This window comes from Lutra lutra, chromosome 17 (genome assembly GCF_902655055.1).
Source record: "Lutra lutra chromosome 17, mLutLut1.2, whole genome shotgun sequence".
In the NCBI taxonomy this organism is placed as follows: domain Eukaryota; kingdom Metazoa; phylum Chordata; class Mammalia; order Carnivora; family Mustelidae; genus Lutra; species Lutra lutra.
The window spans coordinates 53,873,531-53,988,688 of NC_062294.1; the positions used below are offsets into that span (position 1 = coordinate 53,873,531).

Sequence of the window (115,158 nt, forward strand, 5' to 3'; positions counted from 1 at the left end):
ACATTGGGGTACAGATGGCCCTTCTTTTCACTACATCTGTATCTTTGGGGTAAATACCCAGTAGTGCAATGGCAGGGTCATCTTGATCTGGGTCCTAACTGCTCAGATGTGGTCACTCTCTGAAACATTTTTGAGTAAAACATTTGTGGTTTGTGCCCTTTTCTGTTTGAATAGTACTCTTTAACAGAATTTACATTAAGATTTTTTTAAAAGATGGGGCACCTGGGGTTTCCACTCAGGTCATGAACTCAGTGTCTGGACCAAGCCCAGTACCGGGCTCAGGGGAGTCTGCTTCTCTTTCTTTCTCTCTCCCTCTGCCCACCTCAACTCACACATGTACTCTCTCTCAAATAAATAAATAAAAATTTAAAAATATTTTAAAAAATTATCCTTGTAATTATCTAACTCTGATTTCCACCAAGTCTAAGCTCCCCCAGGGCAGGGACTATGTCTGGCCCTGTGCTTTTGGAACTCAGCCTTGGACACAACACATGAAGTGGGCTCAGGAAACCTCTGAAATGCCTACCACTCAGGTGCAAGGGGACAACATGCCTGGGCTCTGCTGGGGCCTCCAGCTTGTATTTCTACCCCAGAGCTCTCTCCTGGACTCTAAACCTGTATGTCTTCTTGGACATGTCTCACTGAAGGACCACAGGCTCCTCACTTTCAATGCATTCCAGACTGGCTCCATGTCTTTCCTCATGTCTGGTTCTCCCCTAGGTTCTCCATCCAGGATGTGGGAATGTTCCACAAGACATGCTGTCTGATACCCACCATCTTAGCAAGGAGGGCATCATGCTCCTTTAACTGCTATGTCCCACCAGGGCACAATTTCTGGTCTGGCACTCACTGGGATCTTGTGAAACAGGTCTCTTCCTCTTCTCCAATCTCGTAGACTCCAATTTACACTCCTCTCTGGCTGTTCCTCTAAGAGGTCACTGTCTGAATCACTTCCTGAATCTCGTGAGTCTGCATCTTTTCCTCCCCCACTGGAAGCCATGAGGTCCCCTTGGCTGTGGTATAAAGTGCCCCAAGGAGCAACTACCTGGTCCAATAGTACTCAAGGCCCAACTTGCAGCATTAAGCCTTCTTCCACCCCTTCCTGCTATCCTGGGGAAGACTCTGGAGCTCCCTCCTCTGGAAGGAGATCACATTAATCTCTCCACCATAGCTTTAATCTTTAATCACAGGGTCTAGAGACCGTCTAAGTGGTTTTTGTGACGTTGGTAGTGGACACTGGTTAAACGTTTAAGCCCCTTCATAGTAGCCAAAATGTGGAAACAACCCAATGCCCATCAACGGATGAATGTAAAAACAAAATGTGGTCTATCCCTAAAACAGAGTATTATTCAGCCATAAAAAAAAGGCTGAAGCCCTGATACATATGACGTGCATGAACCTCAAAAATACGCTAAGTGGGGTACTCCAGACACAAAGGCTACTTATTTCATTATTCCATTTATATGAAATATGTAAAATAAGTAAATTCATAGAGATGGAAAGCTGATTACAGGCTGCCATGGACCGCAGAAAGGGTGAACGTTTAGTGGGTGTGGGGTTTCTCTTTGGAGTGACGAAAACGTTCTGGAATCAGATAGAAGTGGCGGTTGCACAACATGGTGGATGTACTAAATGCCACTAAATCATTCACTTTAAAATCATCTAGTTTTAGGGGAGCCTGGGTGGCTCAGTGGATTAAAGCCTCTGCCTTTGGCTCAGGTCATGATCTCAGGGTCCTGGGATCGAGCCCTGCATCGGACTCTCTGCTCACCAGGGAGCCTGCTCCCTCCCTTCTCTCTCTCTGCCTGCCTCTCTGCTTACTTGTGATCTGTCTGTCAAATAAATAAATAAAATCTTTTTAAAAATCATCTAGTTTTAAATAAATAAATAAATAAAATCATCTAGTTTATGAAAAAAATCGTCTATGTTACATGAATTTCCCCTTAATTAAGAAAAATAATTTAAGTTCTTCAAAGTCATTCAAATGCCCACTTCACCACTTGACCTGTTGCTGCTTCCACTTGCTCCTCCCTCCAATGAAGATAACAACATTTCCTAGCTCATTCGGTGGTTTTGAGAATGCACTGAATTAATGCACACAGGGAGGCTCTGTCCCCAGTGTGTGGTGAGCAACTCTTGGAGACTGGTCAAAGTGCACTCAGCCAAGGGCCAAACGCTGCCCAGGTAATCCTTCGACTGGTCAAATGACCTCTAGGCTTCAACCTATAGACGTGTGATATCAAGTTGTCCACGACTAACCCTGTGGTCTCAGGGAAAGGCCATTAATGTGCAAGCGAGGAAGGAGAAGTGTAAGGCCTATTTCAAGTCTTCACATCCAGGGTTTTCTTTCACTTCCCGCTCTCTCATCGTCCAGTCCCATGAGTCACCAAGTTCCCGATCTGCCCCCCTCCCCGAATGCCTGGATCTGGTCTTCTTGACCTTTCTCCCCAGGACCATTAAAACAGCTACCTCCTCAGCCTCTGGGCTCCCCGTTAGGCCATCTATCCCTCCCCTGCTGTGACTGCCCCCTCCCTCCAGATGAGGGGTCAACTCCAATGAGAGCTACACAGGAATTTTCACAATCTCACTGTCACCTACCTCACCCCTTTCTCTCAACCACCATCCCTCATACACCTCAGCCACATCCTTGTCACTCCCAGAACATCCATGCCCTGTTGTGCTCTCCATGCTTCCTTCACATGGTTCCATCTCACTGCAATAGATGGAGAAAGGGGTTTCTCCATCTTTATGACACATACTTATCCTTTCAGATTCCCCTCAAATCCACCTCCTCAGACAAGCTGCATTCCTTCCCTAATCCCCACCCCCTGCCCTGCAGTTTCCCTTGTGTTGGATTAGGGCATGGTTTAACAACCTCAGTGCTATTGATATTTGGGCATTAGGGGCTGAATGATTCTTCATGGTGGGGAGCTGTCCTGTGCATTGTAGGATGTTAAGCAACTGCCTTGGCCTCTACCCCCAGAATGTCAGGAGCTTCCCCTACTCATCTTTGACTACCAAAAATGTCTCCAGACATTGCCACGTGTAAATGGAGTGGGGGGAGGTTGGTGCACAAAGGTCACTGCTTGAGAAGCACTGGGTTAGGGCCACCCTTCTCTGCACTCATACAGATACTTCAACAGAATGACCAACTTTCTTTAGTTCTTCTTTCAAGGTCACCACAAACACCACTTCACTCCTGGCCAGTTACAAAACAATTGAGTACAGTTCCGTTACTTTGCATAACATTCATGAGGGACACCTTGAGAAATCCCTACTTTTCTTCCCATTTCTTCATTCTCCACACTTTTACTGCATGCCTATTCGGGGAACACCAAGGCGAAGAAGATAACAGTTTTGGCCTCAGAAGAGCTCAAGTTCATCCATGGGGTTCAGGGAAGGGACAGAAATACACAACCTATTAAAACATAGTATGATGAGGTCTCTATAAAGATGGGAATAGGATATTAAACAGATAAGTTGAGCCCATGGTCTGAGGACACAAGGGTGAAAGCTCTGACCTCTGCCTCAGAGGTAGGAAGAGGGTTAGAAAAGGATTTTGAGGGGAAACTCTTTTCAAGCTCCATCCTGAGGGGCAAGCAGGAGTTGGCCAAGCCTAGGAGAGGAAAAGCAGCCCAGGTAGTGATAACATCAGATACAAAGCAGGGACGTGGGAGCTGACCTGGCAGCTTTTGGGGCAAGGACAGTCAGTTTGCAGTAGGTGGAACCTGAGGTGAAGGAGACAAGGTTAATTTTCCCCCTGAAACTCTGGCTGGCATCTGGTCTCCAAGGGCCCCCTGTAGCCAGGCTGAGGAAGCTGGGCTTCATCTTCCAGTCTGCCACATAAAAAAATGAATGGATTTAGATAGAAACTTTGTTCAAAAGGATTATTGCAACAAGAAAAGGAGGATTATTGCAATAGGAGAAGGAGGATTCCTCTTGCCACAGAACAAGTTTGAATAAATCTGAAAAGATGGAAATGATTCAGGGCATCTTTTCTGATCACAGTGGAATGAAACTAGAAATTGATGACAAGAAGGAAAACTGGAAAACTCACATATATGTGGAAATAAAAAACACACTCCTAAACAACCAGGGGGTCAAAGAGGAAATCACAAGGAAAACTAGAAAATAACTCAGGCAAATGAAAACTAAAACACAGAATACCAAAATTCATGGGATGCAGTGAAAGCAGTGCTCAGGGAGAAGTGGAAAGCTATAAATACTTACCTTAAAAAGGAAGAAAGATTTCAAATAAATTGCCTAGCTTCATGTAATAAGGAACTAGACGAAGAAGAATAAATGAAACCCAATGTTAGCAGAAGGATTGAAATAAAAAGATTAAAATGGAGATGATTGAAAAAGAATGGAGCAACAAAGAGATAATCAACAAGACCAGAAGTTGGTTCTTTGAAAAAGATCAGCAAAATTGACCTACTTTTACCTAGATCAACTAAGAAAGTTAAAGACTCAAATTACAAAATGAGGAATAAAAGTGAGGACATTATTACTGATTCTACCAAAATAAAAAAAGATTATAAAAGCATACTGTGAACAATTGTACACCAACAAACTGGGTAACCTGGACAAATGAACACATTCCTAGAAACACATAATCTAGCAAGACTCAATCATGAACAAATAGAAAATCTGATAGATCTATAATGAGTAAGATTGAATCAGTAATCAAAAACCTCCCAACAGGGGTGCCTGGGTGGCTCAGTGGGTTAAAGCCTCTGCCTTCGGCTCAGGTCATGATCTCAGGGTCCTGGGATCGAGCCCCGCATCAGGCTCTCTGCTCAGCGGCGAGCCTGCTTCCCCTTCTCTCTCTGCCTACTTGTGATTTCTCTCTCTGTCAAATAAATAAATAAAATCTTTAAAAAAAAAAAAACCTCCCAACAAAGAAAAGCTCAGGATCAGATGGTTTCATGGATGAATTCTATCAAACATTTAAAGAAGAATTGGGGATGCCTGGCTGACTCAGTTGGTGGAGTCTGTGACTCTTGATCTTGGAGTTCTAAGTTCGAACCCCATATTGGCTACAGAGATTACTTAAAAATAAAATCCTTAGAAAAAATAATAAAGGAGAATTAATGCCACCCCTTCTCACACTCTTCCAAAAAGACCAAAGAGAAAGGAATATTTCCTAACTCATTCAATGAGGCCAAGTTTATCCTGATGCCGAAGTCAGATAAAAATTGAACTTCAACAACTATGATATGATCTCCCCGATATAAAGAAGTTGAGAAACAACATGGGGAGTTTAGGGGGTAGGAAAAGAATAAATGAAACAAGATGGGATCGGGAGGGAGACAAACCATAAGAGACCTTAATCTCACAAAACAAACTGAGGGTTGCTGGGGGGGAAGGGGGAGGGAGAGGGTGGTTGGGTTATGGACATTGGGGAGGGTATGTGCTATGGTGAGTGCTGTGAAATGTGTAAACCTGGTGATTCACAGACCTGTACCCCTGGGGCTAACAATACATTGTATGTTAATTTGAAAAATTGAACTTCATCAGAATTGAACATTTTTGTGCTTCTAATGACACTTTTGACATTGTGAAAAGACGGCCCACAGAATGAGAGAAAACATTTGCAAATCAGATATCTGAATCTGGAATTTAAGAAATAAAACAAATGAACAAACAAAGACAAAAAATACACTCTTAAATATGGAGAACAAACTGGTGGTTGCAAGAGGAGAGGTGGTGGGGAGATGAGTGAAGTAAAGAATGGGAATTAAACTATACAGTTAAGGTGATGAGTAATGGAGTATTGTTGCTCCATTCTCTTTCAATCATCTCCATTTTAATCTTTTTATTTCAATCCTTCTGCTAACATTGGGTTTCGTTTATTCTTCTTCATCTAGTTCCTTAGTACATGAAGTTAGTCAATTTATTTGAATTGCACATATACAATTCTATATGTACTCTATAAGAGTAAGTACTCTTACAGAGTACATATAGAATTGTTGAACAACTATATTGTACTCCTAAAACTAATACCTCATTGTATGTTGGTTGAACTTCTGTTAAAAAAACATAAAAATAACATTACCCCTCAGGGATGTGTAATTAAAACTACAATAAAGTATCACTACAAAAACACCAGAATGGCTAAAATTAAAGATTAGCTATTACCAGGTGTTGACAAGGATGTGGAGCACTTCTAACTCACAGGTTGCTGGCGTTAAGTGTAAATTGGTTCTTCCACTTAGAAAATTCTTTGGCAGTATCTCACCAACTAAACACATGCTTAACCTGAAATTTTTTTATTGCTGTTGTCCATTTAAGAAATATTTATTGGGGCGCCTAAGTGGCTCAGTGGGTTAAGCCTCTGCTTTCAGCTCAGGTCATGATCTCAGGGTCCTGGGATCGAGCCCCGCATTGGGCTCTCTGCTCAGCAGGGAGCCTCCTTCCCTCCTCTCTCTCTGCCTGCCTGTCTGCCTACTTGTGATCTCTCTCTGTCAAATAAATAAATAAAAATAAAATCTTTAAAAATAAATAAATAAATAAAATCTTTATAAAAAAAAAAGAAAGAAAAATATTTATTGATAGGTACTGAGGGAGATACAAAAATGACTCCAACACAGATTCTTCCCCAAAGGAGCTTACAGTCTGGTAGGGGAGATAGAACATGTACAGGGGAGACATGGTCAGAGCTATATTTCAGTAAGATGAATCTGATACTGCTAACATGAAACTTGGAGTTCCTGTCCCCTTGGCTTGTCCAAGATTAAATGAAAACATATGGATGAATATTAAGTATCTTCAATATTCCAAGCATGCAAGAAACCACAGTGAAAAAAGACAAAACAAAACTTTCTCACCGTGAGCTTACCTTCTAGTGAAGGAGTCAGACCGTAAGCAAAACCGTAACTTAGTAGCAATAAGTGTTTTTGAAAATGTTCAGTGTGGTGGGGGGGGGATATTCAGTCGTTAAGAACGTGTTTAATGAGCAGAACTCATTAAACGGAGTTCTGAGGAACTCAGGAACTTCCCGAGTGAGGAAGGTAGTAGAGTGGTTTTCATTAGCAACATCAAGAAAAGCTTCTCTAAAAAGAAAGCCGGCATCCACATTCCCACAGCACCGCCTGATTGGTTCAAGTCCTGCTTGCGGGCTACAGCTGCTTCATTGATTCGCTGCAGCGTAAGGGCGTGTGCAGCCTCTGGTTGGCTGCGGAATAGGTGTGTGGTCGCTGATTGCCTTCAGGGTAGGCCTGTCCAGTCGCTGATTGGCTGTAGAATAGTCCCATCAACTGCTGATTGGCTGTAGGCTAGACACACCCATCCGAGGCGGGAGGGCAGAACCAAGGGAGACTCCAGCGGCTCCACAGCCTTCCCCGCGCCACAGAGGAAAGTCTCCTGGCGTCGCGAGCCTGTTTTGGCGTGTTGGCTTTTCTGGCAACCGTTGAGTGCGAGATTTGCGTTGGGCCTGCCCGGACTGGGCTTCCAGAAAAGCGGGGCTTCTCAGTCAGGCGGTGGGTGCCTGGTTCGGGAGTCAGGTTCGTGGGGGGTGGGGGGGGGGGCGACACCTTCAGGCTCCAGGGCGGCGCCTCGAGTCGGGGGGAGGGGGTCAGTCAGGCTCGGCGGCCCCCTGAGAGCAGCCGCCTGCTCTTCAGTCCGTCCGTCCGTTCGTGGGGCCTGACTGCCTTCCGCCTGCCACCTGGTGGGTCACCTGGTGAGCCTCAAGGGCCGCCCGGAGGTCACCAAGCGGTTGGTTGGTAATGATCATATTAGCGCCCTTAGAAGTCCACAGGTCATCCGGTTGCAGACTAGTGAATGAGTTAATCCAATAATCCGCCCGCTCCGTAGCCCGCCCTGTTAGTTCACGGCTCCCTCTGAACCAGTCCCTTAACAAGTTAATCCCCCGGTAAGGCCCTCAGTCGTTGGTCCCGTGGTTATCCCAAGTGAAAGCCAGTTAATTGGCTTCACTGTTAGTCTTCGGCATTTTCTAGAAAATCAGCTTTCCAGTCAGCCTAAGTAGGTCGGTCGTCCAAAAGTGAGAGCTTCCCTCAGCAAGTCGGGAAAGCCCTCTGGGCCGCTGGGACTCCGCCAAGGAAACGCGCAGTCACAAGAAAGTGTGCTGAGGCTGGTCCAGCCCGGAGCCCTTGGAACAAGAGCCGAAGGCAACCTGGAGAGGAGAAATGATGGGCCCAGGGAAGGGTAAGGGGGAGAAAAGCAGCAGGGGTGCCTGAGGAGTCATTCTGCGTGTAAAGCCTGGCAGAAAATAGCACCAAGGAATTAGCATTTTAGAGTGGGATGGAACACTCCATCTCAAACCATAAAACCCACGGGTGTTACAGATGAGGAAACCGACGGAAAAGCAGCAGAAAATATTTGACCAAGGTTATTCAGTGATTTACTAGCAGAGCCTGGGCCAGAACCCAGACAGGGTTCCCACGTGCAAAATGGAGTTTTAAATCGGAGAAGGGTGGGGGGTGGACAGTGCAAAAAAGGGAGCAGGTGTGGCTTTCCTCCATCTAGCTTTCTGCTCAGATGTCACTTCCTCGAAGAGGTCTTTTCTGACCACCCTATCTAAACTGTCTCCCCACTGTCCCCCATGCCATAACCCTCTATCCTATTATCCTGCATTATTTTTCTTGCATAGTACTTAATAGCTATCAAATTAGCTTGATTGCAAACTTGTTTACTGTCTGCCTTCCATACTAGACTGAGGACAGGCGCTGTCTCACTCTTGGTTACCGCCTTATCCCCATGCCTGGCCTAAAGGAGGTGCTCAAAATGTTGGTTGCTGGAGGGAATGAGGGAGCGTGCCATCACTAGGGAATGGGCTTCTTGCAATTCATTAGTGGGAACAGACTGTGTTTGGAAGTAGAGAGCCTCTGTAGAGTGGCAGGTAGTGAGGTCAGAGAAGCAAAAGGAGAGGGCTACTACGTGCAGAACTTTGACTTTTTCTCCGAGATGAGAGCCACTGGAGAGTTTTGAGCAGAGAAGGGCCAGGAACTTGCTGAAATGTTGGTAGGTTCCCTCCAGCTGCCACTGTGGGGAATAGAATGGACAGGGACTAAAGGTAGAACAGCAAGGCTAGTGAGCAGGTTACTGTAGCAACCTGCTACAGGGTGAGAGAGGATGGTGGCTTGAGCCAGGGTGGTCACAGTGGACTGATTTGAAATGATGAGATTTTGAATATATATTTAAAACAGTGCCAGGACGCCTGGGTGGCTCAGTCGATGAAACGTCTGCCTTTGGCTCAGGTCATGATCCTGGGGTCCTAGGATCAGGTCCCGCATCAGGCTCCTTGTTCAGCGGGGATCCTGCTTCTCCCTCTGCCTGCCGCTCCCCCTGCTCATGCTCTCTCTCTCTCTCTCTCTCTCTCTCTGACAAATAAATAAAAAATATCTTAAAAAATAAAATAAAAAATAAAAGCAGTTCCAACGGGATTTTCTGACATGGCTATGGAATATGAGAGAAAAGAGAGTAGTCAAAAAGTCTCTCAGGTTTTGATTCTTGATTTCTTCCTAGGTACAATTTCATTTGAGTTAGAGATGTGTTTCCTAAGTTTGAGGTGATTGATTTTTTTTCCTTCTGAGATGAGAGTGAGGATGCTTAAACTTTTAATTTTACTTGCTACCCTTACTCTGTTGCCTGTTGGCCAAAGAATGTAGGTAGTTTACACATTTTCTGCTCTCGTGAAAGCTGGTGTGTGGCAGTGCCTGGGTGGCTCGGTTGGTTGGGCATCTGCCTTCAGCTCAGGTCATGATCTCAGGGTCCTGGGACTCCCTGCTCAGTGGGGAGTCTCCTTCTCTCGCCTTCTGCCCCCCTGCTCTGCTTGTGCTCTCTCTCTCTAATGAATAAATAAAATCTTAGAAAGAAAAAAAGAAAGAAAGAGAGAGAGAGAGAGAAAGCAAGCCAGTTGGTATGGAGAAAGAGGAATTTGAGTTTTAAATCTGTCTCCAACTACTCTTGCTCAGTGCATTGAGAAAATCATTTATTTCTCCAACTTTCAGTTTCCTCCCCCATAAGGGGGAAATCTCAAGACTTAATTCCTCAGAGTTTCTGGAAATAAATGAAGACTACCCAAATGAGAACAAACAAGTCACTTACTCAGAGCTTGCTATAACAAGAGAGTCAGCCCGCCCGCCCTTGCATTCGGCCAGTGACTCAAAGGCAGGCAGCATCATGGGAAAAAAAAGTTTCAGTTAGGGTCAGATTAGAGATTGTGATCATGGCGAAGCTGAAGTTTAGCCAGTTAGAAGTGGGGGCACCTTATGTGATTGGATTGGGAGCAGATTTGACTTTTTTTGATTGGTTCTCAGCTGGAAGCAGGGGCAAAAAATAAGGAACTTGGTACTCATTGACAAAGTTCTGAGTGTTCTGGGCCAGTTGCTGCAGAGACTGTGATTTGTGGACGTTCTGGACTTGTGACTGCAAAGTGAGGCTCAGAGTCATATGCGCCACGTAGTTGAGGCTCAAGTGTCACATACGGTATGGCCATTGTCTGTATATTCAGTCTCAGGTTGTTGGGAGGAATAAATGGGATGATGTACGTGGGAAGTTGCAGGATATTAGTAGCTAAATAAATATTAGTTTAAAATATTTTGAAATTTCATTATGGCCTAATTATGCAATCCTGTCTTTGTTTTCCTTTACTAACTCATCTTTATGAAAAGAATTGTTTGTAATACATGAACGCAAACTTCTGTGGCAAACAATGCCAAAGTGTATGAAATAGAACTGACAATCCTACTTCATTTTTTCTCTAGTCACTGCTCTACCCGTAGGCAAGTACTGATATTATGTACCAGCATATTATGTATCTTTTCAGATCTTTGTTTTATTTATGTTTATGTATTTATGTATTACATATGAAAATATTACTTCTATATGAGCATATATATTTACATGTAATACACATATATAAAGCTTTCGTATAAATGACAATGATCAAATTTTCACTTACATGAAATATTTCAGACAAATAGAAAGGTGTAAAATAGTATTAGAGCATGTATCTGCTACCCAACTTAAAATTTAAAGCACTGCCTCTTGTGTCTCATTTCCCCAAATATATTTCCCACTCAAACTTGGAAATAACTGCTACCTTGGATTTGGCATTTATCATTTTGTGTATTAACGTATTTAACCTAGCCTGAAGAAAGGTCTGGCCTTTGCCCTTGGCTTCTGGAAGATAGTCTCGAAGTCCCTAGAATGTCATGCCTGACAGGAGTGTTTTTGTTTGCCTGGAGGCATCACACTGAATAGTCCAAAAATGTGATTAGTGGCAGGGGCTAGCCACACCAGATCATGTAATATGATTTAGAATGGGGTCTTTGGATCATGTGGTATCAGCTCACCTTCATAAGGAGCTGGAGATGGAGGGTCACCTGGGTGGCTCAGTCAGTTAGGTGGCTGTCTTCAGCTCAGGTCATGATTTAGGGTTCTGGGATCGTGCCCCATGTCAGGATCCTGGCTCAGCTGGAAATCTGCTTTTCCCTCTCCCTCTGCCCCTCCCGCTGCTCATGCTCTCTCTCTCTCTCTCTCAAATAAATAAAATATTTTAAAAGAAAAAGAAGAAGGAGTTGGAGATGGAGACTTAAGATCAGCCATGGGGCAGTTAATCATGACCATATGATGAAGGACCAGTAAAACCTCTGGGCACCAGGCTTGGGTGAGCTTCTTTGGTTGTCATATTCCATGCCTATTGTCACACCACATTACCAGGAAATGTTAGTTATACTGTCCATGACTCCACAAGGAAAGGGCAGCTGGAAATTCTCTGGTTGGAACTTTCCTGGACTCAACCTATATGATTCTTCCTTGGGCAGATTTTAATCTGAACCCTTTAGTTGCAACAAATAATAACCATGAGTGTAACAGCTTTCAGGAATTCTCTGAGTATTTCTGGTGAATTATCAAACCAAAGAGTAGTCTTGAGGACCTTAAAACTTGCAGTTGGTGTTAGAAGTGAGGGTGGTTTTAGAGACATTTGAAATCTGCAGTTGATGTCACCAGTGAGGTTATCTTTTTAGACTAGTCACTAACTTCGCAGCTGACATCAGAAATCTGATTTGTGAGAACTTGGCTCAGTGAAACATAAGTGTTGGGCAGCGCAAGCCCAAGGATGTGAAGTCAGGAGAGGATTCAACTTTCATTTCCCCAAAGTCACTTGTGGGCACGAAAATGCAACTGTTCTGCAAATAGTTACAGGAGGTTAATGTTACCAATTTAAAAAAAAATTGTATGGATCCAACTCTGTCTGGAAGAGTTGACTTACTGGATGCATAAAGAAATTCAAAATCTCAAGAAACAAGCTAACTATACAATCTTTTGGTTATTTTTATCCGTAGTAGCGAAAATGAAAGTAAAGAAAAGGGCTGGGGTGGATCCTAACACTGGGCCAAGCTTAGGCTCTGTCCAGTCTGAGCTATGGCTGCTAGCCCCACGGCTGCTATTAAAGAGAAAAGCCATGTTGAAACAACAGGTAGCAAAGAAAATTAGAGTGATTCACAGGAGAATGAAGAAAGATGAAGGAGAGGGGTCCCTGGGTGGCTCAGTCAGTTAAGCATCCGGGTCTTGATTTTGGCTCAGGTATGATCTCAGGGTTGTGGGATCAAGCCCCATGTTGGGCTCCATGCTCAGCTTGTCCCTTCCCCTCTATTCCTCCCCCCAGTCATGCAATCTCTCTCTTAAATAATAAATAAAACCTTAAAAAGAAAAAAAGGAAAGATGAAGGGAAGTGTCAAAGGAACTCATCCCAGTGGAGAGGGAAATCTTTAAACACTTACTAAGAAATAGAGTGGACATTGATGGGGTCAAAACAAAGATCTTAGTGCAGTGCTCTTGGGAGTTTGGGTGGGTGGGGTCGGGGGGGAACCCCAGATGGTCTCTCAACTTTGAAGGATCTTAGTCAAGTCGTTCTATAGTTACCCTAGGTCAGAGGAATTTCAAAAGCCAGAAGGCAAATGTGACAATGGGACCCTAACTTCAAATTGCCTGAGGTGATGATTCTATTATCTAATCAAGATAAAGATTGATAAAAAGGCAGGGGGTCCCTTGGCTCCATGCCCAGCTAGAGACTCAAAGCCATAGGCACATTAGTGGTAAAGGGTCTGGAGAAGAAAATTCGGGGACTCTTTTAAACCAGGAGGCCCATGCATTGTGAGTCCTAGTGAGAATTATAGTTAGATTGGGAAGATATGAAATACAAAGATTGAGGGGATTAAAATGAGGTTTTAGATGATAAATGGAATACTTGAACAGATTTTATGTAAAGCCATTGTGTCTCCTCCTCTTTCTAAACATAAGTAGATGCTGTGTCTAAAACAGGACATGTATTATGAAACAGGAGGCATGTAAATCCTCCCTTCAACCACTTTGATAGGACATGCTAAATGGGAACCAATAAACTTGTCCAAGCTCACACAGGTTATTAATTTGAAAAATATAAGATATCTGATGAAAAAGGCATGTCAGAAGCCTAGTGTTTGATTGGTTTATTTGGATTTTGGATGACACATATTCAACATTTGGGGATATGGCTAACCCCAAACCATAAAATTACTAGAATGAAGTCTTGGAGTCCTTATGCAGACAAAAGCCAGTGAGCACCACCCAGTGGCCACTCCTGGTTTTTTTTTTAAATCAGAAAATTTCCATTTGAGAGACAACGAGCTGCTATTGGACTTTGATTGAACCTGCCCATAAGACTAAAGGAAGTAAAATAATCCTGAAACCTAAAACACTCATAATTATCTTCGGTAATGTTGGATAAACATGCTAATTAGGAAGGCCATGCCCAGAGGAGTTCAGTAATAAAATGGAAATGGTTTATAGAGGAACATGCTACCAAGGGGATATGAGGAGGTACTCAACACATTCACGAGCAGGTGGTCTCCCCCCACCCGTTTTTTTGCTACCTGAGGAGCTGCCAGATCCTATTGCCACTAGGGTGATAGAGTGAATAGCTCTCGAATGACTAACAAAGAGCTGTTTGGTTTATGGAAGGCTGTTGCAAGATGAATGGTTTCCTTTGAGTGAGAAATATTAGCAATGGTATGCTAGTAAATATTTGATAACCAGATCTCCAAAGGGAAAAAGAAGCCCTGAATTGTAGCATTGCCAACTTCCACTGTGTAGACACTTTGACCATAGACAATTTCAGGCTACCAACTCATGATATGAAGTTAGGAAGAGATCCAATAACACACCATTATGTAGTATTTCCATCATACAAATACAATAGATGTAAATAACCTCAAGAACACAGATAACAGTGAGATGTGCTAGAAAAATTAGGCAGTAGTTTCAAGTAATTACTGCCTTTGTTTTAATATAATTTGTGAGTTTATATAATTTAAATTATAATAATGGCTGTGTTTGACAACTGGCTTGCAGTATTCTTAAAAACTTAATAATCAGCTTTTGAAAAAAAGTTGGTTTATGCAGGTTATCATTATGGATATTATTTAGAAACCAAGATATAGGTGCTAGGGATGTTTAACACTATGGATGTGTCATCGCTTCTAGGCTATTTCAATGAACAGACTATGGAACTAGAATTTGTTTTTTTTCTTTTTTTTTTTTTAAAGAAACAATACTTTTTAAAAAAAGATTATTTATTTATTTGACAGAGATCACAAGTAGGCAGAGAGGCGAGTGGAGGGCAGGGGTGGGAAGCAGGCTCCCTGCTGAGCAGAGAGCCCAATGAAGGATTCAATCCCAGGACCCTGAGATCAGGACTTGAGCCGAAGGCAGAGGCTTTAACCCACTGAGCCACCAAGGCGCCCCTAGAATGTGTTTTTTAAAACCAAGAGTTTGTACCAATATTGCTAATTAAATTTAAACTTTACTTTCTTCTCTTAAATTATTGTATTTTATATTATTTTTCTTTTTCATTACTATGAAAATCTTTAAAACATAAGTGGTTTCAAAATTACAATGCCAATACTGATAGCTTTCTTTGTCTCCCTTAAAACCGTACAGCCAGAGGTCTATGTTCAAAGGTTACTTGAAATAGATATTCTTCCAGAATTGTTCTGTTATCATTGTTTTCATTTGTTTACTAGATCTTGTTTGTGTTCAGTTTTAGGGTTTTGCTTTCTTTTTCCCTTCTAGGTTTAAATGACCTTTCTGAACAATAAAATATCAGTATGGTTGGGAAGGTTTTTTCTTTGACCAGATCCGTGTCACCTGACTACCAGGATATACATGTAAGGGAACCTGGGAACTTTAATATTTATTATCTTCAGTCTCTATAGTGGAGGCAACAGGGACAATGGTGCTGGAATACCTGTTGAGTCAGAAGCCAGCAGTGTCTGCCCCAAAGTCTTATAGACTGGGGACACATCCCCTCATCCTGCCTTTTCCAGGAATTAATGCAGAAATGAGGGACTCATGGCCCAGAGAGAGAATGGATTCGTCTGTGGTCCTCCAGTGAATCAGTGACATAGCTTACATAATTGGTGTTCAAATCCTGGGCTCTTGCTCTTAAATCAATGCTTTGCCAAAAAAGTGGGGGGAGGTGAGGATTGTTTCATAAAAAGTGAGACTGACATTTGAACATTTTATCAGTGACTATCAAAGGTCATTTTCTAAGCTCTTCTGAGGTCACAAAGGTCTGTTTGATGTAGGGCCTTGCCTTAAAGAGCTGAGACTCAGGTAGATTCTCTTCTAAGACACTTTGTTAGTTTCCCAACAAAAGTGACCTGACCAAATGAGAGTTTGTCTTTCTCATGTAAGGAGATGGACAGAGATAGGCTGTGAGGAGCTAGTGCAGCAGTTCCACAAGGCTGTCAGGGACCACGCTCCCCAAATTGTTCTGCAAGAATGTCCTTCATGAGTGGCATTCATCCTTGTGCTTACCTCATGGCTGCCAAATGGCTGCTCGACCTCTAGTATCATACCCATATTTCAGGGAAGAAGGAGAAGGAAGTGACAAGGAAGAAGGAAATGAGAATATCAGGAAATGAAAACTTTCCCAGGAATCCCCAGCTCACTTCCACTAAAACAATGTCACATGCCCCATCTTAACTACAAAGGAGTCTAGACAAAGTGGTGCTTTCGCTTTCAACATTGCACCCCTAAACAAAGTTGGATTTGTTAGGAACGGAGAGCAGAGTAGGTAGATGTTGTCTGGCTGCAAAAAAACAAGTAACTCTAGTAGGTGGAGAAAGCGGATTCTTTCCTCAAAAAAACAACAAACGAAACAACTTAGTAATTCTCAAAGGGGAGAGATTTACCCACTTCTAACTGGGTGGGGAGATCAGGAAAGGCTGCATGCAGGAGATGGCACTGAACTCAGCTCTGAAATTGAAGTAGGATATGAATGTGGATGGAGCGGAGTTGCAAGAGGAAAAGCTGTGGAAGGGAGAAATCCCTGAATGATTGGAAAAGAATGATGAGGGTGAACATTGGAGAAGGCAGCATTTTCCCTTTGGCATGGAAAATGTTGGGAAAGGCCCAGGGAGACAGAAAGCAAGGGTGAGGCAAATTGTAGAGAACCTCATTTACAAAACAAAGAAGTTTGGACTTTTTCTTTTTTTTTTTTAATTAATTTATTTTTTTTAATTTTTTTTTATTTTAATCACTTTTTAAATTTATTTTCAACATAACAGTATTCATTGTTTTTGTACCACACCCAGTGCTCCATGCAATCCGTGCCCTCTCTAATACCCACCACCTGGTTCCCCCAACCTCCCACCCCCCCACCTCTTTAGACCCTTCAGATTGTTTTTCAGAGTCCATAGTCTCTCATGGTTCACCTCCCTTTCCAATTTCCCCCAACTCCCTTCTCCTAACTCCCCATGTCCTCCACGCTATTTGTTATGTTCCACAAATAAGTGAAACCATATGATAATTGGACCTTTTCTTATCAGCAGTAGGAATTCCTGTTCATTTTCGTTTTCCCAAAGGATCTGTTAAGGCTTTTCCACCCTCTCCATCCCTCACAACCCACACAGTAACTCCAGCATGTCATTCTTTCCCAACCAGCATTCCAGGCTCCTCCCTGGCCACCTGGCCGGAGTTGCTCCAGTCTAGGCCATTTCTCCTGGGTCCCCAGTGGGTTATTCCAAACACCCAGATTGGCCCTGCCCTTCTGAGGTACACAGCCCTTTCATGAATCCCTATTAGCTTTGAGACAGAACCCAAAGACTCTGTAAATGAGCTCCTCCCAAGTGGGCTAGGACTAGGAGGGAAAGACCAGAGGAGAGAGAAGGACACGTGGCATTGGGGCCTCACAGAGGTCGTAGGGGAGCTGCCTGTCCCTTGATGCTCTTGAACGTCTCATCCCATGTGATTGCTGCTTCTGAGGGCGAACAGGCTTCCGGGATGACCAGAGATTAAACCCTGTGGCTTGCTAAGAATACTTTCTGCTCTCCCATCCCCACATCCTCTTTCAGTTACTCATCTTCTCATCTTCTGAACCACACAGCTCTGATGTGAGAGCCAGTTGTGGCGAAGGCCCTAGCCCCTCTTCTTCCTGAGGACCACTGCTGCTGCAAATGGCAGAACCCCTGCCACAGCTGGGTGAGTGGGACAAGTGAGTTCTGGAGGTACCTGAGGCTCCAGGACTGGGGCGGGCTGGGCTGCAGGGGTATGAGAAGAGAGGACAGAAGGGTGTAGGGTACCAAATAACCAATACGGACCAGATATCTGTGCACTGGGTCCTGGCAGGGCTGGGAGCGGCTGGGGTGAATAGCAGATTGGGCCAGAGAGCAGAGTTGGGAGTGAGGGTGGACACTCAGCCAGGGTGGTTGAAGAGATGAGAGCATTAGGAACTAGAAGGCCCAGGGTTAGTCAGGTTGCCCATATCTGCTGGCCACTGTCCACAGGCATGCTTTCCCTGATGTAAAAATAATCCAGAGGACAGCAGTGGGGGAGTCCCTGCAAATTCTTCATCCCCCCAAGTGACCCAGATAAAAAGTTCAAATCAAGGGCTACTGTTTAAGAGAAAATTAGCCCTTTCTTCTAGTAACCTCAAACAACTCCAGTGGAAAAGCATGTGGAAACACTAAGAACTGATTCCTAATTGGAGACCTTGTAGAGTGTGACCGTTTCTTATTAACTGACAAAATCACCAAGTGGACAATATATCCTACCTGTTCTACATAGAGTGAGGCAGGCTCAAATGTTCTTACCCAGAAAATGCCAAAGCAATCTCTGCTTAGGATGAATGCTCAATCAAAGGCAACCTGGGGCTGGGAAGAAAAAAGTCTAGAAAGGTGTTCTGTTTATTTTTTTTTAAAGATTTTTATTTATTTATGTGACAGAGATCACAAGTAGGCAGAGAGGCAGGCAGAGAGAGAGATTGGAGGAAGCAAGCTCCCCGCTGAGCAAAGAGCCCGACGCGGGGCTCGATCCCAGAACCCCGGGATCATGACCCGAGCTGAAGGCAGAGGCCTTAACCCACCGAGCCACCCAGGTGCCCCAGGTGTTCTGTTTATTGAGTGGATAACACTTTACCATATATTCAGCTAGTAAGACTGTCAACCTTAGGGCATTCATTTTTATATCCATGATAGCAGGATACAGGTTCAGCAAATACCCCTATTTTCCAAACTGGGAAAGAACAAAGAGAGGGGAAGTGACTTGGCCACCAGCATCCAGACAGGAGAAATTGATCACAGGTGGAGCTAGGAAGGAGCAGAGCTTGAAGGATGGAAGGAAGAGGAAAGTAGGAGCTGAGGCAGGGAAGTCTAGCCTGGGGCTGGTGGTAGGGGACAGGTAAGGAGTCAGCAGAGCAGATCCTCAGAAATTTCCCTTGCCATTAGTCAAGTCCAGTGTTCACTTTCAGGCCAGGTGAGGAAGAGGATGAAGAGGAACTGGTCTGTGAAGCCTGACTCCTCTGGGCTTCCAGAAGGTCTTTCCAAAGTTCCTTGGGAATCACAAATAAGGAGAAGGCTGGGTCCTGGAGAAGTGGAGAAAGGAAGCAAGGATGCCTTGCTAACTGCTGACCCTCCCTCCCCACAGCCCCCACCAGGCTACTCTATTCCTCTTGCTCCGTGGAGAGGACTCTGCAGTGCAGCTGTTCCTTCCATGGGATCCCCACACCCTCTGTGCAGTGGTGGATGGAAGGTTCTCTTGTGGATGAGAACAACACAGATGGCGACCTCCAGGTGACTTCCACCATAATTGCCCCCTGGGCCAACAGCACCATCAGCTTGGTGGAGAAGCCAAAAAAGAGCATGAAGCTTCTCTGTAAGGGGAAGAACCAAAATGGAATCCATGCTTTGAGCATCCTACTGATACCAAGTGAGGATAGAGGGGGCCCAGTGACTGTGTGAGGAAGAGTGAAATGGGGAGGAAGAAGAACTTTGACTCCAATTCCAAGGCCTCAGGAGAGAAGCCTTTCTCACAAGCTCTCTTTTTCCAGGAAAGAGTCCTTCATCCAGCAAGACCTTCATTAATGGGCTGATCCAGGGCATTGTCTATGGAGCCATTGCAACTGCATTGATGTTCCTCTGCTTCTCCCCACTCATGTGAGTACCAGGGATAAAATTCTACCTGGCAGGCCCTGCAAGACTGCCATGGAAAGGGAAAGACAGGACCCTTGCTCCCAAGATGCTTAGAGTCTGGGAAGGGAAGAGGGCAACAAAATGGCCACCACAGTCCAGGGCCATCAGGGCAATGTTGAGCCACATACAGGTCCCAGAGACAGAGGTTTCCAGCAAGTTTCATAAAGGAGAAAGTAAAGCAGGAAGTGGCAGCCCTGGAGAAGGCAGTGGAATCCCCAGGGTACTGTCTGAAGTGGGCCTAGGGGGGTTGAGTACTCATTTATTTGGTGGAAAGTAGTATATGTGTATCCCAGAGACACATTTGAGGAATTGCCAGTGTCTTTGTGCAATGTCAGGTACATTGAGAGTGATTGGAAATGGCTAAAAATGAAGTTGAAAAGGCTTCTTGATGTTAGTTCATAAAGACTCTTGAAAGTTGGCTAAATGTATTGGCTAGAAGCCCAGAATGAGAAGGGCAGAGTTGCCAGAGGTCAGACCAGGGAGTTTGGCAGGGGGGCCTCTGGCCAGTCCAAGTGTCTTGGACTCAATCCTCAGTTGAGAGCCATGGAACAGTGCTAAAGTGGGAAGGAAAGCTCCTAGGGGAAGGTGTCTGCACAGAAACCAAAGAGCAGAGGCACAGAGGCATGAAGCCAGGCCAGAAGTTGTTGCCATAGACTACACAGCAGAGAGCCAGGTTTGAGCCAGGCAAGTGATGAAGGGCAGTCAAAGAGATGGGACTTGGGACTGACTGACTATAAGGGGTGATAAGGGAGAGGCGCAAAGCAGCAGGGCAAATTGGGGAGCTATTTTTAAAGTATAATCAGCTGGACTTAAAGACCAATAACAGTCCTTTACAGTTTGCAAAGCCCTTTCATAGCTGACCTCATCTGAGCCCCACAGCCTGATAAATAAGGTCTCCCCATCTTACAGGGGATAAAACCAATTCCCAGAGAAGCTGTATGGCTTGCCCTCGATAACATAACAAACCAGTGGTGTCACTGAGGCTCTAAACCAGAACTTCTGGTCAAGACTGGAGCCCATTGCGGGGCAGAAAGCCAGAACTAACCGGGGGGGGGGGGGGTGCGGTGTCACTTTCTTAGAATGAAATATATCAGAATGAAGCTGACAAAGGAAGTTGCAGCAATCAAAGCAGAAAACAACCCTACAGTCAGACCAAGCCAAGAAGCCAAGATGCCTCTGAAGCCTAAAGAGCCAGGAAAATCCACAATCAGCCCATCTTCAGAGAACCAAATATTGGTGGGTATCCATTGTGTCTGGAATCTAGTCTGTCAGAAGGATGGCAATAAGACTCACAAAGAGAGGCACATACAGTGTTTAAAGGAACGATCATCCTCAATCCTACAGGGCATCTAGAATACCAGAATGTGCTACCAGATCATCTTATAGATGATGAAAGGAAGAAGGATGAAAACTAAAAGAAATAGAGACTAATTAGAATCAGCAATGTACACACACACACACACACACACACACCTTCACACTGAATCCATATTGAGAAGGGGGTCAAAAGAGCCAACAGTGGTTGTGGCATCAGAGTAGAAGCCAAAGGCTTTGGTCTCTTTTGAGTGTTTGGCAGGCTGTGGTCAACACAGTCTGTAGATGCCATAGACCCAAGTTAGCCAGAAGTGCTTGAAGACCAGCCCAAAACCAAGGTACTCCTAAAGCCAAGGTACTCTCAAAGCCAAGGTTCTCTTTCATTTACCTTGGACCCCATATCCTCAGCAGGGCTTGGAAGAGACAGGCCTCACTGTTATTTACCATTTATAAGTCTTTGGGATCAGAAATGCCCTGCTGCCCTCCTTACACTCTGCACTAGGAACTCATGTTCCTTTGTGGATAACCCATGCATCTTAAATTCCAACAAAATGTCCTGCAGTATCTCCTAACCTCCATGTTGGGCAATGCTGGAGTCTTGGAAATGGGTGAGACCTGGACCCTGCCCTCAGAGAACAATCGGGCTAGTAGGAAGGCAGCCTTACAGTAACAGGGCTGAGATGGGGGTTATGGTTGCCCAGAGGAAGGAGGGACTAACCGTACCTGGGGAAGTCAGGCAGAACCTCCCAGAGGAGTCTGAGGAACACTGGGTGGGCTCCTGGTGCTGGGAATGCACCTGGAGGACCAGCAGGAGAAGACAGGGTTGCAGACTCCAGCCATGAGATTCTGAGAAAAGGTAAAGCCAGTGCTTGCTCCACATTACTGTAATTCTGTGCTCAAAGAGAGAGACAGGAAATTTCCTTTTTAAGATTTGGATACCTCACCTCTAGACCTGTTCCAACATCCTTCTTTCTTTGCCCTGCTCTGTAGCATCCCTTACCCTAAACTTCCAGAAAAAGCAAAATAAACTGGAACTGATGACACCTGTGAAGACTACATGCCTACCTGGAGTCCCCACTGTCCATGGAATTATCACAGTCTACAGAATTCTCAGCAGCCCCAGAAACCCTGGAGTCTATGACAATCCCAAAGATCCCTAAAGCCCCACCTTTCCCTCACACTGGTTCTCCATTGAATAGGGTCACTTTGGGACCTGGTCTTAGAACATTTGACAGCAAACTCTATGATTTGCTGTTCAGGTTAACTAGAAGAAATATGCTCTGGCCTGGGATGGTGTCAAAGGAAGGGAAAATTAATGTGAGACCATGGTCCACTGAAAAGTAGCTTTTGAGCCCCTACTGTATGCCCAGAACCTACTGTATGCTCAGGCTTTAGACCCATCATACATAGATTGAATACCAACTTCAGGGCTTAGTGGCTATATGTCTTTGGATAAGACCTTTCACCACTGCCCTGAGAGATACATGGGTGGAGAGTGAGTGAAAGGTGATGTCCAGAGGTAGAGGTGGAGAAAAGACACAAAGTGAGTCCAAGGGCCTAGAGGGAGTCTATGTACTAGAGCTTAGATGGAGGCTGAGTTCCTGAGGTCCCTGAATGCTAAGATAAGGCATTGGAGCTTTATCTGGTAGGATCTTAATCCTGACTCCCTTAGAATGTAAGTTCCACAAGAACAGGGATCTTGTCTTGTTTTCTGCTTGTACCAGCAGCACCCAGAATGGTTCTTAAAATATAACAGACTCTCAAAAATGTTTGTTGGATAATTGAGTGAATGAATGGAGGGGTGGATGGGTGGATTATAAGCTTTTGCAAGGTTTGAAGCAAAGTAGTGGCCGGATTTGCAATGATGTGGATGGAACTAGAGGGTACTATACTAAGTGAAAGAAGTCAATCAGAGAAAGACAAATACCATATGATTTCATTCATATGTGGAATTTAAGAAACAAAACAGATGAACATAGGGGAAGGGAAGGAAAAAATAAAATGGAAGTTGAGAGGGATGCAAATCATAAGAGACAACTCTAGCGAACAGCATTGCTGGAGGGGAGGTTGGTTGGAGAAATGGTAATTGGGTGATGGACATTAAGGACACTGATGTAATGAGCACTGGGGTTATATGCAACTAATGAATCACTAAATTCTCCCATTGAAACTAAAAAAAAAAAGTAGTGGCCAGATACATAGGGAAAGATCATTCTAGGAGTAGTTATTGAAGATGTACTTAGAAGAAGACTGAAGGCAAAGAGACCACTTAGGAGGCCAGTGGAATATTTCTTGGCCAGGCTGAAAGGTAGGCATACAAGGAATGAGAACAAGAATCTGGCATGAGAATGGGCCATAGCTGTGTACTGTTCCCCTCAGAATGGATGACATTCCCTTCTGGTGCAATTTTTAGAGGCTGCAAAAAGGGACATCGCTTCCTTGGGGCATTATTTGTGTGTAAATCCAATGGTTCTCCATCCAGCACTAATGTGATGGTTATCCTGTATGCAAGAGCAGATGTTTATATAAGCCCTCACATGTATGGACACCCTTTTGGCATGTGGTTCACACATTCCACAGAGACAGGAGCACACACTGTGCCAGATAATGAGGTGAACAAGCCAGACACTGGCCTTGCCTCCATGAAGCTCGTGGTCTACACAGGTTCACAATGAAGAAATAAATGCAAAATTGCAGCTTAAAATATTGACAAGTGCTAGGAAGAAAAAGGACCTAACACTATGAGAAAATATAAGGGACCAGGAGAGGAACCTAGTTTGGATTAGAGAATTAGAGAAGTCCTCTCTGAGAAAGTGACATTTGTGCTGAGGCCGAAAGGATTATTAGGGGGTCAGCAGATTCTAGGCTCTAGGATAGGAGAAGTTTAGTGAATCCAAGAGCCCAGAAAGGGAATCTATGCACCCGAGCCCAGATGGAAGGGTGAGATCCTGAGGTGCCAGACCTTTCAGGGCTTCAAAGGCTCTGGTGAGAAGTTTAAGTTTTTTTATCCTCAGGGAGAGAGGGTTATTTCCTTGTGTGCTTTGTAATTTCAGAAAGCGGGCTCCTAAGGAGTGGAGAAGCCATCTAGAAGAGAAACGGGAGAGAGGATGGGAACTGGGTTGGGAATAGGTCAGGGATAGGTTTAAAAAATATATATTTTATTTGACAGAGATCACAAGTAGGCAGAGAGGCAGGCAGAGAGAGAGGGAGAAGCAGGCTCCCCGCCCAGCAGAGAGCCTGATGTGGGGCTCGATCCCAGGACCCTGAGACCGTGACCTGAGCCCAAGGCAGAGGCTTAACCACTGAGCCACCCAGGCGCCCCCTGTGATAAGTTTTGACAGAGAATGGAGAACTGGGTCTTCCTCAGGTGTCTCGGTTTGTTGGTGAAGGAGACCCTACTTGCAGGAAGGAAAAGGGGTACCAAGATGCCTTCTGATGGGCCCTGAGGGTCAAGCACTTGGTATTTTGTTCCTTGGTAGATGGCTTTCAATCCATCCCATCACCTGCTTGCCCATAAGTACTGGCTTGAGGGAGGAGTGTTCCTTACAGATTGCCCCACGTCTCTAGGGCCGGCAGGGGTCTCGAACCTCTGGCTCAAGATAAACGAAACACCAATAACTCCAAGCTCCCTCAAGCACAGGAGACCAACGGTTCTACTTCACGGTTTCTCCCTGTCCCAGCAGCCCCCACACGCATCCTCAGGCCCTGATTGGCTCTGGAGAGATTCGCGCGTGCTTACTGGTATGCCTGAGGGGCGGGGCTTTGGGGGAGCAACATCCCCACATGACCTCAGCCCCTTGGGACGTTGGTGAGGTTGGGGACTCACATGCCACCTAATGAACTTGTTATGAGTGAGCTAATCAGTTAGGTTTCCTGTACCTTAGTCCCTTCCCAGTGAGTCACTCAGTAGTTGTACACATGCTTATTGCACTTGTCAGTTGATCTGGGTTGTAGGAAGCCATTAAATCAGCCAATCAATTCCTCCCTCTGGAAAGTAAGTTCCTGTAAGTAGTAAGTCAGCCAATGGTGAGTTTGGCTAAGTCCCCGTGATGCCCTTAACCAAACTCAAGGAGGACATTGAGTTGTCACGGAAATAGCAGAGTGGAGACGTGCTGAGGACAGTCCAGGCTGGAGCTGTGGGCACCCAAGACGACGGTAAGTCTGGAAAGGGAAATGATTATTTAGCGGGAAGAGGAAAGAGGTTTCTTGTGGAGACAACCCATGGCTGCACCAAGCCCTGGAGAAGGGAAAGAGACTTGGAAGAGATCATAATTTTGAAGTCAGAAGGACCATTACACATGGGCAATAACACCTGCTCCTTTTACAGATGGGGAAAATGGGGGGAAACCAGAGAGGGAACAGCACTTGTCTAAATTTTCCAGCAAGTTACTGGCAAAGCCTTATCTGGAATCACCCCAGAGTTCTCCTTAATCTTTGATTTGAGGTTGTAAATAAATCACTATATTCAATTAGATTCTGAGAATTAGTTTCTAATTAAATTTTTTAATTTCAAAAATAAAAAAAAGACCTAATCTAACTGAAAGGAGAACTAGGCTAATCAACTCTCCCCTCTCAGTAACTGAGCAAGCAGATGAAAAAAAATGGTATGGATATAGAATACCAGCAACTGGGGTGGCTCAGTTGTTTGACTCAGTTGGCTCAGTTGGTTAAGCATCTGCCTTCAGCTCAGGTTGTGATCCCAGGGTCCTGAGATTGAGCCCTAGGTTGGGCTCCTTGCTCAGCAGGGAGCCTGCTTCTCCTTCTCCCTCTGCCTGCCATCCCCTGTGCTTGTGCTCTCTCTCTCTCTCTGTCAAATAAATAGATGAAATCTTAAAAAAATACCATCAGCCAAATTGACTTAAGTGACATTTATAGACTATCCCATCCAACAATATAGAATACACATTGTACTCAATAGCTCCTGGAACACTTAGACCATATTCTGAGCTATAAAGTCTCAACAAACTTAAATGAATTGTAATAATATAAAGTATGTTTTCTGACCCCAGTGGAATTAAACTGGAAACTAATAGTTGGAAAATCATCAAGATATGTGCTTATACATTTTTTTTCAGACAAGAACCTTTTTAAGACCCTGGAGGACACAAAGATCTATTTGATGTAGGATCTTTCCTCAAGAATCTCACTCTTGGATAGTTCCCCTGTAGGATATTTGACCAGTTTCCCAAGTAGAGCAACAACCGAATGAAGAGGAAGCATATTTGTAGGCTGTACAAGGTGAATGTAGCAGCTCCACAAAGCTGTCAGGGAACCAGGACCACTATATTGTTGTTTACGGTATCCTTAGTCTGTGGCTTGGATCTTTATGGTTATCTCATGGTTGTCAAATGGCTGCTCCACCTCCAGCATCACATCCATATTCCAGGGAAAGAGGAGGAGAAGGAGCAAGAAGGGACGGGTTTTGAAAAAGAAGAAAGCAGCAAAGAGAAAGTAGTGCTGATATCAGAAAAATAGAAATCTCAAAAGTCTTTGGCAGGTAGCCTCATGGTTGGTATTCTAAGTAGACAAGTCTCTCAGAATATTTGCTTAATAATAAATCTAGCAGAGTCCAAAGTTTTTATTTGCATTGCACATGTGGGAGAAAAGAAGAGTACAGTCCTACAGATGGGTGTACAATTTAAGAAAACAGACATGTCAGTTACAATATTATTGTTATCAGAGCAAGAAATTATCAAATAAGACAACTGGTCAGAATTCTATTTTATTTGGATATCATTTTCATAAGTCATGGAATAATTTCTAATGTCTTTAGAGTCTCATAAGACCACTTTATTTAAATTGTTCTTCCAAGGGCGGATTTGTATCAACAGAGAACAGAACAAGTCAGCAACACTCATGAATATTCATACAAAACTGTATATTGCAAAGGAGAACATAAATTATATTCTTATAAACATTCTCAGTTTTCTACAATATCAAATCAGATTCCTTGAGTCCTTTTATAACACAAAACAATATCTTTTGATTTATAGCTTCAGGGGAAGTGAACATCTTTTTCAATTCTTTCTAAGACTTGTTTCCTTTCATTATGAAAACTTATTTTTTTAAAACCAGGGTCTGGAATTCCATTAGCTAGCAATATATGCAAAAAACAGACCTTCAGAGCTCAGTTGTAATGGTAAAGAAAGTAGGGTAAATGCTGAATAGGCTTTTATCCACACAAGATATTTTTCTTGTACTTGTACTTGTATTGGCCACAACAATCATAGAGCCATTCCTGGATGTAGAGGAGGCAGAGAAATAAAGTTTTTTGTTGTTTGTTTGTTTGTTTTGTTTTGTTTTTAACTGGGGGTTGATCATCTGAACAAATTTGAAATTATAAGTATACACAGGAGGGTGGTTATCAGGTAGGCATTTCTCAGAGTTTGTCTGAGACATTGCCCTAAAAGAGATGAATGGATAGGGATGTTGAAGTGAGTCTAGGAATGGAGGCTTCTTTCTGGTTGTGGAGATCATGGAAGACTACCTGATGGAAGTTCATTTGACCTGGACTTAGAAAGAGGGCTAGGATTGAATGTGGGCAGAGGGGAGAGTTGCAGAAGAATGTAGTGAAAAGAAGAGTGCCCCAAGTAAACATACAGAGACAGGAATGTATAAACTATATGTGGAAAGGTACTTCTCTCTTTGACAGGCAAAGAATAGCAGAGGCTAGGGAAAGATGCAGTGGAGATAGGGCAACTTTTTGAGCAAAATCATGGACAGCCTCAAATGCAAGGCAAAGGAGTTTGGAATTTATCCTGTTGACCTAGAAATGTCTTCTATTGCTTAAATACTACTTAAATATATTCTGTCCTCTCCACCCACATGGCCACTATTTCTTCCTCTTGAACTATTTCTTTCTCCTTGATGCAGATCCATAGTGATCTTTATGACACCCAAATATGTTCCCCATGGTTCAAAACCTTTGAAAGTGATTTTCATGACTTCCCCCATCGACTTGGGAGAGAGGTCAAGCTTCTCAGTCTGGCAGTTGAGGTCCTTCAAAGAGGGAAGGACCTGGGGGTGATGACTAGAGGAGAAAGAAGAAAGACATGGTACTGGGGCTCCAGAGAAAGTCTCGGAAACACTGCTCTATCCTTGAAATTCCTTAGCATATGTTCCCACGAAGCTCCTAATTCTCAAGGTAAACAGAATTTAAGAGTGGTTGAAGAGACAAAAGCCCCTAGTAGGCTATGAATTTACCTCAACCTCTACCCCAATCCTCTTACTGCTGATTCTCTCTTCATCCATTCCAAATCCTGCCCTCCACAACATATGGATGAGGCCTGAGTTAGCAACCGGATAGGTCCTGGCCCTTTCTTGTCCCTGAGATCCTGTTGGTGCTTATGTCATTGCCACTGTTATGGTTGGGTAAATAGAATGAGAATCAGGGTTGGAGGTGTCTGAGGAAGTGAAAAAAGAGTAGGGGTGAGGTGGGTATGGGTGGGGAGTGGAAGACAGGGCTGAGTAAGGTGAAGACATAGAGAATTAAGTACTTGATAAATAATAAATAATAGACATCTTCCATGTGCATATTCTGTGACTCACAGTGTGTCCCATTTCATCTACCCAAAGCTCCCTGAGGAATTATTGTCCTCATTTCACAGATGAGGAAACAGGCTTTGGGAGATTCAGTAACTTGCCACAAGTCATTAGAAATTTCGCTATTGGAATGCCCAACTCCTCTGACTCTTAATTCCATTTTAATGCCATGCCCATGCCACTCCAGAACTCAATGATAAATGTATACATATCTGCTTTCTCAACACCATCATCTGTATGGTGGGTATTATTAAGTCACGTCTTAGAGAAGAGAAATAGCATGGTGTTCCAGAACCAAGAGTGTTGAGATCCCTTGTGGTGATGTTTTGGAATACTGGACTTAACATGTGGAAAACCAGGTTCTAGTTGATGCTGTTACTCCTTTCTCTGTAACCTGAAGCAGGCCCTTAACCTTTCTGAGCCCCAGTTTCTCACCTAAGGGACTATAAAAAACCATTATTAGGATGGCTTAAACTGATTTCTATGAAGGTGTTGGAAAATCTATAGACAATTATACAGGTCAGTAATACAACCGTAATTTTAGGATGGCATTACTAGAAGTGGCCTCGGCCTCCCTCCATTTTATACATAAGGGACCTGTCACCTGGGAAATGAAGAAAGCAGGGAATAGAATACTTGTTCAGTGAGAGCCAACAGCTAAGTTACAGTCTACAATTATTATAGAGAACTATGTACATCGTTAGTTAATATCTCTTAGTATTGTGCCCATTTTTCTGATTGAGAAACTGAGATTCAGAAATGGAGCTACATGGCCGACTTCGCAAGATAAAATTACTACCAACACTAAGAACAACAGAAAAACCCAGTGGGCTAAATTGTGGTGGTACACTTAGGAGTCCACAAGACCACCCTCAGGTTCAATGATTCACAAGAAAGACTCACAGAACTTAGCAGAACAGTTATATTCTCAGTTGCAATTTATTACAGCAAACAAATGGGGATTAAAATCAGCAGAGGGAAGAGGCATGAAGGGCAGGATTTAGGAGAGACTAGGCATAAGCTTTCAGTTGTCTTCTCCCAGTAGAGTTGTGTATACAGTATTTATTTCTCCTAGCAATAATGTTTGGCAATATGCCCAGTGTTGCCAGGCAGGGAATCTCACTCAGCTTTAGTGTCCAGGGTTTTTACTGGGGGCCTGGTCCCATAGGCATGGCTGACCTTAGTCTCTAGCTCCTCCAGAGGTCAAACTGATACCACATATGGCCCAAGGTCCCCTCCATAAATCACTTTGTTCATATAGACTATCCGGCATGACCCATGGCCCTAGGTAATAGACACTCTTATCAGGAGGACATTCCAAGGGCTTAGAGGTTACCTCCCTAGAGCTGGGAAAGGGTCAAACCTTTCTAGGGTAAGCTTAATCCTTTAATGCACAAGTGGGATACTAGAGGACACTAGGTTAGTCAGTTTTTCAACTTAAATCCCTCCCCACAGGGTTACTTTCTCCTGTTTTGGTGGAATTCAAGAAGATACAAGTAGAAGATGTGTAATCCTTTGAATATTTGAACTTCCCAAGGAATCCCCAAGCAATTCTGTGCCCATGGCCTACTGGCTCAATAAAAATATCAGGTCCTGTGTAGCTATAAATCAACCCAGTGCTACCATAGATAATAACACCAAGGGCAGATTCCACACTATTTGAAATCTTGACGAACAAGACTGTACCCTGCTGATCCACAATGTACTTAAAAGGGACACCATGACATACTTATTCTGTGCAGATCTAGAACACAAGAGTCCTTCCTATAGGAGGATATAAAACTCTCCATATCAGATGACAATCTCATTCAAATGGGTGGTTTGTAAAGAAGGAACTCCAAGAAGATGTTCTGGTAATTGTGTGGTTTTTACTTCATAAAGCTTTATAAAATCCTAGGTATTTCATTTTTGCAATAATACAATGATATGGTACAATTGATAACTTTATTTTTCCAAACAGAAATAAAAAGAGGGGGAAAGTGACTTGCCCCACACCATCCAGCAAGTAAGAGGTGGACAGGGAAGCAATCACAGATCTGCTGGAAAGGGGCAGAGCCTGAGGGGAGGGTTGGATTGGGAGGGAAGATGCACTGTAGGAACTGACCCTAGGAGGTCTGGGCTGGGGGACGGGTAAGGAATCAGAGGCAATGTAGATCTCAGAAAATTCTCTCACCCTTAGGCTTGAGAGTCCAGGATTCAGGTTCAAGCTCTGCCTCCTTAAGGAAGTCTCCTCAGTTTGCTCACCTAGATAGTGCAGAGAAGGGAAATATCCATGTGAAAATATATCCAACAGTAACAGTATCAGGTTCCATGAGGTTATCAGAGTGGGGAGGGGGTACCAGGTGAACTTATGGGTGAGAAAATGCTTTGTAACCTGGAGACACTGTGGGTCATTGAAGTATCCATGAGGATCCCTCGTTTCAGTCCAATCTGTCTTTCCCTTCAGGGCAGACCCAGAAACCAGAGCTCCACATCCTAGAGATTCTCGTGGCTGGGGATCCTATGATCTTGACTTGTACCATTAAAGGCACCGAAAAGAAAACAAAGCCCCTTTCCTTTCCTGGAATTGGCCCACCATGTTCACCAGCACAGATGGCTCCAGCAACTCCTCCTCCTACTGCTGTACCTCACCCTGAAGCCTCAGGATTATAACACCACCCTCAGATGTCATTTGAACTTCTCCCCAGCTATGTTCTCTGGAAGTGCTGAGGTTGCATTCCAAGTGATCTGTGAGTGCTGGTGGGCAAAGGAAGATCCAGAGTCTGGGAGAAGTGGTGGGCTCAGGAGAAATTCCCGAGTCCTGGGGCAGGGTTGGGTGGGAGGAGTCTGGCAAGCTGTCACATCTTTACCAGGTTTCAGCAGCTGAAAGACCAGAGGTAAGAGCTGAACAAGAATCAGACACAGGTGAGGAAGAGGATGAAGGGAAACTGGTCTGAGAAGTCCAGCTTCTCTGGGCTTCCAGAAAATTTTTCTGAAGCTCCTTGGGAATCAGGAATAAGAATAGGAATAAGGAAAAGGAGAAAGTGGAGAAAGGAAGTCAGGATGCCTTGGTGACAGCTGACCCTCTCTCCCCATAGCACCCACAAGGCTGCTTAATTCCTCTTGTTCCTTGGAGAAGACTCTGCAGTGTAGCTGTTCCTTCCATGGGCTCCCCACACCCTCTGTGCAGTGGTTGCTGGAAGGTGTTCCTGTGAGTATCAACAACACAAATAGCATCTTCAAGGTGACTTCCACGGTAATTGGTTGCCTGGAACAACAGCACCATTAGCCTCACTGGGGAGCCAGATTTACTCATGAATCTCCGCTGTGAGGGGAAGAACCAACATGGAATCCATGCTTCACGTTTCTTCCTCCTACCAGGTCGGTACACAGGGCTCTACTGACTGGGCTAGAACAACAACACCGGGGGATCAAAATGAGGATGGGCGCAGGGCCAGAGGAAAGAGTGGTAGCTCAGACTGCACAGCCTTAGGAGGAAAAAAAACTACCACTCTCACTTCCCTCTGATTCCAGATAAGCATTCAGGTTCCAGTGTGTACGTGAAAGGGCTGACCCAGGGCATCGTGTATGGATCCATCATCTCCGCACTGTTCTTCTTCTTCCTTGTCCTCCTCATGTGAGTATCAGGTTAAAATTCATCATCAAGCCTTTTCCAACACCTACTACATTTATTTACGTTCTTTATTTCCTTCATTATAATCCTTCCAATCTGTTCTTCTTTGCCCCCTTCACATGGTCTCTTATATCATTTAATTTAGCCTTTCTTCTTCTCCCAATATGTGAGTGTAAGGCTATCAATTTCCCTCTAAGCACGACTTTAGTTGCATCTCACAAACTTTGGTATAAAGTATTTTAGTATCACTTGGTTAAAATAGTTCTAATTTCCATTTTGATTTTTAACCCAGGAGAGTTTTTCTTAGACATACCAATGTATTCTAATGATCCTGTTTTCTTTATTTCTAGCTTAAATCCAATAAGTGGATTTAATACTATGAATTATTTCAATTCTTTATTTTCTTTGTGGTAGTTTTTATAAACATTCCACACAGGCTTAAAGAAATGTGTATTCTACACTTGATGAAGACTGTTTTCAACAGATACATAGGCTTTTTCTTTTTTTCAGATACATAGGCTTTAAATCAATATCATCTTTTCTAGTTGTATTGTGATTTCTGCCCAGTGCCCTTCTCTGCACTTCTCCTCCCATCCCTGCTCCCCTGTCTCACCAGGCTGACATTTACTCATCATTAAGGGCTCAGCTCACAGCCTTTCCACCATGTGTTCCAGGAAACCTTCCCTGGCACTGGGCTGGGTGCCTTTTCAGGGCCCCCACAGCCATCTGGGCTTTTGGATAGTATTAGTGCTAATGGTTCTACTCTGATGTGACTAAGTGTGGGTATCTGTTTTGTTTGTTTGTTGTTAGGTACATCTGCTTTGCCTCTTTCATCTGTGCTCTCGTGTCTGTTACCTCCATCATTTCCTTTCACTGTGGGCTTCTCATTTAATATTTCTCAGATTTTCTTTTTTCCTCTGTTTGTCCTTTTGCCCTATGTCCTGCATTTTCTAAGGATATAGACAAGTAAGCAAGTGCTAGGTTAAAGGTCCATACAAGGGAGATACTAAGGGGACCCCACCCTTCAGAATCTCCATCCTTGTAGGGGAGGGTGGCATCCATACTGCCTAGAAATCCTCCCACACAGGACACCTGGGTGGTTCAGTCAATTAAGTGTCTGACTCTTGATTTCAGCTCAGGTCATGATCTCAGGATCCAGGGATCAAGCCCCACATCAGCTCCTTGCTGAATGGGGAGTCTGCTTCCTTCCCTCTCCCTCTGTCCCTCCTCCCCACTCTCTCTCTAAAATAAATAAATCTAAAAAAAAAAGAAAAGAAAAGAAATCCTTCCACACACACCCCCCCCGAGAGCCTTTCCCTATATGACGCCTTATCAGTATTACAGATGTTTTCTTTCTTTCCCTTCTTCTCTTATCTCCTTCCCCTCACTCAGCAACAAGTTTTACCTACTTCACAGGAAAAAAGCAACTCCCCAACACCTACAGAATTATTGCTACTGGCACTGGTGATTTACTTCTTGCCTTTTTCAGAGAAAGAGGCATCCCTCTTCCTGTCCAAGGTTAGCCTCACCTCCTTTGCCTGGGAATCCATCTCCTCCACACTCCATTAATCATCTCTTCTGTCTCCTAAATTTTCAGTCATTCTTTCTTCACCAGTTCTTTCTCTGAAGGGTATAAACGTGCCCAAATCTCTCCAACCTCAGCCCCACAAACACCCTCTATGTACCATCCAATTTTTTTTGAGAGAAGAGCTTACTCCCACTGCCTGATTCTCATCACCCTTACATTCGTCAGTCCCCTACAATCTGCTCACCAGCACCACGCCATTGAAATGGCACTGTCTAAAGCAGTCAGTTATCCTTATTCTCAGAAATATTCCCAAAATCCAATGGCAGATGTTCTATATTTTTCTTGTTCACTTTAGGTAGCATTTATGATTCTGGTGGGTGGGGTGAGGCCCTCCTACCCATGGGCTTTTTTTTTTTTCACAGTGAAGGAGGATGGTGAAGCCATCTGCTGAAAGATGTGGGTGGGAGCAGGGGTGAGGGGAAGGGATCAAGAAAAGTGGTGATGGTGATGAGGTGATTGGAATAGCCACTGAGAAGAATGAGTGGATCCACATGAAGACAAGGAAATAATTGGTGACCAGCAGCAAAGGTCCAATGGTGACTGGAGATTGTTCAATATTAGCGGCAACAATGTCATTGCTGTGTGATGGTTCCTCCCACTAGTGGTCATTGGAAGAGAAAGAGTGAAGGGTGGAATTGATCTAGATTTGGGAATTTGCAGGCAGGATGCCATGGAAGGATGATGGGGTGGAACACCAGAGAGATATGAAAGCTGGGGGAAAGAGCACTTCGAGTGGGTAGCCATTGTTCCCAGTGAGGCAGGGAAAAAAGGAAGAGAAACCAAGGTGCTAGAGAATGTGGTATCTTAGATCTGAAGCCTCCATCTGTGAGGTCAAGGAACAGAAACCAAAGACTGAAAGAGAGCATAAGGAAGCTAAATAGGACAGAATGAGGCACAGCATAGAGTATTGGGATTTAAACTGTCATAGGTGGAAAAGTTTGGAGGAATAATGCATGAAGGATAATGGTTAAAGGAGATAAGTCACATTAGTTAGGACTCTTCCAGCTGTGAGTAATAAGAGCTGAATTCAGCAAGCTCAAGGAAAAAGGAAACAGTTATGGCTATTTGTTGCTATATTATAGTCCCCTAAACTTGGTGACTTTAAACAATGGTCATTTTAGTATATCGCACAATTTCACGGATCAGGAATTTGAGTAGGGCCCAACTGAATGATTCTTCAGCTTCCTATGGTATCCACTGAGGTCACTTGGTGGTATTTAGCTAGCTGCTGGGCTAGGGCAGAGGGTCCAAGATGCCTTCACTCACATGCCTGGCATTTTGCTGTGGACAGCCAGAGGATGGGGCTCACCTGGGCCCCTCTTGCTTTCCATGCAGTGTTAGAGCCTCATCTGTCATGGTCCCTTCCAAGGCAAAGTTGCCAGTTCTTTTAAGGTTAGGTCTGGAATTGATAGAATGTCATTTCCATCATATTCTCTCAGAACAAGTCACAGATTCAAGGGGAAGGGAAAATAGACCCCATTTCTCCATGGGAGGAGTGCCAGAAATTTGCAGCCATCTGTACATAATCTGCTACAGGAACATATTGACCATCTGTTAAGTCTAAGACTTCAACAACAGAGATTTATTTTCTCATAGTTCTGGAGGCTGGAAGCCCAAGATCCAAGTGTCAGCAGGATTGCTTTCTCTTAAGACTCCTTGGCTTGCGCATGGCCACCCTCTTACCACTTCACATGATCATTCCTGTGCGCACACACACCTGGTCTCTGTCCCTCTTCTCCTTTTTTATTTATTTTAATATTTTTTAAAGATTTTATTTATGTATTTGACAGATCACAAGTAGGCAGAGAGGCAGGCAGAGAGAGAGAGGGGAGGAAGCAGGCTCCCCGCTGAGCAGAGAGCCCGATGCAGGACTTGATCTCAGGACCCTGGGATCACGACCTGAGCCCAAGGCAGAAGCTTTAACCCACTGAGCTACCCAGGCACCCCGGGTTTTTATTATTTTAGAGACAGGGCAATGAGAGAATGAATTGGGGGGAGGACTTGAGGGAGAAGGACAAGCAGACTGTGCTGAGTACAGAGCCCAGTGCAGAGCTCCATCCCACAACCCTGAGATCATGACCTCCGCCAAAATCCAGAGTCTGCCACTTACTGACTAAGCCACCCAGGCACCTGTCCCTCTTCTTACAAGGACACAAGTCATACTGGATTAGGACTCACCTAAAACCCTCAATTTAACTTAATCACCTCATTGAAGGTCCTATCCAAGTACAGTCACATGGATTAGGGTCCATCCATATAACCTCATTTTACCTTAATTACCTTTTTAAAGGTCCTTTCTTCAACAACAGTTACATTCTGAGGTACTGGGTGTTGGAATGAATTGGGTGGGATGAGGAAGACACAATTCAGCCCATAATGGGGAGTATCTATACTTCAGACATGACTGGATCTAGGTATGCAAATGACATTATTAAGAGTCTGCTGTCCCCGTGCCTTTGCTCTGCTTCCTTCTGTGTGTACTTGACCCCTGGAGGCTCTCTCCACCTAGTGGCAAGATGGCCAGGAGCAGGCACATGATTGTATCCTATCTCAGCAACTCTAGCTGAGACAGGACTTGTCTTCCTCTTGAGGATATATCAGTCCAGAGAAGCCTCTGATTGTCCCTGCTTCAGTCACAGGACCATCCTCGACTAATGTCCAGGGCCAGTCCTAAACTTGCCTACTGTGCCATTCGAGTCCCATAGAAACCATAATAAAAGCTCCCACATGTGCTTCCCCCTTCTACTTCCCTGACCAACCCTGGAGCTTCCCTGTGTGGCCCTGTGTGGCATGGTGTGCCCCTCTTGGGAACTTGGAGATTTTTTTTTAAAGATTTTATTTACTTATTTGTCAGGGGGAGAGAGAGCACACACAAGCAAGAGGAGAGACAGAAGGAGAGGAAGAAGCAGACTCCCTGCTAAGCAGGGAGCCCAACACAGGGCTTGATCCCAGGGCCCTGGGATCATGATCGGAGCCAAAGGCAGATGCTTAACCAACTGAGTCACCCAGATGCCCCAACTCTTGGGAACTTTGAATAACAAACTATCTATTCAATGGCAGCCATTCCCCAATCTGTTAGCTTCATCACAGCTGAATACAAACAAAATCCCATGTGCATTCCCACTCCCGGGGAAGAGCCAGACTGAGCAAAGCAGGGGGACCAACGAGCAGGGCAGTTGCAGTTGCCAGGGCAAGAAAGGAAGGGAACCAGTTATGTAACCAATGATACATCTACACAACAGAGCACCATGCAACTGTGGAAAAAGACTAAGGAGGCTGTCAATGTACCAATATGCACAGATACAGTGGAAATATTGAAAGAAAAAAGGTGTAAAAAATTAGTCTAGAAAAAAATCATATACATATTGAGACATCACAGGTCTGGGAGAGAAGCTGAGGAAAGGCACCACCGTGAAGGGACTGGTTGGGGAGGGCTGGGACTTTGTCATGGGGGGTGCTGGGGAGCCATGGGATGGCTGGGAGCAGGGAAGGTGCAGGTCAGCTCTGGGGCAGGAGGCTGGAAAAGAAGCTAGGAAGAAGATCCAGGCCAACAGAGTAGGTATTGTATGCCTGTTAGAGGAGGAGAGGGAGTTGCTGGTCACAGAACTAGCAAATGGAGGGAAAGGGTCTTCTGACCCCCAGCCTAGGGCTCCTTCTGGGAACAAGGAGGGGACGGGAGACGGAGCACAGTATTAACCACAGGGCTCATTACTTTAGAATGAAGATGCTTCAATGGTGGGAGGACAGACACATTTCCAAGGCTAAAGAGGCCCCCACTTATCCAGATACCAGAGTTGCTGGAAGAGCCAGAAACAGCTGTGAAGTCTGAAGCCAAAAGCACTGAGCATCAGTTGGAGGTAAGTCCCTGGGCTGGGACAGACACCAGACAGACTGCTGCCCAGCTGAGGCCAGCTTACCTCCACATGCTGCCTGAACTCACCCACTGCCTGTTGACACCACCAGGGAACACTCTTTAGAAACAAAGATTGTCCGGGACCCCTAGACTTGCAAATCCAACCCTTCAGGGTCAGAGCCAGAGGTTGTGCACTGCCAGCAATGTCTCGGACTCATTCTGACACGTGGCCACTGGCAGGACTGGGCCTTACCCGACGTGTCTGTCTGGTGCCTCAAGCTGAGTCCCCTTCCAGCAGCAGAGTCCCTTTGCTGTGGATGGTGAAGAGCCTGAGGGGCTCTGGGCCCCGCCCCCTGCCCCAGGTGGGAAGGCAGACTTGGCCATAAGTGGCTGCTGCCCTTCGGGACGTGAACAGAAAATACTAGGGCGTGGGCCTTATTATTATTAGTCTGCTCAAGGCTGCCATAACAAAGTGCCCCAGACTCAGGAACTTAGCGGGCATTTTCACAGATCTGGAGGCCAGAAAACCAAGATCAAGGTGTCCGCAGGGCTGGTTCCTTGCGATCGTCCCACGGCTTATAGACGGCAACTTCTCCGTGTCCTCACGTGGCCTTCCCTGTGCACGTGTCTGAGTCCTGATCTCTTTATGTGAGGACCACAGGTCATAACGAATTAGGGCCCATGCTAATGGCCTCAAGTTTAATTTAATCATCTCTTTAAAGGCCCTGTCTCCAAATAAAGTCAGTGCGAGGGTACTTCGGGTTAGGGCTTCAACATATGAATTGTAGGGGGAAGGGGCTTACAAGGGGAGGGCACGGTTCAGCCGGTGACACAGGCATCAAGGAGTTAGTCATAGCCCTCCATTGGGGGGGACCCAGAGAGGAGAAGGGCTTGGCCAAGGCAGAAGAATGCCAGGGATCTTGTTCTCCCACAGTCTAGGGCTCTTAAGCGAGGACTGACCACAGGCAAGGAAGCTCCAGATGGATCAAGACAGACGCGTGGCTCTCAGATGCCTAGATCCACCAGCCCGGTCAGACTTCCCAGACCTACAGAGCAGGAGCAGTATCTCCATCCAGAGACTCTAATACCAGAAGCCAGCACCAGGAGCTCATGCATTCACCCCACAAGGACTCCCATGAGCCAGACCTGTTTGTCAGTCCCCTCCCCAACCAAGGACCTTCCTGCTCTCTGCCCTTGAGCAATTGGTCTGGGGAGGCCTTCCAACGTGCAGGACCACAGGTGACATACACGGGACCCTGGGGGGAGACAGCACTAGTAGATGGGCTAACGCTATTGTCCACACGGGCACTGTGACCCAGAGTAACAGTGACCCTCCTGCAGCTTCAGGCACTGCCAAGTGAAGCTAGCCTCCGCACTCTGCAGAGTGAAACTGAGACCCGTGGAAGGTAAGCGCCTGAAACACTAAAGAAGCCCAGAGGTCTCTCTGCAGGGACACTGGAGATCACAGCCCCGTCCTCCACACCCCCACGTTGCAAATAGGGAAACAGAGTCTCACAGTGCCTCAGGCCACACAATATAGACTGCACAGCCCAGGACACCCTTCCCCCAACCCAGGACCCTTGCTCCCTGGAGCAGTTGTCCCTGTCCCCTGGAAATTTTTTCCTGACCTTATAAGACTATGGTGCGGAGGCTGCAAACTCAAAAGCCCACAGGGGCCGGGCAGGTAACAAAATGAGTGCCCCTGGTCCATATGGGAACCAGTGGTCCTGAGAGCAGGTGTCCCACCTGAAGGGGGCAGCAGAAAACTCAGATCCGACTCTTACCTGTCCCCTCCCCCAGCAGGAATGAAATCTGCTGGGTCTTCTGGTTTCTCTTTTATCTATTTATCTATTTATTTGTTTTCAGAAGAATCCAGACATCTAGATTCCAGTGTGAAATTTCTGGATTCAAACTGTTAGTAACTGTTTTTAAAATGCAGCACGGGCCCCCGAAAAGCCATATGTGGACCTATCATTTGCAAGTCTCATCAGAACCATAGACATGGAGGAGAACCTTTCTCTAAAACACACCTCCTGCCCAAAGGTATTGTCATTCAGAATACAAATGACTTGCAATGGAAACAGAATCCCCAGACCCTGGGCAGAGGCTGGGTCTGGAAGGATGAGGAAGAATTATTTAGACGGAGAAGGACATTCCAGGAATTCATTCATAGGTGTTGCCACAAACAGCTGTGGCGTCCCCATGTGGCAGGCCTTGGGTTGGGGACACCGGTGAGTGAGGTTCATGTCCTGCCCACAAGGCCTTCCCGGGTCTGGTTGCGGCCTACAGGGTCAAGGCTGCAGACAGGGGGCATCAGGGAGGGGCAGGGGGCAGTACTGGGAAGAGAGAGCATGACAGGGAGAACTGGGAGCTGGAGCATTGCCCCCTGATCTGGGCAGACATGCTGGGAGCTGAGAAGCCACAGGACGGAAAGCGGGGGACCTGGGGTTCTCCAGCGAGGGCAGCACAAGCAGGGGGCAACAGCAGGAAGGAATGAGCCAGTCAGGGCACCCCAGGCTGGCCAGAGGAAGCTCCCCTGCTCTTGGGTCTCAATTATCATCCAGCCGGCTCTCAGAAGCAAGAGGGACTGCTGCCTGAAGGACACACAGGGCAGGGACAGCACCCTCGAGCTCAGCTTCGGAGGCCCAGCAGCCTGCCAGTTACGGACCCAGGGATACCTAGCTCAGGAAAAAAACATGCTGTCCCCATGGGTGGGTGGCAGGGAGCCAGCAGCAGCTCCACAAATGAAGATGAGGTTGGAAAAGTGGATCTTTGACCAAGGAGCAGCTGCCCTGCGGGGTCTCTGGTTCACACCCACCCTCCTCGTCACTCTCTGCCTCCGTTGCCACCCCTCTCTCACCCACTCCCTCTGTTCCTCATCTAATACACGTTTTCCAGGGCCCCCAAGTGCCACACTCATGCTGAGCCCTGCAGGGACACCAGCATGGGTCCCTCCCAGTCACAGGTGCCTTGGGGGGAGGGGACTGTGAGTGGGGGACCCACTGAGGTTCAGAGATGGATGCCCAAGCTGCTGAGAACCTTCATTCATCAGAGGAGGATGCTTCTGTCCCCATCTAGCCTGAGGTGACTACTCACTCTCCAGGACAAACCTCTGGTCTCTGATTGTGATATGACATCACTCATGTCATTGGGCAAATCTTGCTATTTCCTCACTCCACCTGAGGAGGAGATCATGGGGGAGGTGGACTTTATAAATAGCCCTCCCTCATTCCTTCAGGAGATGACAGCACAACCATGACGATGGCACTGGCCAGCACCCAGTGCCCTCCGAGCCCTCAGGCCTTCTTCATGCACAGAGCCCAGCAAGCACTGGGCAACAGGTCTGGTGGTCAAGCGCATTTTACAGAGGAGGAAACTGAGGCCCAGAGAGCTTAAGAAACCTCCCTCCGGGGGCAGTGGGGTGGGAAGGGGGAGAAACCTCCCCAAGGTCATACCTCAACTTTATGAGACAGGAGCTGGTCCCCAGCTTTTCCCACAAGGAAGCTGACATTCAGAAAGGGGAGGGTCCTTCCACCTGCTCCCCCACTTCTGCCCTCTCCTGCCTACTCCTGGGAGCCCTGTCCATCAGGATGACTTCTACTGATCATCTGGAGACCTGAAGGCTGCAGTTCAGGCTGGGGAAGGAATCTTTCTGGGAGGGAGTCCCTACCCCCCACCCATCTCATTCTCATTCAACAGCCCCCATCTGGTTCCTTCTCAGTTAACCCTTTTTGTGCCTGCACCTTGCTAGGTTTGGAGGATGGTGGAGGACAGGGCTGCCACTGTCCCTTCCTCTCCTGGTTAGGGATCCTCACTGGTCACTGCAGTGGGGCTGTGGGCTCATGAACCTTCGTGGCGGCCACAGGGCGGTGGAGCTGGGCTACCGGTGATGGGATCCCAACACCGCCCTGAGTGTGGGCTGATCATGCACCCCGTTCCCGGCTTCATCTGCAGAATGGGAGCATAACATCATGTGTTACTGTGAGCTGGGAATGTGTTCATGGCTGCCTGGCACCGAGCAGGACACTGGGGCCACCAGGATGGCAGCTCATGTTTGTTGAGCTCTGTGTGTGCACCAGGTCCTGTTCTTAGCATGTTAAGACCCATTTGTATCCATCAGCTTTCAACCCGAGAAACAGAATCAGTAGCTGACCCGTATTAAGAGATTCATTGCACGGAATTGGCTTATGTGACTGTGGGGCTAGGCAGGTCTGACGTCCTCCAGACAGGCAGTTGTCAGGCAGGCGGGGAGACTCTCGGGCACAGGATCTCTTGTCCCCAAGCAGAATTTCTTTCCTGGGAATCCTCCGTTCTGCTCTAAAGGCCTTTCAACCGACTGAGTCAAGCCCACCCAGATAATTGAGAATTATCTCAACTGATTAGAGATGTCAGTTACATGTACAAAATACCTCAGGGCAACAGTAGCTGGGGGTTTGACTGATGGGGGACTCTGGTCCAGCCAAGTTCATGGAAAAAACTAGCCATCCAGCATTTGATCCCCACCCTAGCCCTGTGAGGTGGGGGCCATTTTGCACATCCTTTAGAGAGGGACAAGGAACCTGCCTGATTGAACACAGGTGGAGGAGCTGGGAGCTGGGGCTCGGACACCCCCACCACCCCCGCTCTGCCTCAGGCAGTGAGTGTCTTCAGCTGCTGTTACTAACACCCAGCATAGTTCCAGGGACCTGACAGCGGCAGGAAAAGGGAAACTGTATTACAAAGTGGGTGACCTTGGCTGACCTTTTGTGGGAAGGAAGCCAGTGAAGAGGGTAAGGAGTTATTCTTCCAAAAAAATGTATTGAGAGCCCTACTGTGTGTGAGGCATGGAGGGCATAGCACCCATCAGGGCGGACAAAGTCCCTGCCCTCAGGGAGCTTAGAGTCCCATGGGGGAGGAAGACACTAAGCCAATGGACAAGAATAAATAAATGGGATACATGACAAGTAAGGGGTGGTAAGGAAAACCGTGGGTGACCTGGCCAAGGGGCCAAAGGTGGCAGAGGAAAGCCTCTCTGAGGAGGTGAAGGTCTTAGAAGAGAATCTAGGCAGAGGGCAGAGATGAGCAAAGGTCTAGGGGCTGAGTTACCAGTGTGTTTGCAGAGAGGAAAAAAGTCAATGCAAGAATTCTCCAGGAGGAAGCTGCAGTTCCCACAGGATCCAACTGAGAGCCCCTTGAGAACCCACAAACACAAGGTGTGGGCCCACTTCCCACACCACCTGTTCTGATTTTAACTGCCAGCTTTTCGCTTTAGTGAGTCCTCATTTTCGAAGAGGCTTAGCAGGAACAAGTTATGAAGGGGAACAAAGAGAAAGCAAGAACCCCTGCCTCATCCCACTCCGAGAGACAACCACGATCCCTGGCTCCTGTGTTTCCTCCCAGAGGGGCAGTTCCTCAAGGGAGCAACGTTGCCCCTCCCTGGAGACACTCTGGGTTGTCCTGACCATTATGGGTGGCAGGAAGAGAGCTGCTTACACCTAGGGCTTGAGTCCTGGGTGCTGTTCAATATCTTACAATGCCCAGCACCTAATGAACACCGAGTAATAACACAGCCTGCTCTAGCCCTGGGACAGCTCCTCCAGAAAGGTTCTTTTTTTTTTTTTTTTAAAGATTTTATTTGACAGAGGCAAAGGAGAGAGGGAACACAAGCAGAGGGATTGGAAGAGGGTGAAGCAGGTCTCCCTCCGAGCAGGAAGCCCAATGCGATGTGGGGCTTGATCCCAGGACTCCCGGGATCATGATCTGAGCAGAAGGCAGCAGCTTAACGACTGAGCTGCCCAGGCACCCCTCCAGTAAGGTTCTTAAACACACTTCCTGATAAGGATGATACTTACAGAGGTGTGCACAGGGTTAGGGCTTCCAGGATCCAGCTACAGAAGGAAAGGACTCCTTCCAGATTCTGCTGGTTCCTGGGGAAGCCAGGGGGAGAAATGTTCCCCTGGGGCTTCACTGAGAACCAGGGCTGGGGCAGAGGAGCCACCCGACAGGAACCGAGGAGGGCAGCGGGCAGGGAGAACAACATTCTCCAGCCATCCTCCAGTGTTCAGTCTGTGCCTCACTTTGGCCAAACCCACCATCAGATCCAAGGGCGGAGGAGCTTGTTGGTGTGATCAGCAGAGGTCAGCCTCCCAGGCATGTGTCAGGGAAGTGGAGGATGGTGGAGGGATGCAATGAGAGGCTGAGTAATGGTCTCCAAAGATATCAGATCCTAATGCCTGGAACCCATGAATGCTACCTTACAAAGGGAAAATGGTCTTTTCAGATATGATTAAATGAAGGATCCTGAGGTGAGGGGTTTATCCTGGATGACCCAAGTGGGTGCTAATACAATCACAATACCCTTATATGAAGGGCAGAGCCTGGAGCCACGCAGCCACAAGCCAAGGAATGCAGGTGGCACCAAGAGCAGACAGGTAGGGAACAGATTCTCCCTGTCCCACTCCAGAAGCCTCCCTAGGGAGCATGGCACTGTAGACATTGTGCTTTTGGCCCATGGAAATTGGTGTTGGACTGCTGGCCTCCACAACTGGGAGGGAACAATGTGTGTGGTTTTAAGCTACCCTGTTTTTGGTAATTTGTTACAGCAGCCACAGGGAAGCCCGGGCAGATGAGGATGGTGATAAAGGGAGAGACAGCAGCACTGGGATGGTGATAAAGGGAGAGACAGCAGCACTGCAGAAACCATGAGAGCTCTCCCTCCTGGCTGGGTGCTGGGATGGGTGCTGTTCCAATGTCAGGAAACTCCCTTCATGCTCTAGCAACTCCAGGAGCAGGAATTATTATTACCCTCAGTTTTTTGGATGTTGAAACGAAGATACAAAATATTAAGTAACTTTGCCCTACCAAGCATTTTCTTTTTTAATTTGAACAGGGAAAACTTAATATAAGGAATTATTAACTTTAACAGGTAATATTCTATAAAGGGGTAAGGGAGTACCATAGGATTCAGGCCCAAGGAAGGAATGAACTTGGAAAGGAACCTCCCCACCAAGGCTGGGGTGCAGCCCACACTGTAAGATATGTGGTTGTGGATCCCTGCATGGTGGGGAAGTCGGCTGGCTTGCCCAGACCAGAGCTGGTCCACAGATGCTGAGCAAGCAGAGAACACCCTCCCAAGCACTGGCAGGGTGAGGCTGGAAAGACAGCTCCTAGGACATATCGGGAAGACATCAGTTAGGAAAACACTGAAAGTTGATGAGATGCCATCCACACGGGCACCACTGAAACCTGGTGGAAGTGAGCTCATGTGTCACTGGTGACCACTAAATAAGAGCAAGAGGAATCCCAGGGAAAAGTCAGAACAAGGGAGAAGCCCTGTTCCTTCTGCAGTGTCCCTCAGGCTCTCTCTACTGACAAAGCTTAGCAGCCCACTCACTGCAAAGGGAGACTATTTAAAGGTTCCAGCCCTATTCTTGACAAGCAGGTAGCAAAGGGTGGCTTGGAGCATAGAGGCAATAGCGAAGTAGATTGATTATCTGTCATCGTGCCAGGTCTGGGAGGGATGGGATATTCTTTTTATGTGATTATCAGATATCGGTGTGTGTGTGTGTGTGTGTGTGTGTGTGTGTGTGTGAAGTGCCTGTTCAAGTCTTTTTGCCAAGTTTAAAAAATTAGTTGTCTCTTGTTGATTTGTAATAGTTCTTTATATATTCTGGCTACTAGTTTATCATCAGATATACATAGGACATATCTTCAGCCATGTCTAAGCTTTAGGAAATTAGTTCTCTGTGTCTCTATTTCCTCATCCATGAAATAAAGACAAAACATACCTTCTAAGGATGTCATGAAGCTTCAGGAGGTAATATCAAAAAAGTGCTCAGAGAGGCACCTGGGTGGCCTCAGTGGGTTAAGCCTCTGCCTTCAGCTCAGGTCATGATCTCAGGGTCCTGGGATCGAGTCCTGCATTAGCAGAGAGCCTGCTTCCTCCTCTCTTTCTCTCTCTCTGCCTGCCTCTCTGCTACTTGTGATCTCTCTCTGTCAAATAAATAAATAAAATCTTTAAAAAAAAAAGTGCTCAGAAAGATGCAGGCACATAGTACACACACACGTGTTGCCATCAGCCCTGGCATGGGCCAATCCAAGAAGAGGAATCCCATCCTCATTCTAAGTTTGGATGGTCCTGAGTTCAAGGGGAGCAATAAATGATATTTGCCAGGGCCATAGCAGATTCTGTACAGTGGTGTACTGATTGAAATGACCCTCCAAAAAAAAGGTCTGATTTGTAATGTTTGCTAGTTGCCATGGTATAAATACTCACTTCACAGCCAGTTTCAAACTAACAGTGGTTTAACATCCAGTTTGCAAAATTACTGGCAATCTAGCAGTCAGTACTCCGGAACCAGTGCAAGCCATCTGCGGTATCCCCTGGGTCCTGTACCACCTGGTGGGGTTAACTTGGGTGGATCTCTTCCTCTCTGTGGATCTTCATCCCCTTGTCTGTCTAAATGGACAAATCCTCCAACTCATCCTGCAGTACTGATTTAGTGAGTACCTTCTATGTGTCAGTCACTGGTTTGGCTCTGGGGACGCAGACCTGAGCAAAAGCAGAGAAGACCCTCCCTAGCGAAGATATTCTGAAGGTAGTGGTCGTGGGTGGGTTGGGTAATGACTGAAAATAAACAGCAAGTGCATGAAATGAGGGAATCATAAGAGCTATGGACAAAATAAAGCAGGTATCCCAGCTCTTGTATTGGGAGGGGGTTTACTTTGGTTAGCATGATTGACAAAGTCTTCTTAAGGTGACATCTGATATGCGGCACCTGGATGGCTCAGTCAGTTAAGCATCTACCTTTAGGTCATGATCTCAGGATCCTGGAATTTAGCCCAGCATTGGGCTCCCTGCTCAGCTGGGAGTCTGCTTCTCCCTCTTCCTCTGCCCCTCTTGCTGCTTGTGCTCTCTCTCTCCCTGAAATAAATCTTTAAAAAATAAAGGTGACACTTGATATAAAGAGTTTGGTGCCAATGTGGTGGGAAGAGCATTCCAGCAGAGGGAACAGCCAGTGCAAGCACCTGTGGCTGCCACAAGTTGGGCTCATTTGAGGAACAGAATGAAGGCCAGCGCAGCTGGAGCTGAGTGAATGTTTGAGGTGGGGGAGGGGCATGGGCCAGTTTATGTGTTTAGTGGTCGTGGATCTGAAGGTGGAGGGTGGACCGGGACACTGGCTGCCTGTAGTCAGAGCAGTTCCTACAGGGGGCAATGGTGGCAGCTCAGACCAGTGAGATTACCCAGGACAGGGAGGGGTGGACAGAGTAGTAGAGACCCATTTTAAAAGCAGAGCAGGCTGCTCTTGCAGACGTACTGATTGGGGGGGAGGCGGGGGAGGATGGATGTGTTTGTGAAGTACAACGGCCCCTGTGGGGTGACTTCAGAAGCTCCTGCCTGCACCTGCCAAGACGTGGTGGAAGCTGAGACTTATGTTGCTTCAGAGGCCAATGCAGGGGACAGGGACAGGGACACCTCACCTGGCAGGCCCGGAGGGAGGACCTTACTAAGTGACGTAGGAAAGACGTTAAGGCTTGAAATGATGGCTAAGAAAGAATTCTTGAGACTCTTTGATGCAAAAAAGTAGTTTTATTAAGCACAGGGACAGGACCCGTGGGCAGAAAGAGCTGCACTGGGGTCATGAGGACTGGCCCGTTACATACGTTCAATTTGGGAGCTGGTTAGGGATAGTGTAAGGCTCCCAGGTATTTTGGAAATGAGGTTTCCGGGATCCTGAAGGGGGTTAGCTATTGTTAGGAAAGGTCATTTATTTATTTCTGTTTAATAAAAACTAGGTCATGAGACCCTTCAGATGTATGCAGGTGGGTCATATGTTTGGAGGAGCTTGTCAACATGTTTCTTGAGGGGGGTGGAGATAAAGGAAGTTTCCAAAGGAATTTTATATGTCAAAGTAGACTTACAGGATCCTGGGGCCCGGGCTAAGATTGCCTTTTGCCCTTAGCAAAGTATCAACATCAAGGCAAACTGAGTTCCTAGAGGAATGTCACTCTGCCCGATTCAAGGACTTGTCAATGGGCTGCAGACAGTAAGGAAACTTAATACACTTTCTTCTGCCTCCGTTTCCCACATCACCTAGTAAGTGTGTGCCTGGTGGGACCAGGAGGAAAGAACTAACCACGGGTTTTTGGGATGCTGGGCAGAGCCAGCAATTTCCCAAGGATCTCTTCTGTTTCCAATAACCTTGGGAAATAGAAATGATTCCCTCTTGCAAGGCAGGCACAGAGGTTCTGGGAAGAGATGTGACTTGTCTAAGGTCACACAGCCAAGTAAGTGAAAGAATGGGGAGTCTAGATTTTCTGCACCTCACCATCTCCTCCCCACTCCCACGACCAGGTCCCCACTCCTGCCCCATTCCCTCTGTTATCCTGAGGAGGAGGACTGGAGTAAAGAGAGAAAAGGGAATTTACCCCAAAAGTCAATGTTATTCCTGAAAGTAGAGAAACTGAACCGTGGTCCCACAAGAAGAACTGTGCCACAAGAAAAGGAACTGGGATCCTAGAATCCTGGGTCTGAGAGAAGAGGGGCTGGGGGCCTGGACTGCCGGGTCTGAGGGAGGAGGAGCTGGGACTGGACTCCTGAGTCTGAGGGAGGAGGGGCTGGGGGGTCTGGACTCCTGGGTCTGAGGGAGGAGGGGCTGGGGTCCTGAACTCCTGGGTCTGTGGGAGGAAGGGCTGGGGACCAGACTCCTGGGTCTGGGGAAGGATGATATCGGGACCTGAAGCAGAAAGGAGGTGGGCTCAAGAAGAGTCCCCGACCCGGGGTTCTGGGGATTCGAGATGGGAAGACGTGGGGACGCCCGGGGCGGGAGGGGGTAGGGGACGGGCCGCAGTAACAAAGGCCTCTCCCTCCAACAAGCAACCCCCCTCGGCCCCGCCTCCCCGGCCCCCCCGCCTCCCCTGATTGGTCGGCCTTCCTGCCCGTCAGCGCCGCCCCCCTCCCCCCGGGTCTGCAGCAGCTCCGGCCGCCTCGTCGCGCCCCCCCAGCCCCCTCCCCCCGCCCCCGCCGCCCCCCGGGGCCGGTGCAGCCGCAGGCGGGGTCCCCCTCCCCCTCCCCTCTCCCCCCGGCCTTGCGCGCCCCGGACCGGCCCCCCCCTTTCCCCTCCCCCTTCGCGCCGCCGCTGCCGCGATGCCCCCCCTGCGCCCGGGGCCCGGCTCCGGCTTCTCGCCGCCGCCGCCCTGGCCGGCCTGGCCGTCATCAGCAGAGGTACCGCAGCGTCGGGGGCGGGGGGGCTCGGCTGGGACGCCGGGGTCCCGAGCGGGGATTGGGGGTGGGGGGCTGCATCCCAGGCGGGGAAGAGGAGGCCCCCTCGCTCGCTGAGGTCTGGGCCCGGGGGCGGGGGCTGCACACCCTGGCTGGGAAGGGGACGCCCAGATTCGTGCCCAGGGGGCAGGGTTCCGCGTCCCGGGGCTGAAGCCTGGCCTAGGGGTGGAGGTCGGCTTCTCCCGGCGGCGAGAGGGTCGCGGACACCTGATCCCGGCTGGGGGCGGGAGTCTGCGGCTCCCGATCAGGGAGAGGGATTTAAACGCTAAGTAAGGGTGCTTGGGCAGGCTCTCTGAACTGAGTTGGGGTGTGGAGGGGAAGGGGATGCCCGTCGGGGGTCTCATCTCTGAGTGAAGACAGTCCCTGAGGGGGTCTGGCCTGAGGGCTGGGGTGGGCGTTTCTGGGCAAAGGTGGGGGGATGGTGTCTTCCCAGGGTCTGTAAAAGAAGGTGGCAGGGGTATCCACAGACCTCCTTCCCAGGGCCAGGAAAAGAAGAGGGGCTCTGGCCTCCCAGCCGGGTCATCGAGGTGGGGAGAAAGTGCCGGCGTTTGGGAGGTTGCAGTTATGTAGGGGATGGAGCTGGTGATCCAGGAAGTTGGGGCGCTGGGCTGGGGACTCAGACGCAGGAAGCTCTGGCTGAGTAGCAGGGTTCAGAGGGGGGACTGAGGATGAGAGAGGGGCAGATTGGGAAGGGAGGGAAGGGAAGGGTTAACCTGGGGTCAGTGGGTTAATCTCAGCCCTGCTGAGAGTGGGAAGGAGTGGGGCTGGGGGCTGGTGTGTGGAGTGGGGAGGGGCGAGCTGGGCAGTCTCTGGAGAGGATGTGGATGGCTGCTGGGATCCTGTGGCTCCCCAGTGGGCTGGGAGCCAGGGATGGTCCAGGATGTGCCCCCTGCGGAGAGGAGGCCAGAGCAAGAAGGCGGGAGGCAGGGATCAGGGTTAACTCAGAGCTTCTGGAGGATTCCCCCACGCCCTGCCTTGAACCAAGGATCACAGTCAGGGACTTGCAATCAGGGACAACTAGAGACCTCAACAGTCTCAAGGAGGCAGCCACTCTCAGTCTCCCACCCACACACACCAGGTCTCTCACAGACACATAAACACCCGTCACCGGTCTGACCCAGAGCTGCGCCTGCAGACACCCACAGTCACACAAACAGGTCCCGAACGCAGGACCCCCCAGCCCCAGGGCCTCAGCTGACTGGAGCCTCAGTGGGTTGGAGCAGGTTCGAATGTTCCTCCAGCCTGACCTGTCTGAATCACCGTCTGACGCTCTGTCTGCGTCTCTCTGCCTCTGTCACTCGTCTTTTTAGGTCATTTCCAGAGGCTCCCTAACTCTGGGGGACATCCTTCTTGTCTCTCTCTCTGGGTCTCTGTCTCCCATCCTTGCCGTCCTCAGTACAATTTCACATCTGCCCTCCCTGCCTTGGGCCCTGCTTCTCATCGTCACACACACGCACCTGTCTCTTCCCGGCCCCCTCGTTCCTCGCTCCTTTCACTCCTGGAAAATCAATCCCATCTCGGTCACTGACACTCCCATTTTTTGTCCTTGTCCTTTCCTTGTCCCTTGTCTTCTCCTCCTTTCCGTGCTCCTCATAACCTCGTGACCCCCATCCTTCTTCCCCTCTCCCTTCACCACCCTTCTTTTTCCTTCAGTCTCAAGATAACTTCCCACTTTCTACTTTGAATCTTCCAGATCCCAGAAATTGCTGTTGTACACACATCCTGGGCCGGGAGCTTCTTGGAGCCAGGAGGCGGTCTGTGACCTAAGACCAAGCCTCTCCCACTGCCAGGCCTTGGGTTCCCCATCAGAGACTGGGGGCAAGAGGCATTGGGGGTGGTCTGAGACAGATCTAAGGGCAGCAAGCAGCCCCACCCACTGACAGCTGGGGCGCTCTGAGAAAAAGCTGGTGTGTGGGGGGGGCATACACAAAATTGCATTTCCTCTCCTCACCAATTCATTTGCTCTTTTTCACATTCCAGAAGGAATTCATGCAAGTGAGCACACACATACATCCTCTACAAGTATGTATTAGAGCAAACCCCCACCTTGTCCTGGCCCCGCCCCTCCGACACGCACTCCCTGCACTCTCTTGAGAAAGCCCAGGTCACGGCTTCCCTCACTCAAAGTCATACACCAGAGTTGAACACATGTTAGGTGTTGGTTTGTTGGCTGATGTTTTCCCTGACAGAAAACAAAATAAGCCCATTTCTCCGCAACTGGCTTGTTTTTTTTTTCCCACTTAACTTAAGCTCCCCTGCATCCAGAGATATGGTTCTATCTTTAGTTTCTTTTCTAAATTCTTTATGGCCAACACACACTCACACATACATATATTCACTGCAGCCGGTGAGGGGTGCTGGACGGAGTAGGGCAGGCAGAACGGGGCCGTGCTTGGCCACTGTCCATGGTCCTCTGTGGCTAGCGGTCTGTCCGGACTGGATATTTTGAGCACAGAGTCCTCTGTTCTGGGCTCTGGGGATGTGTATATACGCGACAGTGAGCAAGCCAGATGAAGTCAAGGAGCCCTCAATCTTAGTGGGATGGAGAGAGATCAAAACCTAAAAACAAGCAAATAGTAAACAGGTAATCTCAGAGAGTGACGAAGGGTAGTGTAAAGAAATTAAGAGTGATTCAGGGACGACCATGGGAGCTCTGGTGGTTGAGAGAGCCCTGTCTGAGCTGCAGGGAGCAGAGGTTCAGAGAGAAGTCGGCCTTTAAAAGATCCCAAGGGAACAGTGGAGGCAAAGATCCTGAGGTGGGAACCAGCAGAAAAGGAGCAGCCAACATATAATGGAAAGTTCCAGGGTTCTTGGCTCAGGGAGTCCAGACATCTGTCCTGGGAAGGCCCCTACACTTGGAGGTTAGCAGAGAGGAAGGGAGATCTGGGGGTTCCAGCCCCTTCTCACCAGCTCTTCCCTGCCAGAGGCCACACCCCCTCCCAATGCATCCCCCACCCCTCCCTGGGTCCAGCCTCACTTCTGCTACAGCTCCCTGAGTGACCGCCACAAGTCACCCACCCTTGTGGGCCTGGCTTCCCATCGGTGGTTCCAGAACTGTGGAATGCAAGCTTCCCCCCACTGGAGAGTCCCAGCTTTACCAAAGTTCCCCGTTTGAGGGGTAGCAGGAGGTGCTTATCTCCAACCAGAGGCCCTCCATCTGTTAGAAATCTCTTCTCACTTAAGGGGAGGAAACTCACCTACATGTGACCTTCATCGCTTGACTTATCAAGGGGTATGAAGGCTACTAGTGCAGACTGGCAGAGACCCGAGTGTGTCCCTCCAGTCACCACTGGCCCCCCAGACCAGCTGGGGCACCTGCCGCACCATCATCCCATCAGCCAGCACACGTGGGGGCTGTGGGCAGGCACTCAGCTAGCAGGCTCTGCATTGAACCTGTTGCTTGGTGACCTCTTGTCATCCTCCCCACCACCCGCAGCGCCATGCAGGAGGCACAATGATCATCCCCACTTACACAGGGGGGAAACTTGAGTCCCATGGAGGTGGAGGAATTTGTGCAAGTAACTGGCGGTGTGGGGGCTCGAACCCCGGCAGCCCGGGTACCCAGTCTGTTCTTTCAGTGGCCCGGTTATGCTGGCGTGGTGGTGTCAGAGCAGATACTGACAGGGCAACCAGACATGAGTCGCCGACTCAACTCTGGTGGGTGCAGGGCACAGAGCAGTGGGTCCCTCCCCCCCGCTACCCCGGGGGACTGACACCGAACCACGGATAGCATAGATGTTCTTTAAAAAGAAGGTGCTGTTAAGAAACAGTTAGCATTTATTGGACCATTCCTGCATGCTAAGCGCTGAGCTAAAAATTTTTGCTTGCATGTTCTCATGGAATGCCCCACAAAACCCTCAGAGGGAATGACTGTTGGTTTGTTTTTTTTCCTTTTTATAGATGGGGAAAACTGAGGCTCAGACTGTCTAGGGCTCACCCAGACAGGAAATGGTGGGGCAGACATTCGTTCTCTTAGCACAGATTCCTCCTGGCTTTCTTATCCAGTCTCTCAGGACCATTCATTCTTCCTGCAAACACTTCCCTGTTCTGGGCTAAACCCAGCTCTGGGGGACACAGCCAAGATTCGGGCTGGGGAGGCACCCCTGAACACTGTCCCAGCTGAGTCAGAGGGTATCCAGTAGAAAGGGTTGAGACTCTCTGTCTTGAGCAGTCAGGGAGCCCTCCTGGAGGAGGGGGCATTTGAGTTGGGTCTTGAAGGATGATAGCAGTTCAAGAGTTGGAGACACATGCTGTACGTATCTCTTTACATTTACTCTTTCAACAGGTATTTCCCAAGGCCTTCCAGGGTCAGACCATATGCTCGGAGATGCTGAGGATACAGACCTGAGTTAGACCCAGGCTCTGCCCTCAAGAAACTTCTAGTCTGAAGGGGGAAACAGACAACAGATGGCCACCATGGTGTGATGTGAGCTTTAATGGAGGTAGTCCAGGCACTGTGGGAATACAGACCAGGCTTAGAGGGGGTAAGGAGGGCTTCCCAGAATTAAGGGAGAGTTTTCCAAGCAGAATTCCTACAGAGTGGATCTCATGTGCACCGGCTTATTTATTTTTACACTAAACATCTTTCGAGGCCTCCAGTGGGCCAGGCCCAGAGCCAGCAATGCTGGAACCCTGGAGGTGGGTCAAGACCCAGGCCTCTCCCTGAGGGGCTCCCATCTGGTGAGGGACGCAGGCTAAGATAGGATCCGGGGTGAACAGGACCGACACAGAGGGAAGAGCAGTGCTCAGGGACCGAGTGGGTGTGGAATGACTAACCCAACCCCTACCTCCACTTACCAAAGCCCAGGAAAGAGAAGGGACTTGCTCAAGGTCACACAGCAGGGAGGAGGGTCCTGATCCTGGAATCTGGGAATTGTGTGAGACAGGCATGCAGACTCATGACACAGGGACCAAGAATCCAAGACCTGCCTGAGACATGGATTCCTTCATCTCTTATCTCCTGGGACTGTCCTCAGCTGAGCCTGGAGCTGGGCATGCTGGGGACACAGATGGTCTGAGCCAGGCTCTGCCCTGCAGGAGCAGGTGGGGGAAGCAGATGACTCGGATCCAGGGTCCCCTGGGAGCAGGGCAGGAGCTCATATGCGCTGTCTCTCCTAGGAGAGGCCTCATTATAATAGACCCTTGGAGAAGGAGAAGCATTTTTGTCATAAGCGGTGGGACAGAGGGACCAGGAGAAAAGTGGGGAATGTGAAGCTGGGTCACACACACGCGCTAGAGGAGACAAAGCAGGAGAGTGACTCCAGGGTCTCGGACCCAGGTTGAGGGGGGATGAGTTTTTGTCCTGGGGGCAGTAGGGAGCCACGGGAGCAGCGGAGGCAGCTCTGAATGTTAGGAAGATCCCTCTGGAAGGAGTGTGTGTCTGTATTTCTGTCTGCCGGGACATAGGATTGAGGTCCGCCTGTGTCTGCGGGCCTTGCTCACGCCTGCGGCAGCTGGTGTAGCCCAGGGCTTAACTCGGGAGCCCTGGGCCCCTGAAGCCTGGGGGACCTTGGACAGCTCCGTCTTCACGGCTAGGCCTCCTGTAACCTTGGACAGTGGCTGTCACCGGAGGAGGAGGGGGGATTTTGCCCCCTACGGGGCATCATCGGGCAATGTCCAGAAGCAGTTGTGATTGTCACCACTGTGAAGGGGGGAGCTACTGGCATCCAGTGGGTAGATCCCAGGGATAGCGGTTTGGAGTCCCCACAGTCCCTGGTGGGGACGAGACAGTCCCCACAGGGGAGAAGCATCCGGCCTCAAACGTCAGTGGGGCCAAAGTGGAGAAGCCCGGTCTGGGAGTGTGTGTGAGCAGGAGTATGACAGGTCCCATGGCATGTGTGTGTGTGTGATCTGATCGTCGGTGACAGCGTGACTGCCTGCACCCGATTCTTGACCCAGGGCTGCTCCTTTGTATTGAGAGGCTGTGACAGGGTAACCGTTTCCTCCGCACACTGTAGCTTTCTGCACGACTTTCCAGAGTGCAGGGGCGGGGGGGTGGTGAGCATGGCCCTTCGGCTGGTAGTGTCAGCGGGAGTGATGAGGCTAGTGGTGTGTGTGTGTGTGTGTGTGTGTGTGTGAGAGAGAGAGAGAGAGAGAGAGAGAGAGAGAGAGGGAGCGAGAGAGAGCCAGCAATGGCCCCCCAGATGGGCTGTAACCGGTTGCATTAGACAGCCCCCACCTGCGTGTGGGGCTGTTGGTGTCAGTGCGACAGTGTGGGTCTATCTGTGTACAGTGGGGTGACCTTCTGCTGGGCATGGGTCCCGGGCTGTGTGTCAGCAGGAGTGTGTGTACCCTGGGCCCTCGAGCAGGCCCCATTGCCCTCTGGATGCTGGAGTGTCAGACTGTTTCCTGGCCCAGCCTGGGCTCTGGGTGTCTTCCCTGGGCCCCGGTGATGTGTCTGTCTCCGTGCGTGTCTGTCTACCGGCCATCTCCTGCTGTGACCAGGGCTGTGTGTGGCCTTGTCCACTCTGCACAGCTCGGGTGCAGGCAGGCCCCTTCCCTGCATCCAGAAGTGACTCTGGTCACGGTGAGGGGCTGCAGGGCCCACCCCAAACCCCAGGACCTGGGGAGCCCTCCACACTGGCTCTGCCCCAGCCCAGTCCTGAGGGGCTGCTGATGGAGAGGGCCCATGGGAGTCATTGGGGCGGCACGGGCAATTAATTCATTAGATTAATTAGCTCCTCATGCGAGGGCGGGGGCAGGGCAGCCCCATGCCGAGCCCTCCTTCCCCAGGCATCCAAGGTCATCCAGCCTCCTCTCCCCCTCCTGGTGCGGCTCCATCCGCCTCCGCCTCTGTGTGCCCAGCCCCCACTCCCTGGCCCTGGTCCAGCCCACTGGCCACGGTCCACAGACATGAATAGGTGGGGGTGTGGGCTCTGCCGGGCGATGGTGCCCATGAGCTGCGCTGGAGGGTGCGGGCTGGTGTGGGTGTGTGCCCACAGTGAGCCCCGTAAGAACAGGCAGGCGGGTGTGTCTGAGTCGCGTCCTTGTGGCTGTGCACAGGGCCCAAGGGCGAATCTGTGCATCCGCGATAGCCTGCATGTCTGAGTGGAGACACGCACGCACCTGTGTTTGGGAGCACGTGTTCACATTTCTGTGTCCGTAGGTCTGCACACACGTGTGGGTGACTGTGTATTTCCCTGTGTTTCTGAATTGCTATGTGTACATGGATCTGTGTGTGTGTGCACCATGAGCCTGAATGTGTAGGTGCCTGTGTACGTGTACATCTGTGTGTCTGTCTGTGCACCTGTGTGAGTCTATATATGGCTCCGTGTGTCCTTGAACTTTGAGCGTGTGTGTGTGTGTACACTGTGAATATGTGAGCATCTGTGTGGACAGGTGTGTGCATGTCTGCATACACATTTATGCGATTGTGTATCTGCGTATGTACATGGGTGTGCCTCTGGGCATGGCCTCTGTGAATATGTGTACGTGTGTGTGTGCACGTGCGTGTCTGTGTGCCATGATTAGGATGTGGTCTCAGTGTCTTTGGAGGCATGTAGGCCTGTGTGCCCCAGTCTGTCTGAGTCAGCGCGAGCTTGCGGAAAGGGACAGGCTGCGTGTGTTTGCTCCGAGTGCGTCTGCAGCACGTCTCTGGAAACATCGATGACTGTGTTTGCCACGGGGTGTGGGAAATGTCTGTGGGTGCAGACGTGTCCAGTCCCCGTTGAGCTACCTCTCCTGTCCACAGGGCTGCTGTCCCAGAGCCTGGAGTTCAGCTCTCCCGCAGACAACTACACAGTGTGCGAAGGTGACAACGGCCACCCTCAGGTACCTCTGATCTCAGGGACTCTGAAATCACCCCAGTCCCACTCTGTCGCCTTCCTCAGAAGACAATCCCGACTTGCACGGACAGCCTGGTCCCTGTCAGTCAGGAGAGGTGGTTAGGGGCATGGACACTGTGCCTGGTTCTGTGCCTGAGCCTCACTGTCCCCATCCGTGAAATGGGTGGAGGGATGATAACCACTATGAGGGCTGCCACGGGATTCAAGATTTTGTACACACATTCCAAGTTCGGAGAGCACGGCACACTGTGACCACTTAACAGATGGGAGCCAGGCTTATTCCCCCGGCTCAGTGCTGCTCCCTACACTGGGTCTCCCTCGCTCTGGGTCTCTGTCCCCCTCTCCCTGGGTCTCTCTCCCTCATCTCTGCATCTCTGCCTATCTCTCCCAGAATGTTCCAGATACTTTTCCAGTCTCTAGCACACAACATTCACTCAGTAACCATCAGCTACCCTTCCGTTGCGCACTTGGGCTCAAACTCGAGGCTCAGTTTACCCACCTGTAAAGTGGGCCCAGTCACTTCTCCCACACAGGGCTTCAGTGGGAACTGGCGATGCAGTGAGCCTTCCTCTCCCCACCTCTGAGCCCCCACGATGGCGGAACCTGGAGGGCCTTCTGGGGTGGGGGAGAGAAGAACCCTCCACCCTTGTCCTCTCTGAAGCTGCTTCATTGACGAGCATGTGACCCGTGTGGCCTGGCTGAACCGCTCCAACATCCTGTACGCGGGCAATGACCGCTGGACCAGTGACCCGCGGGTGCGGCTGCTCATTAACACGCCCGAGGAGTTCTCCATCCTCATCACCCAGGTGGGGCTCGGAGACGAGGGCCTCTACACCTGCTCCTTCCAGACCCGCCACCAGCCGTACACCACTCAGGTCTACCTCATCGTCCACGGTGAGCCCTCGGCTGGGCCTTGGGTGGCAGAGGGAACGGAGGGCACAGGGGAGAGGGAATCCTCACATCCTTGCCAATTGTCTGATCCCCGATCCTGGTGTGGATGGCAGACACACACCCTGGTGTGTGGGAGGTGTGGAGGTGTGGGAGGCAGACACACACCCTGCCCTCGCAGATTTCAGCCAAGCGGAAGGAGGGACAGCCACCCAGAAAGTGACCTTTCAGCATGACAGCTTCTAGGGCAGGAGAGCTGCAGGGGTGAGGGGGTGCTCAGGGAAGACCGGCTCCCCTCAACTCTGTTTACTGAGCACCTACTATGTGCTGGCTTTGCTCTAGGCATGGGGGTTGGAGAAGGAGCCAGGTGGGTTCTCCCTGCCCTTTTGAAGCTGACTTTCTAAGGAGGCGGCTTCCCAGACATAACATCTGAGCTGAGACCTTCAGCTGGGGGCAGTGCTGGTACCAGACACGGAGCAGTGCTGAAGGAGTCGGGGGAGAAAATGAGTCGGGTGTGCAGAGCAGGTCCCGTGTGTCTAGATGCCCCAGAATTCAGAGGGAAAGGTGGGCAGGAGACAGAGAGATCAACAGGGGAGCTCAGGAGGGCAGGGAGCAGTTGGGGAGACAGGGACCCAGAGACAGAGACAGCCCAGGGGCCCCATGACAAGCCCCGACTCAGAAGCCAGACCATCCAGCTGCTGAGGAACCCTGAGCAAGCCGGGCGGCCTCGGACTCCTCATCTGTAAAATGGGATGGCTCTGTCATGCATCAGATCCAAGACATGGTCAGCTGGAAGGGGCATCTTTAGTTTATGCTCTGCCAAAAAAGAAAAGAGAAATAACTCCGCCAATTAAACTCCGGCATCCTATGTTGGCAGGCCCTCCTGATTGGAATAAGGTTCCAGTGGGTGGGAGAAACAGCCATATGTATTAGAATTGATGACTATAACGGCATCTACCCCAGGGGGTGGCAGGGTGGTGAAGGTTTAATGAGCTAATTTGTGTAAAACACTGAGAGCAGTGTTACCATGCCAGAAGCACCATATGAGTATTTGTTATAGAAATAAATTGTCTAAAATAAGAATAATAACAATTAATAAATAAAAGTAGACAGAGATAAGGTGGGAGGAGTTCCGACCAGAAGGCAGAGAAACCAAGTTGGGATGAAGAGGGAGAGAGAAAGAGAGACAGAGACTGCAAACGAACAGGAAAGAGAGACCAGCAGTTAGACAAGGAGCCAGACCAAGAGTCAAGGGAGAAACACAGAGGAATTCTCAGAAAGATGGAGAGAATGTTGGCTGAACCCCTGGGTCTAAGGGAGGAGGGTCTGGGGGCCAGGGCTCTTGGGTCCTTGGAGGCCATATTCGGCCTCTCGCTGACCTCTCCCCTTCTGGCCTGCAGTCCCTGCCCGCATCGTGAACATCTCCTCGCCTGTGACAGTGAATGAGGGGGGCAGTGTGAACCTGCTTTGCCTGGCTGTGGGACGGCCGGAGCCCACAGTCACCTGGAGGCAGCTCCGAGGTGAGGACCCCACCCTGGCCCAAAACCCCTTTCCCTACTCCGCAATCTGGGCCCCTCGATCCCCCTTATCCCTAGCTAGATTCCCAGACTCTCCCTTTCTTCCATCCCTCATTCCCCCAAACCTTGTCAAGACCTGCTTTGCCCCTTCCCCACTAAACCCGTTATGTCGCCAGCAGCCCCCAGAGCCTCAGAGCCTTCAGCACCTGCAGGGCTAAACCACTGTCTCTAATTCACTTGCTGGACCCAAGCCTGCTCCCTGTCCTCACCCCAGTAGCCCTGGTCTCTTCCCCACCGGCTATCTTAATTTTGGGTCCTCAGTCCCTACCACTAACCCTAAGTCAGGGTATAACCAGTGGCCCCTGCCTCTGTTCCCATCTCCTGGTCATTTCACTACATCTCCTCTGCCAGATGCTCTAGCCCAGCTGTTCTCAGGCTGTGGTCCCCAGACCAGCAGCATCGGCATCACCGGGAGCTTGCCAGAAATACCCCTTCTGGACCCATTGCAGGCCGAATTAGAATCTCCCTCACCTACCGCCACCACCACCAGTCTGTTTTAACAAGCCCCTCAGGTGATTCTGGTGATGGAGCTGAGAACCACTACTCTAGGTTCCCCGCCCCCCAAACATAGCCCCATGGTACCTGAACGTGATATGCAGCACCTCGTGTGCCTGGATCTCCACCTCCAGCCCCCAGATCCCTAGACCCTCAGTCACTGGGTCTTTAGAGAGCAATGGTGCCAATCACTCTATCCCCGAGACCCCAGAACCCAATAACTCAGTCTCAGATCCTGGATCCTTTCGCACCAGGTCATCTGAGCCCCACAGTCCTGGGCTTGAGATCCTGGATCCCTAGATGCCCTTTGTCCCAAAGGGTCTTCCGAGCCTGGTGATGTGTCATGAGCCCCGAGATGTCTGAATTACTGATCCCAATTACTTGATCCTGATTCCCTGAACCCAAGAATAAGCTCCCAGAACTCTGGACCACCCCCTCCTTGGTTCTGTATTATCTGGATCTTTTTGAGCTCCAAGATCCTGGGGTCCCCCCCCCCACTGGGTTCTGTGAGCCTCATGATCTTAATGGTGAACTCCCAGATCCCTGGATCGGTTGCATCCCCCAATTCTAGGACTCTCCGCATTGGGTTCTAGTTACCAGGCTCCTGACCCTCATTCCTTGCCCCACCCCTAGCAGGAGATCTCAGGCGGGGATCCACACCCCTGCCCCAAACCCCTACAAACCCCTCCTGGCTCACACTGACCCGGGCATTCCAGGCCCTGCGGTGCCTGCCCCGCTGATGTGTGTCCGTGTTGTGCCCGTGTTGTCCCGTGTTAAGTGTTTGTGTCCGGCCCCGCCCCCTCCCATTCCCTCCCCGCACAGACGGCTTCACCTCGGAGGGCGAGATCCTGGAGATTTCTGACATCCAGCGAGGCCAGGCCGGGGAATATGAGTGCGTGACTCACAACGGCGTCAACTCGGCGCCTGACAGCCGCCGCGTGCTGGTCACAGTCAACTGTGAGCCCCCTGGCACTGCTCATGAAAGGGGGGGCAGGCCCTGGTCCCTGGGGAGGAGCATGGGAAGTGCCTGGGAAGGAGGGAGGAGGGGGATGGGGACAGAACCCCTTAGAACCTCACCTCGCTAGGAGAATTCACTGACTCTTGCCCTTGGCCAGATCCTCCAACCATCACGGATGTGACCAGTGCCCGCACGGCCCTGGGTCGGGCTGCCCTCCTACGCTGTGAAGCCATGGCTGTGCCCCCTGCGGACTTCCAGTGGTACAAGGATGACAGACTGTGAGGACAGCACCCTGGAGTGTGCTGCGGGCTGGGGGTGGGGGTGAGGGGAAGGTAGCCAAGCCCTAGATCCCGAGAACTGGGGATCCAGCTTCTAGGGGATGGGGTCCTCTGGGTCCCAGGGAGGTCTCGGGGAGCTTACTGAAACCTTGGGCCCCACGATATGAATTTGGAAACTTGTCTCTTCCGGCTGTTCAGGGAAGTTTGGGGGTCGGTGCTCACGATATGGCGAGGAAGCTTCAGAGGACCATTGGGGTTGAGGTCCAGCAGGGTCTGGGAGAATGTAGAGATTGGGGGCACACACTGGGAGAGTCCAGTGACCCTGAGGGGTAGAGGTGCCTCGAGAGGGGTGCCTGTGGGAGTGGTCCGGGGACCCATGGCGAGCTAGAGCCGGAAGCTAGGGGTCTTTGAGGTAGGGGGCAGAATGAGGGGTTTCTGGGAAATCGGGGACGATGAGAGTCAGAGGGGTGGAGTGGGATCTGCACCCCGAGGGGGTCCCACGCCAGGGTCCCACGGCCCGATCCCTGACCCAGATCCCCGGCAGGCTGATCAGCGGTGCAGCCGAGGGCCTGAAGGTGCAGACGGAGCGCACCCGCTCGATGCTTCTCTTCGCCAACGTGAGCGCCCGGCATTACGGCAACTACACGTGTCGCGCCGCCAACCGGCTGGGAACGTCCAGCGCTTCCATGCGCCTCCTGCGTGCGTCCGATCGGGAGGGGCGGGGTCGGGCGGGGGGCGAGGCCGGGACTGCCCCCAGACTGACCGCGAACTTGGGAAAGTGACCCAAGCTGAGACCCAAGCCACGTGACTGAGCGAGAGACGCATCCCTTCAGTGGATGTCGATTCATTGAGGGCCCACTAGGGGGCGGAACTGAGACTCGAATGGTAAGAAGCAGCCAGCCCCGCGGAGATCTGCGGGAAGAGCTTTGCAGGCCGAGGGAAGGCTGTAGGTACGCAAAGGCACAGCAAGAAGGCTAGCGTGACCTGAGCAGAGTGATCACCGTGGAGTCTCAGGCTAAAGAGGGAAGGAGGGGCAAAGTCTCATGGGCCATGGAAAGGATTTTGGATTTTATTCTATTGCGGGGTTGAGGCCCCTGGAGGCTGCTAAGCAAGGGACTGACCAAGGGGTTGACGGTTCTAAAGAGAGTCACTGACCGCTGTTTGAGGAATAGCCTGTAGGGGGCGCAAGATGAAGGCCGAGGGACCAGGGAAGGGGCGACCGCGGTAACCCAGGCCAGGAGCGGTGGCGCAAAGGCGCTGTGGCGGGGAGATGTTTCGAAGGCAGAGGGAAGCAGGAAGTGGAGTCGAGGCAATCGCAGGGGTTGGTTCGAGTAGCCGGGTGAAGGGGAACGTAGTAGTAAAGTATTGAAGTGGGGGCCGTAGCCAGTCTAGGGAGACAAGCCAAGGGTCCCGTGTCCGGCGCGCTGACTGCCAGACGCTTCGTAGCCATACTGGATAGTATCCGTACTGGATGGACCTCCACGACGTGAAGATCTGAGAAAGACAGGGGCTGAGAGAGAGAGGGACTGAGCGGCAGAGAGAAGCCATGTTCGGCGAGATGCTGAGACTCAGATCAGAGTGGGAGAGCAGGCACACTGAGCAAAGGCCCCAAGAAAGCCCCTAGAGAGGGAGGCTCAAAGACACCCTCAGAGACAGGGCGGACACAGGGAACAGCGAGACACACACGGGGTCTCCCCTTCCCAGGCCACCCCTGTGACGCTCTCTCCTTCCCCAGGCCCAGGATCCCTGGAGAACTCAGCCCCGAGGCCCCCGGGGCCCCTGACCCTCCTCTCCGCCCTGGGCTGGCTGTGGTGGAGGATGTAGGAAGAACCCAATGCAGCTCGCCTCCCCCTGCGCGGGGCCTGAGGCCGGGAGCGAGAGAGAAAGGGAGAGCAAGCGCCGTGGGTCTCGAGGGGGCGGAAGAGCTCTCTGCCACCGAGGAGGAAGAAGAGAGGAGGAGGAGGAAGAGGAGGAAAGCTCTTTAGAGAACCCATCACTGTGAGGGATAACGCAAAATTATGCATCTTTCTACAGCCATTTTCGCCACCGTTCACGTTTCCGACTGTGACCCACCCCCGGCCACCCCACACCCCTCTCTTAGCTCAGGCTGTCAACCGGATCGTGTGTATGTAGTGGGTGTGTGTGAGCATGAGCCTGCACGCGTGTGTATGTGTGTGGGGGGGAGGGGCTCAGCAATCTTCCCTCCCCCAAAACCCCCACGCCCACTGCCCCCAATGCTGCTGCCTCTCACCTCTGGCTGGAGGTAGGTATGTGGGCTTCGTGGCGGAAGCTGTGAGGAGAGGATTTCCAGGCTCCCCACGTCCCCCGTATATGCACGCACAGCACCCCCTCCCCTCTCTGTTGAGAGAGTGTCTCCCGGGCAGGTTGGGAGTGAGGAGGGGTGTAGCGCACTCGCCTGTCAAGCTTTCATTCAGCCTTTGTGAGCAGGTGGGAGAGCTCCGTCTTGGCTCTGGGCCTCCTTGCTGTCTACCATCAGCTGCCTGCAGCCCGAGCGAGGCCCCATCACTGGCTCAGCAGCCTGAGACCTTCCCACTCTCTCTGCCCCTCCTCCCCTCCCCCGACTTTCTGGCCCCATCTGGGCCAATCGGTGCTTCCATCCAACTGTCAGACTGGTGCCCGTGGTCACCTGTCTGTCTCAGTGCTTTGCCCTACCCCACCCCCAGCTCCCCTCAGCCCGTTGCAGCCACCCACAGGTGTGGGCTTGCTGGTCTACCACCCCCGACCTCTCCACCAACTGTACCTCCCAAAGGCTGACCTGTCCGCCCTCACACACACTCCGATAGACACACACATACCAGCGACTGTGACCAGCAATAGCCCCCCGGCTCCAGCTGTCCTGCAGCTGGTGACCAGCTTGTAGTTCCCCTGAGAGTGGGCAACTTGTCAGGAGGAGGCGCTGAGAGGCTGTAACCTCAGCTCTGATGGGAGGAATATGCAGTATGTGTACCACTTACACAGAGTGGGGAAGAGAGAGGCATCACAGACATCCCCAGCCCAGATCAAGATGTCAAGTCACCAGCTCTGACTCCTGGGAGACCCGCTAGAAACACTCACCCCAAACCACACACCTAGAGCTTGGGGAGGAAGAGATCAGAGCAGGGGCGGGGGGAGGGGGGCAAGGGGCAGTGACTGTACCTCAGACGGGGGCGTGGGCCCCATCCCACATTGTCTTCCATCCCCAGGGTCCAGGGGGTTGGGGAGGGGTGGGGGAGGGCACCAGGGAGGGGGCGGGGGGGCCCTGGGGGCCGTGTGTTCCGACTCATGGGGAGTGTTGAGACCACCACACCAATAAACGCCTTTTTCCAAAGTCTCTGCCTGCAAATGTCAGGGTCATTAAGGATTTGGGTGAGTGGAGGGCCAACGGTCATTGGTGGTGCTTCCCCGGCATCATTTCTACCCTCTCTCTCTTTCAGTAGATTTGGAATTGACCCATTACACAATGATGTGAGATCTATCTAGATCTGCACCATTGCTTTTCCAAGTTACATGGAAGATCTTGGGTCTGTGGGAATAGCAGTGGTGGGGAAGGTAGTATGTACAGGCCGAGAATGGTAGAAACACTACAGAGTACAGAGACGAAGGTCTAAAGAAACTGAGTCCATGGTGACATCGTTTGAGTAGCTGGATCAAAGCTTACCTGATGCCCACCTTCATTTACATAAGCAGTACACTCCCCTGAAAGTACAAGCCAATTTATGTTAGGTTTCTTACCAGTGATTAAAAAGGAAATGAAAAGTCTAACTGATATAGAAAAGATATAGAGGACCCAGGTACCCAGTACCCCAGGCTTCACCTTTCCAAGAGCTCTATTTCCCTAAAGGCCTCTTTCATCCCAATCTTGAACCAGAATACCTCACTTTTATTCTTTTCTTCTCTGAGACAGATGCATTAGTTTTTTCCTCCTTTGCTAGCAGACCCACCTCCCATGATACAAGCTGAGATGTTTGGTTTCCCAGCCTCCCTTGCAGTGATGTGGCTAATTTGGGGTCAATAAGGCAAGTTTGCTAATGGGTTTCCAGGAAATTTCTTTCCTCACTCATGAGGTTGGTCGAAGGAAGGAGTGTGGGAAGGGAACCTTGCTCCCTTCCTTTTGTCTTCAGATACAGTTGCATGAAGAGGTGATGTCTGGAGCTCCAGCAGCCATATTGCCACATGAGACAATATGCCAACCCGGGTCACTATGTTGCTGAGCCAGCCTGAAATCACCACTTATTTTGCCACCGTTTGTTACTTGCAGCCAAGGGAATCTTCACTGATGCGCTCCCTACATTTCCAATGAGAAACCCAGCTAAGAGAGAAAATGCATCACGCTGGGGAGAACAGTGGTAAGCCCAGCCTTTGCTGGCGCCAAAACATTTGCTCAGTCAACCAGTGTTTATTGATTGCCTGCTGTGTGCCAGGCTCTGTGTTAAGTGCTGGGGATAATAACATGGTCTCTGCCTTCATGACGTACTCAGTTGAAGGAGGGAGGCAGAGGGTAAACGAGTTTAGTACGTACAAAGTTATGTGAGAGAAGCCAGAGGTTCAGAGGTTGTGAGACTGAACCCATAACCAAGCCAACCTCCTAAGCTGGTAATGGTTACATTTTTAGGATTTCTGGATCCAATTCCAATATTGGGGGGATTCCCCCCACACCAATTTTCATACACCAGCAGGTGTCTGAGAATTCACCTCCATTCTGACACCGTCTCTCCAAAGATAGCTTGAGATTCCAAAGGTGAAGGGTCCTTCCTACAAGACTGACACCCCCATTTCCCACTTCGGATTCCAGCTGCAAGCCCCAAACTGCTACCCAGGCTTCTGAGCGACTGCCTACAGCTGGAGGTTCCAAAGCCTTCTTCTTTGGATTTGATTAATTTCCTAGACTGGCTGCAGAACTCAGGGAAACACTTACTTACATTTACCAGTTTATTAGAGGATATGAATCAACAGCCAGATGAAGAGATACCCAGGGCAATCTCCCAAACAAAGGAGCTTCTGTCCTTGTGGGGCCTGGGGCCCGGCTCATGGCACAGGGGAGCATGCTGGTTCCCCCAGCATGGAAGCTCTCCGGAAATGGACCCAAGAGCTGGCCTCTTGGGTTATACGAAGGCTTCATTATATCGTTATGATTGACTAAGTCACTGGCCATTGGCTGATTCAACCTCCAATCCCTCCCCCTCTGGGAGGGGCGGGCAGGGAGGGGTGTGATAAAGTTCCAGTCCTCTAATCACAGGTTTGGTCCTCCAGGCAACCAGCTCCCCTTTGGGTGGGGTCCAAAAGTCACCTTCGTTAATAACAAGCCACTCAATTCACCTTTAGGGCTCTGAACCGTTTTTCAAGAACTGGATTGAGCAAGACCAAAGATATCTGAGAAACATATTTTGGTCATCTGCATGAGCAAATATATATTTTCTATAAATCGTTGTAGGTCAGTTAGCATTGTCCTTGAGAAGTGAATAACCGGGGGCAAAGAGTGGGGTTCCAGGCAAAGCAAACCCTGGGGCAAAGCCCTGGAGGCAAAATAGAGCCGGGTAGACAGAAAGCCTGTTGTTAATTGAGTGGCAGGGGTGAAAGTACTGGAAGGGGAGGTCAGAGGTCGACAGAAGCCCAACTACAAGGCTCTGAAAATCACAGTGAGGGGTCGGGACAATATCTGAAGGGCAAGGGGCTCCCCCAGAAGAGTTTAAAGAGGAGAGGATGTGTTCTGAGCTATTTCAAGATGCAGACGCTGGCAGCTGAATGGGTATGGCCTGGAGGAGACTGGGGAACGTAGAAAGACCTTCTGAGAGAATGAGGCTGGGCGCCCCCTGGGGCTTGAAGCAGCACAGGACAAGCCTCGCCTGTCCACCAGCCTGTCCAGCACCAAGCCTGTAGGTCCTGCCTGGAGGCTGTGCAAACCACACAGGTAGATCGGCAACAGTCTCTCCCAGCCCGGAAGCCACAGCCCGGAAGCCACAGCGCCTTAGCTGTGCAAATACAAGCAGAGTCTTCTGCCCTGAGAGAGAGACAGGAAGTCCCATGCCCAGAGCCAGTCTTCAGTCACAGCAGGACAGGAGGGCCCTGCCTGCTTTTGGGATGAAACAGGAGGTCCTACCAAAAAAAAAAAAAAAATCCTGCGCGGAGCGGGCCTTGGTCACACCTGTGTGGCTGCCCGAACAGTCCTCGGGCCCCCACCCGGAGAGATGACTGTACTGAGACCAGCAGCCTGGAAGAGAAAGGAAGGGAGGAGGACAACCTCAGGTGTCACCCTGAATGTGACATGACTCACCTTTTTCGAGGGCTAGCTCACATCAGTCAGAGTTAGCCGGGTTCTCCTCATTGACAACAGGGAAAAAAGAAATGTCTGCCCACCCTTGGGACAGGAGACAACCCAGCTTTCGCCGGGGAGAAGATATCCCATCCCACATCTGATAGAAGATGGAAGTTTTGCCAATTTTTATGGAAAAGAATAAAGGAGTTCTCCCTCCTTTGGCGGGAAATTGGAGTAAGAAATTGTAGTAAGAACTACAGCAAAAATGTGATGGGAATTCCTGTCCAATATTTATGTATTAAAAAGGGAGGGGGGTTATTTACCGACTTTGTAAACCAACAAGTAAAGCTGAAGGAAGAAGCCTCAGATCACCTCCTCTCCCTAAAACACAAAAAGTTCCAGCCCATTCCAGGACACTGGGGCACCGACACTCACTTGGTGGGCCCCGATTGGGCTAGGGTCCTCCAGCGGGACTTTGAGGGGCAGAGGCTGTGAGGTCTGCACTGGGGTCACGCTCTGCATCTTTTTTTCCAGTGGGGGAACCACAGGGGTCAAGGAGGGCGGATGCTTCTTTTTCTTGAGAGAGTCTCCTAGAAAGAGGAGGAACGAGAAACAGAAGCACGTCATTGGCTGTTGCAACATACCAACCCAGCTAATGACCAGGGAAGCTCGGTGAGGGGCGGGGCCTCACTCTGATAGGCTGATTTGGAGGTAGAAGGCGGGATGAATAGCCTGTGGCCGTGCTGACTGGTTCAGCTCTTTCTAGGGACCCTCTCCAGTGGGCCCTCACTTACCCCTGAGCCTGCACAGGCAGCATATGCACAGGTAGAGAAGTGCTGACAGGAGCGCCAGGCCCAGTAGGGAGCCCAGGATGATGCCAGCAATGGCCCCGGAGCCCAGGGTGGGACCTGGAAGAGACAGAGCGATGGCGGATAAGAGAGCAGGAGCTAGGGCTGGACCCACGTTTCCTAAGTCCCCTGCTCCAACTCTTTCGGAACCCAATTCCTGGGACCCCAGACTCTCAATTCTTTCAGCATTTACTAAGTAAGCGGTGCGCCTGGCGTTCTACCAGATGGTAACAGTCCACCGGTGAGCAAACCCAGATACCTACTCTCATGGGGATTAATTTTTAGGGAAATCAGAAATGACGCACCAATTAATAACAATTACAGGTTGTACTAAGAAAAAAAATAAGTGTGCTATGACAGAAATAAGACGCTATCACAGAAATAGAGTCAATCTGCTGCGAAGACTCTGTTTCCAAATGAGGCCACATTCACAGGTACCGAGGGTTAAGATGTCAATATATCTTTGGGGGGAGACACAGTACAGCCAATCAAGTCAAGAAGAGATCATCAGGATGAGCCCTAATCCGAGATGACTAGAGCCCTCACAAGAAGAAGACAGAGACACACACAGGGAGGAGGAGGCTGTGGGAAGCTGGAGGCAGAGACCAAGCAATGCAGCTACACTCAAGGAAGGCCAAGAACGGACGGCCACCCTCAGAAGCTGGGAGAGACCCGCAAAGACTCTGCCCCAAGTCTCAGAGGGTGCACAGCCCCGATTTCCCTGAGACGGAGCACTGACCCCTTGATTTCTGACTTCTGGCCTCCAGAGCTGGGAGAGACTACATTGCTGTGTGTTCAAGCCACGCGGGTTATGGTCCGTTGTGACCGTAGCCCCCGAAAAAGGATACAGACAGATAAGCAGGATACAAGGAAACAGACTGAAGGGAGGCAGCCCAGGAAAAGGCTCCAACAGCCCCAACTCACTGGCCTGGTAGATTCGACTTTGTGATGGGGTCCCTGGCTGGCCCCCCAGGGTGGGGAGGATACGGAAGGTCCAGGTCCCAGGGTTCCGGCGAGGAAGAGGCACCACGGCTGACCGCTCCTGAGGCCCCAGGAAAAGCAGGGAGATCCAGTCCTTGTACGTAGTGGCTCTACCCAGGTTGGGGCCCTCTTGTCGTGCCTGGATCTCAAAACCACTGATCAGGGCCCCACGTTCCACATCCCAGGTCAGCACTGCCGCATCCTGGGCTCTCTGCAGCCTCCATGAGGAGATGGAAGGTCCTGGGGAGGATTAAGGTGGGGGCTGAATTTATGGGTCCTAGAGGGGAGAGGGAAGGGGGCTGAAGACCTGGGCTCATAGGTCCTGGGGGCAGAGGGTCTGGGGAGCCTTCCAGGCCTACAAGAGGAAGGGACTGAGGTCTTGAACTCTTGGATCTGAAGGAGAAGGAGCTGGGGACTAGATCTGAGGTTGGAGAGGGCTGGAGGACTTCTGGGTTCTGGGAAAGGAATGCACTCACCAATGAGAGTAATCTGGTTGCCCCCAGCACCCAGCGCCCCGCTGCACAACACGGAGTAATTTCCCAGGTCCCAGTCCAAACTGAAGTTGCTAATGAGGAGCCTGTGCCCATCTTGGCTGAGCCGGAGGCGACCCCCACCTCCAGGGGCCACAGGCCGCCCTTCCCGGGTCCAAGATGCTCTGGATGGTGGAGGGCAGCCAGTGGCCTCAAGCGCCACCTCCGCCTCCCCAGACGGTGTTTCCTCCACTGTGGGATGCAGCAGCACCTCCCGAGGGGCCTCTGCAGGTAGAAGAAACCCAGCCAAGTCAAGACGTCATCCTGGAGTCCAAGCCCCGCCCTTTGGGGAAGGAAACCGCTGTGAAACTTTAGCCAAACAAGGAAGCACTGCTCATTCACTCACTCTCGTTCAATCATCATCGGATGTCCTTAATAACGCCTTATGAGATACATGCTATGAACCAGGTTCTGGACTGGGGAATTCATATTGTTCTCGAGCCTTTATTGCTCGGGACACGTAGGAAGGTGTCAGCCCTCTTCCTGGGTCCAGGAAAGAAACTGTGGCCCTTTTCCCTGCTTGCAGTATAGGAACAACCTTGGTCCTTCTGTAGGGTTTAAGACAAAGAAATCTCTTTTCCCGGAGTTAGAAGTCTGCCTTTCTCATTTCCTAAAGGAGCTAAGAAATACGCCCCTCCTCGGGAAACAGGAAAGAAGTCCCACCGGCTCTCACCCGGAGTGACAGTGCAGGTGCGTGTGGTCACCAGGTGACGAGCGAGGCAGGTGACGGGGACACCGCTGAGCCGGGGGTGGGCGGGGACCGCCGCCAGGAGCGCGGAGGGCACCGGCCCCGCGCGGACGCCTTCAGGGAGACCCTGGAACTGCAGGGAGGCGGCGGGGACCCCGCCGGGCCACGAGCAGCGGAAGCGGAGGCTGCGGTCCCCCGGACCGCCTTCGACTGAGCACTGTGGGGACCCGGGAGGCAGGTCTGTGGAGCGGAGGGAGAGATCAAGGGGCCAGCCTCTTCCCCTCCACCCCTCCAACCCGCCTCTCCGCGCGTTCGCGCTGACCCTTCTGTATTTGGCACCGGCCGGTAGGCGCCATCCGCGCCCCATTCTCTTGCCACCCAGCTCCCTTTCCCAGAAACGTCCGGGCTGAGCGGGCAGCAGCAGCCCCACCGACGGCCTCCCTTTCCCGAGAAGACTACATCTCGGCACTGATTTCTTTTCTCGCAAACATAACCCCTCCCACCGAGTTACTCTGGGCCTTCAGCCAAACGTCTGTGCCCTCCTGTTGTGCCCCGTCCCTCATCTAAGACAACCCGCTCATTTCTAGAACGACCCCGCCCCTCTTGTGACTCCGCCCCCTTCCTAGGTAATTCCTTTATTTGCTGATCCCACCTACGGGCCGCGCTCACCCGCCACGGTGAGGTTGAGCAGGGAACGGCGGCGGTGGCCGGTGCGCGGGTTCGAGGCGAGACAGGCATAGGTGCCGGCGTGGCCCGGCCCGACCGCCGGCAGCAGGAGACGCGGGCCTGAGGGCACCGCGGCCTCGGCCGGGTCGGCCAGGCTCCAGGTGATGTCGGCGGGCGGCCGCGAGGTGGCGGTGCAGCGCAGGGTCACGTTGCTGCCCGCGGTGACATACAGGGCGGGAGCGGCGTCGCGATCCGAGGACACCTTGATGACCGGCGCATCCGGGCCGTCTGGATGAAGGGATCCGGACGGGGAGAGTCAGGGTCACCCGGGACACCGCCACGAGCCTGGGGCGCTCCAGGGGACCTCCGGGGACCTCCAATCCCCCCTCCGCCTCGGACTCAGGAGGATGAGCTCCCGGATCCCGGCCCCCGACCCGAGGCACACCCCAACTCACAGAAGACACTGACGTCGGCCGCAGCCTCCGTGTGGCCGAAGGGGCTGCGGACGCGACAAGTGTACCGGGCCTGGTCGCCGCGCACAGGGCGCGTGATGAGCAGCTGGTCGCCCTCTGTGCGGATCCGGGGTGGCTCTGCTCCCTCAGGGTCCGTTGCCTCCAGGGTGCGTCCGTCCCGGCTCCAGCTCAGCTCCCCACGACCGGGCCCCCACCCTAGGCAGCGCAGCCGCAGCTCGGCCGCCCCCTCCTCTGTCTCAGGGGTCTCAGGCTGCACCGACAGCTGGGGCAGCGGCTCTGGGAGAGGGAGATGGGTTCAGGACCCGGTCCCTGGCCCCCTCTTGCTGTATAGTCAGGACTCCAGGCCCCAGCCTTCTCCACTCCTCCCACCCAGGACTTCCCGGCCCAGCCCCAGGAGTCCCCCTCCTCACAGACCCATAAGTCTAAGTCCCCCACTCTCTCCTCTCAGAGACTCAGGATTCCGAGTCTCCAGGGGTCTTGATCCCCAGGTCCAATTTCCCTTAAGAACCTCTGTCTTGACCCCCAGCCCCTCTTATTCCTCCTCCCTCCAACTCAGAAGTCCTCTCTCCCCGTCGAGGGACCCCTACCTCAGGGGAGAAAACATGATCAGACAGCAGCCACCTTCCCAAAGGGCCTGCATTCTGGACCTCTGTGCCCACTTACCATACACACCCACGGTGAACTCCCGAATCTGCCGGGAGACCCCAGCCCGGATAACCTCAGCAGTGTATACCCCAGCATCCTCTAGCTGGGCGGAGGCAAGTTCCAGGCTCCCCTGGGCCTGGTCAAATCGTAAGCGGTCTCGGTGAGCAGGGTCCAAGCTGATCAGGGGGGCCCCTGGCCCCAGGCCTCCGGCTGCCAGCACCTTGGAGCCTCGACGCCAGACAACCAGAGGAGCAGGAGGGCCGGGGCTGGGAACCGGAACTAGAGGGAGCTGGATGGCGGTCCCCACTAGCACCGAGAGAGGCCTCCCCACTTGCTGGGGGAGGCTTTCCATGGGGTGGGCTACTGCAGTTACTTTGGATTCAGGGTTCTGGGCAGAGATTTCAAGATCTTGACCCTCAGGGGAGGATTCTGAACCTGGGGTCTCAATGGATGCTTCAGGGTCTGGGCCTTGGGCTGAAATGTTCGAAGTTGGGGTCTTAACAAAGGAGGGCTCTGAGTCTTTGGCAGGAACTTGAGAACCCAAGACAGAAAATACTTCAGAACCCGGGATTTCAGAGAAGGCAGGATCCAGGCTCAACTTTTGGCCCTCAGCAGAAACATCTGACCAGATGGACAGAGGCACATCACTCAAATTCGAGGCCTCAGGAAACCATTTGGGATGAGGGACAGCAGCAGTGGTTTTTGGACCTGGAGACTGATCTGGAAATTTCCATCTGGGGGGTTGGATGGAGACTTTTGAACCTGGGCTCTGGGAAGAGCTTTCTGAGTCCAGGGAGAAACTGGGTTGCTGAACTCCAGAAGAGGCTTGGGGGTTGAGGACCCCTCCTCCGGAGGCTGCAAGGACAGAAGGAGAGGCCGTTGGGGGTCTGCTGAGCAGGCGAACCAGTGGGGAAGGGGCTGAGCAGGGGACTTACCCAGGAGCAGGAAGAGCAGCAGAGCCCGTGAGGTGTCCATGGTGCTGGCCGCACCCGTGAGGACACTGCAGCGAGACTCCGGGGCCTGCACCTGTGCCTCCCTGGTCGACGAGTCTGACAGGACTGGTAGCTTCCTGGGCGGGGAAGGAAGCCAGACCCAGTGGGAGGTGCCAGGATCCCCCACCCTCAATCTAGTGGCAGAGCCAGCCACCCTGCCCCACTGGTCCTCATCAGCTGGTCCCATCTGACCCAGGCACTCCCCACCCCTGCGTGAAGACAGGGAGAGCTGGGTCTCCCAGCGGAAACGTGGTAGAAAACTCACGGGGAAGAGAAGCCAGGAAGACCTCTTGGAGGAGGGCAAGGTGACCCTTCAGAGCGCCACCTCTGATGGCCTTGGCCTCAGTTCACGCTTCCTCTCACCAGACTGTGGACCTGAGCCCACTTTGGCCTGCCTGCAGCCTCAGATACCTGCATCCGACCCTCTTCCTACTCTGCTCCAACTCCTCCCACAGCTCCCTGCTGCCCTCTGAACAAGTCTCCACAGGCCGTCTCCCAACCCTCTCCCAAGACCCAGATTGCATTTCCCTGCCCCCTCAAATGCCCTGTGTTCCACCGAACTCAGCATCTTCCCCCAACACAACCCCTTTCCTGGGTTCTCCATCTCAAGTGTGGTTCCACATCTATGCAGAGGCTGGGAGCCCTCTTCCCTTCTCTCCCCTCCTGCTCTGCCCCTTCCTCTCCATTCCCACTGGCCAGACCCATCCTCTCTCCCAGCCTCCTCCCTCCAGCCTCCACCACTTCATGGATCCACACTTGATCCCTTTCTACCCCTACCTCTCCTGTGTGTGGCTCCCCTGAGCCCTCAGGAGATATCCAAGGTCCCTTCCAGACCCAGAGTGGCCCAGACCTACCCACTTCGGTCACACCCTCCACCCTCTTACTCTTTGAACATCCGGCCATTCCTATGCCCCATCTCTCCCCTCCCAGATTTGCAGGCAGTCTCTCCTCTGCCTGGAATGCTCTGCTCACTCCCTCTACCACCCCCTCCCCCAACTTGTCCAGCAGCCTCACCTAATTAAGAATCATAATAATAATTACCACTTTTCCTGCGCCAAGAACCATGTGACATGCTTCCCAGGCATTATCTGCCCGAACACTTCCAAATGCCCTATGAGCTGGGGTGTCATTATCCTCATTTTATAGGCCAGGGGACTATGGCTCAGAGAGGTCCAGAGACCTGAAGAAGGTTGCACAGCCAGAGGGTGGAGCTGGGCTTTGGCTCAAGGCAGTCAGATGCTCACTCCCTTCAGAAAGCTCCGACCACTCCGGACTGGGCTCAGGGCCTCTGCTCAGCTCACAGTCAGTCTTCTGAGCTTATCAGCGAGTTCTCACCATGCTGATGGTAACGACAATGTCATCATAGAGTGAGCACCTTCCTTGTGTCAAGTGTGGTTCTGGGGGGAGCTGCACTAATGGGCTAAGTTTTATAGCTTAGAGATGCCTGCATCTTTAAGGAGGGGTCTATGTCCCCTCCCCTCGGATCCAGCTGGCTTCTGACTACCAGGCCAAGAGAGCACAGCAGAAGGGAGCCCATGCCAGGGTCTGCATCTCGGCCCACAGACGGGCACTTTCCACTTCACGTGTGATGGAACGCTCCCTCTTGGAACCCAGCCACCAGGTTGTGACAAAGCTCCTGCAGCGCCCCACCCCCACCGCCCCAGAGGAGTCGTGGTCTCTGGCCAACAGCCAGCTCAAGCCAACAACCCCGACCGGCTTGCAGGCCACAAAACTGAGTCATCTTGGATGTGGACCCTCTGGCCCTACTTGAGACCCCAACTGAGGCCGCCTGGAGAGGTGAGCTGTCCTGCCAAGCCCTGCCCGAATTTCAGATTTATGGGCAAAATAAGTGATCGCTGGCTTAAGTCTCTGAGTTTTGGCGTGGTTCGTTATGCCATGCCAGACAACCAGAACACAGGTGTTATTACTAACTGCCCCAAGGGAGGAGGGAATCCGGGCTCAGGGAGTGGGAACCTGCCAGAGTCCTCCCAGAGCCAGGGAGTGGCCTGGCTAGGGCCTCGAGAGCAAGACCCCGAGCCTTTAACCACTGCACTAAGCCCTTCCTATTCTGATCAGCCAGATGGGAAACCAAAGCTCAGACAGGGGATGTCACTCACTCGAGACCCCCGCAGCCGGTAACTGCGAGCGAGGCTTTCAGATCTCCGAGTTTGACTCCAGGCCCCAGCTCTCCATCCCCACACGAGGTTTTCATCGTTGTCAGTCTCCCCAGCCAGACCCTGAGCTTCCAGCTTCCTTCCCTCTTGTACCCGGAGTCTCGGTAGGTGCCTGGCACCTGGGAGCCCCAGCAAACACTCTGTAGATGAAAGTCCTTCTCCCCACCTCACGGAAAGGTGTCCTTTAGGACTCAGCAGCGATGCCCTCTCTCTGGGAAAGCTCTCTGCCCCACGTACCAGCTCAGGTGCCGCAGGCGGGCTCCCAAGCTCGTGGTGTCACCTGAGCTCGGAGCGTACAGCACCTGGCATACAGTTGCCTCTGTCCGTGTCCATCCCCCCACCCCGGCCCCCCTTCAGCATGGAGCTTCACAGGGACTGGATGTGACTCACCTGGGTCACCGGCGTCACCCAGTACAGGGCCTGGCACGCAGAAGATTTAAGCAAATGTTTGTTGACTGAACCAAAGACCAGGTCTCCAGGGAATGAGTTAAACAGAGACAGTCGTCGGGAGGGTCATAGTTTTATTGCTGAGTTTCAGGGAAGGGGCTCAAATCCGCCCAATCTCCCTCAGCTTGGCCACCAGGTCCTCCGTGGTCTCTACCTTGACGCCGGCTGTCCGCTGGGGCGGGTCCTCCACGCTAACCACAGAGAGCTTGGAGGTCAGGTCCACACCCAGGTCTCCGGCCTTGATCACCTCGATCTTCTTCTTCTTGGCTTTCTGCACACGGGCAGCCGCTGTTCACCGGGCTGCTGGAGCGCCTGCGGCCCCTCCGGCAGCCTCCTCCCCATGACTGCCACGTCTGCAGAACCAATCCCACTGCCCGAACTTGTTTGGACCCACCCACCAACCAGGACAACTGGGACCTCTTCCCGGGCCCGGTAGAGATCATGTCTGTAGGCGGGGACGGCCCGGGAAGCCCTTCTATTGAGGGTCCTCTTTTAGTCAGCTGCCTTGGGAGGCCCTTCACGGGCTGAAATGGACTGGCAACGTCAACCTTCTGGCAGTTAAGACTCGATGGACTTTGGGCCAAGCAGACCCACTGAACGCTCCCTATTGGCGGAGCTAACTCACAGAGCCCACCCTACTGGATGAGATGCTACTGGCCATGATGGACAGTAAACTCTCCTTTTAGCCAGATGAGCAGTTCCTTCGGATCAGAAGTCCCTTGGATCCCCTCTCCCCGCATCTGAGCACCAGGGAGGCACTGGGCCTGCAATGCACTCACCCACTCCCGGGCCCTCAGGGGCCCGTGCACCAAGCACTCACCATGATGTTGGGCAACGTGGCGTAGCGGGGTTCATTGAGCCGCAGGTCAGCGGTCACCACGGCAGGCAGCTTCAGCCGCAGGGTCTCCAGGCCCCCGTCGATCTCCCGCTCCACTTTCAGCTTGTCCCCTTCCAGTGTCACCTGGGAGGCGAAAGTGCCCTGGGGAGAGAAGGGTGGGGGCGAGGTTAACTCAAGACAGGCACAGAGCAGTGGGAGTACATGCATGGATGAGGGAATGAATGAGAGAACAGGAGAGAGTCCCACAAGGTAACCTATAGACACAAGTTCATAAACAGGATGAAGCCACAGAAAGGGATCTCAAAAATCTAGGGCGAGTATCTGTAATTTCACTGGGAACCAAGGTGCGGGTCCTAATGACTTGAACCTGCCAGTTAGGTTCCTGCCTATTGTCAACCTACCTTAACAATGAACATGTATGCAGGGGAAGGGCGCTGTTCTAAACAGCCATCAGGCCCTCATGGGAACACTGTAAGGTCAATGCTATTGTCCCCACTCAACAGATGAGGAAAACTGAAGCAGAGAAAGACTCCAAAATGTGCTGTCACCCACCAGCAGTCAAGCCAAGAAGTGGCTCCATGCCCTGCTCCCGGTACCCACCATTCTGTCCCCTGGGGCTCCCTTCCAGGCCCCTCGGCTAGGCTGACCCTGGAAACACCTGCCGGGACCCGGTCTTCTTCGATCGGTGCCCAAGCTCTGGCCGAGCCCCTTGGTCCCCCAGTCCTATATCAACACTGGCTGATAGACCTGCACCCTCTTTGTCCAACCAACCTGTTCTCTCCACTCACTCACTCACTGGACAAACCTTTTAAGTATTAGCTGGAATGGTCCACCACTCCCAATCTCATCCGAGGCCCCCACGAACCAGCCTTCGGATACACTGTGAAAACGACCAAAAAGGCCCAGGCTTTCGTGCACATTTTTTCTGGCCGGGAAGGCCGCCAGAAACCAAATACATACCCGGCAGCCACAGGACTAGAGTGTCTTCTTAATGTAGGAAATGTGGCTAGTAGTGCAATTGTGGGATGGGATTTTTCATCTTAATTAATTAATTTAAATTTAAAGACCGAGAGGCACCTGGTGGCTCAGTCAGTTAAGCAAGCGCCTGACTCCTGATTTCAGCTCAGGTCATGGTCTCCAGGTCATAAGAGTGAGCTCAGCGGGGAGTCTGCTTCCTTCCTTCTGCCCCTCCCCCCATTCTCTCTGTCTCTCAAATAAGTAAATACATCTTTTTAATAAATAAACATATTTAAAGATCCGTAAGCCAAATATATTATCCTGATCGTGATGATGGCTTCATGGGTGTGTATGTGTGTCCAAGCTTACCAAACTGTCACTTTAAATATGTGCAGTTTATCGTTAAGTCACTTAATCTCAATGAAGTTGCTATTAAAAAAAAAAGATATTTGATGCAGTTCCCGAAAACTTGTAAGTCTGTTTGGAACAACCTGGGATACGTGAGCCTACTTTTTCAACTGTGAGTTTTGGGAATTTAAACTAAGTATTTCTGATAGAAATTCAGCACCTGAACTGAGATGTGCTGTAGATGTATAATTCACAATGGATTTCGAAGACTTCATACAAAAAGAGAAAAGAATGTAAAATAGCTCAGTATTTTCTTATACTGATTATATGCTGAGATAATCACACTTTAGATGTGTTCAGTTAAATAGAATATTATTGCCATTAATTCTGCCTGTGTCTTTTTATTTTTTTAATCGGGCTATGAAACATTTTAGATCACCTAGGTGGCTTATGTTCCTATTGGACCGGCATAGGTGAGGAGGGGGCATCTGGAATTTCATACAGGGTGGGGAAGGAAGGCCTCTCTAAAGAGCTAACAACTGAGCAGAGACCTGAAGGAAAGAGTGGGAAAGCCATGAGGCAGTCTGAGAGAATCATGTCCTAGACTGCCGGGGGAACAGCAAGTGCAAAGGCCCTGGGGCAGGGATGAATTTGGTGCACTTGTGGAGTGACAGAGCTGATAAAAACAGAGCACCAAAGGCCTAGAAAAGGCCTAGTGTCTTGGCCATGCACGTTTCCTTCCTGCCTGCTGGAGAAGCCGCCCTGTCTTACTAAGCCTGCCTCCCTCCAAAAGGGCAGGGACAAGAGTGGCCCTTTTCTGGGCCCCCAGATCTGGCCCCTAGAGATGCTCCCCACTCCAACCTCACCTGTGGCCAGTCTAGCAATCCAGCTGTCATCTGTCCCGTCTGGTTACAGTCATCATCAATGGCCTTGGTGGAGAAAGAGAGAAGACTGTATGACAATGTGGCTTTTCACATGCCATTCAGGCCTTTGTCTAGATGGGGGTTTGGCCACACATCTGTCCATGGTCCACCGGCCTCCTCTTCCACGCGGACCATCACCATAACCACTGGGGCTCCGATCCTACCTCATAGGACCCCAGGAGTCTTTCTGACGTCCACAGTCACCCTGCCCACCCCGTTCACACTCTCCACTAGGCCTGGGCCCGCTGGCATCACAGTGCCTGCCGCGACCTCTGCGGTGCTGAGCAGGGAGGGGAGTGCAGCAGTGGAAGCGCGCTCACCTGCTTGCCCAGCAGCAGCAGATCCACCTTCTCCTTCGCTGCCAGCTTGGCCAGGACCCGGGCCACCTGCAGGGGACCCAGGCAGTCTGCCTCTGCAGCTGGCACCTCCACGTGGATGCCTCGGTCCGCACCCATGGCCAGAGCAGTGCGGATGGTCTCCTGCCAGGAGAAGGGATGTGACTCAGCTTCCAGCCCCAAGGGGACCCAGGAGCCTGGTCCCAGGCCCTCCTCCCCCAGACCCAGGATTCGGGGCCCTGGATGGCACCTTCTTCCCAGGACCTGAGCACCTGGCACTGGGCGGGCCCACAGCTGACGGCGATGACCTCTTTCACCAGCTTCTTCTCCTTGAGCCGCACGGCCTCCTCCACAGCGATCTCACAGAAGGGGTTCATGGAGTGCTTCACGCCATCAGTGACCACGCCTGTCTTGTCAGGCTTTACCCGGATCTGCCGACTCAGCAAGGGAAGGGGCCGGGTCAGGAGAAACAGGCAAGAAGGCAAGGGCTGGATGGGGACAACCGGGACCCGGAAAGGGGCAGGGCCTTGTCAAGGTCCTGCAGCTCTGGGGACATAGTAGATGAGAATTCACAGCCAGAGGGTCGTCCTCTCATGATGTCACTCACACATTTGTGGAGCACTGGGGGACATCGGACATGCTTGTCCGACTCTGTCACTGCTCCTGGGGCCCAAGACAATGTTTCTCGAATTTTGGTTTACTGTAAACCACAGTGTGAAATATACTTTAGGATATTCCTGAGTATATTACAAATACACAACATATACTTCCATACCAACAGAAATATGGCAACACGAGGTTCGGTGAACAATGCTTCCCCTGATTTGTACACTGTACCCTGACATTTTCTGCTCTTTCTTTAAATGTCAACCCTCCACACGGATCTCATGACTGACACGTGGTCATGATCTAGTTTGCAAAACACTAGCATCAAAGGCCTATTCTGCCAAACAGGCAAACTCCACTCACTCCTTTCCTCACACGGTCCATCTTAACTGAGCACCAACTGTGGGCTGGCCCAGAGCCAAATTCTGGGGACACCGCCACCAGCAAGGGAGCGAGGCCCACTGGCCCGGGAGCTCTGGGTCTAGCATGGGGTGGGAGGCAGTATGAACAACTAACCATCCCCCTATTAATTTCCCATGGCTGCCATTCCAATTACTGCTGACTCAGTGGTTACTGGCTCATAGCTCCAGAGGCCCGAAGTCCAAAATCAGTTTCATTGGGCTGCAAGCAAGTTTGGCGGGTGGGGTCCCTCTGGAGGCTCTAGGGCAGAATCCGTCCCTTGGCTCCTCCAGCTTCCTCTGCCTCTCTCTCATGCAGACTCTGGAGATGGCATTAGGGCCCACCTGGGTGATCCGGGGTAACCTCCCCATCTCAGGAGCCTTAACTCAGGCCCAATTGCAAAAACCCTGCTTCCAAATCAGCTACCATCCACCCACGGATTGGGGCCTGGATAGCCTGCTGGGGCCAATTCCTAGCCCACCACATTCCTCTTAGCAGCCAACGGAGAGAATATTATTGGCCACCAGCACTGAAGGAGAATCACGCAGGAGCCCTGTTCTAAGCAAAGAACCTAACTCATTAATGTTGGTGACAGCCCAATGAGGGAGAAGCAGTCATTGTCCCTGTGGGCAGATGAGGAAACTGAGGCACCCAAGCAAAGTAGCTGGCCAGTCAGTGGTTTCTAGGACCCAAGCGCTCAAATCTCCTGCTCTGCCACCTGCCAATCCATAAAGAAGTCTGGGGAACTCAGAGAGGATGATGGGGGCCTGTGACCCAGTCTGACGTGGGGGACTATCAGGAAGGCCTCCCAGAGGCAGTGGCACTAGAGGGGACACATGAAAGATGAACTGGAGCTGAATAGGTCAAGAGACAAAGAACAAGGCCGATAAAGAGGCGAGTGGATGTCGTTCCGGGTTCTCGGTGGGGAACTGCGAGCACAGCAAGGGTGGACAGTGGGGAGACGGCTGGGCGGCTGTTAGTCAACGAAATGAGGAATGACAGTGCCTTGGACCGCCGAGCCAGCAGAGACGGGGAAGCTGATGGACCGACCGCAGGGGTCCCTGGAGCTGGGAGTGACAGAGCTCCGTGCTGGGCAGGCACAGGGAGAGGGAAGAATCCTGCAGGACTCGGGCGTATCGTGGCTACATCCTACAGGCAGGAGGGGGGGGAGGCAGGTGGGTTCTGCGTCTAAGAAGCCCACAAGACGCCCAGGGGAGCCTTCCTTGGGCGTCTGCATGATCCAGCTCAGGACCTGGCCTGCCTCTCTCCTCCCGTGTGGCTGCCACCAAGGGCTCAGGCAGCAGAGACCCAGGATGACAGCCTGGCCGAACTGGGGACACTGTGACACTGTCTCTTACTACCTCCCTGCACAGTTTGTCTCTTCCCAGTCTGGATGCACCTCATGGACCCATAACACTGAGGAGGATGAGGAGGAGAAAAAAGACAGTATCATTTTCTATCACTGCTAGTTCATTTTTTTAAAAAGTCATTTTAAGATTTTATTTATTTATTTGAGAGACAGAGAACGTGCACAAGCAGGGGGAGCAGCAGGCACGAGGCTCCATCCCAGGACCCTGAGATCATGACCTGAGCCAAAGGCAGATGATTATTAACTGACTGAGCCACCCACGGGCCCCTAAAAGTCATTTTAACACCAAAAATAAGGCTTAAATTTCAGAACTAAATAAATTCATTTTATGAAATACAACTGGAGCCAACACCATGTTCTGAATCCATGCTTTTTCACTAGGACCTACCTTGAGCGTGTGGCACACAATCCCCAGAATTTGCCAGAACATGCACTGGCTTGACCCAGACCTCCTCTGCTGTCCCTCACCTCCTGTGTAAACCCCGTCCCTTCCAACTCTCCCATCGCTTAACCCTGTTTAACTCTCACCATAGCACTGACCACCCCTGACATACGACATAGGCTGGACTGATTGAGAGTGACTATCAGTCTTCTCCCCACCAGAATGTCAACTGCCCGCGGACAGAGACTTCCATCAGCTCTGTTCAGGGCTGTAGGCGAAGGCCAAGCACCTGCCAGAACCACGCATGAGAACCTGCAGGAGAACCACTCAAACACTTGGAAACAGCAGGGAAACTAAACCACAAAAGCCTTCTCATTACCGAAATAAAATCCAAGTCAGAGGTTTCCCCTTTCAACAAGAAAAGCAGCCCCACCAGTAACAGGCCAGAGCTGGCAAGCCGGCGGCTGGTGGACGGCACCCATCCTGCTCTTGCTCTGGGGGGGCTCCTCGCACCACACTCCTGACACCCATGAACCAAGGGATGAGAGCCTCTGGCCCTGGGAAACGTGCCAGCGCATCTTCTCGGTGGAAGACCTTTTAAGCCTGAGTTGATTTCAAGCTTCAAAAACACTGTTTAGTTAAATTACGTAAGTCAGGAAACCATGGTTGGTCTGAAAGATCAGGGCCAGTCATTTTTTTCTATTATTATTATTTTAAATAATGAGGTTTTATAAATCAAAGAAGATAATCCTGCATGAAGCTTTTACTCTTTCTCTTGAATTTGCAAAATGTGAACCTTCAAGAGAAACAACCATGAACCAGACAGGTAGTGCTCCAAGGGCTTTACATATATTAATTCATTTAACTGCCCTAACTGCCCGGGAGGTTAGTTGCTGCCATTACCATCCCCATTGACCAGATGTAGCAACCGAAGCACAGAAAGGCCAAGCGCCTTGCCCAGGATCACACAGCAAGGAAGTGGCACGACGACCAGGGGCCTAACTCCAAGTCTGACTTGGGAATCATGAGACTCTCTAGGACGAGAAATGGGCCCTCAAGAGGTAGGGGAACCAGTCCTTTTATTCCTGGCCATTTATTCGTGGCCCTCTGTCTCAGAGCAGGTGTATATAAAGTGACTTCTGAAAGCTCTCCCTGAACTTTTGACACAGCTCAAGGACTTCTCTGTGGTTCTGTCCTCTAGTTTTTTTCTGTCAAGTGAGTCACTCACTGGGCATGTGCTAGGACTCTGGGCAGAGCACAGAGCACCCAGGACACAGAGTGACCAGGACAGCCAAGGCCAGATGGGGAGACAGTGGCCAGGGAGTGATGCCAGTGACAGATGACTAAGGCGGTGGTCACCACACTGAGACCCTTCTACAGCAGATCTCATCTTGGGCAGGCAAAGAAGACCTACAGCCTCATGGAGCTGACACGTGTGACCTGAGGGATGAGGAGGGGCCAGCCCTGCTGAGAGCAGGAGGGGCAAGGGGGAAAGGCCAGGGGCTCCCAGAACTGAGGGAAGGCGTGGCTGTCTGGGGTTAGGCCCAAAGCTGGAAACAGGTTTTCTGGGGCTTGAAGTTTCCAGCCTCTGGGGGAGCCTCTTTAGGAAAATGCCAAAATCACGAATGCAGAATTGATCCAGTCTCTGCCTGGGCCTTGAAAGAAACACTGAAGGTTACGGCCTCATCGGCTCATGGAAGATGTATCCTGGCCAGAACTGAGTATTCCTGGGTTGCCAAATGCTTATGAATTAACACCCTAGACAAATAATCGTAAACATACACACAGACACACACTGAGCAGAGCATCTGTGTTCTGAACAGATGAGTAAAAGAATGTCCATTACCAGTTCTACCAATAATAGCCACCCTCCCTGAGGGCCAGCCAAGGCCGACTCTTACCCTCAGCCAAGCGCTATACTAGTGGCCCATTTAAACTTCACTGCCACCCAATGCAGGAGGTAATACTGTTATCCCCTTGGTAGAGAGGAGCAAAATCAGGCTCCGAGTGGTTAAGCAACTCCCCCAAGGTCACACAACAGGAAGCAGACTTGATGCCAGCTGTGGCTGGCTTGAAGTGGGCCCTGAACTGAGAGCCTAACGGGTATCTAAGACAGTGCTGACTACTCAGACAGACTCTCCTCCGGACCCTGGGGCTCGAATTCTGGAAGGACACAGACACCAAAGTGAGTGATCAGAAAATCGCCCTGTGGATTACAAAGTGCTAAGAGTATGGGAGAAATTACAGCAAGGGAGGGCCCAGGGATGACAGGGGCTGCAATTTTAGGTCAGTGTCCAGGGAAGGCCTCACAGAGAAGGTAACATCTGAGCAAAGACTGGAAGGAGGTGAAAAAGCCATGCCGGGAACAGAGTGGGTGAGACCCGGCACTCACCCCGAGGGGCTGTCATTCTGGGCATGGGGGTGACACCTGGGTGAGCAGAGGATCCCAATCCAGTGTGTGAGCAGAGCTGAGAGAGGCAAGCCCAGGGGGCTGTAGGAGTGTCCAAGGACACATCAAGAAGCCCGAGAGGGTTGGGGTAGAGGGGCTCCCTGGAGGAGGTGATCCCAGAGAATCACTAAACTTTCGATACAATTGACAGATCAGAGTGAGGCAGGACAAGGGAGGTACAAGGAGCAGAGGTGGAGGGAAGGGTGCCCACGCAGAAGGCACAGCGGAGGGCAAAGGTCCAAGGCAAAAAGGGGCCAGGTCTGTCAGGAGAGACCAGGTGAGGGAGCCATGGAAGCACAAAGGGTAAGCGTGGGACACGGCACCGCGGATAGCAGAGGAGGGGCCTCGGCCAGACCATGAAGGGTCTCGAACACCAGGCTGAAGGGCTGTGACTTTGTCCTTAGGGTGCTAGGGAGCTTGAGGGCAACTCGGGGTCGGGGAGAAAGAGCCCTGAAGCTGAGAGAGGATGGACCAAAGGAACCACTGAGAACCAGGGAGGAGACCCTGTGTGGGGCCAGCTGGGAGGAAGAGAAGCCTGAAATGCTGGGCCCATGAGGATGGAGAAGGGGACCAGCTGTCAAGTAACAGGTGGCGGGGTTGGTAAGGGAGGGAGGGCAATGGTGCTGGGGCTCTGGCCCGATGATCAGGTAGTTGGCAATGTTTATTTATTTCTTCCGAAAGGGCACCTACACACACAGCCAACAGACAGGATGCAGTGTTGGGAGCCCCCGGGCAGCACACACCCCTGGGACAGGATAGTGGCTGATACCTTCTCTTTGTTCTCTCATTCAGCACACACCTGTGTGCCAGGCCCTGTGCTGGGTAGGCTGGGACCCAAAGCTGGTCATTTTCCGGTCTGCCGGTGGGGAAGACAGATAAGACACAGGCACCTCAAGCCATGGAGACCAGGGCTGGGGCACAGGGAGGCCCAGAGAGCAAAAGAACCCAAAGCAACAGCTAGAAGTAGGAAGAAACCAAGAGAGAACGTCCCAGGACCCCCAAGAGCAGCTGAAGACAACACCCCTGCCCCTTGCTGTCAGGACTTTGCTGCAGCCCTGACAGTGAAAGAGGAGGGACGCCTGGGTGGCTGTCAGCTAAGCTTAAACTCAGGTCATGGTCTCAGGATCCTGGGATCAGGCTCTCTGCTCAGTGAGGAGTCTGCTTCTCCCTCTCCCTTTGCCCTCCCGCTCTTGTGCGCTTGCTCACTCTCTCTCTCAAATAAACAAATAAAATCTAAAAAAAAAAAACAAAAAACAAAAAAACAAAAAAAACTTCGATCCTGACGGTAGCCGCCTGGAGTGGGGTGATCCCGCAAGCAACAGGACCTCCGAGGGCCTCACTCTCCTCACCCGCCCAACCGGCTTCATAATATCAAGCAAGAGGATACTGAAAAGTACTGAATGAGTCGATGTCCGTCAAGGACTTGGGAGTGCTGCCCTTCGCACAGTAAGCACTCACCAAACTGTGAGCAGTTACGATCACTTAAGTTTCCCTGCCAAGTCCGGCTCCCAGGCCCTCCTCCCCACCTCACTCCCCAAGTGGGCAGGGATCCTGGTTTCATACACCAGGAGGCCTCTGGCATGCCAGGCCCGTGCTGCACAATGCTGGGGACATATAGGTGGAATCCCAGTTTGATGGGGGGACAGACGTGGATGCGCAGTCACCATCTACAGTAGATGGGCAGACCATCTACAGTCTGCTTTAAGCCAAGTATTTCGAGAAACTGGCCGGAGAGGCTGTGTCTGATTCACCTCTGTCCCCACCAGCTACTCTCGGGGTCAAGCCAGGACCCCAAAGACGCTGCCCCCCACCCCCGCCAAGCCCTCTCATGGGGAATAGGAGCCATTCCACCAGCTCAAACAGAATTTCATCTCCAGCAAACATTTCTCCCTCCCTTCCTGGCTAGAGCCTCCTCGCTCTTCCCGCGGCTCTGTAGGGTGAAGGCTTCTGGGCTCCCAAGCTAAGGCAACTGAGTGGGCAGTGCAGCCTAACAGGTGAAGTGTGGCTTGTGTGCAAAGCACTAGTCGCGCTGAGGAGACAGACGGACCTGGAAGGGAATCTCAGCTCTACCCCATCCTAGCGGAGTGACCTCTCCGCGCCTCAGTTTCTCCAAATGTTACACAGGGGCCGCAGCACCTCCAGCGGGTAAGAAACAGAGAGAGTAACTCGTACTGCACACAATTATTAAGACAGTGAGTCCAAAACCTTGAGAAAAGGGAGCGGGGTCATGACCCCAAAGGGGCTGGGTCTGAAGTCTGAACCTCACGGTCCTTGATCTTTGCCCTCAGGTGTGACTTTGACTTTTAAGAGGAAGAGCGGCAGAGATCAGACGTACGAGAAGACCCCCCCATACAGTTTCGGGATTCCCGGGAGGTGCAAGGAGGGGCCCGGTCACCTTCACGGCGAAGTCGATGACCCTCTTTACAGCCACGAGCGCGCGCAGCTCCGCCATCTTCCTGCGGCTCCCACCTGCGGGGTCAGTAGGCTCACTCCGCCTCTGGAGCCGGATGTCCCGGCCCCCTCTCCCGCTCCCCTCTTTGCGCCTGCGCCCCGCGCCGCCGGCCAATCAACCGCGACAATGCCCGCCTCCGCCCTGACAAAGGACCAATCGGGGCCCCGGAGGGGAGGGAGGTGTGGCAAGAGGATTCGGACCAATGGAGAACAGATTCCGGAGAAAGAGGCGGGACCTGAGGGAAGGGGAAAAGGACTTAGTGAAGGGGGCGTGGCCGGGAACTAGGGGAAAGGTCGTGCGCTTAGGCAGATGCTCCTGCAGCGCAGCTCCTCCCGAGCCTCCTAAACCTTTCCCAACGCCCTCGGATTTACACCTCCCCCAGTTCCCCACTGTTTTCTCGCCTGTTTAAGTCGCTGTGCTAGCATCCCCTGCGCCCTCTTGTGTCTGTCTCCCCATCTTCTTCTTGCCTTGTTCCTGGTCCCACGACCATGCCTCTTCCGTCCCCCTATATCCGTTTTTCCGCGTCCATGTCCCTACATCCCTTCCGAGCACCCATGTGCTCTCCTGACCCCACCACTCCTGTGCCCCCTTCCCCCTCCGAGCCCATGCGCCTTGTCCACTCCACCCAGGTTCGTGTCCCCATGTTCCTCGTTCCCTATAGGTTCATGTGCTTATGTCCTCCCTGAACCCCCAGGTGTCCCCGTGTCCCAATCCCCCGTCCTCTTCATATCCACATTGCTCCCGCGTGCGTTCCTGTCCCCCGTGTCCTCACGGCCCCCAGAAAGGCACGCGGAGCCGCGGCGGTGAAAGCCGTTCCTTTATTCTGCCCCAGGCAGGCCGCGGTCACAAGCACACGGGGAATCCACTGAGGGCATCCGTGCTCTGCACGACCCTGTCCGCCAGCAGAAAGCAGAAGCCCGGCGGGAGGGGAGCAGAGGGCAGAAGACTGGGGGACGGTTTGTCCTGGGGCAGATGGCCGGGAGCGCCCCGGGGACTGGGGCTTGGATCCCCAAGGGTGCTCCTGCCGGGTCTGCGGGAGTCGGGAGCGGAGTTTGGTGAGGAGTCCCTGGGATGGCGGCTGGGAGTCTGCGGGGAGCGGGGGGGGTCCTCCGGGCAGTCTCCTCCACCCTCTTCCCGCTGTCCAGGTTACCCGCAAGAATAGAGAAGGGTAAAGCCAGCCACCCCGAAAAACAGGACCAAGAGAAGAAGACGTCGTTCTTCCACGCGTTCTTTACTGTGTAGCCTGTCAAAGCGATCAGCAGCAGCAGGCCTGGGCCCCGCACCAGGGGAGCTCGGCGGGGGCGGGGAGGTGAGGGGCGCACCCAGGCCCCACCCAGAGTACGCCCATCCGGAGCCACGCCCCCTTCCCTCAGCCACGCCCCCCTCCTCTGGGTCTTTGGCCCCTGTCCCCACTCGCATCCCCGCGACCCCTGGGCCCCTGTCCCCTGCAACCCCCAGGCCCACCCTATGACTGTGGGCCCGCTGCCGTCTCACCGTAGAGGAAGAAGATGCCGCTCGTAGTCTGGCCCCGCGAGTCGCCCTCGTGGCACAGGATCCTCAGCCCCATCACCAAACCCACGATGCCGCCAACACCATGCAAGCACCCGTCACCGCCAGCATGGCTGGGGAGAGGGGCCGCCTCAGCCCCGCGCTGGCGCCTCCCCGGGCCAACGCCCCGACCCGCCGGTAAGGGGCTGGGAGCAGAGCTGACGGTTTGGATGGGGACTTGGAAGTTACTTCATGAGGGAAGTGGGTCCCAGGTTGGGGGATGGTGGTAGTCTCTGTCGCAGAGGAGCAGATGGGCCTGAGACAGGAGTGGAAGGGGTAAGGGTTTGGCGCCGCAGGATGTGTCCTGCTGTTGTGCCATCTGTGGTCTGTGCTGGGGACTGTCTGTTCAGTAGGGGACATCTGGGCGGGCCGGACCTCACTCCGGCAGGGGATGTTGGAGCAGGTGCCACCATTACACTCCTGCCACAAGCCACTGTGGCCCCCGGGGTAGCGGATCCAGTAGTTGGTGGTAGTGGAGAAAATCGTGAGGATTTTGGCCAAGAAGCCCAGAAAGGTGCCCCCGCTCTGGAGGCTCCGCTTCACCCCCATGACGGCGCGGCTGCTGCCGAGGGCCACACACGCAAGATTGGCCGACACTCCTCCCATCCCCAGACCCCTCTCCCGGGTCCTTCAAGTCCTTGAGATGCCCTCCCACATGTCCCTCCAAGTGTGATTGCACCCCAGCACCGCTGTCCGGGGATGCCTCCTTCCGGCCCTTCCCGAGACCTTCATGGCCTACTGCTCCTACTGGGGGCCTTAAGACCTTACCCCCAAGGAATCAGTGCTTAGAGACCTCCCTGTCTTTGGAAGATCTCCATGCCCCCAGGAATGTCCCTATAGTCTGTCCAGTGCCCTCCCCCCACCCCCCGCCCTGCCATGCACACACCCACCTAAGTGACTCACACTCAGCTCCCAGGGCTTCTTAGACACAGAGTCCAGAGGGTGGGGGAAGGGAGACCACGTCTCTGTGACACAGGAGGAGTTCTAAAATCCCCTCTCCCATCAGTCATTTAAAGAGATAAACCTCCCCCAACACACACACACACATACACACACACACACACACACACACACACACACACACACCCTAAGCAACTCTACTAGCAGAGAGACCGCTCAGAGTCAGAGTCTGGGGAGAGCCAAAAGGCCATGGCATAACAGACCATAGCCTTGTGAAAACTCTTCCCTTGATTCCATAAGCTCTGCAGGTCCCCATCTCTGTGACTGTGCCCTCTTAGGTTCCCATGCAAGCTCCCGCTCCTCTTCCTCCCTCCACTTCGTGCCTGTTGGCCTGGAGCCTCCATCCTGCCCCTTCTCACCAGAGGAGCAACCTCACTGGGTCTCTGTCCCAGAACCCCAACAACCACATCCCAACTGAGCTCAGCATCTTCCACCAAACCAGGGCTGACTCCACCATCCCACCCAGTTGGTTGTGCCAGACCCCTGGGCACTGTCCTTGCCCCCTCTGACCCATCAATCCACGAAGCCCCCGAATCCCTGTGTCTGGTTCCTTCTGCCCCCCTGCATCTGGCTCCTTCCATCTTTCCCATCTCACGCCCTGGTCCCAGTCGCACCCATTGGTTGCCAAGCTCCTCTCTCCCTTTGGGCCTCCCTCCATGCCCCAGAGGAATCTTGGCACCTGGAACTGGCGTTGACCCTCCCCAGCTCACAACCTTCTCCTAGCTTCCCACTGGCCTCAAGAGGGAGTCACTGTGACCGTTGGGGCTGTTGCTCCCACCTCCTTCTCCATCCCCTGAAAACTTCGAGCCTTTCCACACCTCCCCCTTTGCGTCCCTCTGTCTGGATGATCTTTCCTTGGCCCTCGAGAAGCCCCTGAACACCCTTCCCCCAGAAAGCTCCCCTCCACCCCACCCAACAGAGTCGGTCTTTCTCCCCATCATCCTGGGCTCTGCCTGCTGTCTCGCTTCCCCCACTGGACTTGCAGTCCCCCAGTGGCCAGGGCCTGGGGCAGCCTCTCATCAGCATCCCCCGTGAGACCAAGGATAAAGGATGAGCTCAGGAAAAGCCAGCTGAAGGAGTAAATGAATTAATGAAGGAAGCGAGAAGGGCCAGAGTGAAGACAAGGGTGACAAAATCACAGAGGGAGTGAGAAGGAAAAAGCACTAGAGTGGGAAAGACAAAGGAGAAAAGAGAAAAGACAGGGTCTCAAGGTAGAAACAGGGAGAAAGACAAGGACCAGAGAAGGGAGCCGACATGGGGCTGCGCCTGAGTCCACACCAGCCCCGGCTCCATGCCCATCTGTGCCCATCCGTGCATGGGGGCTGCCTGAGGGCACACAGGGGTTCTGACTCCTTCCTGGGCTCCTGGGGTCGCCCACCAGGGAGCTGCCCTACCCTCAGCTTATGTCTCGGCTGAATTAATCTCAGAATAACCAGATCTCAGCAACTTGTTGTTGAATGGACGAAGAAACAAACAGCGGGGTTGCGGGAGGGCTGGGGTAGGGGCTAGGAGGAGGGCTGTGGGTGCCTGCGGCTCCTGACGAGGTCTTCCCCGAACAGTGCTTCATCCTGCCCGGCTCACCTCTGGCTTACAAGGTCTCATAGGCAGACTGGGGGCCGCTACAGTGAGCACCCAGACTCAGGCTGCCTGCAGCGGGAAGCAAAGAGAGGTTAACATTAGCCCCCGCCCCGCTATCTCAGAGCCCCCAGCAGGCCTCTCCAGGTCCCGGAGCGGTAGTCACCTGTACAGAGACAGAGGACAGCTGAAACCCAGCCCAGGTAGAACGACCAGGAGAAGAAGGTCTGGATCTGAGGGTGTCGAGGCTGGTTCCACCGCTCGCTGGTGTAGACCGCCATGGCCACCACAGCAAAAATGGCTGGGGATGAAGATGAGAGAGGGCTCAGCCCCTCTGCGGGAACTCACCGGTCCCCAGAGCCCAAGTGCAGCCCAGAGCCTACCTGCAGCAAAAGCCATGATAGAGGAGGAGAGGGGCCCGTAGCCTCGAACGGACAGTGAGGGGATGTAGGACAAGATCAGGAAGATCACCGACACCAGCCCCGACAGCGCGGCCAGAATGCTGAGGCTCTGCGTGGCGCGGATGAAGCCTGCTCCGAGGTAAGACTTCAGTGCTTGCCCTTGGACAGCCCACCGCCCGCAACAGGAGACACCACTGTCCCTTACCTGGTACCTCACTGTGAGACTTCTCTGGCCAGAGCCCCGAGTGAGACGAGAAGGTGGGCCCCACGGCCACGAACCAGAAATCTGTGCTCAGAGCAATCAGGATGGTCACCAAGCCCAGGGAACCAGTGACGAGGGCCAAGGACCGACAGAGCTCCATCGAGGTGAGTCCTGGGTGTCCAGGTCCTGCGGATGAAGGGGCCAGTGATCTGGACTCTTGGGCCCTCTGAGCTCAAGAAAGAGAAGCCTTTAAGATTTTAAAACTAGGCCGTTTGGTTTCACACAGTTCCGGGTTGACGAGTCTTGCCCTATACCCCCCCTTCCCGGTTGCCTTGACAACTTTCTCCCCCCACAGAGGTTGGGTTCCCCTCACAGCATGTGGTGGGGAGGGTGTCACATCATCAGTGGTTTGGTGGTGGTTCAGAGCTTGCCTCTGCTTTAGGTTCTATACCTCCCACCCTTGGAACCCTCAACATCAGAGGAGACTTCCTGGAAGAGGTGTGAAAGAGGCTTGGGGGCCCCAGGGTGGGAGGTGGTAGATGAGACCAGGGTGTGAGTTAAACAGGGGGATGTGGCCAAAGGGGACAGTTGGTGGTTGTGTCATGCTCTCCTGTCAGTTCTGCAACCTTCCATTCTGGAAGAGAGAGGCCCCAACTCTAGTGTGTCCACGGAAGGAGGGGGGCTGGAGACTAGGGTGCTTGCAGCTGAAGGAAAAGAGGGCTGGAGGCCTGGACTCGGGTTCTGAGCAGGAGGCGGGCAGTCCTGGATCCGTGCCTGGAGCTTATCCCAAAGGCAACCGACAGTGGAGGATCACAATCCTGCAAGTCTGTGGAGAGCAAGACATGTCCACATCGTCCTCTGATAAGAGTTCACAGACAGCTCTGCCTTGAGCAGGGCCTCCAGTGTGGCGGGCTTCATCTCCAGGATCAGGGTGTCTCAGGGCCAGAGGTGGGCACACGGGACCGTCCCACCCTCCCAGCACTAGCCTCCTCTTCCCATCCCGGCAATAGGTCCTAGACAGAGCCTCGCCTCACCGATGAGCAGGAAGAAGGCGAAGGTATCGCAGCCCAGGTGGAAGGTGCAGGCTCATGTGACTTCCAAATCAGGGGAATGGCCTAGAAGAAGACCTCTGTCACAAAGATGACATGAGCCAGCAGTCCCACAGCAGCCAGTGAAGGGGAGACTCAGAGGGACTCAAGAGGCTGTGGCCTCTTCCGTTACTGGAGTCTCCAGTTTGCAGGCCCCCATCTCTCACCCAGACCCTCACCACCGAGGTAACTGGCCACTCCTGAGAATGTGCTCATGAATGCAGGCTCCCAGAAGCAGCAGGGGCACCAACGCAAAAATGGCGGTATGTGTAGCTCTAGTGGAGAGCAGCGGACAGGCTTCAGGAATCCCGGCCAAGGGAGTGTCAGAGCCCAGAGGTCACCTGCAATCTCTACCCCACCCTTAACTCCACCCCTGTCCTCCAACACAACCCCCTTCTTATCCCCAGACGTAATTCCAAACTCAGCCCCATTCCTAACCTCATCTCCAACCCAAACCCAGCCCTGTCCCTAACCCAGCTCTACCCACAAATTCAACCCCGTCCTGATTCCTAAACCAAACCCTGTTTTCATTGCCAAGACCGGCTCTAAACCCAGTCCCATCTCCAACCCCAAATACAACCCACTCCTTAACCCCAGATCCAACCTCTAATTTAACCCCATCCTCCAAACTAACCTGACCTCCATCTTCTTATTCACAAACTCAGCCCCAACCCCATGTCCAAATCCAAGTTCAGCCCCAAACTCAAACCCATCCTCATTCCGAGACTTAATGCTAACCTCGTTTGGAACTTCACGCCAGATAACACCTCCAGCGCCACCCCCACCTTCCTCGCACTCTGTCCCACCCTCTATAATTCCGACCTCAACCCTACTCATATTCATCTCAATCCCATCTGTTTCATCCCCCCTCACACACACACACACTGTAAAGAATGGACTATGGAGGCAGGCGGGGGGTGGGGGACAGGAGGAGGGGCAGAGCTGGTTAGGAGGCTGAGGCCATAAGCCAGGTAAGACAAGATGTGAGTCCTAACTGGGTGAGCAAGAAACCTGGACACAGTTTTAAGGTAGAGCCAATGCCGCTTGCTGGTGAATCAGATGTGGGACGCAGCAAAGCAGCTGCTGCTGACTCCAGGACTCTTAGCAGGGGCAGCTGGATGACCATGGGGCAAGATGGGGAGATATGGGAGGAGTTGGTGTGGGATGTGGGAGAGACCAGGACACCTGAGATTTGAGATGCCTCTTCTTTTCAAGTGGACACTGGAGATGACTCTGGAATTACCACATCATTATTATTGCTAGAATAAACTCCTATAAATATGATTCCTGGACTAAGCCTCAATAAATATGTCTCCTCAAGTAGGCCTCAATAAATTACCATTAGAGAAGGCCTCAATTGCCATTATTAGTAGAGGAAGCCTCTATAAATACAGAACTATTGTTATTTGTGAAGTCCCCAATAAATATTTCTAGGGAATAGGTCTCTGTTAATATGACAGTTTTAGCATAGGCTGTAATTAATATTCTTATTATGAGAATGGGCCTTGCTAAATAGTCTTATTAATTTATGGTGGATATTAGTAAATCTCCTAGCAGTTGGGCACAATTTAGTGAATGAAGTAATGAGTGAGTGAATGAGAAGGTCAAGGTCATGAACGGTATGTGAAAAGTCAGGACAGGGTGTGGATCAGGGTACGGTGAGGGTCTGGTGCTTCTAGGTGTGGGGCCCATCCAGGGAGGGGAGGGGCGGATGGGAATGCTGACTGGAGACGGTGTGAGCAGACAGGTGGTTTTTTCACAGACCTTTTCGTTTATCGTATTATCCCACTGATATTATGATTCATAAGAAACACATATTTGTTCTTTGTACTGTTCCTGGCATGAAGCTGCTGAAAGCCTTGGAATTTCATAGGTGATGAGGGCCTTGAAGGTGTATTTGCTACATTAATGGTTAATGAGGCAACTGGGGGCAGGGGGGTGGTGGCAGAGCACTGGAGGGTAAGGGCAGGTTGCTGGGGGAACCAGCCAAGTGTCTGGAGGGTTGGAACTTTCAGTCCTAGCCCCCAACCTGGGTAGGGAGGGGCTGAAGACTGAGTAATCACCAGTGGCCAATGGTGCACTCAGGATGCCTGTGTAATGAAGCCACCATGAAAACCCAAAAAGACTGGGTTCAGAGAACTTCCAAATTGGTGAATATGTGCATAATAGAGAGAGTGGCCCCCTGAAAAGGGCACAGAAGCCCCTTGCCCCTTTCCTACACCTTGCCCTGTGGGTCCCTTCCATCTGGCTGTTCCTGAGTTATATCCTTTTACAGTAAACGGGTGATCTAGTAAGTGGAATCTTCCTTCGAGTTCTGTGAGCCGCTCTAGCAAATTATTCAAACCCAAAGAGTGAGTCATGGAAACCTCCACGCTACTGCTGGTTGACCAGAAGCCCAGGTGACAAGCTGCACTTGTGAGGGCATCTGAGGTGGGGGTGGGAGGCAGTCTTTAGGACTGAGTCCTTCACTTGTGGGATCTGACAATACCTCCTTATAGAGAGCATAAGAATTGAGCTGCTTGGTGATGTGGAATTAAAAAAAAAATCCAGAATTGGACCTACACATCTGTTTCCTAGAAGTCGTAGTTAACCCCTGGGTGGGGACTGTGTGGTTCATGTCTGTCCCCATCCCTACAGAGACTGAGCAGGTTGGCCTGCAGTCATCCAGACACCCCCACCCTGTTCACCACTCACACCTGTTTCTCATCACCCCAACCCCTCAAGGACCACACCTTAGTAGTTTCACATCAGTTTTATTAGACTCTCAAAAAGTCACTCTAATGGAGATCCCATTTCTCTAACACCCCCCCCCTTCATGGGCTGGGCCTTGGGTCTTCTCAACTGCCTCCCACCAGGCCCCATTCTTCCTCCTTCCCCCTCGGGACACAGGAGTCAGAGGCCTCCGCCCAGAGTCCACAATTGAGCCCCCTCCTGCCCAAAGGAACCAGGACTTCAGGCCTCTAGACCCTCCCCCTCCTTTTCTGTGGCCCCATTTAACCTCCAGATGAAGTTGGGGGTACATTGGGTTCAGTGGGGAGCAGACAGGCGCCGACATTCATGCATCCGGTAGGCACACATGTAGAAAATCCCTGCGTGAGAAAAGATCCCATTTGGCTCCCCCAAATCCTCCTAACCTGGGCTCACAGCCCAAGACCCCAAAACAGCACTCCCTTTCTCCCTGGGTGTCTGTAGCATCTCGATTCTGTCTCCTGGCTCAGTGCTGGGGGGCCCATGTGGGACACCCCATCATCTGGCCCTCTGAAGTGCTGCCCACTCTGCCACAGACACTGACCTTCCCACCCCCAAACCCTCATACCTGCGAAGAAGGCCATGAGCAAGGCCACCCAGGCCAGGATGTAAGACCAGGAAAAGCGCCAGTCCCCAAATCGGCGACCAAGGAAGCTGACAGTGACTCCAGTGTAAATGGCCAAGGCCAACAGGACAAAAAAGGCTAGGAGAGAGGATGGGGGGAGGTGGGTGGGAAAAGGGGTAGGGGTGGGGTTTGCAGATGGGGTGGGAGTTAGATTGAGGAAGGGGAAAGGCTGGGGAGGGGTGGGAAGGGAAAAGGGGGAGGGTGCCCGGGGAGTAGGGTTGGGGTGGGGATGGGACGGGGCTGTGCTGTGTAATAAAGAATTTGACCGGGACTGGTTTTGGGCTCTGGTTCCTGGGACGGAGACGCTAAATCCCTGAAATTTCCCAAGTGATAGGAGCGTCTTTGTTACTGTTGATTTTGTTGTTTTTGTTGATGAGCTGAGATGACAATAGGTAGGACCTGGTCCACAGAAGGACCAGCCACAGGGACAGAGCAGCCACCAGGGGCTGTGAGCCACTTGGTATCGGACCACCTTCTGGGGAAGGAAGCTAGAGACTAAGTTCAGGCACAGGGTCAACGACACAATAGGGCCTTGGTAATGAAACTCCAGCAGGAACTCCAGATGCCCAAGTGTGTCAGAGTTTCCTGGCTGGTGAGGCGCTCCGTGGGACACCGTGGGGGAAGGGTGCAGAAGCTCAGCCTTCAAGACCCTCTCAGGCTTCACCCCGTGCTTCTCTCAATTTAGCTGGTGCTGAGGTGTAGCCTTTATAATAAATCTGTAATTATAAGTGTAGTGCTTTCTGGAGTTTGGTGACTTCTGGCAAATCTTTGAACGTGACTGGGTTCTGGGGACCCCCGAACCCGCAGCCAGTGGGTCAAAAGTGCAGATGACCTGAGGACCCCTCTTGCAACTGAAGTAGGGGCAGCCTTGTTAGGAATCGCACCCTTAAACCTGGCGGTGGGGGGAGGGGGGAGGTTAGTGCCCGCACCGGGCGACCGGACAGCAACTGATACGAGAGGCTGGCATTAGGCTTTAGAACCAGTCTTGGAGTTGGGGTTGGGGTTGGGGTTGGGGGAGACTAGGTTGGCCATGGAGCTGAGAATGAGGAATGGGGCTGGGGATGGAAATGGACAGGGAAGCTGGGGGTGGGAGTGGGGAGATGGGGAAGTTGGGTCCACTCACTGGAGGCGAAAAACATGATGCCGGCAGAGAAGGGCCGGGAGAGGCGGGTGAAGGCGGGTTGCTGAGTGAAGGCCAGGATGCCCATGATGATGCCCGAGGTGGCGCACAGGGAGGACAGGATCATGAAGGCCCGGGTAGCATTCCAATAAGCTGTGGTAGCACCGATCGGTCACTCCCGCGCCTCCCCCCCGCCCAGGAGGCCTCCCTCTCCGTCCCTGACCCAGCTCCTCCTTCACCTCTGCAAACAGTCACTCTCTTCACCTGGCAAAATCCTAATCATCTTCCACAGCCCAGCTCCCAAATCCCCTCTTGGAAGGACCCTTTCACCCCTCAGGTATCATCCTAACCCCCCCCCCGCCCCCGCTCCTGTCTGTGGCTCTTGGGGCTGTGGCTCTTGGCTCGTTCCCCCTTCCAGTCCGATTGCTCCCTGAGGCTAGGATTCTACCTCGGGAATACTCCCAGCACAAGACTGGTTTGCAAATGGGCCTGGAGAAATATTCGTCGGATGGATGGATGGATGAATGAGTAATGAATCCGTGTTGATTCCCCGCTATCTGCCTGCCACTGACTTCCTGTCCTCTCTCCCATCGCTCGCTTTCATTTCCTGGATAACCACTTGCCCATACTTGAAAATGACCTATTTATTTATTTTTAACTTGTTTATATCTGTCTTTCCCTGCTGATCGCCCAGTTCTCTGAGGACAAAGGTCTTGCTTCCTCATTCACTTCCTCATGCACGGGTGCCTGGCACATAGTGGGGGCTCAGGGCACGTGCTGAGTGAATGAACGTGGAGCCCGGAGAATCATTTGTCTCTTGTGCTTGGCACTGAGCTGACCCTTTAGGACATGCTCTGGGAATAATCGTTATGATTTCATCCTCCGTTTAGCAGCTACCAAATACGTGTCAGACATGCATTCCTTGAATGAGCCTGTTCATTCCTTCCAAGAGCCCTATGCTGTACGTACTATTTTTAATCCCCGTTTTTCAGGTGAAGAAACTAAAGCTCAGAGAGGTAAAGTGACTTATCCAGGGTGCCCTAATTGGCAGTGGGACTGGCGTTGACACCCAAGCATCAAAGCCCTTGTTCTGATCTGCTTGGCCATACTGGCTCTTGGAGGAGTCAGGATACCTGTGACCCTGGGACAGAGCCTGGATCCTGCCCCCGAAAAACAAAAAGTCTGGATCTTTGCAAAATGCATTCTTTCGCCTTGTGTAAATGTCAGTGAGAAAAAAAATTGCTGGCTGTTTCTCTGTGGATGTTGTCATGGGTTGAACCATGTCTCTCCCCGCAACCCCCAAACCCCCAAATTCGTATGTGGAAGGAAGCTGCAATCCCCAGAGTAGGACCTTATTTGGAAATAGGCTCATTGCCAATGTATTTAAGGTCTCACTGTAGTAGAGTGGATTCCTAATCCTAACTGACAAGTATCCTCACAAAATGGGGAAAGCTGGAGAAAGACAGACATGCGGGAGGGTAGGGAGCACCATATGAAAATGAGACAGAGATCAGGATGACACACTGACATGCTAATAAGTGCCAAAAAATGCCGGACAGCCTCTGCCAGAAGCCGGTAGAGAGAGGCAGGCAACAGATCCTCCCTCATGGCCTCGGAAGGAACCAACTCTGCTGACCTCAGTTATCAGACCCCCAGTCTCCAGAGCTGTAAGATGGTACGTTTCTGTTGTTTGAGTCACTCAGTCCATGGTCCTTTGTCACGGCAGCCCCAGGAAACTACGGAGGTCTCTGGGTATTTAAAAGGCTGGAAGACTTACGGGACATGTTTTTGCCTACGTCCTCCCCGTGGTCCCGCTGAGGTAAGAGTACAAAATGCAAACGTCTCTGAGGCTTGTCTCCAGCTGCAAAAAGAGCTTATTTGTCCCCCAGCAGGCTGAGGTGGGGGCTGCGGCGAACAGGGCACGTGTGTCCCATGCCAGGTGACCCAATACTGCCTCTGAGCTCCATCTTCAGAGAAAACTCTCCCTGTTCAAGTCACGGTGTGCCACCTGTCTCCTGAGGGCCCCTGACTGGTAGACCACCTTCAAAGGAGGCAAAACTGGATTTTTCAAAGACGGCCGCAAGTCCAGATCTTTCTGGCGACATCAGAAACTTTATAAAACACTATACACACGTGTCTGTGGCTGGAGTTGGCCCCGGCGAGTTCACATATGCCTGCTCTGGGTCTGGTGAGCCAGTTACAGTTGACCTGCCCCGGGAGCCAGCTGCGTGGACAGATACCCAGCAATCTATCAGGGTGAGGATTTTGGCTTCAAGGTCAAATGGACTTGCAGACCTGCATCCCGCCTTCCTCTCCCCCATCCCCAACAGAGAGAAGATAGACTGGGATGTGGGTATCCTCGGGGCATTCCCAGGCTGAAGCGGGAGAAATGGTGGAAGTGTGACGAATGAGACCTCCGGGAATGAAAGGGATGCATGAAGTCAGGAGGCCGACCGAACCCAGGAGCTGGTGGCTGGGGTAGGTCTTTCCACTGCCTCCTGCCTCGGTTTACCCCTCCTGCACACGGGCATCCTGTTTCCTCTCCCAGACAGGTTCAGTGAGATGGGGCGGTTGAAATCTGCCCTAAGGGCTCTGGAGGATTGGCTCCTCCTCCCAAAACCCCCTGGAGAGAATGTTTGGCTTTTTGAGGGCAAGGCTCATTTTTTTTTGTTTTTTGTTTTTTGTTTTAAGATTTTATTCATTTATTTGACAGAGACAGAGACAGCGAGAGAGGGAACACAAGCAGGGGGAGTGGGAGAGGGAGAAGCAGGCTTCCCACTGAGCAGGGATCCCAATGCGGGGCTCCATCCCAGGATCCTGGGATCATGACCTGAGCGGAAGGCAGACGCTCAAGAACAGAGCCCCCCAGGCGCCCCGAGTCTCTTATTTTATACACACACACAGTGGTACCACCCTCAGTGTTGTTGGGAGACCAAAGGGCATTAATCCACATCAAGCACTTAGAATAGCATGTAGGACTCAATGACTTTCAATTAATGCCAGTCATCATCATTATTATTATTATTACTACTACTATTTGGTACATAGAAAATATGTGACATTATATATTCTTAATTTATTAATATATAATACACCTTATATATTCTTAATTTATTATTATATAATGTATATTGTGTATTAATTTATTATTATATAGTGCATATTATATATTATGTAATATAAAATATATGTAAGTATCTCTCCATATATATGATGTATGTACATATGTGTATGTATATGCATATGGAGAGCATACATAGAGATATAGCGTATATTATATATTATCTTATATATATAATATGTTATTATAATGTAGCTTGCAAGAACTGTATGTTGGAAGAGCTATTTTTCCCCATTTTTACAACATATAATGTGCACATACACACATATATATATATAGACATACAGACATATATATATATATATATTACAAAGCCTGGTGCACAGTAGCTATTAAAAACTACCAACCGGAATTTAGCAAATTTAGGGTCCGTATTGCTTCTGTATCCCACAGTATGCAACCCGGTTCCTGATACATCGTGGATATTTAGGAAACGCTATTCTGACAGCCCCGGTCCCCGCGGCTGCTCCACCGAGTCCGTGCCCGGAAATGTCACCTGTCTACTTAACCTCTAGTACATTTCATAATTGCACCAGAAAAAATTCCTGAAATCCCAGTTCTGTCCCTTTTGTGCTAAGCAATCTCTGGCTGGTCCCTTTCCCTCTCTGAGCCACAGAGTTCCCCACCGGCCAAACAGGTGGCGAGGGTGTGCCCCGACAGGGTGGGGGGTGGCTCTGAGCCCAGCCCCAGCCCAGCCCCTGCCCCGGAGCCTTACCGATGCTCTCTGTCTGCAGGTAGCACTTGTTCCCCAGGCAATATCGCCACAGGCCCTGGTGGGCGAAGGACCCCGACAGCCGGTACTGCATCCAGTGGTCTGTGGCTGTGGCCACCACCAGGAGGATGGTCCCCACCCAGGCACAGAAGAGGCCGCCACCCATGAAGCTGTACATGGTGATCTGTGGAGACGGGGAGAGGTGGGGTCAGGAGCTGGACTCCCGGTAGAGGGAGGAGGAGTTGGGGACCTAGACTCCTGGATCCCAGATGAGGAGGTGGCTAATGGCTGGGACACCAGGTCCCTGGGAGAGGAAGGAGCTGGGGGCCTGGGCCCCTGGCTCCTGGATGGGGAGGAGGCTGGAGGCCTGGGCTCTTGGGTCCTAAGTGAGGAGGGAGCTAGGGGCTGGGACACCAGCAGGCCCCTGGGGGAGGAAGGAGCTAGAGCATGAACCCCTAGGTCTTGGTGGAGGAGGGAGCCTAGAGGTCCAATGCCTGGTCCTTACCTGAGTGGCAGAGCCTATCACAAGCCCTCTGTCTGCCTCGGGCCTTCTGTGCAGACTGAGCCAAGCCAGGTTGCTGGCCTCTCTGCTCCCTGGGTCCCCCAAATCCCTTAAGCCTCCCCACACAATGGCCTTGTGACCCAGCAGCTTCCAGCAGGCAGAAGTGCAGTGGTGGCAGAGGCCCCAAATGGAATTTGCTGAAACAGGGATCCAGGCGCTCCCTCCCCGCAGCCCCCGGCCCCACTGGCCTCTCTCTGTGACCCTCCCAATGACCCCACCACCCTTTCACAGGCCTTGCTCACAGCACCCACTGGGTTAGCCTGAGCTGCGTAAGCACACACAGAGACACAAGATATAGGGGCAGCCATCCATTTATTGTTCAACCAGGGGTGAGGGAGGCAGGGCAGCAGGTGTCTGGGTATGTTGGGCCAATGTTCTTTGCGGGTGGGTCACAGGGCATGTCACAATTGGGGCTGGGACCAGAAGAAGGATAGGACGGGGTTGGCTGGGGTCAAAGATGGGCTGGGTTTGGAGTCAAGTTTAGGAGGCAGTTAAGGATGTGGACTGGGTTGGCCTGAGGTAGTAGAGAAGGAGGGTGCAGAGCTGGGACTGAGGGTGGAGATGGGGATGGAAATGGGAATGAGTGGGGTTGGGGATATGGTATTGAGAGTGGGGATGGGACTGGGGTTACAGAGGCAGGGGGGATGGGGTTGGGGCTGTCACTGTAGTTGGGGTGGTGCTGGGAATGGGGAGAGGCATGGCTTTGGGTAGAGATGAGGCTCAGGGCTTTTGCTGGTGTGGGATCCCAAGTCAGCTCCAGTTTTCATGGGGTGACTCACAAGACCCACTCCTGAGGCTGTGGTTTTGGGAGAAGAAACATGGGAGGATGGTGTTTCTTGGGGGTATTTCTGCCATAGCTGAGGTCACCCTGGGCTCCAGGAAAACCCTCCTGGTGACCCTGGGGGGCCCTCTCAGGAGTCTGGGGAGCCGGACTTTCGGGGTCCTAGTACTCTGCCTCCCAGTCTTCTGCTGCAGCAGGCGGCGTGTCCTGGGGTGGCTCCTGACCTCGGGCTTCCTTCTTCCCATCCCGACCAGGCAGAGTTGGTGGTGATGTTGACATCGCCAGTGGAGTCTTGGGGCCAGCCCCAGACCCCCGTGGCCAGCCCCTCTCAGCCCTTCCAGGTTGCCATCGCTGCTGGACCTGGCCCCGGCCTGGCCTGCGCTGGACGCCCCAGCCCCCGCGTCCCCTGGGTGGCCTTGTGGCCATGCCTGGCTGGGTGTAGCCTGCCTGGGAGTTACAGGGGCAGGAAGGCAAGCACTGTTGAAGGGTGTAGGCCCCCAGCAGGGCACTGTGCAGGAGGTAGGAGAGGGCATCCAGACGGATGGGGACAGTGACAGAGGCCAAGCTCTCAGGGAGCCCCAGGTGGACTGGATCTGGGGTGCCCAGGGGGAAAGGTGGCAAGGCTGGGAAAGGTGCAGGGGGGCACGGCTCAGTCCCGGGTGATGGCGGGGACAGGTTGTTCCTGGAACGACAAGAGTACAGGTCAGTAGTTCTCACCATCTCTCTCCGGCCTTCCTACTGTGATCCAGCCCTTCTCCTGGGAGCCCATTCAGCTCAGTGTCCACCTCTGATTCCCGTGCCTGCTTCTCTCTATCTCTCTCTTTCGCTCAGTCTCTCAATCTTTCTCTCATCTGTTTTTTCCATCTCTCTTTACAGAGAGACAGACAGCTCATCCAGGACGTCAGAATCCAACAGAATGAAATTCCAGCTGCAGGCTGCCGAGCTCAAGGTGTGTTTCCAGGCCAATCACTTTCCTGTGCTGAACCTTCATTTTTCACATCCAAAGATGGCTTTTGGTGGTACCGGAGGTGCATAGGCAAGGCCTAGGTCTGAAAATTATTATTCTCCAGCTCTAAGGCTGTTACTGACATCTCTGATTCTCCTGGCTCCTTCTTTAAATTTCTCCCTGTTCCTCCAATATCTGTTTCTAGCTGTGTCTCTATTTCTAAGTATCTTGTTCAGCTCTGTCAGTAAGATCGCTAAGATTCTGTTTCTAACTGATGATACGTGAGCCTTTTTTTTGTTGTTCTAATACTCTTTGGGTCAGTCCACTCTGCCTCTGATTTTCTCCGCCCCTTCCCTTGCTGGCCTCTGTCCTCCCCATGAGGAGGGTCTTGCGTCTCTCACCCTTCAGGCCCAGTCCCTTTCTCTTGCTGTTCCATCTTTACAAGGGTGTCTCAAGTCTCTTCTAGCACCTTCGTCACGATTTCTCCAGGGCCCAGGGAGGCGCGGAGGGGTCCGGAAGAAAGTGCCCGGGACTTTGTCCGAAGTGGGGCGTGGCCGGCGGAACGCGAGGAGCCCTGGGCAAGTACGCTCGGGTCACAGGATCTAACTCCTCAACCCCACATATCTTAGGCTGCAGCCCCCATCCCCTGAGACCAAGAAGTCTGGTCCCTGAGCGTCTTGCACGCTCAGACCTAGCAATCCGGACCCCCAGACCTCTGCTCCCTCAGACCTAGAAGTCAGAACCCCACCCCTTTCCTCTCTTTCCACCTGTATTTCTGGCCTTTCCCTCTGGGGGCCTGATGGTGTTCTTTAGGACTAAAGGGAAATCAGGGCATCTGGATGGTCTTCAGGACAGGGGGAGAAGTAGATGTGTTGGAGTCGAGGCAGACGCTTAACTCACCGAGCCACCCAGGCGCCCCTCTCTTGGAATACCTTTGTATTCTGTTTACAGAATTCCTATTTCTGTTTACAGAAAAGTTACAAAGTTAATACAGAGAGTTCTCATACAGTCCTCACCCAACTTCCCCCAACGTTATCTTCTTACATGGTTGCGGAAACTTTGTTGCAACTAAGAAACTAACATGACTATTAGCCAAATCCAGACTTTATTTGAAATTTACCAGTTTTCATTCTAAGGTCATCTATTTTCTGTTCCAGAAGCTGATGCAGGTTGCCATTTATCACCCAATCTCCTTTGTCTCCTCTGTTCGGCTGCAGCGTCTCAGTCTTTCCTGACTTTTTACAACCTTAACAATTTTGAGGAATGTTACTTATTTTATAAAGTAGAGGTCCATTTTAATTAATAATTCTAATTTTTTTGAGAATTCTAATTTATTTAATCCTCCCTTCACAGATGATCAGACTGTGCCTCAGAGAGTCTAAGTAAGTTTCTCAAGGTCAGAGAGCTAGGAAGTGGCAAAAGTGAAATTTGAACCTCAATTTTGCGCTCTTAATGGAGACTCAAGTAGGAGCCAGATTATGTAGGACATAATAGGCTGCAGTGAAGACTTTGGGGTTTGGGGGTGTTGGGGTTTTTTTTCTTTTTCTTTTTCTTTTTTTTTTTTTTTTTCATTTTGGAACACAGATGGCTTCAAACACTTGTAAGCTAAGGTGTGACATACTTTGACTTATGTTTGAGGAAAAGCACTGTGTCAGCAGTTTGGAGAACAGGCTCTGGTGGAAAGCAAGGGAGCATGCTGGTATCCTTCAGGCCAGGAGTGGTGGTGATGCCCAAGCAGGGGTGGGTAGGGGAGTGGGGATGGGAAGATATGAATGGATTTAGGATGTTTTTTGGAAGAACCATCAGAATTTGCTGCAGGGCTCCAGGGGGTGATTAATGAGGAATCAAGGATGATGCAAGGTCCCTGATGCCTGAGTGGCTCAGTTGGTTAAGCATCTGCCTCTGGCTCAGATGTTAATCCCAGGGTCCTGGGACTGAGTCCCACATGGGGCTCCTTGCTCAGCGGGGAGACTGCTTCTCCTATGCCTGCAGCGCCCCCTGCTCATGCTCTCTCTCTGCCAAATAAATAAATATATTTTTTTAAAGGATAATGCAGAGTTTTTGGCCAGAGCAGTGTCTTTGAACATGATTTTTTTTTTTAACAGAACTTCACAACATCCCTCTTTAAGGATGGGAAAGCCCAGATTCCCACGACCTTCCATTTACTGAGTTCTCTGGAATCCACGACCTGTGCTGGGTGACGCTGGTGACTCAGAGATGTCACCTGCCTTCTAAGGAGTCTGTCTTGAGGGTTGGGGGTCAGACACAGAGATGTAGGGTAACATTCCCAGGTGATGAGAGCTTGCAAACAGGAACAGGAGGCGAGCAATGAGTGATGCTCCTGAGGGTAAAGGGGTAAGGTTGGGGGCCAGGAAAACATTGCTGCGCAGGCGGGGGGCTTCTTTGGGGGTTTTGTTGTTTTGTTTTTAGGAAAGGTGGCCTTTGGTCTAGGTCTAGAGTGAGTGGGTATTTGATGTAGAAGAAATGGTGTGAGCAAAGGCCAAGTGGCTGGGATTGAAAGGTTTTTGTTGTTGTTGTTTAAGATTTTATTTCTTTGTCGGACAAAGAGAGCACCAGCAGGCAGAGAGGCAGGCAGAGGGAAAGGGAGAAGCAGGCTCCCGGCTGAGTAGAAAGCCCCACGCCGGGATCGATCCTACGACCCTGAGATCATGACCTGAGCTGAAGGAAGACGCTTAACCGACTGAGCGACCCAGGCGTTCCTGGAATGGGAAGATTTTTATCACAAAGCAGGGGCTTTCCTTTCCGGGCGAGTGTGATTAAGCTTCGGGTCTCATCCATCCGTTCCGTTCTATCCCGAAGAGGCAGGACTATTTTGTTCAGACGGGTCTCCAAAATGGGGTTCGAATCCCCGCTCCGCCACGGACGAGCGCGGGACCTAAGGCAAGCTGCCTAAGCTTTTCGAGTTCCCGCTTCGCCACTTGGCGCTTCCTGCTCGACTGCCGCAGAACGGAACTGCTTCCCGTTCTGCTCTGTTTTCTCCTACTTCTCTCGTCAGGGTCCGAGCGTCAATTTACCAAGGACCCGGCGCTTTAAGGCCCTCCGCCCGCACTAGAGAGCGGAGACGGGCTCTTGGGTCTCCAAGGGAAGGTCCTTTATGCGTCTTCCAAACTGGACAGGCACCTTCTGAACGCGACCAATCAACCCCTGAGTCGCGCGCAGCGAAACTTCCGATTCGCTGGGGAACGCAGCCGCTCTTCGTTGGAGCTCCGCCCACTCCGTATTACGTAACGCAGCGCAAGATAGTCATCCTTGGCTCCGATTGGCGAGTGAGCTCGCGCTGCTTTCGAGTCCCCGCCCCGCTGCCGTCATATCGGCGAGCCAGGCCTCTCGCTCTTTGATTGGGTATATTTCTGAGCGCTCACTCGCTCTCGCTCTGTGATTGGTTGTGGTCTCTCCGGCCCTTCTCCGGGCCTTCTTGCTCCTGCGTCCTGCGTCGTCGGATGCCATTGTCACTGTTGTGTGGCGTCCGCGGTGTGCCGGGGCGGGGGGCGGTGGGGGTGGTGGTGGTGGAGATCCTCCCCAGGCCTGGAGATGCCGAATGAAACTTGGAGGGGGGGATCCTAGCCAGGGGTCTTCTTGGCCCACGAGGGAGCCCACTGCCTCGTCCCCACCCCACCTTAGGATCCCCTTCCTTTCACGTCCTCCACGGGCCTCGGGCAAAGTCCCAAGACTGGACCTTCAGGGCCTCCATTCATTCCCTTAAGTCCCCATTTCCATCCCCTCCAGGGGACCCTGGGATGCCCTTAGGGTCCCTGCTCTCCCTTGAGCCTTACCCGCTCTTTCAACCCATCCAACTTGGGGGCCCTCGGGAGTGCAGGGTAGGCGTCAGGGCCTCTCGGTCTTGGGGGCTCCTCCCACTGCAGCCTCTACCCTTACATCCTCCCTTCTCCCCCGAGTCCTCCCCCCACCTCCCTTCCTTACCCCCTTTAGAGACTCTCCCCACCTCTGGGGGCTCTGGCCTCACTGCGTTCCTCCCAGCCCAGGGGTCACCAGACTTTGACCCAAGAGTTACACCTTCTTCCTAACGAAATCCTGCAGACTGAGGAGTGGTTCCCAGCCCACAAGGTCAGGATTCCCCCGCTTGTTTATGCCTCCCCTCCCCCAATTTCTAGGCCTTTCAGAAAGGAGATGGGACCTCCCCACCCTCAGGAGTCCAGCCTCCTCTCCTTCTAGCCCCTTTCCCCTTCCCAGCCCACCATCCCCTTGGGAAGTCCTTGAGCCCTGTAAGGGGGGGACAGCCATTCTGAAGGCTCCCACTCCTTCAGGAGATCCAGGTGTCCTTCATATCCAGGGGGAGAGGGTCTCCAGGGACATGTCTGCCTTCAGACCTGTATTTCTTCCCCTTCTTATTCCTTAGGGCCCAGCCCCTCCCTACCATTCTCCCCTCCCCCAACCCCATCTTTCCAGGTGTTTTATTGACACTTCTGAAATTCAGGAGGTCATCTGTAGGACACCCTCACACTTTCATATACCCACTCCCCCGACCCGAGGGTATTCTCTGCCAGCTCCTCTGCTGGGTTCCCTCCCTTAGACATCCCACTGTCTCCCTAGGACTTCTGTCCTCACTGCTAGCTCCCTCACACTCAGGATGCCCCAGGGGATCTTTCACTTAAAGGGGGTCATTCCTGCCCTGCGAACTTCCCTCTTTCTTGAGGCCTCCCCTCTCACAGCCCTCTCCCTGCACTGTCAAGAGGTCTGTAAAATTCAGGGTCTCTCCCTTCTTTGGAATCGCCCCTTCCCCTTTGCCATACATTTGGGACAATCCTTTCCATTGTCATCTTTTTCCAGGGTTACCTGCATTCAGGGGGGGTCACCTGGGGAGCTTCCCCACATTTGGAGAACTCCCACACAGCACTCCCCAACTCCGTGACAGTCCCCTCAGCCCTCAGAGCAGAACCTTCTTGGTTCAGAGAGTGATTCTCAGGGCCTCCCTTAGCTGCAGCGGTTTCCCCTCTCCTGGACTTCCTCTTACACTTCCAGAAGACCCAGCATCTTCCCCCCATTCTTCCAACTGTCTCCCACAGTCACTGTCCTAAGACCCCTCTTTCCTTGGTTTCCCTATCATCTCGCTCACTTTTAGCATCCCTGAGTCATCTTCAGCATCCAGGCCATCAATCCCAGGACCTCCTGTACCTCCCACCTCATCAGCATAACCTCCTGCACTCTGCCCTTCCCCCCACACCTGGGCCTTCCTGCTCTTGCCCTCACACCTCCCCCAGAATTAACCTTGGGGCACTCCCAAGGATCTTCTCCTCACACTCATCACAGATTCTCGACCTTCTCACTCCTTCCCAGCCTTGTCCAGACTCTAATTCACACTCCAGGTGTCCAGTACCTTTGTCTCATACATGGGAAGGGCTTTCCTGCCGGCTTTCGTGAGGAAGTGGAGGATCCAGGTTACTAGGCTCCCAGTCAAACATGCTTAGGTCAGCAGTCACTGCTCAGGCCTGCGTCCCACGTGGGGCCTTGGAGCTGGGCACTTTCGCGCCCATCCTGTGGTGGCCAGAGTGCTTGGCAAGAGGTTACTGGAGTGAAGGGGTCAGATTTGTGGGCTAGGTCTGAAAGGAGTCCCCCTGACTCCATGTGGCTACAAATGATTTTCAGACCACTTGAAAGTCAAGATTGGCTAGAAGCGTCTGCTAAAGTGGCAGTGGGAGTCTGGAGGCCTAAGGGTCCCAAAAGGGAGATTATGTAGACATGTTCCTTTGTATTATCTCATTTAAACTTTATGAACATAATCTTTCAAAAAGTGCTTAATATGTTTTATATTTATATTCATATTCTTTTAATACCAGTAAATGAACTCTTTCTGGTGTATAGTTCCAAATTTTGGACAAATGCATCAAATGCATAGCCATGTAACCATGACGACCATCAAGACACAGAATACTTCTCTCATCCCCCCCAAATTCTCTTGAGTTGTCCCTAAATCATAATAATCTAAACAAAACAAAACAAACAAACAAACAAAAACAAACAACCAATATCTTTTAGAGGGCAGTTTGGTCTTACCTAACAAAATAAAAAGGCACAGCCCCTTAGACTTGATGATACTACTGCCTGGGGGTTACCTATGCGTGGATTAGTTACCGCCCCATTTGAAAAAAAAAAAGATTTATTTATTTATTTGAGGTGGAGGAGGGGCAGAGGGAGGGGGAGAGAGAATCTCAAGCAGGCTCCCCACTGAGCACAGCACCTAACTCAGGGCTTGATCCCAGGACCCTGAATCAAGGGTCAGCCACTTAACCAACTGAGCCACCCAGGCGCCCCTAATTACCCACCCCTCACACCATTTTACTGACCAATAAACAATGCTCAGAGAAGTCACTCATGTCATTTTGGCAAACATGCAACGAAACCAGCCAGGACAAACTCGTTTTGATGCCAGAGCTTTGTCTTCTTCCGTATGCTGCATTCCAGGCCAGCGACAATGATGATGTCACAGCGGGAGAAAATAACACATTTTTTGAAAACTTGGAGGTAACTGGACTCTATTTCAAGTGCCTTTATCTAGTCCAATCTCACAGCAGCCCTAATAGGTATTATTCTCATTTTACAGGTGAGGACACGAAGGCACAGAGAGTTTAATGTCTTGCCCAAGGTCAGAGCTGAATGTATGGCCTTTCTGAGCTACTCTGGCTACCTTCCTTCTGAGTTTTCATGTTCTCTCAGAGCCTTGAGGAAAATGAAGGGATTTTTGAGGTGACAAATTAGGTGGAAATCCACCAGTAGAGAATGAGATCTACTGAAAGCTGCTGAGAAAGAAAGTGTTGAAAGCAGGCTCAGAGAGAACAGGACAGGATACCTGTGATGTAAGATAAAAAATGGTAGTCCAAAGCTGGCATGCATTGTACAATAAAGATTTTGTCAGGCCTTTGTTCCTGGCTCCTGGGTGGGAACCTCTAAAACCCTTGCAATTTTCTGAGCCACAGAAGTGTCTTTGATATTTATGACGGGCCCTGAGACCACACCTAAGTTTATGGTAACAGGGCGACTCACGGTGGGACCCTAGATGGTTTGAAGGTGGGGGCTTTCCACGCTGGAAAGACCAACCATGTCCTTAGGGCTTTGGGGCTTTGAGCCTTGTAATGTCAGCCTGACCCCCCTGGGAGGGAAAAGGGTCTAGGGACTAGGGACTGAGTTCAACCACATCATGTGCCCAGTGATTCAACTCACTGTGGCTACATTAAAAAAAAAAAAAAAAAAAAAAAAAAAAAAAAAAAACACACTAAAAACTCTGGACACCAAAGCTCAGGTGAGCTTCTTGGCTGGTGACACGCATCTACATGCTGAGAAGGCAATGCATCTTGAGGACACAGAAGCGTCACAGTTGGGACCCTCCCTGACCTCCCCCTACAAATCTCATTTGGCTGGTATGAATTTGTGTCCTTTTTTATTTTTTAAGATTTTATTTATTTATTTATTTGAGAGAAAGAGGGACAGAGAATGAGTGGGGGGAGGAGGGGCAGAGGGAGAGTAAGAAGCAGTCTCCCTGCTGAGCAGGGAGCCTGATGTGGGACTCGATCCCAGGACCCTGGGATCATGACCTGAGCCAAAGGCAGACACTTAACCGACTGAGCCACTCAGGTGCCCCACTCACCTGTAACCTTGATTGTATCCTTTTAAAATAAGTCAGAAAACATAAGAAAGAATTTCCCTGAGTTTTGTGAGCTATTCTAGAAAGTTATGAAACCCAACAAGAGGGTGGTGGGAACCTCCATCTATGGCCAGTCCATCAGAAGCACAGGTGGCATCTGAAGCAAGGGAGGGGGCACCCTCGTGGGACTGAGACTGTCCCCTGTGGGAGCTGATGCCACCACCAGATAGACAGTGTCAGAGTGGAGTTAAATTGTAGGACACCTACCTGGTGTCAAAAAATGGCTCAGTGTGTGGCAAACGCACACCTCTGGGGTCAGAAGTGAAATGTAGTAGCTGCATGGGAGTAAAGGAAAAACACAGGGGGCAGAGAGAAGGGCCACCGTTCTCATGTCAAGAAGCAAAGGAGTAACCAGAAAACCTCGCTGAAGCCACCCAAGTCCCCATAGTTTTGCCTCATGAAAAAGCCAGTCTTTGGACACCTGCCACATAGGACACAGCCAGGATTAGCCAGAGAAGCAGCTTCAGCCCACAAGAGGCCACTGCTGTGGTCGAGAGTCACTTGTCCCCATGCCTGTCCCTCCTCCAGGCCCCCAAACTTTGGGGAACCAGGGCTTTAAGTGGGATTAGAGAAAAGGTGTGTCTGAGGTGACTGGTCTCCCTCTCTTCTCTGAGGAGGCAAGTCCCAGCTTAAACCTCCACTGGATGGAGAGGGAAGCTGAGGGGAAGGTGTAAAGAGCTGTAATAATCAGAGTTTTATCTTTTTTTTTTTAAAGATTTATTTATTTATTTGACAGACAGAAATCACAAGGAGGCAGAGAGGCAGGCAGAGAGAGAGGAGGAAGCAGGCTCCCCGCCGAGCAGAGAGTCAGATGCGGGGCTCGATCCCAGGACCCTGTGATCATGACCTGAGCCGAAGGCAGAGGCTTTAATCCACTGAGCCACCCAGGCGCCCCTAATCAGAGTTTTAATAATCAGAACTGACTGGAAAGTTAGGGTATCTGAGATACCATTAGGGACTGAGAATAAATGTTTTGACAGAGAATGATTGCGTCAGTGATCAGAAACACAGAACAGTTTATTTTTTAAGATTTTATTTATTTATTTGACAGAGATCACAAGTAGGCAGAGAGGCAGGAAGAGAGGGGGGCGGGGAGCAGGCTCCCCGCTGAGCAGAGAGCCTGATGCGGGGCTCGATCCCAGGACCTTGGCTGGAATCATGACCCGAGCCGAAGGCAGAGGCTTTAACCCACGGAGCCACCCAGGCACCCCTCATAGAATGGTTTTGTATTTATACTTCCTGGGGCCGATAGTCCCCGGTGAATTAGAGGGGGTATCTGGCAACATGGAGAATCCAGGCTGAGACTTCTGCCTTCGAGCCTGCCGTCACTCTTATTTTCGTTTACACAACTTTGCCTTTCCCCAGGGTCCCAGGTAACCGCCCCGCTCCCTCCAAGTCCCATCATTACTTCAGAAGTCAGGACCTTAGCTCACATAGTTCAAGGTTATGACCTTGGTCAAACCTGTTGCCCTAGCAACACACCCTTTGAAATTTCCCAGGTCACAGCAACTTTGAAGGACGGCTCTCATGGCAGGATCTGGGGGTTCAGGGGGGAAACAGAAGCCCCCCCAGCATCCTCCCCACCCCAACTGTGGTACAAGGAATTCATAATGTGCAGTGCTCATCCATTCTAGGACCTGTCTGAGTCTGAATTTCACTTCTGCCATTTCCCCACGTGGCCTTAGGCAAGCCCCCTCTATAAAATGAGATGGTTGCATTGGGGGATCCCATTCAGAGTTCTTTCCCTCTGTGTATACTGACTCCTAGTGGCCAACTGCCGTCCTTGCAGCTAATTTACTGTTGAAGGTTACACAGTCCCCAGCTGGCTGCAGCACTTAAGAGCATGACAGAGTGGGTGTCCCAACCATGTATATCATCAACCACCCAGTATCGACCCCATCAGGGCTCCTAGGATGACCATGGAGGAAGAACAGAGAGAACATGGAAGACAGTGAGTTCTTGTATCTTATTCTCGCCCTTGCTCTGTATCTTATTCTCCAAAGCTATTTGCATTCCCGCTGCAGACTGGAGCGCCATGGCTGATGCAACTAGGCAGGCTTTCACAAGCTGGTAAGACTTAAAATATTATAGTTGCCATTAACTAATGTGAGATCTGGGTCTCAGTAAATTCTCTCTTCTTTTGAATCAAAGAAGAATAGCTCCCCCCTACTTAAATAATCACACTTAGGGATAGTCAGATTATCATAGTCAATGTCTGGGGGATGGTTTGCAGTTTGTGAAGTACCTTCATCTCTGGTTTCTATTCAGTCATTACAACACGACTTTGAATAGGGGTTTCACCGTCATTTCCATACATGGGGGAAAAGTCACTTGCCTTCACTAAGTTGGGAAGTAAGTGGTAGAATCTGGACACAGGTCAAGACCTTTATCCTTGCCCTGCACCACAGCTGCACACCTCTTTATAAGGCACCCTCTGTCCAGCCATCCACCAGGAGGCTGCTTTAGGGTCATGACCAGGAGCCTGGGCTCTAGAGTCAGACTGTCTGGGATTGAACCTTACTAATCATGTGTGTGGTATTGTGCAAGTCTGTAACCTTTTGGTGCCTCGGTTTGCTCAACTGTAAAACAGAGTTAATAATATCTGCATAAGGGAACCCTTGGAAAATTCCAACTCGAAATCTCCCCCTCTCTTTTTTTTCTTAAAGATCTTATTTATTTGAGAGAGAGAGCATGAGCAGGGTAGGTGGGGGAGAGGGAGAAGGAGAAGCAGCCCTGTGGCTGAGCAGGGAGCCCAATGTCGGACTGGATCCCAGGACCCTGGGATCATGACCTGAGCCAAAGGCAGACGCATAACCGCCTGAGCTACCCAGGTACCCCTCCCCCACTTTCTTTCTTCTTCTTCTTATTTGCTGTGTAGTGATCTTCTGGGAACCAGAGTGATTCTGTCACCAGGAGATCCTTCGTACCACAAAGCTCAGGCCATTTCATTCACAAGAGGGAAGTTTTATAAGCTGTGACTAATAAAAGGAATAAAGTTAGGAGCTGTTCTTCAGTTTTCACATCTGACCCTATGTCATAAGCATTATTACCTGCTAACTTCTTTGTAATATTTATATTAGAGAAAAGTCAGAACCTGCGTTTTAGTGGCTCGAATGAGGAGAAAAGCTATGATTGAACATGAGCCCTGTCAATCATTTCAGATATAAAGAGAGGAGAGCCTGTCACCTCATCTTGGGAGGAAGCTGTGTTCAGACTGTGTCCATGCAGCTGGTCACTTGTCGATGATTTCTTTGTTTGTTTTTTTGTTTTGTCTTCCTAAAAGTATGGTGGTGGGGATGGGAAGAAGGGGTCTTTACTCTTTAAAAAGATGAACAGAATTAGATAAGGAAATCTTGGGATACCTGGGTAGCTCTATCGCTGGGCATCTGCCTTCGGCTTGGTCATGATCCCAGGGTCCTGGGATGGTGTCCCACGTGGGGCTCTCTGGTCAGCAGGGAGCCTGCTTCTCCTTCTCCCTCTGCTGCTCTGCCTGCTTGTGTACACACACACAACACACACAACACACACACACTCTCTCTCTCTCTCTGTGTCAAATAAATAAGTAAAATCTTTTTTTTTAAAAAAAGTTTCTGTATTGAGTGTGATAAGCATTAAACAAAGCACGTGGGGTAAGCGTCCAATATATGTCAGTCAAGGGTACAAACATTTCCACAGAGATAGGTGTGGAATTTGAGAGGGTTTAGCTGAAGTGGGGGTTATCTCTGAACAGCCTGTTATTTTCTCCCTGGGACACACAGGCTCAGGACCCCAGCCCAACACCTCTGCCCAGGCATGGAAAACATATCCACCACCAGCTTCTTCCCTCCCCAAAGTTGTAGCCTTTTGAAATCATATGCCTTCCCTTCTAAACTTTCCCCTGCTCTTTAGCTCTTACCCCTGTTCACGATAAACTTGGTCAGAGATGGGCCTTTCATGCCTCAGTCCCGCCAAGTGCCCTGGATTCCCGCCTGGGGGTCCGAGTCCTTGTCACTCAAGAGCGCCCCCTTCAGGAGGGATTGCGAAGCGGCGGGGAAAGCTGGGATTAAGAGCCAGACAGCCTTTGCTGGCGGAGGTGGCACTCCTGGTTCCACAGATTTCTCCTGTGTGGCTTTAGAGAAGTTGGTTCACCTCTCTGAGTCTGACTTCTCCACAACGGGGATTCTCTTTACTGCACACCAGCTGTTACCGAAGGAGGTAATTATTTATAACTGGCTCACAGTGTGATACATGGTAGATGCTCAAAAATGTTATTTTCTCCTTCCTTCCCCCTCCCTTTCTCTTATTATTTATTACATGGCAACTTAAACAGGGTGAGTTCCCTGAGAAAACTCTCTTTGACCTCCGTACATATTTTTCTGCATTACGCATAACCTCTTCTGCTTTATCAGTAATTTTTTTTTTCGGGTCTCCCTGTCTTCCAAGCGTGTAATTTAAAACTTTTTGAGGGGGTTGAGAAGAGGAGCCTGGATGGCTCAGTGGGTTAAGTGGCAGACTCTTGGTCCCAGCTCAGGTCTCCATCTAAGGGTCATGAGTTCAAGCCCCACATCCTGCTGCAGCCTACTTTAAAAATAAATAAATAAATAAAAACAAAAATAAATTTAATGCAAAGTCCAACATCTATTCTGGGCTCCTCGGTTTTCTGCCTGATAAGTGGTAACTATGCCCCAAGAGAGCTTTCAGAGAAGCATTTAGCAATTCTGATCTCTGG

At 51.2% G+C, this 115,158-nt stretch overlaps 8 protein-coding genes, 2 long non-coding RNA genes and 1 pseudogene across 13 annotated transcripts; 4 read left to right on the plus strand and 7 right to left on the minus strand.

Annotated features, from left to right (window-relative positions):
• Positions 1-17,367: 17,367 nt before the first annotated feature.
• SIGLECL1 (SIGLEC family like 1) lies at positions 17,368-22,189 on the plus strand. Its single transcript, XM_047711406.1, has 5 exons — positions 17,368-17,490; positions 18,934-19,215; positions 19,337-19,442; positions 20,558-20,714; positions 21,783-22,189. Exons 1-5 carry the CDS (start codon positions 17,466-17,468, stop codon positions 21,795-21,797), a joined length of 585 nt encoding a protein of 194 aa, XP_047567362.1. The 5' UTR covers positions 17,368-17,465; the 3' UTR covers positions 21,798-22,189.
• On the minus strand, positions 18,408-24,480 carry LOC125089286 (uncharacterized). Its single transcript, XR_007123911.1, has 3 exons — positions 24,340-24,480; positions 21,516-21,682; positions 18,408-18,871 (listed from the first exon to the last, which is right to left on the minus strand). It is a non-coding gene; the product is annotated as an uncharacterized LOC125089286 (long non-coding RNA).
• Positions 24,481-24,606: 126 nt separating this feature from the next.
• On the plus strand, positions 24,607-39,253 carry LOC125089283 (SIGLEC family-like protein 1; annotated as a pseudogene).
• Positions 39,254-48,490: 9,237 nt separating this feature from the next.
• Positions 48,491-63,957, plus strand: IGLON5 (IgLON family member 5). The gene is made up of 8 exons (XM_047712508.1): positions 48,491-48,591; positions 56,339-56,418; positions 57,094-57,326; positions 58,721-58,840; positions 60,215-60,349; positions 60,508-60,628; positions 61,173-61,327; positions 62,364-63,957. The coding sequence occupies exons 1-8, from the start codon at positions 48,514-48,516 to the stop codon at positions 62,450-62,452; spliced, it is 1,011 nt and encodes a 336-aa protein (XP_047568464.1). The 5' UTR covers positions 48,491-48,513; the 3' UTR covers positions 62,453-63,957.
• A 998-nt stretch (positions 63,958-64,955) lies between these two features.
• On the minus strand, positions 64,956-75,404 carry VSIG10L (V-set and immunoglobulin domain containing 10 like). Of its 3 annotated transcripts, XM_047711580.1 has the most exons (11): positions 75,269-75,404; positions 72,648-72,781; positions 71,731-72,567; positions 71,050-71,343; positions 70,598-70,882; positions 69,914-70,168; positions 69,187-69,465; positions 68,654-68,950; positions 67,676-67,789; positions 67,317-67,471; positions 64,957-66,836 (listed from the first exon to the last, which is right to left on the minus strand). In XM_047711580.1, exons 2-11 carry the CDS (start codon positions 72,685-72,687, stop codon positions 66,765-66,767), a joined length of 2,628 nt encoding a protein of 875 aa, XP_047567536.1. In that variant the 5' UTR covers positions 72,688-72,781; positions 75,269-75,404; the 3' UTR covers positions 64,957-66,764. The 3 variants fall into 3 exon arrangements, 2 of the variants coding, with proteins under 2 accessions (XP_047567536.1, XP_047567535.1); XR_007123937.1 differs by lacking the exon at positions 75,269-75,404 and having other exon boundaries at positions 64,956-66,836; positions 68,658-68,950; positions 72,648-75,241; XM_047711579.1 differs by lacking the exon at positions 75,269-75,404 and having other exon boundaries at positions 72,648-75,241.
• On the minus strand, positions 75,383-86,492 carry ETFB (electron transfer flavoprotein subunit beta). Of its 2 annotated transcripts, none has more exons than XM_047711581.1 (6): positions 86,327-86,492; positions 78,999-79,157; positions 78,712-78,870; positions 78,335-78,397; positions 76,146-76,304; positions 75,383-75,596 (listed from the first exon to the last, which is right to left on the minus strand). In XM_047711581.1, exons 1-6 carry the CDS (start codon positions 86,381-86,383, stop codon positions 75,426-75,428), a joined length of 768 nt encoding a protein of 255 aa, XP_047567537.1. In that variant the 5' UTR covers positions 86,384-86,492; the 3' UTR covers positions 75,383-75,425. The 2 variants fall into 2 exon arrangements, with proteins under 2 accessions (XP_047567537.1, XP_047567538.1); XM_047711582.1 differs by having other exon boundaries at positions 75,383-75,678.
• Positions 86,493-87,188: 696 nt separating this feature from the next.
• CLDND2 (claudin domain containing 2) lies at positions 87,189-90,215 on the minus strand. Its single transcript, XM_047712309.1, is given in 5 exon segments — positions 87,189-87,303; positions 87,537-87,653; positions 87,878-87,970; positions 87,973-88,005; positions 88,312-90,215. Coding segments are annotated over 5 exon segments (546 nt in total). The 5' UTR covers positions 88,538-90,215; the 3' UTR covers positions 87,189-87,226.
• On the plus strand, positions 87,853-93,060 carry LOC125089840 (uncharacterized). The gene is made up of 4 exons (XR_007124075.1): positions 87,853-88,069; positions 90,594-91,006; positions 91,105-91,233; positions 92,080-93,060. It is a non-coding gene; the product is annotated as an uncharacterized LOC125089840 (long non-coding RNA).
• NKG7 (natural killer cell granule protein 7) lies at positions 90,329-91,355 on the minus strand. Its single transcript, XM_047712307.1, has 4 exons — positions 91,073-91,355; positions 90,850-90,996; positions 90,633-90,767; positions 90,329-90,538 (listed from the first exon to the last, which is right to left on the minus strand). The coding sequence occupies exons 1-4, from the start codon at positions 91,227-91,229 to the stop codon at positions 90,480-90,482; spliced, it is 498 nt and encodes a 165-aa protein (XP_047568263.1). The 5' UTR covers positions 91,230-91,355; the 3' UTR covers positions 90,329-90,479.
• A 2,067-nt stretch (positions 93,061-95,127) lies between the features above and the next one.
• LIM2 (lens intrinsic membrane protein 2) lies at positions 95,128-102,763 on the minus strand. Its single transcript, XM_047712308.1, has 5 exons — positions 102,707-102,763; positions 100,487-100,685; positions 96,654-96,803; positions 95,474-95,608; positions 95,128-95,246 (listed from the first exon to the last, which is right to left on the minus strand). The coding sequence occupies exons 2-5, from the start codon at positions 100,659-100,661 to the stop codon at positions 95,185-95,187; spliced, it is 522 nt and encodes a 173-aa protein (XP_047568264.1). The 5' UTR covers positions 100,662-100,685; positions 102,707-102,763; the 3' UTR covers positions 95,128-95,184.
• Positions 101,989-103,246, minus strand: C17H19orf84 (chromosome 17 C19orf84 homolog). The gene is made up of 2 exons (XM_047712306.1): positions 103,174-103,246; positions 101,989-102,508 (listed from the first exon to the last, which is right to left on the minus strand). Exons 1-2 carry the CDS (start codon positions 103,206-103,208, stop codon positions 101,989-101,991), a joined length of 555 nt encoding a protein of 184 aa, XP_047568262.1. The 5' UTR covers positions 103,209-103,246.
• Positions 103,247-115,158: the final 11,912 nt, after the last annotated feature.

Bases quoted from the DNA above. Each gene is read 5' to 3' on its own strand.
- SIGLECL1 (XM_047711406.1), top strand. From the start codon at position 17,466: ATGGCAGAACCCCTGCCACAGCTGG. The intron at 17,491-18,933 runs GTGAGTGGGACA...CCCTCCCCACAG, and splicing joins AGAACCCCTGCCACAGCTGG to CCCCCACCAGGCTACTCTAT. The intron at 19,443-20,557 runs GTGAGTACCAGG...TCACTTTCTTAG, and splicing joins CTCTGCTTCTCCCCACTCAT to AATGAAATATATCAGAATGA.
- NKG7 (XM_047712307.1), bottom strand. From the start codon at position 91,229: ATGGAGCTCTGTCGGTCCTTGGCCCTCGTCACTGGTTCCCTGGGCTTG. The intron at 90,997-91,072 runs GTAAGGGACAGT...ACCTCGGAGCAG, and splicing joins GTCTCACAGTGAGGTACCAG to GCTTCATCCGCGCCACGCAG. The intron at 90,768-90,849 runs GTAGGCTCTGGG...CTTCATCCCCAG, and splicing joins TATCATGGCTTTTGCTGCAG to CCATTTTTGCTGTGGTGGCC.
- VSIG10L (XM_047711579.1), bottom strand. From the start codon at position 72,891: ATGGGACCAGCTGATGAGGACCAGTGGGGCAGGGTGGCTGGCTCTGCC. The intron at 69,466-69,913 runs GTGAGAGCCGGT...TTCTACCTGCAG, and splicing joins CACCTGCACTGTCACTCCGG to AGGCCCCTCGGGAGGTGCTG. The intron at 67,472-67,675 runs GTAAGTGAGGGC...TCCTCTTTCTAG, and splicing joins CTGCCTGTGCAGGCTCAGGG to GAGACTCTCTCAAGAAAAAG.
- IGLON5 (XM_047712508.1), top strand. From the start codon at position 48,514: ATGCCCCCCCTGCGCCCGGGGCCCGGCTCCGGCTTCTCGCCGCCGCCG. The intron at 60,629-61,172 runs GTGAGGACAGCA...GATCCCCGGCAG, and splicing joins TGGTACAAGGATGACAGACT to GCTGATCAGCGGTGCAGCCG. The intron at 61,328-62,363 runs GTGCGTCCGATC...CTCCTTCCCCAG, and splicing joins CGCTTCCATGCGCCTCCTGC to GCCCAGGATCCCTGGAGAAC.
- LIM2 (XM_047712308.1), bottom strand. From the start codon at position 100,661: ATGTACAGCTTCATGGGTGGCGGCCTCTTCTGTGCCTGGGTGGGGACC. The intron at 96,804-100,486 runs GTAAGGCTCCGG...GTGCTACCACAG, and splicing joins CCTGCAGACAGAGAGCATCG to CTTATTGGAATGCTACCCGG. The intron at 95,247-95,473 runs GTATGAGGGTTT...TTTCTCACGCAG, and splicing joins GCTCATGGCCTTCTTCGCAG to GGATTTTCTACATGTGTGCC.
- ETFB (XM_047711581.1), bottom strand. From the start codon at position 86,383: ATGGCGGAGCTGCGCGCGCTCGTGGCTGTAAAGAGGGTCATCGACTTC. The intron at 78,871-78,998 runs GTGCTCAGGTCC...TTCTCCTGGCAG, and splicing joins GTGGGCCCGCCCAGTGCCAG to GAGACCATCCGCACTGCTCT. The intron at 78,398-78,711 runs GTGAGCGCGCTT...TTCTCCACCAAG, and splicing joins TGCTGCTGCTGGGCAAGCAG to GCCATTGATGATGACTGTAA.
- C17H19orf84 (XM_047712306.1), bottom strand. From the start codon at position 103,208: ATGGAACAGCAAGAGAAAGGGACTGGGCCTGAAGG. The intron at 102,509-103,173 runs GTGAGAGACGCA...TTGTCGTTCCAG, and splicing joins AAAGGGACTGGGCCTGAAGG to GAACAACCTGTCCCCGCCAT.